At 30.8% G+C, this 144,179-nt stretch overlaps 9 protein-coding genes and 1 long non-coding RNA gene across 12 annotated transcripts; 6 read left to right on the top strand and 4 right to left on the bottom strand.

Annotated features, from left to right (window-relative positions):
* The first annotated feature begins 1,044 nt into the window (after positions 1-1,044).
* Positions 1,045-2,686, top strand: LOC132756801 (complement C1q tumor necrosis factor-related protein 2-like). The gene is made up of 3 exons (XM_060747939.1): positions 1,045-1,129; positions 1,840-1,926; positions 2,265-2,686. The coding sequence occupies exons 1-3, from the start codon at positions 1,045-1,047 to the stop codon at positions 2,684-2,686; spliced, it is 594 nt and encodes a 197-aa protein (XP_060603922.1).
* A 15,700-nt stretch (positions 2,687-18,386) lies between these two features.
* Positions 18,387-22,282, top strand: LOC132756797 (uncharacterized). Its single transcript, XM_060747934.1, has 3 exons — positions 18,387-18,736; positions 20,059-20,145; positions 20,576-22,282. The coding sequence occupies exons 1-3, from the start codon at positions 18,430-18,432 to the stop codon at positions 20,980-20,982; spliced, it is 801 nt and encodes a 266-aa protein (XP_060603917.1). The 5' UTR covers positions 18,387-18,429; the 3' UTR covers positions 20,983-22,282.
* An 11,215-nt stretch (positions 22,283-33,497) lies between these two features.
* Positions 33,498-35,475, top strand: LOC132756796 (complement C1q and tumor necrosis factor-related protein 9B-like). Its single transcript, XM_060747933.1, has 3 exons — positions 33,498-33,813; positions 34,209-34,286; positions 34,711-35,475. The coding sequence occupies exons 1-3, from the start codon at positions 33,516-33,518 to the stop codon at positions 35,124-35,126; spliced, it is 792 nt and encodes a 263-aa protein (XP_060603916.1). The 5' UTR covers positions 33,498-33,515; the 3' UTR covers positions 35,127-35,475.
* A 2,908-nt stretch (positions 35,476-38,383) lies between these two features.
* Positions 38,384-40,195, top strand: LOC132756798 (collagen alpha-2(VIII) chain-like). Its single transcript, XM_060747936.1, has 3 exons — positions 38,384-38,486; positions 39,356-39,442; positions 39,780-40,195. The coding sequence occupies exons 1-3, from the start codon at positions 38,384-38,386 to the stop codon at positions 40,193-40,195; spliced, it is 606 nt and encodes a 201-aa protein (XP_060603919.1).
* A 24,022-nt stretch (positions 40,196-64,217) lies between these two features.
* Positions 64,218-67,081, top strand: LOC132756795 (complement C1q tumor necrosis factor-related protein 5-like). The gene is made up of 3 exons (XM_060747932.1): positions 64,218-64,280; positions 65,333-65,419; positions 65,918-67,081. Exons 1-3 carry the CDS (start codon positions 64,244-64,246, stop codon positions 66,331-66,333), a joined length of 540 nt encoding a protein of 179 aa, XP_060603915.1. The 5' UTR covers positions 64,218-64,243; the 3' UTR covers positions 66,334-67,081.
* Positions 67,082-75,187: 8,106 nt separating this feature from the next.
* LOC132756792 (uncharacterized) lies at positions 75,188-98,974 on the top strand. 3 transcript variants are annotated; one of them, XM_060747930.1, is made up of 3 exons: positions 75,188-75,518; positions 87,866-87,952; positions 97,468-98,974. In XM_060747930.1, exons 1-3 carry the CDS (start codon positions 75,212-75,214, stop codon positions 97,881-97,883), a joined length of 810 nt encoding a protein of 269 aa, XP_060603913.1. In that variant the 5' UTR covers positions 75,188-75,211; the 3' UTR covers positions 97,884-98,974. The 3 variants fall into 3 exon arrangements, with proteins under 3 accessions (XP_060603913.1, XP_060603912.1, XP_060603914.1); XM_060747929.1 differs by lacking the exon at positions 97,468-98,974 and adding an exon at positions 88,298-88,716; XM_060747931.1 differs by lacking the exons at positions 87,866-87,952; positions 97,468-98,974 and adding exons at positions 76,410-76,496; positions 76,843-77,633.
* On the bottom strand, positions 77,745-80,221 carry LOC132756800 (complement C1q tumor necrosis factor-related protein 3-like). Its single transcript, XM_060747938.1, has 2 exons — positions 80,039-80,221; positions 77,745-79,532 (listed from the first exon to the last, which is right to left on the bottom strand). The coding sequence occupies exons 1-2, from the start codon at positions 80,219-80,221 to the stop codon at positions 79,275-79,277; spliced, it is 441 nt and encodes a 146-aa protein (XP_060603921.1). The 3' UTR covers positions 77,745-79,274.
* LOC132756794 (uncharacterized) lies at positions 90,942-92,235 on the bottom strand. Its single transcript, XR_009629376.1, has 3 exons — positions 91,873-92,235; positions 91,611-91,685; positions 90,942-91,218 (listed from the first exon to the last, which is right to left on the bottom strand). It is a non-coding gene; the product is annotated as an uncharacterized LOC132756794 (long non-coding RNA).
* A 1,871-nt stretch (positions 98,975-100,845) lies between the features above and the next one.
* On the bottom strand, positions 100,846-112,449 carry LOC132756799 (complement C1q-like protein 4). Its single transcript, XM_060747937.1, has 4 exons — positions 112,298-112,449; positions 111,570-111,931; positions 103,546-103,754; positions 100,846-102,102 (listed from the first exon to the last, which is right to left on the bottom strand). Exons 2-4 carry the CDS (start codon positions 111,868-111,870, stop codon positions 101,845-101,847), a joined length of 768 nt encoding a protein of 255 aa, XP_060603920.1. The 5' UTR covers positions 111,871-111,931; positions 112,298-112,449; the 3' UTR covers positions 100,846-101,844.
* A 15,995-nt stretch (positions 112,450-128,444) lies between these two features.
* Positions 128,445-134,653, bottom strand: LOC132756791 (uncharacterized). Its single transcript, XM_060747928.1, has 2 exons — positions 134,416-134,653; positions 128,445-130,789 (listed from the first exon to the last, which is right to left on the bottom strand). The coding sequence occupies exon 2, from the start codon at positions 130,481-130,483 to the stop codon at positions 128,477-128,479; it is 2,007 nt and encodes a 668-aa protein (XP_060603911.1). The 5' UTR covers positions 130,484-130,789; positions 134,416-134,653; the 3' UTR covers positions 128,445-128,476.
* Positions 134,654-144,179: the final 9,526 nt, after the last annotated feature.

Here is a 144,179-nt window from a genome sequence, read left to right as displayed (position 1 = left end):
TAAGGCCCGGACTAAGTAATTTTCAATAATACAAAGACTTTTCAAAAAGGTATTTAATTTCTATATGGCTACAAAACCTTTAAGAATCTAGCAATATTAATTGTTCAAAATTGTAAAGTACCGATAGGTTCAAATAAATCAAACGTGAAAGGCTTGAAAATAAAATTGTTTTATCAAAAATATAATTGACGCTTGATGTTTGGTAAAATAAACAGGGCTGGAGCAATAATAATTGATTGACCAAACTGGTTGGATAAACATTATATGAACAAGCCAAGTATTTTTTTAATGTCATAAATGCGCTGCTAAGGTCATGTCTGGCAGGGTTGCTAAACAGCTGAAAAAGATCGTTTAATTTTAGCTATATACTTTGTCAAGAAATTTATACGAACAACAACGGGAACAAATCAGATACTTCAGCAAATGGGCGTAAAGACTCAACCACAAGTTTCCAGTAGCTACTAATGTGTAACAATGGTCGCATGTATCATGTACAATAAATGAAATAAGAGAAATGGTCTTTTATAGTCAAAGCATGAACGGTTGTAATATAATACAATAAAAAGATCGCAATATCAACTCAGTATTGTTTTAAACAAATTACGCCTACTCAATAAAGATATATAACTATGCCTGTTTTTTCTTTTAATGCATAAAAGTCCGTGTACTGTATGACTCGAGTAGTGAAATTCTGTTCCTCTTCAGAATGCCTTTTGATATATGGGCCTCATTTTCAAACTGACATATTTTCTTTGAATAAAATACAGCAGTTTCTGTCACATGGTTCAATCCTGAAAGCTTCTCAGAGTGTGTTGCAATTGTTCTCATCAAAATGAGGTTCTCATTATTATTTGTGTTTGTTATTGTCGTTGGAATATATAGTTATAATTTTTCTGAGGCTAGAGAGCCTATATGTTCGAAATTTGCATATGAAGAACAGCTGTTAGAAAAAATGATAAGGACTGAAATTAAGGTAGAAACAATGGTGAATGAAATTAAGATACATTAGGTGACATTAAACAAACAGTTTCAGATTTTACGGACATGCTTGCAGATATGAGAGGGAACATAACGGACGAGATGTTAAAGAGAGGTGACGAGATAACATGGAGAGAAGATATAAAAAACAGTTATTTCACATCAAATTCACATTTCTTACCGCATATTTATACTTGGAAACGCTAAGTTTATAGTACAATTGTTTTTTTTGTGTGTTGGCGTGAGTGACTGTTCCAAACGTGTGCTATATACAAAGAATTACAGCTTTTGTATACACAACCCCCTCTGGTACATATCTATATATCACGATTCAATAGGTGTTGTTAGCTTCTCGTTATGATGTACTTAAATCAATGTACTAAAGAACTAGCACCCTTACAGGAGGTGTCTTAAACATGTTAACCGAAACAGTTTTAATAAAATAAGAAATAAACTTTATACTTTGTGCATGTTTCTAATAACGTATAGTTTTCTAATTGTACGTTATATAGATGAAATATATCTTAAAAATATTTTTTATTGATTTGATAATTTGAATTGATAGACAGAAGTGTAAAACCATATATTTCTGCAATATATAACTATCTGTAAACTATATACAGTGTATAAAAATATCTATGTTGAAAAAAATCAGATTTCAGTTTCTAGAAAAATTTAACGTGAGCATGTAATCAATGACATTAAGAACACAAATGATAAATGCTTTACTTTTTTTATTCCCAAGGGAGACCGAAATAATAGCAACAATAGATATAGGATGCTTAGTAGTAAACTTGCGTACTGAATAACCTTGAACTTTGGTTAGATATTAGTTAATAGAATTTTTATATTTTATTACAGAATCGTTCAAAACATTATTCGAGGAAAAAAGAATAAACCTGACAAGTGACATCGAGGCTGAAAAAGAGAAACTTACTCAACTCCAAGGTATTGTTACATTTTGTATATCAACTGTGTTTGGTTTCTATTTATCTACAACGTATCATAGAAAAATAAATTTGTGCTTACTTGAATCATGTTTATCTTGATATATCACGTGGTGTATAATATATAACAAACAATATTGCTCCATATGTAAATTTCTAACTCTCATAAGACGTCCAGAGGATTTTGTTTCCATTCACACATGCTAGTTTTTAATTATTTGAATTATTAAAACTCTACAGATATTGGCCTGATATAAATATAAGGTTTTGTTGCTTGCATAAACCCCTTGAGTTAGATATTTTAGATATAAAATACGAAAATATTATTTCTATACTCAGGAAAACTCAAACAACCTCAGATCGCTTTTTATGCACATCACTTGAAAGACATACTTCTTGATACTAAGGATGAGATTCTCATATTCGAGAAGACATTCACTAACGAGGGAACAGGTTACAACACGTCCACAGGCCTGTTCATGGCACCTGTTGGAGGATTGTACCAGTTTGTTGTTCATACATGTACTGAAAATAATGAATATGTGTATCTTGGCCTGGTGATGGAAGGTAGCGTTATCGCAGCACATGCACAATATGGGGATAAGAATCATAGCTGTAATTCATTTGGAGCAATTATAAGAGTAAGATCAGGAGAAAAAGTTTGGGTCAAATCAACATCGTCAGCTAATCGCCGGCTTGCACACAACTCCTCATCTAGGATGAATACATTTAGTGGAGTACTTGTCAAATCTGATATATAAATCAATAAACATTGATGACAGTAAAATCTGATTGCCGTGCTATTCGCTTACATTAAACGTTAAACGTAAACGCCTTGATGTAAACTGTTTCAAACATAATATCAGCTTTAGTCGGCAATTGTCGATTATTCTACGATGTGTCTATATGTTGTAAAGAATATAATTCAACCATATTGTAAATAGTATTTTAAGTTAGTATCTTAATAGTGTTTAAATGCTGATAAAAATTGATTACAGCAAAAAAGCTAACCTTATGGTCATGTAGGTTATGTTTAAAAGTATCATTTAGCAGTTAAATTTTCTATGTTTATGAAAGTAGTTTATATACTCCAGTATATAGGTAAACACTGCTTGATTGTACAATTTATATGATTTCTGAAATAGAATTATTTTATTCAAAATGAGCATAGTATATCTTTGTAGTATTTTATAAACTATTCTGTTCTACTCTTTAAACGTAAAAAACTTAGACATCTTTTAAAGGATTACTAGGTATGTACATAAATATATATGTGCAAGATACAAAAACATTTGATTGAAGCAAATGAATACATCAACTACATTTTTAATATATTTGTATAAGCATATTGTCACGTTTATTCATATTATATAGTTTTCATAGATCACCAGCATTTATGTTCAATTTAAATATATAACTGTAAGAAATTTTACATTATTTTTTTTCCACTGCAGTTGAAATGTTGTTATACATAAACCCTTAAAAAGTGTTTTCTTCATATTAACATCAACCTCTCTCATATGTTTATAATGAATTTAATTTAGAAGATAAAGTCAATCATGAAATAAACTATTTAAACGTTAACCAGGCTATAATTTCTTACACACTGTTATCACAGTCATTTTGAAAATATGCTTCTTAATGTCTGATTTTTGTGCAGTTCGGTCTTACATTTTCATAATATTTTTGTCATATCAACATTCCTGCGTTACTAGATATTCATGATGCGAATGTCATTATTCAGTTTTTGCCTTTTGCTTATACTCGAGGTTTTTATGAATTTATTCTATGAATGTCCTTTGATATTGCTAATGTCGATATTTTTAAAAAAAAAATGAACAAAGCTTTATTTTACACCATATAAGAAAGGCCGTGTCGTTATGTAAAATTATATATCTTTTCCCGTTTAATGGTAATCTGTTTTCTTATATTTTCTTTCTTTATAAACGTTTGTCAAAAAATAAAATCTTATGATAACCTGAATCAAAAAAGGATTCAATGTTCTTGTTATTACTTACTAAAGACTTTGCATGAACATAATTTTTAGTCTTGTTGTGTTTCGTTTCATTTTCTGTGACAAATTATAAATACCCAGAAAAAGACGAATACATGTAACCATGGATATATGGCGCACGCTTTAGAAGCACGAACAAGACCTGGTCCCCGGATGTTAGATTCAATATGGACCGGTTCGACGACGTCGCCCAGAGTGGTATACTCTCTGTCCACATTGTCTCCATCATCGTTCCGTTGTTCATTAACATCGCATCAGCCTACAAATGAAATGATTTTATTGCAGAGGTTATTCGATAATTTTACTTATTTTGTTGTTAATTTTACTTACACGCAATTTGAAAAAATCAGATAATTTAATTAACAGATTATCAAATCTTTAGGCTTATAACTCAATTTTACAAGTCGTTTATGGGATTAAACTAAATATTAAAAGCAAATTAGTCCTTTATGATTGTATGGTTGCACCAATAATTTTGTAATGCTCAGATGTATTTTAAAGAAGTAGATAACCTTCTGATATGTTTTAGGTGTTAAACAACAAACTTCAAATGCTATAGTTTTGGGTGAGTAATGTAGATACCATCGCTCTGATATTATAAGTAGTAGTAGTTACTATAGGAGTATTTTCTACTTTTATATGAAAATAAAAACCACAAAAAACAGCATAAAACAGTATCATTGCTATTTAACAAAAGTAAAGTGGTCTATAATGAAAGTTTTATAAAATATGTAGATAAATTACAAAATGTTGAAAGCTTTTAAATTTTTTAGACAAACCAAAAAATCCCCAAAAAAAGCTTTAAATATAGGGAAAAGTTTTTTTTGGGAAAGGGGTGATAAGGGCCGGTATAATAAAGATGAAAAATATGTTTTATAACAAACTATTATTAATTATGATCTTTAACTTCATCGGCTTTAAATAAGAGTATCCACACCGTACAATCAAATGGGCAGACTACGGTGTCCTTATCGTGCCATTTAGAATGTCGTCCGTCGCGTCTAAGGGTAGACACACGACAATGCGAAGTGACATCGCGACAATGCGAAGCGACGCTCGACAACGCGAAGCGATATGCGACAATGCGAAGCGACGCTCGACAGTGTCAAACGATATGTCGCACTGTCGCCTAGAAATGTCGCGGTAAAAAAGGGCGACATTTAAGAAATGTCGCTTCGCGTTGTCGAGTTGTCGCTTCGCATTGTCGAGCGTCGCTTCGCGTTGTCGCGATGTCACTTCGCGTTGTCGCGATGTCACTTCGCGTTGTCGCATTGTCACTTCGCATTGTCGAGTGTCGAGGTTGGTAGAAGTGCATACCACGACACTCGACAATGCGAAACGACAACGCGACAATGCGATACGACGCTCGACAATGCGAAGTGACACTCGACATCGCGAAGCGACATTTTTAAAATGTCGAGTAAATGTCGCGTTATTTTTATGATTTTTACACCGCGACGCTCAACATTGCGAAGCGACACTCGACAATGCGAAGCGACACTCGACAACGCGAAGCGATACTCGACAACGCGAAGCGACACTCGACAATGCGAAGCGACATTTGGAATAATATCGTATCGCATTGTCGTGCGTCTACCGGTGCTTGGTCAGTATTTACTAACTCACCGACAAACGGTGCGATCATGGAAGGGGTCGCACTAAACTGCTGACGAATTAGCTGACGATATAGAATATATAGGAAACTGCTGACCAGTTAAACAAAGAAGGATTATCGAAAACTGCTGACCAGTTAGATAAAGAAGGGAAAACAATGAAGGTGTCAAATTGCCGTTGGTGATATTACAGGCGAGGTCGAGAAATACTTGATAAAATGTTTTTTTTCAAGATGTCAATATTACAAATGATACATATTAATTATAAAAAATTCAATTGATATATACTGTATATTTCTCAATTTATTTTGATATAATATTTTATTTAAGTACCTTAATGAATTTTCTTCTATGTGTTATATATTGGTTAAAATTTTAAAAATGTAGTCAAAATATGATGTACGAAAAATCATAATTTGTTTCAAGTATGTATAAACTATGCATCATAGGTTAAAATATATACATGTACATATACGTAATGTATATTTTAAACAAAATATAATTATTATGTCGTATTTAGTGCAAATATGAAATAAAGTGATTTCTGTTTCCTTATTTGTTGTTCGTATAATTGTATAAGTAATATTGAACAAAAATTAATAATGTGCTAATTGTTATAGTTAATAAGCTTTTATTACATTATAAACAACATGTTTCCACAGATATCCATTAAACTGATAATTTATCGAGATCGATATGCCCAAAGGTCATATTAAAAATCGATTTCACACGCGACGTGTCATTCTTGATTTATCTATGACAAAATACAATAAACAGTCAAAAATATGTTATCAAAATGCTGACCATATTGTAGAATCTGCTGAAAAGTTAGATATATAGAGAAAAATATATTTTAAATGCTACGAAATTGTTACTCATTATGCAAATTTAATATATTTTAATAAAATAATGTCGACATTTAATTAAGTAAAAACACTGCTGACCAATTTAATGTTAATTCAAATTGATTTAAGCCGTAAAACTCTCTTATTCTATATGGTCAGCAAATTTAACGCTCTTTACATTAAGGCGAGAAAATGCTGACCAGTTAAAACATATAGTAGAATCTGCTGACCAGTTAGATATATAGGGAAACTGCTGACCAGTTAGATATATAGAGAAAAATATATTTTGCCGTGAAATTGTAATTCATTTTATAATGTATGCAAATTCAATATATTTTATAAAATTATGTCGACATTTAATTAAGTAAAAACACTGCTGACCAATTTAATATTATTTCAAATTGATTTAAGCCGTAAAAAGTCTTCTTATTCTATATGGTCAGCAAATTTAACGCTCTTTACATTCAGGCGAGAAAATGCTGACCAGTTTAAACATATAGTAGAATCTGCTGACCAGTTAGATATATAGGGAAACTGCTGACCAGTTAGAAATATAGAAAAAAATATATATTTTGCCGTGAAATTGTTACTCATTTTATAATGTATGCAAATTTTATATATTATATAAAAATCATGTCGACATTTAATTAAGTAAAAACACTGCTGACCAATTTAATGTTAATTCAAATTGATTTAAGCCGTAAAAACTCTTCTTATTCTATATGGTCAGCAAATTTAACGCTCTTTCACATTCAGGCGAGAAAATGCTGACCAGTTAAACATATAGTAGAATCTGCTGACCAGTTAGATATATAGGGAAACTGCTGACCAGTTAGATATATATAGAAAAATATATATTGCCGTGAAATTGTTACTCATTTTATAATGTATGCAAATTCAATATACTTTATAAAAATTATGTCGACATTTAATTAAGTAAAAACACTGCTGACGCAATTTAATATTATTTCAAATTGATTTAAGCCGTAAAAGTCTTCTTATTCTATATGGTCAGCAAATTTAACGCTCTTTACATTCAGGCGAGAAAATGCTGACCAGTTTAAACATATAGTAGAATCTGCTGACCAGTTAGATATATAGGGAAACTGCTGACCAGTTTAGATATATAGAGAAAAATATATTTTGCCGTGAAATTGTAATTCATTTTTTATTATGTATGCAAATTCAATTTATTTTATAAAATTATGTCGACATTTAATTAAGTAAAAACACTGCTGACCAATTTAGTGTTATTTCAAATTGATTTAAGCCGTAAAACTCTTCTTATTCTATATGGTTAGCAAATTTAACGCTCTTTACATTCAGGCGAGAAAATGCTGACCAGTTAAACATATACACATGTAGTAGAATCTGCTGACCAGTTAGATATATAGGGAAACTGCTGACAGTTAGAAATATAGAAAAAAAATATATTTTGTCGTGAAATTTTAATTCATTTTATAATGTACGAAATTCAATATATTGTATAAAATTTTGTCGACATTTAATTAAGTTAAAAACACTGCTGACTTATTTAATATTAATTCAAATTGCAATCATTGCTTTTGAAAATACATTTTTTTTTTCCGTTACAAGATTTTTCTATTGAAATATCACTAACAAGAGATTTTGATAAAACTCATAACATCATAATTCTTTATAAAACATTAATTCAAATTTTTGCATATCTTTAGAGGTATAAAAAAGCTGTTTAATATATCCTTTTAAAATCACGGATTTATATTACATGTAGTAATGTAAATCCGTGTTAAAATGTATGATATTATGGTACTTTAAATGTATATATTAATTTAGTTTATAAACATAGTCATATAAATGCAAAAATTAAAAATATAATTAAAAGAATAAAAGTAATTTCCCATCTTTTTATTACCCCCTACGGCGTGTTTATATAACTTCACACCTTCAATGTTTCCCTTCTTTGTGTAACTGGTCAGCATTTTCCGATAATCCTTCTTTATTTAACTGGTCAGCAGTTTCCTATATATCTATATCGTCAGCTAATTCGTCAGCAGTTTTAGTGCGACCCCTTCCATGATCGCACCGTTTGTCGGTGAGTTAGTAAATTCTGACCAAGCACCGGTAGACGCACGACAATGCGATACGATATTATTCCAAATGTCGCTTCGCATTGTCGAGTGTCGCTTCGCGTTGTCGAGTATCGCTTCGCGTTGTCGAGTGTCGCTTCGCATTGTCGAGTGTCGCTTCGCAATGTTGAGCGTCGCGGTGTAAAAAATCATAAAAATAACGCGACATTTACTCGACATTTTAAAAATGTCGCTTCGCGATGTCGAGTGTCACTTTCGCATTGTCGAGCGTCGTATCGCATTGTCGCGTTGTCCGTTTCGCATTGTCGAGTGTCGTGGTATGCACTTCTACCAACCTCGACACTCGACAATGCGAAGTGACAATGCGACAACGCGAAGTGACATCGCGACAACGCGAAGTGACATCGCGACAACGCGAAGCGACGCTCGACAATGCGAAGCGACACTCGACAACGCGAAGCGACATTTCTTAAATGTCGCCCTTTTTTACCGCGACATTTCTAGGCGACAGTGCGACATATCGTTTGACACTGTCGAGCGTCGCTTCGCATTGTCGCATATCGCTTCGCGTTGTCGAGCGTCGCTTCGCATTGTCGCGATGTCACTTCGCATTGTCGTGTGTCTACCCTTAGACGCGACGGACGACATTCTAAATGGCACGATAAGGACACCGTAGCAGACAGCTGTTCCAGCGTCCACAGCTGTACCATTATATACATGTCGGCGCGGGGAATACAATTGACGTACGGTCAGTATTCATCTATTTTTAACAAATCCCAACTGTATTCGAGTAAATCAATGTTATGGATTCATAGTCAACATCCAAAGGAGCATGCTAACAAATTTTTGGCCCTGTGCAAGCTTTACTTCACATGAATTTTGACTGAAAATAACCACACTATCCGATGAGATGCGGTATTTTTTAGTTTGAAGTCACAAAAACTTATATTTTCTCACGATAATTAATCCTTTTTTCATACGATTCGTAAACGTCAACATTTCGTCATTAAACATTCCAAACCATACCTTCAAAAAAGCCTTTCTGTTAAAGTTATAAGGTATTTAAGTTTGAGTGTCATCAAAATTTTAGTAACGTTATCAGCTGTTCGCCTCTTTTTAATGATAACATCGACAGCAATTCATCGGCAAGAACGAATAACTGAAAGCTGTTCAAAGAAACAATTACATGTATTTACAACAGCGCTTTTGTCCTACAGTAACTAGGAAAGAGTAAAACTTTTTTGTTAATTTAGAATATTACTTTTTTCATGATACTTTCTAATTATATTATTTTTATAATTACTTTCTATTATTTGTTATATCTTAGGTTAGAGACCTTGATCTCCATTTACCGCACTGTATTTCAATATAAAAAGGTAGCAAAACCTATTAAAGGGACTCCACTAAGGTTTTTTGACATGACGGGACTGGAAATATTTTTTTGAAGATTATTACTCCATTTGATGTAGATCTATACTAATAACTTATATGCAAAATTTCCGATCATTAGCTTGCTCCGTTTTTCCAGAATATTATAATAGTGAAAAAATGACCCAAAATTGAAAAGAGTTCAAACGCTTTTCACTCAAATCGGACTGAGAATAGCACAAACATATGATTTTCAATGTATTTCTCCTATATTTCTTGGTTATATTTTATTAATATTTATGTTTTAGTGCTCATGTTTTTTTTTTATGTGAAAAAATAAAATTTCATGTTTTTAGGCTTATAAACCTCAGTGGAGTTCCTGTAATAGGTTTATGAAATGTTTAAGTCAAAAAGCAAAGGCAAATTTAACGCTTAATATGAATATTCAGTCTTGTAAATGAAGGAATCCATCAAATGTTATTATAAATAATTCATATAATGGACAAGTTCTATGCAGTGAATGGCTGTGTAACCCGAGATATGAAAGTGCATGGAAAAACATGTTGTTATTTATCCTTGAAATATGTATTTATTTACGGTGCATACACCGTGTCTTTCCATATATGGTAATTCCTCGTGTTTTTAATGGTTATAGTTTTGGCGGTAATTATGCACGATTTTACGTGTAAGTTGATAAAATATAGTCATTCGAGGCATTACGTTCACGCCGTCCATTTGTGAAATTTCTTTAAATATAATTTTCATATATTACGAAATATCATGAATAAATTTATGTATTTAACATTGCCTTAAACAGATTTTTGATACCTTGTTTTATCTATTTCAGATTCTCCGTCTTCGTTTTAACATGGATGTAAAAATAAAAAAAAAAAAATTTAAAAAAAATGAAGGAAAGGGATATCAATGTCATGTTTTGATTTAATCTGAAAGTAATGCATTTCATATAATTAATGGTTTTTTATTAGACTCAAAATTGGGGATATGTCAGATAGGCGATTGAAGCAGCCGCTGATCTAGAGCTTTGGAGCTTCCTACCTCCCCCTCCCAAGACGGAGTAGGGTTGGGTAGCCTGCTCGCAGCATTTCTGACTTTGGCTTTTTCCAATTATTTTATATTTGATTAATTCTACCTGCGATTGATTAAAAATAGTATTTCTTAGAAATCGAATTTCGTTAGGTTTGGTTGGTTGGATCGGAGAGCAGAGCACGAAAATTTTAGAAGTACACTTGCAGTTTTTCTTAAAGTATTGATCAATGGAGTTGTTTCTTTTGTTTCCTGTAAATCTTTTGTCAAATAAACGGGACGGCTTAACGGCATGCCCTCTAACCTTGTTTTATGTTATGTTTTTCTTTAAAGCTGCATGCTTGAATGTAGGTGTATGTTGGAGGATAATAAATAATTTATGCTCGTTTGAGATCATCGAGTAAGAGCATAACTGTTTTAATGTATAGTGCAATAGAAATAATAACCATTCTTAAAAAATATTCAAATTTTTATTTTTTAAATAAATCATTTTATATGGCAGACATCTCGGGTTACATATCCATTTACTGCATGGGACATGTCTACTATATGCCATTATTTATAATAACACTTGATGGATTTAGTTATAATACAGAGTATTCGTATTACAACTCGTATACTTTCTACAGACAATTTGTTTTAACATATACGTATATTGCATCATTCGTTCGTTTGTTCATTCGTTCGTTCATTTATTAATTAGTTAATTTATTCATTCATTCATTCACTCACTCATTCATTAATATGAACAATATCAATATTGAAATACAGTGCGGTAAATGGAGATATAGGCCTTTCAGCTCAGATACAACAAATAATAGAAAGTAATAATAAAAATAATATAATTAGAAAGTATCATGAATAAAGTAATATTTTAAATGAACAAAAAAGTTTTACTTTTTCCTAGTTACTGTAGGACAAAAGCTCTGAAAATTGTTTCTTTGAACAGCTTTCAGCGTTATTCATCCTTGCCGATGAATTGCTGTCGATGTTATCATTAAAAAGAGGCGAACAGCTGATGACGTTACTAAAATTTTGATGAGACTCAAACTTAAATACCTTATAACTTTAACAGAAAAGCTTTTTTGAAGGTATGGTTTGGAATATTTAATGACGAAATGTTGACGTTTACGAATCGTATGAAAAAAGGATTAATTATCATGAGAAAATATAAGTTTTTGTGACTTCAAACTAAAAATACCGCATCTCATCGGATAGTGTGGTTATTTTCAGTCAAAATTCAAGTGAAGTAAAGCTTTCACAGGGCCAGAAATTTGTTAGCATGCTTCTTTGGATGTTGACTATGAATCCATAACATTGATTTACTCGAATACAGTTTGGATATCTTAAAAATAGATGAATACTTATCGTACGTCAATTGTATTCCCCGCGCCGACATGTATATACTGGTACAGCTGTGGACGCTGGAACAGCTGTCTTCCCATTTGATTGTACGGTGTGGTATCTAAATGATACATTTCTATAGTTGATATCAATATTTGAAAAAAAGAAAAATGTGCCCATACCTACCCACTTATGAAATTATCTTGATTCATTACTTCATCTTTTCAAAGTATTACCTTCCTGGCCTTATAAAGTACTGTAGGGGTCGTAACTTTTTACCCACTGGGGGATCGAAAAGTCATGGAAGCAGTGGTCTAAGGGACAAGTGGTCTAAAAGTAATCTTAATATCTTAAAGGGTCGAGAAGTCAAGAGTTCTAAGTATCTTACTTGCTGCGTGTTTCAGTTAGACAATTATTATTAAGTTTTCTTAGGATTAAATAGCGGGTTTTAATATTTGTATGTTAAATTTATAATATGCAGCCATGCCAATCAGCAATTTGATTTACAATTGAACATGAAATATGCTGTCATCCATATAATTGAAAAATGATAAATTCAGAATTTTCAGTAAAATTATGTTTCGGAGCATTTCTTTCATGGTGAAAATTATAAACAGCCGACCGATATCAATTAACTTATTTTAAACCTAACAGAAAATTTATACACGGAACCAATCAAAAAATGATAAAACTACAGTCTCACTTACATCCCGGCAGAGCCCCGGTAGACGTCCGGGGTGATCCGGGAACGACCGGGGTACGACCGGGAACAACCGGAGTACATCCGTAACTCTGCCGGCAACGTCCGGGATGATCCGGGAACATCCGGCATTAGATCCCGTATGGAATAAAATATTTAATATCACCGGGGTGGTCTGGGATGATCCGGGAAGGTATAGCTTTGCCGGTTTACCTTAGCTCTGCCGGGAACGACCGGGGTTATACCGGGGAAGCACCGTAGCTCTGCCGGCACAAACCGGGGTATGATATAGCCGGTAGAGCTACGGTAGAGCCCTGGTATGTGCCAGCAGAGCCCCGGTAACTACAGGCTGAGCCCTGGAGGATAAAGGTAAAGCTACGGTTGATCCCGGTAGAGCCCCGGCAAAGCCCGGATCATTTTAAAAGAATAACGACACCTTGCACTTGTTTGTATTAAAACCCTTCCCATTTCCCTTCTATCCAGTATGGCATAAGGATTTTTCAGAAAATCATCATGAATTACTATTTTGAAACAATAGATATTATATTAAATAAAAATTATGTATCAATGTTATCATTTTCGGGCGTTTTCAATCCGCCGGGGTTCTACCGGGGCTCTGCCTGGATCGTCCTGGGCTCTGCCGGGGCATTGCCTGGATCGACCGGGGCTCTGCCTGGGTCAACCGGGGCTCTTCTGGCGTAATCCGGGAACAACTGGGGAAGCACCGGCATGAACCGTAGCTTCACCTGGGCTCTGGCTGGATGATCCGGAGCGCATCCTGGGTGGTTAGTTGGGAACTACCGTAGTGCTGCCGGGGTAAGTGTGACCGCAACAATAATTTCACCCCGGATCGTCCCGGGTCATCCCGGTAACTTAGTAACTTAGCCGGGAGTAAGAGAGACCGCAACTTAAGTTTAATAACAGATGAGTATTGTTAAGATTAAAAAAAAGCCACATGAGACATTAAACGTCACCTCTGAAATAATCTTTTTTATTATGTGAATAAACACGTGTTGAATAATTAATTATGCATTGGTAAAATGAATATTGTATGTGAAGTTGACATTCGGGCATTAAACTACAAAAACATACATTAAAATATGCTAAAAAAATTGCAATATTGACATAATTTTCCGTTTTTCTTTTTTATCAAAATAAATTTAAATGTGTTTTGAGGTTTTTTTTCAGGTTAAGTATTGCAAACAGAAGATATAGACAGCAGACATTTGTCAAATATCTTACTACATGCTCACCAAGGTTTTTTTTTCATTGGATGATAGTATTGTTAAAAATTCAAGATAAACACAAATTAATTTGCATTTTGTGTATTTTGACGCGTTGTTTTGTGATAATAAAACGATAATTGTGCGCTTTCTATATTTGTCAATCTGGTTATGATTTAAATACTCTCATTTTCTAATGAAAAAATTCTATATATCATGACGTGCTCCTTAAATTTCATTCAAAGTTTTGAAAGAAAATGAAAAGGGAAAGATTAATTAAGAATATAATCGCCAGGTAGCTTACAAAGCACTTATTCAAGAAGAGTTGAAACTGGTGTTTTCTTGATTCATATAGTACATATATTCTGGTCAGGCTTTCAATATATGACACACTTGACAAATGCAATCGAAAAAATGTACTTATAATAAATATCACTGTATTATAGCATAAAAATTTAAAAAGAGAAAGAATAATTAACTATATAATCATATGGTGAATTACAAAGCACCTTTTCTTAAAGAGTTGAAACTTGCGTATTTTTTTCGGGAGCAGGATATATCAGAAACATCTTGGTGAAAAAAACAACACCTCTTGAATATTGTTAGTTGAATAAATGAATTTCATTGATGCTCTTATCATGTTGCCAACAGTAAGGAATGAACGAGGGTGTTGTAAAGACACGCCTTATTGTTTTATGTCCTCATCACGATTTTTATAAAATGCTAGCAAATATATCATCGTGTCCGATGTAAAGATTGTTATATAAAAATAGGCAAATCTCAAAATAAAACACTAAATAATAAGATAAGAACAACTATGTTATCCTTTCAATAATATTAATGTTTACGTTCTTTTTATAAAAATAGGTTCGGTTGGAGGGATTGTTATTATTTTACACTACATGGTTCATTTTACATGGAATGGCACTAACGTATCTCATTGGATATTAACCGCCGTAGGAACAATCTGTGGATGTTTCTAAATTCAAATTTCACCATTGCCATCTTTAAATGTTGAATTCTGCTTAAGCCTGTGCTAGGGGGTGTGGACAATAACTTGCAATTTCCCGTACCGTTCATGAACCGGCTCAATCAAACTGAGTCTGCAACAATTACATTTTTGTCGTTTATGGTGTTCTTTACGGATTCTGAATTTTTTCCATTATAAAGAGAACCATAAACAGTCTCTATTAAGGGCGTGATTATATCAACAGTTTGTGTTAAGCAAGTACCCGTTTTGAATGACCAATCTTCCGTTAACTTGATGATACAATTTATCTCAGTGCTATTTATTTTTGTCTGGGCCTTCAGAATGATAACACTTTATTGTATGGAATTAACAAATTTAGAAATTGATAATCTCCTGTATGTTTTTACATTTATGTATTTTAATAGTTTGAATATGTTAAATTTATATTGTTCCTTGTTGAGGGCCTCATGGAAGATTGATATGTTTTTGTTCAAATGAGTTCTCTCGTTAAATAAAGTCTTTATTATTATTATTATTATTATTATTATTATTATTATTATTATTATTATTATTATAAGTAAACTATACGGCGAAAAAGCTACTTAGTATTGAACTGTTTATAAATCATTGACATTTATATTCTTTCAGACTGCAATATAATTATTTGTTTATCATATTATTCCATATTTCCTGGTCATAATAAATGAAACCGATATAAAGCCTATGAAGATGTTTTTTCTAAAGCTTCTAAACATTCACAATACCAGAGTTACAAAGGAATAAAATGGACGAGATATACAGATACATTTAAAGGATATGTATTTTATAAGACGACTACATAAATGAATATCCCAAAATAATCGCGGAAAGGCTACCATTGAAAAATATCATTTCATTGTACTTGACGTATACTTTTCTTAGGATTAAATAGCAGCTTTTAATATTTTTATGTTAAATATAAGTACGCAGTCATGCTAATCAGCAAATTGATTTACAATTGAACATTTTTTATGCTGCCATTCATATGTATTGAAAAATGATATATATACGTTTCATAGTATTTCTTTCACGTTGAAAATTATTAACAACCACCCGATATCAATTAAATTGCTTCACACCCAACGGAAATTTTATACTAGGAACCATAAAAAATGACCAGTTTGTTAAAAGATGAGATTTTTTATGATTCTATGAAAGAGGCCACATGAGAAATTGAACGTATTCTATGAAATAATCTCTGGGTTTATAAGAGTATAAAGATATGTGTTGAATGATTTAGCAACGGGAAAACGAATAGTGTATGTGAAGGTGTCAGCCGCGCTGTTAGCTCGAAAATCGTACATTAAAATATGATAAATGTTTCAATATAGACGACATAATTTTCCGTTTTCCTTTCAAAATTAATTTTAATGTGTTTCGACTTTTTAGAAGTTGAGTATTGCTAACAGAAAATAGAGACAGGAGATATTTGTCATATATGGTACTACGTGCTAACCAAGGTTATTTTCATTTTTGTTTTGGATGAAAGTATTGTTTAGAATCCAAGAGTAACATAAATAAATTGTATTTTGTGTATTTTGCCGCGTTGTTTTGTTGGATAGTGTGTGATCATAAAAGATCATGGTGCTCTTACTATATTTGCCAATCTGGTTATGATTTAAACATGTTCATTTTAATGAAAAGTTCTATATATCATGACGTGCTTCTTAAATTTCATTCACCGTATTGCACTAAAATGTTCAAGGGAACCATTCATTAAGTATAGAATAACAAAGTAACTTACAAAGCACCTCTTCGTGAAGACTTGAAACTTGGGCATCTATTACTGGGAATATGCTATATGTTATTATAGAATATCAAATACATCCTGGTAATAATAACACTTCTTGGCTTTTTGTAAGTTAAAGTAATGAATTTCATTGATACTCTTATCATGTTGCCAACAGATTTTATCCGGGTGTTGCAAAGACACGCCTTGTTGTTTTATTTTTTCTTCACGAGATTCCCATAAAATGTGAACAAATTTATCGACTACTTGTCCGATGTTATGATAGTTTTACAGAATATACGCCCAAATTCTTAGAAAAACAACAAATAAATAACGATAAGAAGATACAATCATGATGTTATCCGCTAATTTATATTTTGTATATATTATTTTTATAAAAGCAGGTTCGGACTAGGGTTAGGAATTCATCGGGTAATTTACGTCTATTCTATAGTAAAAATCCTACTTTTTTATGTTGCTTCAAATGAAACATTTATGTAGCAAAATACGTCGAATTGATCATTTTACAATATAAAAGTCCATGTATCATCAATTCATTATCTTGAAAAAGATCAAAACAGTCATACATCAGAGACAACATTTTAAACCCCTTTCCTGTGAATCTTGCTGATCAACTGCTACGACTGGTTATAACATGTGTTAAGTCTTCGGAATTTATAAACTAAGATGATCAATTATATCAAAGTATTTTGAAAAAGCAACGTTAAAATGGTTTCTTCAAATGATTTTTAGGACTTTTTAACCATTGGTAGCATAGGTTGAAAAAGACTGTCTTTTTTAAAACGTTATCAACTTATCAACAGTGTGTGTAAAGTAAAGGTGAATTTTTATAACATATTTTTCAAATATCATTATAAACGAGTAATGCTTTGTATCTCTAGAAACGGATCGTCACTAATAAGCTAGTACCAGTTTAGAATGACCAATATTCTGTAAACTACATCAGTAACTTTCTAACATACATGTACAACAATTCAATACAGTATTACTGACTATAATACTCTGTTGCATCGAGATAATTAATCAAGAATCTCTCACGAACAGGCTAGATCAGAACAAGTCTGTATTTTTCATTTTGTTCTGAAAAGGAATCTCCCCTTTACAAGATATTATTGACAATTCCAAAAATAATAATTTTAATTGACGTATAATTACAGAATTGGTATTAAAGTCAACACATCACTTTTTTTAATACGATCTATTATTCCAATAGATCCTTGAATCAACTGTATGTTTCAATAGAAACATGTTAATTTGTTTGTAATTGTGCTGTCACTTATTTCTCAATTTAGAAGTGCTGTTTAAGTACAGAAAAATAAAACTGTTTCCCGCAAACTGTTTCTGAGGGATTTCCTTTGATACCGTAATTCAGTAGATTTATGCTAAACAACTATACTAAAAATCTTATTACGGGCCTCATACTCAAATTACAAAGCAGATTTCCTTGTATAAATACAATTGTTTCTCTCAGCGAGTATGATTCAGATACTTTCTTAAACTTTATTTTTCAACAGTCCTCATCAAAATGAGGTTCTCATTGTTTTTTTCATTTGTTATTGTCTTTGGAATATATAGTTATAATTTTTCTGAGGCTAGAGAGCCTGTATGTTCTAAATTTGCATATGAAGAACAGCTTTTAGAGAAAATGATAAGAACTGAAATTAAGGTAGAATCAATGGTGAATGAAGTTAAGAAAACTGAGGATAATGTCATCCGTACGTTAAGCGACATTAAACGAGCAGTGTCAGATTTTACTGACATGTTTGCAGACATGAAGGAGAACATAACCGACGAAATGTTAAAGAGAAGTGACGAGATAGAAAGGAGAGAAGGTAAAATATAAACATCAAATTTTTAGAAAATGATATTTGTATACTGATGCAATGCGAAAAATGACTTATATCTTTAGCTTGTAATTTACAACTGATTTGTTTAGTTCTGAATCAATATAACGTAATAGTTCGTATAGCTTCATTAAAACTGAAATGAGAAAATCTGTAATATGATAAATGCGTGGAACATTTAAAATTTAAAGAATCATAAGCTTTAAATAAGAAGATATTTTTTTATAAACCGGTTTCAATGATGACATATTTACCTAAATTTCTATGTTTAGATTGCATAATCTCTATTGATGCAAGCAATAAATAGATAAAGGGAAAAGTGAATATCATGTAACAAAATAAGGACAATAAAAATGGAAAATTTCATAAAGTTGATTGATAATTAACAACCTCGTGCTAAACAATGTGCTAGTACAAGCATGGACATGTATAAAATTCATAAAAATACATCAGTTAATTGTTACACTGCTACACTGTTACTATTCTGTCGTGTGTTTATTTTGTGCTCTTTCTAGTTGATGAGGGGCGTCCTTGGCCGAGTGGTTAAGGGCGTTGACTTCAAACCACTTGCCCCTCACCGCTGCCGGTTCGAATCCCGATAAGGATTTTTGGATTCTTTCATGTGAAGAAGCTATCCAGCTAGTTTACGGAACGTCGGAACGTGTTCTACTCAGGTGCCCGTTCGTGCCTGAAAAATGCACGGAAGGGCACCTGAAGTCTTCCTCCACCAGTAAAACTTGAACGTCGACAAATGACCTATACTGTGTCGGTGTGTCGTAAAACCCAATCAATCAAACAATTCTCGTTGATGCGTCAATGAATACTGCTAGATTTCTAGATTTGAGATATTTCTGCTTTTTGTATAATTCTAATCTATACAAAACAAGAATTGCAGAAAATATGTATGTTAAGATTACTATACCTAACAATCATGTTTCCATGAAGAACATAGCTAACTCGTCATTTTTGGGTTTTTCTTATTAGTGAAGATATTACCTGAGTTTTTATTGCATTAATCTTATATTGAATTACGTCAGGAAATTGCTAACTCTCCAGCCAATAGAAATTCGAAAAAATGAATTGAAATTTGATTATAGAAAATAAGAATATATATTAGAATGCAGGTTGTTTTGCTGCTTAAAAATTTATTTTAAGATGAACACTAGTGTCTATGTAAAACTATATTTCGAATCAAGTTTCGTATTATCAGCAACACTTTCTGCATACAGTTATGTACACATAATAACACATATAATACTTATAGAACTTTGATTACCGTTTGTAATTGTACTTTGATATTATTTTTACAGAATCCTTCAAGATATTATTTGAGGAAACAAGAACAAACCTCACGAGTGACATGAAAGCTAAAAGAGAAGAACTTACTCAACTTCAAGGTATTATTTTTTTCTGTACTTTAATACGTCAATATTCAGTTTGAAATATTAAGAATTTTACTAATGTTTTGCGTTAACTTTAAACTAGTATTGCCATCAACCTATTTAATTACATGTATATATACTAATTTTGAATACAATTCATCATCTTTATTTTGTAAACATGTTTCTATTTTAGCTTTAAAATATCATGTTTTACATATATGTAGATTTACATAAGATATTTCCCCCAACGCTTATATTATAAATCGAATGCAAAATTAAAATCAGGAAGTCTGGCTATTCTTTAAATTTAATCATCGGTTATTGATACGCATTAGAATTCTTATGTTTATATAAAATTTCGCAAAATAGAAACAAGAAACAAGAAATAAATCATAATGAAACAATTTTAAGAAACACGTACTTACTTGTCTTGTTTGTATATCAGGAAAACCTCCGATCGCTTTCCATGTGCATCACGTCGCAGATTTGGTTCTTGATAAAGCAGATGAGATTGTTATATTTACGAAAAGTTTGATTAACGAGGGAACAGGCTATGACACTTCTACTGGAATATTTACAGCACCCGTTGGAGGACTGTACCAGTTTTCTGTGCATTCATGTGTTCCTCAAAGAGGGCATGCTTTCATTGGCCTTGTTTTAGAAGGTAAAGTTATTGCAGCTGATGTGAACTATGATGATGTTTTCCACACATGTAGTGCTTTTGGAGCAATAGCGAGAGTAAAATCAGGAGAAAAAGTTTGGGTCAAATCAACATCGTCAAGTTCCAGCCGCCAGCTTTACCAAGACCAGTATAGGATGATCACTTTTAGTGGCATGCTTGTCAATAACTAAATAAATAAATTATTCAGCATTGATATCAGTAAAAACCATATTTATATATTTGTATCAGACGACACTCAAAAACATTTGTTTTTTGCAAATTGTTTCAATCACTTAAGACTTAATATCACAACAAATAGATAGCTTTTTTGTGATTTAAGAAGAGACCCTATGTTGTATCTATAATAGTTGTATTATATCTAAATGTTATGAAGAATATTAATCATGTTTGTTCACTGTGCTATTTCCTAAAAGCCAAAGTATCTAGCCTTAATATTAAACAATATTTCTTTCTTTTAGAAAATATGTTTATGTGAATCATTTAATACTGCTGTCATCAAATCTAAATTATTTTTTTATCAAATACGATATACAACAACGACGAGAGGATTTCAAAGAAATAATTTATCATGTACTTTCAATTTTTACTAGGCTTACTTTACATAATTGGCTTTATGTTTATGACTAAATATCGTCTGACGAATATTTTGATAACCAATCTAAGAAAAGATTAAGTATTTAGTCATGTTTATCAGTATACATATACAACTATAGTGTTGCGTTTTCAAATAAATATGGCATGTATACATTTGTTCTTTAATGTATGTTGTTATTTTCTTGGCACACAATATCATCATTTTGATGAATACTATGCGTTATTACATGATGGGTTGCCAAAAGAATCAATTTTATCAACTTAAATGCTTACTTTGAAACTCTGTGCACTATCTGATAATTAACTGCAAAATTTTGTTATGGTATATCTGAACTGTATATATTATATTCCATTTTGTTATGTACTTCGGGAGATAAAAAGGAGGCGTATGTGTGTCTGTTTAATGTTGCAATGAAAGATAAGTTTAAATAAAAACTCAAAGGTAATTAGCAAATTTTAAAGCGAAGAAAAAACTTATGCTACAAAATTATAATGAAGTTTATGTAATTATCTTTGAAATTATTGTTTAGCAATTCATACTCTTTTGTTTATATACAAAATTAATAATCAAAAACCAATGGCGCTTTTGCAACTCCTTGAGAATGGTTTTTCACGGTCCTTCATTAATTTTGAAGTGACGTCATTCATGTTATACAGACAAAGCTTAAAGCTGTGCTTAATGTTAGTTTTGTACCTTAAGATTATCAATGATTTGAATTTTCTTTTTTTCTGTTTGTAACAAAAAGAATATCATGATCATGTAGCTTTATTAGTTAATTTATTGAACTCATAAAATAATGATATTATCCTCGCCAGAGACTCACTTGAACTCGGTATTGAATATACACTCGTTCAATATCCTCTATATATCTCTGTAAGAAAACAACTGTAAATAAATAATTATCGTATTTACTACAAATTTGTATAATATTTAAATTTTGTTAATTAAGTAGGTATGTATTTTATTATCGTGACATCTATTACAATACACATCTACAAGAAAAATAACATAGCACCCTTCCACAAGGCCTATATGTCACCAGAAATCATGTAGGAACAATAATCAAAACTAGAACTATCGCTGAATGCGATTCATACCCCCACCAATGTCCTTGACAGAAGACCACTTGGAAAGGTGGTTAAGGGAATAACTTATGTGGCACAAATACATAAAAAGAAATTATCTCTTGGTGAAAAAAAAGACCAATTGTACAGGTAATAGTATAAATAATATATTATCAAATCATGTTCGAAACAGTACAAATAACCTTTCATTTTTCCCAATGTATTAAACATTTTATTTATAAGTCAAGTTTTTGACCTTCAAGTGTGGCCTTGACCTTAATCTGGCACAAGGGTAAGATGGGTTTTTGCACATCACCCAGTTTGGTTGAACATTTGAGTAAAGACAAAGTTTGAAGAAAATCCTTCCATTAGTATAGAATTTATAGAGTAGACACAATATATTGTCTAGTATTGGTTGTATGTAAATTTGAAGACTTAAAAAGGGGCATAACTTTGTCAAAATGCAATACAGAATAATGAAACTTGACCTGCATATCTTATTTGCCACACCTCATATATCTTTTTAATTTTCAAGCAAATGCCTGCGCTAGTTTCAGAATTATTCAAGTACATGCATTAAAATTTAAGAACATTTTCTAAGTCAATTTTTGACTTTCAAGTGTGACCTTGATATTTAGCCGGCACAAAGGTGACATGGATTCTGCACATAACCTTGTTTGAGGTGAAAATTTGAGGTAAAGTTTGAAGAAAATTCTTCCATTAGTATAGGATTATTAGAGCGGACACAACATATTGTCTAATATTTGATTGTATGTAAATTTGAAGACTTAAAAAGGGGCATAACTTTGGTAAAATGCAATACAGAGTTATGAAACTTGAACGAACAGCATATCGGAATTGTGACCCTTCAAAATATTTTTAAGTTTCAAGCAAATACCTTTTCTAGATTTAGAAATATTCAAATAAATGTTAAAATTTAAGAATATTTTTCTAAGTCAATTTTTAAACCTTAAAGCTGTGACCTTGACCTTAAGCAGCAAAAGGAGTGACATAAGTTCCTGCACATCCCTTTGGTTGAGATGAAATTTGAGCCAAGATTTGAAGAAAATCTTTCAATTAATGTAGGACTTTTTTGTAACAGAAAATACGGACATGACATACTGTGGTAATATTAGATTGTTTGATATTTTGACCTTCAATTGTGACCTTGACCATGAGCTGACACGGATGGGCAACATGGATTCTGGCACATCCCCTTGTTGAGGTGAATATTTTGAGCCAAAGTTTGGAAGAAAATCTTTTCAATTAGTGTAGTCTTACAGAGTGGACACAATATTACTGTGTAATATTTGATTGTTTGATATTTGACCTTCAATTGTGACCTTGACCTTGAGCTGGCACATAGGCAAACATGGGTTCTGCACATCCCCTTGTTGAGGTGAACATTTGAGCCAAGTTTTTGAAGAAAATCTTTCAAGAAGTGTAGGACTTACAGAGCGGACACGACATACTGTGTAATATTTAATTGTTTGATATTTGACCTTCAATTGTGACCTTGACCTTGAGCTGACACATGGCGACATGGGTTCTGCACATCCCTTGTTGAGGTGAACATTTTGAGCCAAGTTGAAGAAAAATCTTTCAAGTAGTGTAGGAACTTACAGAGCGGACACAACATACTGTGTAATATTTGATAGTGTTGATATTTGACCTTTGTGACCTTGACCTTGAGCTGGGCACATGGGCAAATGGGTTGTCTGCACATTCCCCTTGTTGAGGTAAACATTTGAGCCAAGTTGAAGAAATCTTTCAAGTAGTGTAGGACTTACAGAGCGGACACCACATACTGTGTAATATTTAATTGTTTTGATATATTTGACCTTTCAATTGTCGACCTTGACCTTTGAGGTGACACATGGGTGACATGGGTTCTGCACATCCCCTGGTTGAGGTGAACATTTAAGCCAAGTTTTGAAGAAAATCTTTCAAGTAGTGGTAGGACTTACAGAGCGGACATGACATACTGTGTATATTTGATAGTGTTTGATATTTGACCTTGCAATTGTGACCTTGACCGTGAACTGACACATGGGCAATATGGGTTCTGCACATCCCCTTGTTGAGGTGAACATTTGAGCCAAGTTTGAATGAAAAATCCTTCAATTGGTATAGGAGTTATAGAGCGGACACGAAAGTGGAGACGGACGGACGGACGGACCGACCGACGGACGGACCGACCGACCGACCGACGCGACAAAGCGAATCCATTATAGCCCCCCCCACATTTTGTGGTGGGGGTATAATTATGCATTTACACATAGAATACGAATTTGAGTCAATTTGTATATTTCTGAAAAACTTAAGAAGAGCGATTAGTAAATCATGAATCTTGATTATAGTTTAAGGAGTATGGTTCGCTTTCGTTTCTGAAGGTTATGTTATCGATGTCCCCGAATCTTTAATATCGTTATCTTTAAAAAGCAAAACACAAAAAAGAAAGAAACAAATGAAAGGTCAACATGGTTATTTCATTTTAAAGATTTTAGTTGTCCATGTAAAATAATGCCGCTTATTCTAACATACCTTTTATTTGTAATATTAAACTTTGGTAAATACGAAATTTGAAATACTAACACGTATTAAATGAAATGAATTGTATGAAGGAGTGTTTTGTATTACAAATAAATACACGTTGTTGATATTCCTGATGAATACATATAATAACGCTATCATGAAAGTAAATAAAACTCTCTAGTGCTTACAACAAATCTAGTACATTTTCTAGGAAATTTAAATATTAAATGTTTAAATTTGTACTATGTTCCTAAAATATTTGTTCTTCATCGCACACTGTAAGAGGATATGTTTGAGTAGCAAAGTCATAGCCTGTGTTTAACCATTTATCCTATATAACGACCAGTTTCTATTCTAAGTGGCAATATCCCGCTTCTAAACTGGCAAAATAATGGACGTTCATATTTCGCAAGATACTTGACTATTTCTCTGAGTAGTAGCGAGTAATTGGATCACGTGTCGTCGAAAGCGTAATCATTGATCTAGAATTAAAAAAACACTCTTAATTAAAGATTATCGGGGACTTTTTTAACGTCTCAGGACCAATTGTTACGGCATATCCCATAATCATGATGTTTTTTTTCAACCTGTTGTCGCCCTTTAATTGTAGCCTATTCCAGAAGCGTAAAATACATATCCAGCGTCTATACAGACTAGGCAGTCAACCTGCATCACCGTTTAATGTGATTGTGTACACACAATAAGTATCGTTATAAAGATATTGACCGGATATATATAAAATGAAAAACGACGTTATAAACGTGCATTACATTAAATAGCTGAAAACATTTCTAGATTGCATTGTGTTCTTATATGATACACTTGTTGCTCAAAATACCAATATTATAAATTATAGAAAGCATGTCTTAAAAAAGGTATTGTCGTATGTAACGGTTTTTAATAATAAAGAGAGATAATCGGTTATAGGTTTTTAATGATAGATACTTTGCCTGACCGGCAATCAAATCAAGTATGTTTTATTTTAAAAGCAAAATTATATTCATTGAAAAAACTGTCATATAATTTTAACAGTTGTGTATCTTCGTAAATATACAAGAATATTGTTTTGCAAGGAACCCGTACACAAACATCTATTTGTATCATGCAACATACAGAAACTTTGATTAGATAATTACTTGTAACATCATTGTAAAACTACCTACGTGTGGTATGAATGTGTATGATGTATTTGTCAGGTTTTCTTTTAAGGTTAAAGCTTTAAGTTGACTAAAATATAGCTTGTATAATGGTTACATCCTTTAAATATAAATAATCACTTAATCAGAACACATATTTTACGTATGTACTATTTTCATTGATATAATTCATGTTTTTGTTTTCGCTTATGTTTCTACAAAGGGAAGAAAAACAGTTTGCAAACATTGTTTGATAATAGTACTTGGTATTTCCCTTGCATTGAAAAGCTATATTGTACATATTTTTGCTTAAAAGTTTGGATGTTTCTCTTAAAACAGTCACTGCCAATATTTTTCCATCAAATTTACGATTTAAGATCGTAACAATCTATGCCTTGAATCAACTAAACCTTACACATTCATTTGTTTTGTTTTACGTAAATAAACGATTTTTATTGTTGCATGAACATGATAATCTGTTAGGTTTAGAAAGGGAAGTAACACCTTTAGAGTAGTTGTTATTGCCCTTGCATTGAAAAATATATTACTTAAAATTTCGGACAGTTACACAAATCTTAAACTAGTCACTGATATATTAATTTACAATTTTAAATCGTAATACTCTACCTTGAATCAGCTAAACCTTACACATTAGTTTTCATTTTTTTTTGATTTCGTAATTGAACAACTCCATGTTACATTGTTTTCAATTATCATTTGATGAAACCGGTATAAAAAAATCTCAAGTAGTCGGAGGCCAATAAAGATATACATCAATACTAGAAAGAATAAACAGGTCAGTTATCAGTAGAGAGGAAGTGCATGTTGGTGACATGAATATATGTTTATTTTTTTATTAGGGATAATTGTAATAAGGTATTTTCTTACTTTGATGTAGAGGAGCGTCGAGTGTGTTAGTCATAGCACTTCAACTTTTTTTTTTTTTTCACTAAGGTAACAACACTTATGTCATATTTAAAAAGTGGGGCCTAAAAAAATAATAAAAAATAAAAGGCAGTCTGACCGGGACGTGAACAAGATACCATCGAAATACCGTACCGCGGTCTACCGACTGAGCTAACCGACCACTTACACACTATCTCCCCTACTTAGTGAATAGTTCTGAACTTCGAAAATAGAAATTACCTTCAGAAATAAAGTGGTCAGATAAATGTCCTATTAATTTTCTTATATGAGAAATGGTTCTTTAAGGCCCATTATACACCAGAAATATTTTTATTTCCTTAATTGTCTGTGTCCTGTTATAATTTCAGTTACACATTTCCCAATTATCTCAGCAATATTTTGCTTCTGTTGCTGTTTGGCAATAAGTACAGATATTATGATTTAGTATGGAAGTCAAATACTACTTTCTTGTCATATTTTTCTACTTTCATAACAAAAAGTTCACATTCAGCTCTAATTCCTTTTTGATTAGAAGCATTTGGCATACTCTAAAGTCAAATATTTGAACGCCATAAAACTCATGTATGCCGTTAGCAAGTATTCTTTCAATGGCAAAGTGTGTTATTAATCAATAAGCCAATATATGCAAAAGAAAGAAAACATGCATTTCAAAAAAATAGAAAAAACGCGTAAATTACCGATATTCTAATGCAAATAATTCCGCTGTGCTCTAACATTTGATAGTTCTTTTATGTACAGATCTTTAGAATAAAATAACCGGTTAGAGAAATGATTACGCAGTTTCCCAGATACGTACCGATTAAAGTTTGATATTAAGATGCAAAATTGATACACGTATACTTCTGTGAATTGATTAAATTATCACAGTTCCTAGATAATTTTAACGGTTGATATCTTTAAAATCTTTAAGAAATTGAACCTTTTATAAACTTGAGATCTGTTCGTCTAGCCATCAAATTCGTGAACACAACTTCCCATGAATCCATCTCAATTCATTATCATCACGTTTAAGATGCAGATATAACTTGAAAATCTAAGCCTCATTATCATCCCGAACATTCAAATACTGATAATTTGGGTAAAGCACATTTATCTTTACAGACAAATGTTTCTTATAAAAAAGGTCCGAGTGAAAAATTGCAATAAAGCTGAATTCATTCAATTATGTTTTTAAATGTTATCTGTCTGTGCTTATCATTTTGATAATAGGGATATGTTGCAGGGTTAAATATTTCATTAATTAATCCAAGTAACAATAGTCTAAAAAGATGATAAACGTATTATAACATCTTACAAATTCAATACATATAAAAACAAAATGCAATGAAAAAATAATATGTACACAATCGACGTGAAATAAGAAAAACAAAAAAGACGTAAATAAGATATACAATCAATGTCTTAATTTTAATGATATTATTTCTTACCACAGCGTCTATATGTCTATATGAAGATATATACTTATGAAATTATTTCAATACAGATTGAAATAAAGAAATGGTAAATCTAGTTTTAATTATTAAAAATAAACTAAACGTCTGACTGTAAAGAGAGAGCGGTACAGAAGAAGCAAAGTGCGCAGAAGTTAAGAATATTTATAAGAGTCATGTCTTGATGCACGTTTCATGTTATGGCTACGATAATTAATTGTTTTTAAAGGATAATTAAAAATTGATGATTAAGATACAATTGTTCGATGTGTCTACTTTACAAGAAAATACTTTCTATACTTAAGAATATATTTTAAGTGTAAAATGTTACCTCTATATATTTAAAATATACAACTTGTATGTAAGCTATCAACGATTTAGTTTGTATTATGTTTTGTATGCTTAAGTATGCTTCAGTAAGACAATTATTATTTTATGTAGATACAGATGTATAGGAAATCAAGTTAAAATAAGCGCATATTCACCACGGTAATATGTGCTGTTGTGTTATCCGTCAAAAAGAGAAGAAAACTATATAACTATACAACTTTACTAACTTAGCATTAATGATACATTTAAAAAGTGTAGATATAGTACAAGACAAAGTTGACATTTCAATCATTCCAGCAGGACCTAGATATACAATATAACAGTGTATTGCAAGTTTATATATATCGTCACCTTAGTTTATTATTATAATAATAATAATTTATTTGTAATTATTTATAATATTATAATATCAACTATTGTAAGTTTATATCACTATAAGAATACTTGAAGAATTTATACAAGTGTTTTTAAGTAGTGAACCTAGCTCCTTGTGCCTTTACAGCTAATGCTCACAAACATCCTTCCAGTAATAAATGCTACATGTGAATAGCAACTTTTACTAATAAAGTCAATGGGTTCATTATTATTATAAAATATCCTGTTATGTTTTATATGAGCACTATTTCTAAATTGAAGAAACGTTTGTATCTACTCTTTTTCTTTCTTTCCGTTTTATGAATGTTTGAATCAGCAAGCTGGAACCTATTATGACAGTGTATAATCAATTTTGAAATGAAACAGAAAGGTGAGGGAAAAATCGAATGTGATGGCAAATGAAATATTTTATAAACTTGCTAGCCTTTCTTGATTGCATAAAGAGAATTAAAATAAATCGGGCTTTGGTTAAGTAAGTAAAAGATATACTGATTACTTTTGATTTATGCGAAAAGGTTCTAAGTAGGTAACAATACACACATAGGAAATTAATCAGACAAGAGTAGCATATAAATGAACTACTTATTCATTTTTTTAAAAGATAAGTTGCACATACGAATATAGTGTACATATAAACATGATAAACTATAGAATTTTATTACATGCTTTTCGGTGGTTTATAGAAAGTGATATAAAACTGGTAATTTCACTGTTTGAAACAGTGAAATTACCACTTTGATAATTTCACTGTTTTGAATTTAAGCCCCTTACGTTGTTTCAGTGAAATACCAGCGTGCACAGTACTGGGTACCAACCTAATGACGTGACGTCGTAAATGACGTCACGTTGAATTATTATTTGGCGCGTTTTTCATTCAGTATTAGGTTTAATGTCTTTTTAAAACGTTTCTTTGCATGTAATAAAAAGAAAATTTGTTTAGTTTAGTGTAAGATCGAAATATATTTCACCTTGTGAACACCAAAAGTTCATATTTCTTATACCTTTTGGTGCTCACTCGATGAAATATATTCCGATCTTACACTGAAATAAACAAATATCCTCTATATATCTATCATATCGATTCTTATCAAATAACATATGACACAATTTAAAAAGAGATAACTGAACGCCAAAATGAGGGTATACCATTTATCATGTTTCAGTCCAGTAAATAATGTTATACATCTACAATGTATACTCATAACAAACTTAATTAATTTCTGCAAAACTGAATCATTTTCAATACTGGCGAAAAAATTTTGTTGATACGTAACAAATGAGGACATAACTGAGAAGACAACATCAGAAAGGAAAAAATAAAACAATATAGACCAATCTACTTACGCCTAAGAGGACATCGCTGTAATGATTGACAGACTTTCAATATTTTTATTGGTTCACTTTTGCAATGATTTTTATTATTTTATAAAATTTTATTTATTGTGTGTGTTTTATTTACAACTTGTTAACAATAAAATAAAACATAAAAACTGTTCACTGCATTTCACTTTTTTATGTTAAACATACATATGCAGCCATGCCAATCAGCAAATTGATTTATAATTGAACATGATTTATGCTGCCATGTATATGTATTGAAAAATGACAAAGTCAGAAATTTCAGTAAAATCATGTTTCATAGCATTTCTTTCACGGTTGATAAACAGCAGCCCGATGTCAATTTACTTGTTTCAAACCCAACGGAACAGTTATACTAGGAACCAATGAAAAATGATAAGCTTAATAAAAGATGAAAAAACGCCACATGAGAAATTAAACGTAAACTCAGAAATAATATTTGCATAAAAAAGTGTTGAATAATTAATTATGCAACTGAATGTCAAGTTGACAGCTTACACTTAAATATGCTAAAAAATTCTATATTGACGACATAATTTATCGTTTATATCAAATTTAATTCCTAAACGTTTGAGATGTGTTTTTATCCAAGTTGTATATATTGCAAACAGAAAATATAGACATTAGATATTTGTCATATATGTTACTATATGCTAACCAAGTATTTTCATTTTTGCTTTGGATCATACATGTTTAGAATTGAAGTGTAACACAAATTAATTGTATGTTGTGTATTTTGACGCGTTGTTTTGTTGGGTAGTTTGTGATCATAAAAGATCATTGTGTGCTTATTATATTTGCCAATATGGTTATTATTTAAATACTGATATTTTTTAATGAAAAAATCTATATATCATGACGTCCTACTTAAATTTCATTCAAAGTATTGCAAAAAATTAAAAGGGAAAGATTAATTAAGTATAAAATCGCTAGGTAACTTAAAAGCACCTTTTCAAGAAGAATTGAAACTGGTGTATAACTAGAACTTTTCTTGGTTCATATAGTACATATATTCCGGTAAGGCTTTCAATATGATAAACTTGATAAATACAAACGAAAAAATCTACTTATATATCATGTTATTTTAGCATTGAATTTTAAAAAGAGAAAGAATAATTAAGTATATAATCACATGTTGAATTACAAAGTACCTTTTCGTGAAGGGTTGAAACTTGTGTATTTATTTTCGGGAATAGGATATGTTCGTATAGATTATCAAATATAAAACATACAAAAATAACATCTCTTGAATAATGTAAGTTAAATAAATGAATCAAATTGAAGCACTTATCATGTTGCCAACAGTTAAAAATTTTCAGGGTGTTGTAAAGACCCGCCTTGTTGTTTTATTTTTCCATCACGATTTTCATGAAATGCGAGCAAATATATCACCTACGTGTCCGATGTAAAGAAAGTTTTATTAAATATACGCCCAAATTCTTAAAATAAAACAATAAATAATACGATATTATTATAATGTTATCCTTTCAATAATACAAAGACATTTATGTTTGCTTTCTCGTTATAAAAGTAGGTTCAGTAAGAGGGATTGCTTTTATATTCAAATTAAAACTTAGTAACTTATGATTTCAATAATGCACATGATATTCTTATTCGCTACTTTATTTATGATTATCTTAAAGCACTGGAAATCAAACAAATCAGTCAGCCTTTAATGTAGAGTCACTTTATGTAGGACTATTTAAAAGTTTAAAATTTTTACGCACGATTAACAGCTTCAAGAAGTTTTAAACAAAAGTTTAAAATCTCCAGAATATCATAAAAATGGGCGAAAGCAATAAATATGGATATAGCAATATTGAAATGGTAACAAAACGTAAAGTTATGAACACATCTGCGGATGTTTCGAAATTCAAAATTGTACCAGTTCATGTCATAGAATTCTGCTTAAGTCGGTGTTAGGGGGCGTGGACGGTAGTTTGCACTTGACAGTACCGTCCATGAACAGGCTCAATCAAACCGAGCCTGCAACATATTCAATTTTACCGTGCTGTGCTTTCTTTAGGGATTATTATTTTCTCTATTTTATTATTAATTGTTTTTTTTAAGTTGTATCTATCTTTCTGTCTCCTTCTATATTATTAGGTATTTCTATTTAGTTTTTTTCTATCTATTGATAGCAACGACTTTAATCGAAGTTTAATGAGAACAATTAATCGTTTCTAATAAGGACGTTATTGTATCAACAGTTTGTGTTAAGTAAAAGTGTTTAAATATAACGGATGTTTCATATATCTTTGCTTAGTAGCTTTTGGCAAGCCAGAAATTATGACATACTAGAATGACCAGTATTCCTTTAACTTGATGAGTAACTAACTGTCTTAAATAAAACCAGTCATCTCAGTGTAATTATTGTTTTTCTGGTCCTTCAGGATAATTGATTACTAGTATATCCCTTAATTGTATGGACAAATGAATACGGCTTCTGCAGGTGCTAGCTGGTGTAGTAAGTGCTTGCACATATCAGTGTCTCTTATGAACAGTCTCAATCAAAGCGAGTCTATTATTTTTCATCTTTTTTTCTAGAGTTATATCACCTTTACATGACTTATGTGACAATACAAAGGACTAATTATTTCAAATTCACGTATGATGAAACAATCGCTATTAAAGGTCAACACATCAGTTTCTTTATTACTCTTCTAAAAGATCTTGGAATCAACTGTGTGTATTTAATAGAAACATGCTGATTTGTTAATAATAGTGCTGTCACATAAATTTCAGTTGGCAAGTAAGTCTATGTAAAGAAAAATCAGAATGTTTCCCGAGGGATATCCTTCGATACCTTATTTCAATGCATTTATACTAAAAATATATTACGGGCCTCATACTTAAATAACAACGCAGATTTCCTTGTATAAATACAATTGTTCTAAGCGAGTAAGATTCAGAGACTTTTTTCAACTTAATTTTTCAACTGTCATCATCAAAATGGGTTTTTCCTTGTTATTTTCATTTGTTATTGCCGCTGGAATATATAGTTATAATTTTTCTGAGGCTAGAGAGCCTATATGTTCTAAATTTGCATATGAAGAACAGCTTTTAGAGAAAATGATTAGGACTGAAATTAAGGTAGAAACAATGGTGAATGAAATTAAGAAAACTGAGGATAATGTCATCAGTACATTAGGCGACATTAAACAAACATTTACTGACATGTTTGTAGATATGAGAGGGAACATAACGGATGAAATGTTAAAGAGAGGGGATGAGATAAAAAGGAGGGAAGGTAAAATATAAACGTTGTTTTATTTCAAATCTTCATTCTTTTAATATAAAACATTTATATCAAAAAGCATAAAGATAAAATACGACAAATCTTTTAGATCTTTTGCATATTTTGTCTCTTATAATTGTGTTGTAACATAGTTCTGGATAAATATAATTCGTATTGATTTGTTATTTTGAAGTGAGAGAAAAAAATATAATTTTTGAAAACTTATACAATTATTTTTTTTTGATTAACCTGAGCATGGTATAAATGTCACTAAAATAATAAAAGACACATTTCTTACATTTTTATTTCAAACTATACATTATTATATAGTTTCTTAAGAGATAGGATGCTTAAAAGAACATTTTCCTACTGAATAATATTGAACTTTAGTTAGATTATTATTACAGAATCGTTCAAGAAATTATTTGACGTAACAAGTAAAAACATCACTAGTGACATTGAGGCTCAACTTATTCAACTGAAAGGTATTATTATCTACTATATTTTAACGTAATGACTAGTGTTTTAACATGTGTTAGATAAAAGTGTGTTTGATTTAGATTTATCTATAACGGATCATTGATCATTAAAATTGTAACTCCCATTAACCTTTAAATGATTTCATTTGACTTTACATATTCTATTTTAAATTAATTTCATCATTTAACCTTTATAGATATCGATCAATATAATAATAGGACTAGTCTTTTGTCATTTACAAAGGTCCCGTGATTTAGATATCTTATATATATGTTTCACAGATTAAATGTATAAATACCTTAATTCAGAGAAGCACTTAAACATGAAATCTAATTTTCCGTGTGCATCATGAATTGACGGTAATTAACCTGTTTAACAAATGAAAATATGTTTTACAATATGAACTAAACATATTATTTCTATGTCAAGAAAAACTTGAACAACCCCCAGTCGCTTTCTACGCACATCATGTGAAAGATCTGGCACTTGATTCTACAGATGAGATTATCATATTCGAGAAGACATTCACTAACGAGGGAACAGGTTACGACACGTCCACAGGAATCTTCACGGCACCTGTCGGAGGACTGTACCAGTTTGATGTCCATTCATGTCCTGATAAAGGAAAACATACTTATCTTGGATTGGTGTTGGAAGGTAACGTTATTGCAGCACATGCTTACGATGCTGATAATACCTGTGGCTGTAATACGTTTGGAACAGTAATAATAGTAAAATCTGGAGAAAAAGTTTGGGTCAAATCAACATGGTCATCTTCTAATTGCAAGCTATTTCAACACGCACTGAGGATGAACACATTCAGTGGAGTTCTTGTCAATAACTGAATGATACATAAACCACTAAACATTTCAGCTTTGATACGTAATGATAAGCGGTTAAACGTGAACATTTTAATACAAATTATTTTAATTAATTGTTGTGACTCATTATAACGTCAAACAAAAAACATTGTTGATTATCATCGATTGATCGATGATGAGTCGATATGTTGTAAAATATAAATCTTGCAATTACGTTTTTATTGCATATTGTTGATATTACAGGAGATTTGTATGATAAATTAGAGTAGAGTAGAGTAGAACACAATGTAAGGAAAGTTAATGCAAAATATATTAGAGGTTTATTTCGTGTAAATGTATCATTAAGCAGTTAAATATTTTTAAATCATGTAAACATCTCGAGCATATTTTGGCTTTTTATATTTTGTACACTTGAGACATATGACACACTATCAGTGTCATATGATAATAAAAATCAGATTAAATGGAAACAACAACAACAACACTTTTATGAGATTGTGCCAGTTTTGTGAATGCTGCACCTAAAACATATTGCCTAATAATACATGTATTTAACTATATAACGTTAGTACTTCTGTAAATATCTGTGGTATACCATAAATCAAAGAAATGTTGTCGTATGCGATAACTGATTTCTTTCAGTTGTATTTACTATCAATCATTTTAATTTCTCTGGTGCTCAATTCGTTAATTAATTTAAACATATTCGACATTACTTTTGTACTATCCCTGTATCACATTATTTCGTTACGGAAAATACTCGATGTATATATCGTTATTCTGTTTTTGTTTACGAAATAGATATCATGAACTTATTTAAACTAAATTCGATTCGCTTCGATTTAATACTTTGTTGTTATTTAATTGACGTCTTTATTAATGTCATTTAGTAATTTCTATACATTATATCACGTATGAGCGTCATTTTTGACATTAAAATGGTACTGTAAAAAGGGGTAAGGGTGACTCAAGTTTGTTGGAACTTTTGTGAAGACCGAATCGAAAACAAGATCTATTTTTCTATCCGGCCCTTGTTTTTGGTTTTACCATGAAAAATGTCATTTCTCTCACGGACGTACAATAGATAAATGAAGATACTGTAAAATGAATAAATGAAAATATCATGAAATAGATTAACCGAAAAAAACAACATGAAATAAGTAAATGCACACATCCTGAAATAGAAAAATAATAGGCAATTAGTTTTAAAGATAAAAACACCATGAAATAGAAAAAAGCACCATAAAATAGACAATCTCAAACGCCATAATGTAAATAAATGCAAACAATGTGAAAAAGATAAATTCTTACACCTTGAATGCATACATCATGAAGTAGAAATGAAAAAGATAATCGAAGGTACCATGTATTTTAATTGTACAGTAAGATAGGTAGACAGACGTTTCACTATTGGGACGGTTCACACCAAGACGGTAAATATACATTTAAAAGGTCCGAAGTTCAAGGTTTAGTAAATATACATTTATGGCCCATTATACCCAAGACATATTTCTATTTCCTTACAGCTTTAAGCTTGTGTTGTCTGGTTATAATAACAAAAAGTCACACATTACGTAACATCTCAGCAATCTGTTGCCTCAGTTGCATTTTGACAGTTAGTAAATTTGGTAATTTGTATTGAAGTCAAATACTACTTTTTTTACATTTTTTCTTTCTTAAATGAAAAAAGTTCTCGTTCAGCCTTAATTCTGTCTAGATTAAAGTAAACTCTAAAAGCCAGTCTGAGAACGCCATGGAACCCATGTGTGCTGTTTCTAAAGGTGGTAAGAATATTGTTTTTCATTTCTGATGCATTATATGCCTTTATGTTATAACTAAATATATGCAAAAGAAACAAAAACATGCATGTGTTGCAAAAATATAAAACATTGTAAATGACTGTTATTTTGATACAAGTTATTCAATCATTAGACTTTTCTTTTTATTTACACATTATACACAGCTTTAAAGAAAAAATAAAAGGGTCAAGAAATAATTACGTACTTGCCCTCTATGTATTAAAGTTTGCATATCTTGATGTGAAATTAATGCACAAACGTTTGCGACTGGCTAAATTTCCACAGCTATTTTTAATCTTCCTAGATACAATTAAATCTTTAATTCAGAAAATATTAATTGAATAGTCGATTAACATGAAAATCTAAGCCATATTATCTTACCGAACTAACAACATACTAATAACAAGTAAAGATCCCCTTTTTAAAAAAGACGGGTTTGAATAAACTTTTTTCTAAAACATTTGGGTCCAATGGATTTTTGAAAATAAAGCTAAGTTGATTGAAAAATTTTTGTAAAGGGTTATATCTTTTTGGTTTCCCCCTACTTACAAATTTTAAGAATCTACCCAAATTTGGTAATTCTAAATAAATAAAGAAAAGGTACCGAAAATTTTTCAATTCAAATAAATTAAAACTTGCAAGAATGTTTCGAAAAATTTTTTTTTGGTAATTGATAAAACGAAAAAATTTTAAAAACCAAAATTTAAATTTGGGTTTGTTTGATACAAACTCACGGGAAATTTAACAACAGTTTATTTAATCAATTGAATCTTTAAGACTCAAAAATTTAATTTTCCAAGTTTTTTAAACAAATTTTTGTAAAAATTTAGGCGCATATAAAAGTAATGTATAAACACGTACAATAAATAAAATAGGAGAAATGATCTATTATATCAAAGCATCAATGATTATCATATTAAAGAAAAGAGATCGCAGTATCAATTCAGGAGTAATTATGTTTAAAACGAATGACCCCTTTTTAATCAAAAATTTTTTAAATTATGCCTTTTTTTTGGGTATTTTTTGTTAAGGGAAAAAAAGTCCTTTGTACTAAAAAATTTCGATTTTGTAAAGATTTTTTTTTCTCTTAAAAAATGGTTTTGGGGAATTAAAAATGACAATATTAAATCCTTAATAGTGCCTTGCAATTGTGCTAAAACATAATGATAATAGCGGGCCTCATTTCCAAACACACAGATTTTCCTTGTATAAATACAACAGTTTCTCGAACAGGGTTCAATCCAGAAAGCTTCTCAATTTTAGGGAAAACAATTTATTTAAATGAAAATTTGGGGTTTTCCCACGGGGTTTTTTTCCATTTTTTATTGTCTAGGAATATTATGTTTAAAATTTGTCGACTAGAGGGGCCCTGTAATGTTCAAAAAATTTGAAAAATAAAAAGCTTTTAAAAAAATGAAAGGGGGACTAAAAATTAAGGAAAGAAAAAATTTGGGTAAAAAAAAATTTTAAAAAAACTAAAGGATGATGTCAGACACTAAACTAGCAGTTTCAAATTTTGCGGACATGTTTGTAGACATGAGGGAAAAAATAACGGACGAGAAGTTAAAGAGAGGTGATGAGGAAGGTATAATAGTTAAACAGTTATTTTACATCAAATTCACATTTCTCACAGCATACACTTTTAAATGCTAAGTTTAAAATACAATTTATTTTTGTGTTGTCACATTCAAAGGAGTTAAATTATGAATTTAAAATCTATAATGTTAATTGAGTTACTCCCCTTGGCGTGAGTGACTGTTCATATACAATGAATTACAGCTTTTGTATACACTACCACCTCCTTTACAAATTGCATTTAAGGTTTAAAAAGTGGGTTGAGCTTACTTTATTACATAATTTAATGATTGTGTAAATTAGATGTTATGTTTCTGTTCTACCCAGCCAATAATATAGCAGAATTCAATATGTGTTGTTAGCTTCTCGTAATGACGTACTAAAATCAATGTACTAAAGAACTAGTTTCGAAATGGCATCTTTTCAGGAGGTGTGTAAAATATGTTAACCGAAACAGTTTAAATAAAATAAGAAATAAACTTTATACGTTGTGCATATTTCCAATAATGTATTGTTTAATTTGTAATTGTTGGATTTATAGATCAATATATCTTAATCATTTTAATTGATTTGGTAAATTAAAGTGATAAAAAGAAGTTCAAAACATAATATATTTGCAATATTCAACTATCTGTAAGCTATATACAATGTATACAACTATTTATGTTCCAAAAATCAGATTAAATATATCAGTTGCTACGTACGCCTAAAAATTCCATTAATTGTTTTGAGCATGAATTACATTTAGATTATCACAACGCTACATGTTTTACAGGGGAACATTATTATAGCAGCTATAGAGAAAGGATGCTGTGCGTACAGAATACCCCTTAACTTTGGTTAGATATTAGTTAATAGAATGTTCATACTTTATTACAGAAACGTTCAAAACATCATTTGAGGAAACAAGAAAAAACCTGACAAGTGACATCGAGGCTGAAAAAGAGAAACTTTTTCAACTCCAAGGTATTGCTACCTGTTTTACATCAATTGTGTTTGATTTCTATTTATCTACAACTAATCATAGCAAAATTAAATTGTTGCTAACCTGACTCATGTTTTATATTGGTATATCCCGTGGTCAATAATATATTACAAACAATGTTGCTCCATATGTACTTTTCTAACTCTCGTAAGACGTCCAGATGATTTTGTTTACATTCACACATTCTAGTTTTTAATTATTTGAATTATTTAAACTACATATATAAGCCTGATATTAATATAAGGTTTTGTTACATGCATATGCCCCTTGGTTTAAATATCTTAGATGTAAAATACAAAGTATTATTTCCATAACCAGGAAAACTCGAACAACCTCCGATCGCTTTCTACGCACATCTCTTAAAAGGCATGCTTCTTGATACATCGAATGAGGTACTCAAATTCGAGAAGACATTCACAAACGAGGGTTCAGGCTACGACACGTCCACGGGCTTGTTCACGGCACCTGTTGGAGGACTGTACCAGTTTTCTGTTCATACATGTGCTCGTCAAGATAATTTTGCATATCTTGGCCTGGTGTTGGAAGATAACGTTATTGCATCAGATTCTAACTATGGTGATAAGTCTCATGGCTGCAATACATTTGGAGCAATAATAAGAGTTAGATCAGGAGAAAAAGTTTGGGTCAAATCCACATCGTCAGCTTCTAACCGCCAGCTATATCACGACTTTTATAGGATGAACACATTTAGTGGAGTTCTTGTCAGTTACTGAATTATAAAAAAAATCATTAAATATTGATGGCAGTAAAATCTGATTTCAGTGTTATAAGCTGACGTAAAACGTAAACGTTTTGATGAAAACTGCTCCAATACATTTCTTGAGACTCTTAATAACAGTAGTGTTTTGTGAAATAAGTCGAAAATTGTTAATTTATCTATGATGTGTCTATATATGTTGTGACGAATATTATTCATACCATGTTTTATTTTGCATATTTCCATTATTAGTTTATGTTAGAATCTTATAGCAGAAAAAGACTGAATTTATAACAGCAAAGAAAGGGAATCTTATGTTTATGTATGTTTTGTTGGAATGTAATTTAAAGCAATTGAAGTTTCTATGTTTATTAAAACAAATAATATACACAAGTGAAATTAAATCTATGACAAACATTAATGTAAAGTGTTATTATAAAAAACTGACATTCTTAACAAAAGGACCACTAAAGGGAATGCACTTTACCATGTTAAGTTAGTGCATTCATTTCAGATCAATAAGAATAATCTTGATTTATATTTCTGTAATAGAATTATTTTACTCAACATGAACATTGTATATCTTATAGTCTAAGATAAACTTCTATTCTGTTCTACTCCTTAAAAGTAACAAATTACTTAAACATCTTTCAAAGGATTTGAAAGTATGTTCACAAAAATGCATTGCATGTGCAAGATTGTAAATATTTGATTGAAGCTAATAGATTAGAAACAACACATAATTGTTACCATGATGTGTATCACCTGGCAACCTTAATACGTCTCCGGAGTTAGAGAATTACCATATCAGTTAATAAGATGGTTTATCGTCTTGATTTGTTATAAATCAGAACTTCAAACCTTGACCTATCGGACTGTTAGTCATGCATATATGCATACGCTTAAAACGAAGATCTCAAAGATTTTGCGAATTTCAATTGTCAATTTTTCTTTGAATATGTCATTATTTCTGTATGAGTATGAACATGTATAAAATTTATAAAAAAATAATTGTAATTCTTCTGCCCTATTGTGTCGTGTGTTCAGCTTTTCCTATTTGGTGCATCAAAGAACACTGCTGTGTTATTAAATTAGATTTGCGATATTTAAGCTTTTTTATATACTCTTAATCTATACAAAACATGAATAACAGTGAACATTTATGTTAAGATGAATATACCAAAACAATCATGTTTCCATGAAGGAAAACGCAAACTCATCATCATTTGTTTTCTTATAAGGGAACATATTCCCTGATTTTTTTTTTATATTTAATTACGTTATAAAATGGCTATAAATGGTTATAAAACACGTCAGCCAATAGAAATTCAAAAACTTTCAAATGAAATTTGATTATAGAAGTTGAGCGAGGAAAATCAAAATATTTTATTAGAATGCAAGTTGTGTTTCTTCCCTATTTCAGAAGTAACACTACTGGCTATGTAAAACTAAATATCCTAACTATCCTTAATATTTAACAAGATTTCTTTCTTCTGAAAAAATGTTTGTGAGAATCATTTAATACTGCTGTCATCAAATCTAAACTTCTTTTTAGTGAATACCATGTATAACAACGTCGTCAGGATTTTATATATATATATATATATATATATATATATATATATATATATATATATATATATATATATATATATATATATATATATATATATATATATATATATATATATATATATATATATATATATATATATATATATATATATATATATATATATATATATATATATATATATATATATTCAGTTTTTACTAGGCTTGCATGATATACTTGGCTTTTGTTAATGACATTATATATATATAAATTCGTGTATATGTACATACAATGATTGTCGTCTGACGAATATTATGATTACATAATTATGAGAAAAAAAGTACTTTGCTATGTTTATCAGTATACATATACAACTACATTGTCGCGTTTTCAAATAAATATGGCATGAATACTTTTGTTCTTTTATTTTTGTTGTTCTTTTTTTCTTGGCGCACAATAATTATCATCTTTCTGATGAATATTATGCGTTATTAAATGATAAATACTAAGAAACCTCAATATTCTAAACATAATCCTTACTTTGCAACACTGTGCAGCAGCTGATAATTTACTGCAAAAGTTTGTTATGGTAAATCTGAACTGTATAATGTATAAAGTATATTCCATGTTGTTATGTTCTTTGGGAGATAAAAAAGAGGCGTATGTGTTTCTGTTTTTTGTTGCAATGACAGATAAGCAGGTGCTAGGGTGCGTTAGGGAAGCTGCACTTTACATTATCCCTCGTGAAAAGAGTTAACAAACCGAGTCTGCAATTTTCTTGTTATTTTGTTGTGATTAATGCTTCCGAGGGATCACTTTGTCTCCAGATTTTAATACTTCACAACAGCAGGTGTCAAGTGAGCGTGGCAGCTGTAAAGAGTTCCCCATACTTCACTTCAGTGTTGTTATATTTTTCTGGTCCTTCGGGATCATTGATGCCAGCACTATTGAGTGTTGAAAATTGAGTACCGCTAAAGCCGGTGCAAGGGGCGTATGGGATGTTGCACTTTACATTATCCCTCATGTACAGACTAAATCAAACCAAGTCTGCAATTCTCTTGTAATTTTGTTGTGATTAATGCTTCCAAGGGATTATTTTGTTTCCAGATTTTAAATAAAAACTTAAAGGCAATCAGAAAATTTTAAAGCAAAGAAAAAATATTATGCTACAAAATTATAATGAAGTGTATGTATTATTATCTTTGAAAGTATTGTTTGGCAATTCATATTCTTTTGTTCATGTACAAAATTATTAATCAGATACCAATAGCACTTTTGCAACTCCTTGAGCATGGTTTTTCACGGCCGTTTATGTATTTTGACGTGACGTAATTTGCGTTATACAGACAAAGCGTAAATTTGTGCTGAATGTTAGTTTTGTACTTATCAATGAAATGAATATACTTTTTTCTGTGTGTAACAAAAAGAATATCATGATCGTGTATTGCTACCTGCTTTATATCAATTGTGTTTGATTTCTATTTATCTACCATTAATCATACCCGCAAATTATTAAATTGCTGTTTACGTTGTCATATGTTTATCTTGGATATCATTACGTGATCAAAATATTTATAATCAAACAATGGTAGAATAAAAATATGTTGGCTTTATATGTAAATTTCATAAGATGTCCAGATGATTTGTTTGACAATTCACAACATTCTAGTTGTAATTAGTCTAAACTCTACACGATTATTGGTAACGATATAAATATAAGGTTTTTTTTTTACTGTCGGCTCCCCCCCCTCCGCATAGGCCCCTTGATTTAAATATCTTAGATATAAAATACAAAGTAATTATTTCTATACCTCAGGAAAAACTTGAACAACCTGCTATCGCTTTCTATGCACATCACTTGAAAAGACCCTGCTTCTTGATACTACAGATGAGATTCTCATATTTTGAAAAGACATTCACTAACGAGGGAACAGGTTACGACAACGTCCAGCCGGGATTGTTCAACGGGCAAGCCTGTTGCGAGGAACTGTATCAGTTTGACTGTTCATAGTATGTACTTCATATAAGAAAATAATGCATATGCTTGGCCTGGTGTTTGGAAGGTAGTGTTATGCACACGCACATGGCACACTTTGGTGATGAAAAATAGCAAGCTGTACATATTTTGGAGCAATAATAAGAGTTAGATCAGGAGGACAAGTTTGGGTCAAATCAACATCGTCAGCTTCTAACCGCCAGCTATATCAAGACTCATATAGGATGAACACATTTAGTGGAGTACTTGTCAGTTACTGAATTTTAAAAATGTCAATGAAGTTCAATATTGATGGAAGTAAAATCTGATTTCAGTGTTAACAGGAAACGTTTAACGTAAACGTTTTGATGAAAACTGCTTCAATTAATTTTGAGAATTTTTATAACAATAATGTTCTATGAAATAAGTCGAAAATTGGTCAAATTTATATATGATGTGTCTTTATATGCTGTGACGAATATTATTCATACAATTTTTTTTGCATATTGTTAATATTAGTTTATGTTTGTATCTTATTAGTGAATAAAAGCTGAATAAAAGCTGATTACCGCAAAGAAAGCAAACCTTATGTTCATGTAGGTTTTGTTTGTATCTATTTAGCAACTGACGTTTCTATGTTTATGAAACAATTAATAAACACCAGTGAAAATAAATCTATGGAAAAAAATGACCATAATCGGTATAAGTTTGAATATTATCGTATTAACATTTTGACAAATCAAAAAATTTAAAGAAATATTATGCTCAAATTTAAAATTTCAAAATATTGATAATTGCTACATGGGCTCTATGTAATTGTTAAAACATGCTTTATGTAAATACAGAGTAGATATGTCACATTTAAAACGCAAAATAATAATAATGATAATAATAATAATTCATGTACCAGCATTATTTATAACATAAATTTATGTTTCTACATGTTACCATATTTTTGCCACTAAACGCCATAACGTTTTTCGTGCGTTTTACGCGTGTTCCGTTTTGACGTCGCTTCCGGTAATTTTATTATGTTTTGCATTGATGAAGGCATATAGCCGAAACGTTTGCAATAAACGATTACTGAATGTTCGTGTTTGTGTGGCTTGTCTGTTTACATTTAAAACGCTTCATATTATATTTATAAGCTCTATGAATGCAAAGTGTAAAACTGACATTTTATTTTACGAAAGGGCCACCAAAGAAAATGCAGCTTCCTATATTTAGTTAGTGTATTCACTTATTAAAATTATTCAATAAGAATGATCTAGATTTAAATGATTTCTGCAATAAAATCTATTTAATCAAAAGTTGGCAGTATGTTTTGATGTGTACGATAAACTTCTATTCTGTTCTGCTTTTTAAAAGTAAAATCATTACTTAGACATATGTTAAAGGATTACAAGATATTTTCACGAACATGCATTTGTATATACATTCATGTGCAAGATAATAAACATTTGATTGAAACTAATGAATTAATGATCTACTACAATTTTGCATAGATTTGTATAAACAAATTGTAACGTGTATTCATGTTATACAGTTTTCATCAATCACCAGCATTTACGTTCAGTTAAATATATACCTTGAAGACATGTTACATATATGCCTTTTTTCACTGAGGTTGAAATGTTAATCTACAAAAATTACTTTTTACCCCTAAAAAAAGGAATCGTTTTTTTTCTTGTTCTGTCAATTAAATGAACATCATTCTCTCTGAAATATTCAAAATGAATCATATTTATTAGATAAAGTCAATCATAAGCAACATAAACGTGATGTCCAGACTGTTTCGTACACACCTTTTTTTAAAACTACAAACTCAGCATGTGTTTATAACATGGTCTGATGCCTTTACATACAACACATATAAATGTTGTCATGATGTGTATCGCCTGACAACCTTCACAAGTCTTGCTCTATAAAGCGATATTTTTGAATGCCACTGCACATTTATAGTTCACTTTTGAAAGAATTACCAGATCGGTACATTTCATTGAGTTACGTCCCTTTTTCTGTAGATGACAAAGAAGTTCATGATTTGTTTAATTAGCCTACGATCTATACTCTTCCATCTAAACTATTGCGCATATTTCAAATTAAATATATTTACCATAAGCTATAGAATCAAATATGATAAACAAGATCAACAAGGAAAGGCGGCGTTCAAGCCTTAATTTAACATGCTATTCTCTTATTGTGCCCCACTATAATTGGTGGCATTTAGAATTACCCAATTCAGTCCGCCTGTGCGTCCGTTCTCATTTTGTGCCGCATGGAGCTCTAAAATCGCTTGTGCTAGAGAACAAAAAATTACAGAAATTTTGTAATTATGCACCTATGGTTTCGCTTGTAGATTGATTATGTTTTGTCAGAGTTTATGCCCTTGACTCAGTAAAAATTTGCAATTTTCAATTTGTGTCGTGTTTACCTCAAAATGTATTTGACCTAGTGTCATGAAAGTTTACAGGAATGTTGATCGGCATGTGAAGTTGTTAACCTTGGGTTTCACTTGCGGATATATTCTATCTTGTCAGAGTTATTACCTTTGACTTAGTAAAAATTTCCAATTTTCATTTTGTGTCATACGTAGCTAAATACGTATTTGACATAGAGTCATGAAACTTTATAGCAATATTGATCAGCATGTGTAGTTGTGCTCCTAGGCTTTCGCTTGTGGATTTATTGTAGAGTGATTGCCCTTGAGTAATAAGTTAAATGTTGCAATTTTCAAGATGTATCGCGTGTAGCTCAAAAAGTATTTTATCTTGAGTCATGAATTATTACAGAAATTTAGGTCAACATGTGCTGTTGTGCACCTGGGTGTTTACTTGTAGATTTATTTAGTATTTGCAGTTGTATCACCTTGACTTAGTACAAATGTGCAATTTTCAACTTGTCTCGCACGTAGCCAAATACGTTTTTGACCTAGAGCCATGAAACATTACAGAAAAGTTGGTCAGATGTGTAGCTGTGCACCTGGGTGTTTGCGTGTGGATACATTCAGTATTTATCACCCTTGACTAAGTAAAAATTTGCAATTTTCAACTTGGGTCTCGCGTGGCTCAAAATGTATTTGGCCTAGAGTCATAACAATTTACAGACATGTTGGTCAGAAGGTTTTGTTTTTCATCAAGGGATTTTTATTTTCCTTGACTCAGTAAAAATTACATTTGCCCTCTAGTCCCAAAAATACAAGAATGTTGGTCAGCATGTGTTGTTATGCATCTGAGGGTTTGCTTGTGTATTTATTCAGTATTTGTAGATTTTGCCTTTGATTTAGTTAAAGATTTGCAACTTGTGTCACGTGTAGCCAAAAAGAAATGACCTAGAGTCACTAGATTAACAAAACATTAGGGTGTGGGGGCACCCAAGTTCTATGGACTCATTTCTTGATTATCTCCTCAATCACTTTTTGTTTGCAACATTTTGCTTGGTAATAAGTTCAATTTTAATACACACCATAATTTATTAATTAATTTTTATTGCATCATATATATTTACAAACAATAACACATAAACAATAAAGTATAATATATACATAACATTTATCAAAACAAAAGTAAATTTCAATGAAAACCTAAAAATTCGCTAGTCTGACCCCCCCCCCGCAAAAAAAATAAATAAAAAATAAATAAATAAAATAAATAAAAAAATAAATAAATTATCAAAAAAAATAAAAATTAACAATAAAATATCATAGACTGACTATAGAAACTGACAGTTTTTAAATTGATCAGAAACAATGTATATGCTGATACACGTTATTATACATTATTTCTGAAACTTAACCTTCCTAAGATCTTGTTTCCAGAAAACAATATTTTGTAACATAATATTTGCCTGTGATAAACAAAATTCAAGAAGTACGTAACAGAAGTAATTGATACAAAAAGCTCAAGTCAAAAACATTTCAAACAAAACATAATTAATAGATATTACAAATACCTCATCTACAGTTTATAAACATATTGATTCTTGTATTTATTCATACAGTTATCACAATCATTTGGAAAATATGGTCCATAATGTCCAATTTTTGTGCAGTTCGGTCTTACTTTTTCACAATTCCTTTGTTATATTCACATACCTTCGAAACTGGATATGCATGGTGTGAATGCGTTATTATGTTCCTGCCTTTTGCTAATGTTCGATGTTTCAATGATTTTTATTCTATAAATGTCCTTTGATACTGCTTATGTCGATATTTATAGAAAAATGAACAAAGCCTTATTTTATATACATTTTTAGAACGGTCGTGTCGTTATCTACAATTAGATAACCTGAACCAAATCGTTTCTTGCATATGTTAATAAAATCAATGTTTTTATTTGCATATCGCACTTTACTTATTTAAAGAAAACTTTTTACAATTTTTACTAACTTAAGACTTTGCATTAATTTTATTATCGTCTTTATTATCGTGAGGGGTGTTGCATGTATTCATTATCCCTCATGTACAGACTCAATCAAACCGATTCTGCAATTCTCTTGTAATTTTGTTGTGATTAATGCTTCCGAGGGATCACTTTGTTTCCAGATTTTTATACTTCACAACAGCAGGTGTCAAGCTGTAAAAAGTTGCCCCGTACTTCACTTCAGTGTTGTTATATTTTTCTGGTCCTTCGGGATCATTGATGCCAGCACTATTGAGTGTTGATAATTGAGTACCGCTCAAGCCGGTGCTAGGGGGCGTGAGGAATGTTGCACGTATTCATTATCCCTCATGTACAGACTCAATCAAACCGAGTCTGCAATTCTCTTGTAATTTTGTTGTGATTAATGCTTCCGAGGGATCACTTTGTTTCCAGATTTTTGTGATGCTTCGTTTTCTTCATTTTCTGTGTCAAATAATGAATACCCAGAAAAAAGACGAATACATGTTACCATGGATATATGGCACACGCTTAAGAAGCACGAGCCAGACCTGGTCCCCGAATGTAAGATTCAATATGGTGTTGTTCGACGACGTCGCCCAGAACGGTATACTCTCTGTCCATATTGTCCCCACCATCGTTGTCTTATCAACATCGCAGTACCCTACAAATGAAATGTTTATAGTGCAGAAGTTATTGAAATTTTTACTTATTTTTGTGATAATTCTACTTTTACACGCAATTTGATAAAATCGGTTAAAATATCATCAGTTTATCAAATCTAGAGGCTTATAACTCAATTTAACATGTCGTTTACGAGTAAACCTAAATATTAAAACTTTAAAAAAAGGGCCCTTTTTTTGTTTGTAGGGTTGTACAAAAATTTTCCCGTTTTGCTAGATGTTTTCCCTAAAGAAGTAGATAAACTTCTGACAAATTTTTTTTAACAATGTTTGGGTTTTAAAAACAAAAAACTTCAAATAAAAACTTTTTAGGGCGAGAAAGGTAGATACCAAAAGTTTCTGTTATTTTTAAAACCAAAAAGGGTAGTATTTTTATTTATAGGAGTATTTCCCTTTATTTTTTATAAAAATCCCCACAAAAAGAAAAATCACAGCAAATGTAAAAAAAGAAAAAACAAATTAAAACCCAAATAGGTCTTAAATAAAAGTTTAAAAAAATTACATGTATAAATAATACAAAATGTTAAAACGATTTGGGTGTAAGCCCAATACGAACAAACCCCCAAGAAAATTATATAAACAAGTTTTTTTGAAAGGGGTGATAATCCGGTATAATAAAGAACATAATATGTTTGTTAACAAAATATTATGATTTATCATCTTTAACTTTAGCTGTTTTTTATAAGAATATCTAAATGACACATTTCTATTGTTAATATCAATATTTGAAAAAAAGTAAATGAAAAATGTGCCAATACCTATCCACTTAAGAAATAATGTTAATTCATAACTTCTTTTTTTCAAAGTATTACCTTCCTGGCCTTATAAAGTACTGTAGGGGTCGTAACTTTTTACCCACTGGGGGATCGAAAGTCATAAAAGCAGTGGTCTAAGGGACAAGTGGTCTAAAAGTAATCCTAATGTCTTAAAGGGTCGAGAAGTCAAGAGGTCTAAGTATCTTACTTGCTGTGTGTTTCAGTAAAACAATTATTATGTATGTAACTACAGATATGTGACAATCATGTTGAAATAGGGGAGGTAAATATCCAGCCCATAATCACCACAGTTATATTTGTTGTTGTGTTATCCCTCTTATTTACAGTCATTGATAATTTTTTTAAAAACGACCGGATTACGGCAATGTGTAAGTCTTGCATTTAAGTTTTGTATGTGTTGATCATTAAGAGAAAATTTTTTTTATCACCAACATTTTGAAAGATCTACGCATAAAAAATCCAACAGAAAATGTTTAATTGTTTAATTGCAACATCAATGGATTCGTGTTATTGTGCACTCTATTTCGCCCGTTTTTTAATTAATAATAAACAATATAAAGATTATATTTTGTTTTCATCGCAAAATTCATTGCCGCTATTTGGATCGAACTTACGCGCCATATATGCAATTTTTCTGTCTATTTTTCACACCAAGTGTTTCTTTACATGTAAAAGCATTGCATACAGTATGTATAATAATAATTTTAATAAAAAACATAATTAAGAAGACAACGTCAAAATGTAAACATGAAGACAATATAGAGTAATGTCCTTACACACACGAGGACATAGCTGTAATGATGGACAGATTTCGATAGATTCACAACTGCAATGCTTTTGATGCTTTTATAAAATTAAATTTAATTTGTGACTGTGTTTTTTAACCAATGGTTAACAATAAAATAAAATATTAAAACTATTCACTGCATTTCACTCACATTTATTATTATAAACAGTCTTAACTAGCAGACTATGGTGATGGTTAAGTTAAGTTTTTTCTTTTGCTTGTTTTTTTCAAAATCAAATTCCAGCAGTTAATACTTTGAAGCAGCATTTAGGTAAACTATACGGCGAAAAGGCTACTAATGATTGAACTGTTTATAAATAATTTACATTTATGTTCTTTCAGACTGTAGTGTAATTATTTGTATATCATATTTCGTGAATGTTTCCTCGTCATGATAAAATGATATCGATATAAATTCGACAAAGATTGTTTTTACCTAAAACAAATCAGCTTCTAAATATACAAAATACAAGAGTTAGAAAATTATAAAAGTATAACAAGAGTAACATAAATTAATTGTATTTTGTGTATTTTGACGCGTTGTTTTGTTGGATATTTTTGTGATCATAAAAAGAACATTGTGCGCTTACTATATTTGCTAATCTGTTTATGATTTTAAATACTCCTATTTTAATGAAAATTTCTATATATCACGCGTGCTTCTTAAATTTCATTCAAAGTATTGCACTAAAATTTTAAAGGGAACCATTAATTAAGTATAAAATCACAAAAGTAACTTACAAAGCACTTTTTGAAGAGTTGAAACTTGCGCATCTATTACTGGGAATATGCTATATGTTCTTATAGAATATCAAAAACATCCTGGTAAAAAAAACAACACTTCTTGGAATTTTGGTAAGCTTATTAAATAAATTTCATTGCTGCTCTTACTATGTTGCCAACAGATGTTATCAATTGTGTTGTAAAAGACACGCCTTGTTGTTTTATTTTTTCTTCACGAGATTCACATGAAATGCGTCTACAAGTCCGATGTAAAGATAGTTTTTCAGAATATACGCCTAAATTCTTCTTCTTCTTCCATAAAAAAATAAAAAAATAAATAAATAAATAAATAACGATAAGAAGATGTTTATCCTTTAATTCATACTTTGTATACATTATATTTATACAAGCAGGTTCGGGCTGGGGTTTAGGAAAACTTATCATTTCATTTACGTCCATAAGCAATTATATCAAAGTATTCTGAATAAAGCAATGTTAAAATGGTTTCTTCAATCATTAGCATAGATTAAAAGAGACTATTTATACCAACATTGAGTGTAAAGTAAAAGTGTTTTACATAACATATAAGGTATATCTAAATGTCGAAAAATGATTAGATCAATGTCCTAATAAGAAAAACTGGTGTTCGTTGGTAAAGAGATTTTTTTAATGTAAACTTGGATGGTTTTATCAAAAATGTCGGAAGCGCAAAATGTATTTCTTAGTTTTAAGTTAAACAAAGAATTAAAGATCAATTTATTCAAAATTAGACTTTAGACTAAATGATTCATCTAGAGCTTTATTTTACAGATGTATTGCCAAATTTCAACTACAGCAATATTTAAAATGTAAAGGTGTAAGAAAATTCTGTACTAGTATGACAAAACTGCGATGCTCCTCGCATAGATTATGTATTGAAACAGGCAGATGGACAAAGACCTGCCAGTGTACCTATAAATGAACGCAATTGCAAACGCAAATGCACATTCTGCAATGTGTTAGAAGATGAAATTCCATTTTCTATTACAATGTAGAATGTACTCTCAATAAAGAACACAATATATTCCAATTTGTTACTGGAGATCTCCAAATATATTTAAATTTATAGAATTAATGAATACTGAAAATCAATTGTTAATAAGAAATCTAAGTATATATATATTTGAAAAGCATTCATGATGGCAAAATCCGGTCAGAATTTTTATATGGAGGCTTTTTTTAGTATGTTATTGATTGTCATATCTTGTCTATACATTTATTTAAGCTTGACTTATAGTTCTACAGCGTGGTCAATATATGTTATTCATATGAATATGTGATATTTCTCATATTTCAGTCATGTAAATGTGTGATACATCCTAAATAATATATTTTTTACAGCCCAAATATATGTATATCTATTTTTTTTTTTATTTTACAAGCGAAACTGTTGTTATTTAATTGTTCCTCCCCATATTTTGTCATTGATGGCAAAATCTGGGAAAGAGGAAATACATAAGTAAACATACATCTTTAGATTTACCCCGGGTGGCTAATCTTGTTATAATGTATATCGCTTTGAAAAGATTTTGCCCCTTAAGTTTTCAAATCTATTCTTCATATAAAGTAGTTCAGTAACGCCATATACATTTGTTTGGACCAATGCACATAAATATAGCAGTTTAATCCATTCATTAGGATATCACTGTTAATCTAGTTTAAGGAAATATATTATAAACCATCATATTGGGTATAGCGGTGTCCTATTTCTATACTTTAATACACTTGATACTATATATAGTAACAAAATTGCCTATGTTTTCAACTGATTATGAGTGTCACGTAAACCGTGACGCCTATTATGAGTTTGCGGCCGGGCTGAGAACTAGTTATCAGCCCGCTGAACATGTGAAACGTGCACAAAACTTAAACCAATGACGTCCAATATATTACGTTATTAAACAGTTAACTGTTAAAAGTGAAAGTAGGTTTTTTAGCAACGAATCGCTTGATTTTATTACGATTGCTGAAGCGTATTTCGTACAAACACAGATTTTTAACTATTGAAATCTAAAGAAATAATACGACAAAATTCATTCCAAAAAAAAGATGAAAATAAAACTTGCTTCTATATTGTACAGTTACAGTAATGTACTTTGAACACACAATGACTTTAAGTTAACAACCAAAATGAATAATTATTCATTTTGCGGGCCGATTATCATCTTCCGGCCCAACTTTGCCGTGTATTAATCTCTTAGTAACATGAAATGTTCCACAACTCGATATTAAATAGGAACATCGAATAATATTTGATTATCTCCCCAGTAAAATCGCACAATATGTTAGTGTTCGCTATTCAGTTAAAAAAAAACAAATTTGTTTTTTTGGGAATAACACACCATTTATATACAAATTTGTTCCATTTAATTAAAGATAAACTGCAGTTTTATAATGTTAAGAATTATATTGTAAACTATGTTCAAAAATTGTTTAAGGTATAGTGCGGCGGAGTTAAAAACCTCGATATACAGGTCGAACCGAAAAGACCATAAGCAATTATCTTCCTCCCGTGTAAATCAAATAATGTTTAAGTAAAATGCCTTTAAATATTACTCTTGTCAAAATGGTGAGTTATGCAGTAAAAACATGTATAATTGTAAAGTTCAACACTTTCGGGTTATCCAACATGAACTTTAACTCAAATTCAAATTGCAGAAAAGGTATTAATCTGTCAAAATTATTCTACAGCAATTTAGGTAAAATCTAATCTAATAAGTAAAGTCCAGTACAAATTGGAAATTTTGCGCACACTTTATTATTCTTTTAAATCTTATGTTGCATATAAATTCTATGAAAAATATGAACCATTAAAACCATGTAACATCATGTTATAGGTGAATATATATGTTTTCATTTCCTAAGTAAAATGTGCTACTGTAATGCATGTATGAGATCATGTCAACTTTAGTAAATTGAATGCAACGTTATTGCCATATTCATATATTTTTGCAAAAAATTGTACCCCACATAAGGTCTAAGACCTTCTGGGAAAAGATAAAATAAAATTTGTAAAAAAACTTTCCAAAATATAAATTTCGAATAAGCAACCGTTAAAAATGGTTTCCCAACAAAATGAAATTATTACCCTATTTTTCTTGCAATAGTTTAGGAAAATTAAAACCATTGATAGCAATAGGTTGAAAGAGACAGTTTTAATTATCTGTCTATTTTTTAAAAAAGCGTTATTAATATCAAAACAGTGTGTGTAAAGTAAAAATGTCTATAATAAACAATTTTTCAAATATCATTTTTATTCACAGCAGGTTGAAAACAATTTGCAGCCTTGACCGGGACTCGAAACCCCGGACCATCGGGTATATGGTACCGCGCTCTACCGACTGACGCTATTTCCGGGCCCCGCTTACAAACATTCTTCTCCGTAAATAAGTGAACAAGTTTTCTGAACCGTGAACATACTCCCTGCTTATTGAAATTCGTCCTCGAATTTCAAAGAGTTAACAGAGCAATGTAATTATACTCCTGAGCTATATTCAGTCACGGTCCCCCGTTGAGCGCAAAAAAATGTCACCAGGGTGAAGAAAAATGTGCAGGGCCTGACCGGGAACGCGAAAAACCCGGGACCATCAGTAATATGGTACCGGCGGCTCTACCGACTGAGCTATCCGGCCCCGCTTACACATCTTCTCCCCGTAAATAGTGAACAGTTTTGAAACCGTGACATTGCTCCCTGCTATATTGAAATTCGTCTTCGAATTTCAAAGAGTTACAGAGCAATGTGAATTATACTCTGAGCTATATTGAGTCACGGTCCCCCGTTGGGCGCCAAATGTCACAGGGTGAGAAAAATGTGCAGCCTGACCCGGACTCGAACAAGGGACCATCGGAATACCGTACCGTGGCTCTAGACCGACTGAAGCTAATCCGGCCCGCTTACACATCTTCACACCCTAAATAATGGGACAGTTCTGATACGTGACAGTTATAAACGAGTAATGCATAGTAACTCTAGAAACGGATCGTCCACTTATAAGCTAGTACCCAAGTTTAGTAATGACCAATATTCTGTAAACTAACATCAGTAACTTCTCACATAAAACAATTCATTTCAGTATTACTTAATACTCTGGTGCATCGAGATAAATTAATCGAGAATTCTCACGAAGCAATCTCGATCAGAACAAGTCCTGCATTTTTTCATTTTTTTCTGAAAAGGAATCTTCCTTTTACAAGAGTTTTTGTGATAATTGCAAAAAAAATAATAAATTGAATTGAACGTTTATTTAAAGAATTGGTATTAAATCAAACATTAACTTTCTTTATTCTAAAGATTATTTTAAAAGATCCTGAGATCAACTGTTAATGTTTTATTAGAACCATGCTAAATTTATTTGTTGTAATGCTGACACTTAAATCTCAGTTGCACTGTAAATGTAAATGTTCAAGACTAGAAAACACATTTTAAAGCTGCACGCCTCCAGATGAACAAAAATATTTCGATAAAGTCAAACCTGGGAAAATTGTACTAACATTTTATAAAAAGTGTGGTAAAGATTCAAAAATTCTAGTAATAAATTTACATGTTATGTGCGGATTAAAGATGACCGGGTTTTTTCAGTATTTTTAACTAAACATTTCTTAACTGCGTTACAAACCGCATTAAGGGGCTAAAATTTGCACATTTTGACCTTTTTAAGGTAATTTACCGCGGATTGTAACAGAAGTTCGATTTGAATAAATGTTGAAAAACTTGCATTCTTTGGGGTAACTTAACCCAATATTATAATGTTTTAAATTACATATTTCAAAATTTTTCAGGAAAAATTAGCATGAATCTGGAGGGTGCTCTTTAACCGCTTATTTGCCAACAGATACTCTTCCAAACACTTCCAAATGAACACATTCGAAAAACTTATTGATAATAAACTGTACATTTTTTTATTGATTATATAGGAAAAAACCTTCAACCTGCTAATTATAATACATTCTAAACATCAAAACCAAAGGGCTATGTAAACTTCCTTACCCCAAAGTCGGTTTGAAAAAACCGTAGCTAAGACCCTTGTTCTAACACAACATTTGTGTTTTTGAACAAAGTGTCAGGCCATCATTGGTGTATAACAAAAATACAATTATAGAATAATTTGATTAACAGTTACAAACCGCATTTGAATAGTTGGAATTTAAAATAAATTAATCCGCCTATTAGTATCGTTAAAGGAAACAAACCTTCAAAACGATCTTGTTATGGAAGTCCTGAAACAAGATCCCCGACTGTAAAGTGGCGTACCTACAGATCGCCAATACGCACGGGCTTATAAAAGGAAAAAGTTTCGAAAAAAAAAATAAACGAAAATCAAACCATAAATTTGGGCGAAAGATCGATCAACATATTCGTAGCTGCTTATTGGGTTCTACAAGGTATGCTTTAGGATGTTACCCTTAAATTCGAATATGCGTTACCTTTTTATGCACCCAATGCAAAAACTTCTATAATGAATTATGAAGAAAAGGGAGTAAAAATAGATACAAAACAAATTTCCTTTGGAATTTCCCTTTTTTCAAAGCTTTGAGTTAAGCGTTATATTGCTAATAATATCGCGTCAAAATTCAATCCAAACAAGGTAAGAATTGTCCCAATATATTACAATTGAATTTGTTTTTTTAGTGAAAAGTAAACATTTATTTAATTTTTTATACATCTAGAATTCTATATGCAAAAATAAAGATCTTGCAGCACAATGGAAAAGGGAGTGAGTAAGCTGTATTGAATGTCTTTTTTTATATATTAAACCTTGTAACACAAAATCAGTATATTAATTTTAAGTTTCAGTAATTTCATTCAAACTTATATTCTTTCAAATTATGTAAAATAGTTTTGACACTGTGAATCAGATTTTTGCAGTGAACTATTGCCAACATCCATCGTCACAAACCAAATTCAACTTTTGTTTATTTGACCGTAAAATAGAATACATAGAGGATATTTGTTTTGTTCAGTGTAAGATCGGAATTTATAACATGACCCACGGTGCAGGAGTGTTGTAAACCCATTCATTATTTTACGTATTAAATGGGTCAGTAATACACTAGTGTAATAAATATGCTAATGAGCCGAATCACTATCACTACGCGCTGTCAAAAAAACATAAACAAATATGGCGTCGAATGTCATTTCTGTCAACGATCAGGTTCGAATCGACGGTCACGGCCTTGGAATTGTCACTGAAGATAGTTTTACCGCGGGGTTCACCACGAGCTACATGGTCAGGCTAGTTGACAGTAACTTTGAAGTTGAAACTCGAAAGGGAGAGATTTGACGATTGGTGCCTACCGACGAGATGAACGCTATGTCCGAACAGACTCCACGGCCAAGGTCCAGATTTAATATTGTCTCTGACTCTGGATGTTGACGCCTTTAACCACGAGCAAAGTAATAAAAACACTCTCATAAAAACTGTTAATGATTTGAAAATTCTGAAATCTTTCTTGAAGAAACCTGAGATAAACAAGAAAATCGTGAAATTGAGAAATTCCAGAAAAATGAAATTGTCCTCATTACTTTGCCGGTTTTTAGTCAGTGTCAGAAAGCAAAATGGACACGAGTATGAGCCTTCAGTCCTGCGTGGAATGATATCTAGTTTTGATCGGCAGTTACGTCGAAAAGGTTATGAACAAACCATTGCTTTGGGCCCTGGATTTGCTAAAGTTCGAGAGACACTGTCTATGAAACAACGACAGCTTAAAAAAGAGTGGGAGGGGTAACTTGCCAAAAAAAAAGTGAACCGCTGTCTAACAAAGATATAGACCATTTATGGAACTTGACCAACTTTTCGGCAAAAGAACACCGGACACTATACTTCAAACACTTTGGCTGTCAATACCATACATTTTGGACTTAGAAGTTGTCAAGAACACCGTGATATGTGCTGGGGAGATATTTCATTAATGGCCGATGATAACGGACATGAATAAACTTGCAATTTTCGGAGAGACAAAACCAAAACACGGTCCGGTGAAAATCCGAGAGATGTGAGGGTAATAAAACCTAAGATGTGGGCAAATTTTGTAAATCATGATCGATGCCCGATTGCCGTTTACAAATTGTACGCTGAAAAACGTCAATGAATTATTCTGAATTTGACCATCCATTTTATATTGCAACTACAACTATCCACTTACCTTCACCCGTGACACCTGGTTTAAACGAAATCCAGTAGGAATCAACAAACTAGGATCAATGATGAAGAGAATGGTCCAGCATTCTGGTTTAAATTCAAGTAAACGCCTTACTAATCACAGTGCACGAAAATACCTTGTTCAAAAATTGAACGACAGTAACATTCCTCCTAACCAAATTATGCAAATATCCGGTCATAAGAATATAGCATCCATCAACAATTATAGTCACATAAATCAGAATCAGCACAGACAAATATCCGACATCCTTCATTCCAATGTAAAAGAAAACAATCCAGCGAATCCCATTCCATAGCCGTGTTCAAATTCTGCACAATAAACCATAACACAGCACATGTCAACACCGATTCAAGGTCCAATCTTCATGTATCCGGTGGGTTTCAGAGTATTTTCAGCGCTCCCATACATGGTGGAACATTTCATGTGCATGTTCATCAAAATGACTCCAAATTAAATCAAAATTCAGGCCACAAACGTGCACTATACATAGACAGCGATAGTGATTAATTTCGAGTTCATATGCAAGATGCCGGTTATCAAACTTTACACACATGAACAGTGACGTCATGAGTAAGATGGTGACAATGTGATATTTTTAAAAATGAATGATATTAAGTCTTGTTATTGCTATAAAAACATGTTATGAATTTGACGAAATAAATGTGATATTATATGTCAGTAAGCAAACTAGTTTTTCCTTAAAAAACTGTTTTAACTAGTACTACTTTTTTTAGCGCATGAGGGTCAGAAACCGTATAACAACTTCGACCCATTTCTCCTTATATAGAAAAAAGGCACAGCAATTTATTTTCTTCGTTTATCAGGGCGCTTTTTCTGGTCATGTCATAAATAGAATCTTAATTTCGTGTTTATGTTGTATTAAATTTATTAAACTCGTCATCTGAAAACGATAAAAACTCGGCAGAGCCTCGTTTTTATCGTTTTCAGATGACTCGTTTAATAAATTCAATACAACATAAACACTCATTCAAGATCCTCTATATATTTCACCGAGTGAGCACCAAAAGGTGTATTTCACGAGTGGCGCAGTCGCGAGTGAAATATGAACCTTTGGTGTTCACAAAGTGAAATATATTTCGATCTTACACTAAACTAAACAAATTTTCTTTTTATTATATGCAAAGAAACGTTTTTAAAAGACATTTAACCTAATACTGAATGAAAAGCGCGCCAAATAATAATACAACGTGACGTCATTTACGACGTCACGTCATTAAAATGGTACCCAGTTCTGTGCACGCTGGTATTTCACTGAAACAACGTAAGGGGCTTAAATTCAAAACAGTGAAATTATCAAAGTGGTAATTTCACTGTTTCAAGCAGTGAAATTACCAGTTTTTATATCACTGATATATTTCTATAAACCATCGAAAAGCATGTAATAAAAGTATTTACAAAAAATATCACTACAGAAAATTGTTTCTACTGTATATATATATTCTTTATATAAAAAATTATAATGTTTAAGAAATAACAAACTCTATATGTAAAATTGGTAGCGCTTTCAATGCTTTCTTCGCATATCTTCAGCCGAAACTTTAATAAACATATAAACAAATGACGTAACGTCATGAAAAAAAGCGGGAACGTTAAATAATAACGTATTTCCCGGCAAACACAATACTGAAAAATAGAGAATACGGACATTGAGCATAATCCGTACAATCTGGCAGTGAATTAATGACATTTATCACACACCCGTGCCGATTTTGCGACTCCGTAAATATGGTATTGCACGGCCGTGCATATATTTTGACGTGACGTCATTAGCGTTATACAAACATAGTGTAAAGACGCGCTAAATGTTAGCGTTAAACTATAGACGCGTCAATGAAAAATGAATCTTATTTCACTTTAAACGGTCTTTATTTTGGGTATGTGCTAATAGAATATTAAATTCGTGTAAGTTCATTATTGAATTTATTGCACTCGTTGAATAAAATAATATTATGCTCGCCAGAGGCTCGCATAATATAATTTTATTCAACTCGTGCAATAAATTCAGTATTGAACTTACACTCATTCAATATCCTCTATTTATTAAAGGGAGGTAATAAAATTCACAAGTTAATGATTTTATGGCCACAAATTGTATGGTAATTAACAATTTTTACTCAATAAATAAAATTAAATAAGTAAATTTAGCATTTTCCCTCTATATATAGAGGATATTTGTTTGTTTCAGTGTAAGATCGAAAAATATTTCACCGAGTGAACACCAGATGCAATATTTTCCACGAGTGGCGTAGCCACGAGTGAAAATATAATAGCTGGGGTTCACGAGTGAAATATTATTTGATCTTACATGTAAAACAAACAAATTTTCTGTTTATTTCATGATTTTTAACGATTTTTACACCATTTTACTGATTTTTGCCGCGTAACGTCATGCTCTTATCTTCATGACGTCATCAAATAATGACGTCACAATGTTGAAGCAAAATATAATTCCATGATTATTTTTAGATTTTAGATGTTTTTCAGCACAACGTTCGTAAATATGTACGAACTACAGTTATCACGTACATTTGTTATTATGATTGACTACATTTCCGCTGAAAAAAAACATTCATTAATGATAAATATTTTATTTTTACGCCAAATATAGTTCGGCTACTGTGAAATTATATTTGGTAATAATTACTGTGAAATTATCAGAATATAATTAACCGTTATAATTCAGTAATCTACTGCAAAACATGTAATAAAAGATATTAATCGAAAGTGATAATTTTAGAGAAGAAAAAGAAAAACTTTTAATCAAGTTATTAAAACCACAGCTAAATGCTCATTGTTAATAATCATTTAACAAGGTATATATATACAAGTACTTCATATTTATTACAATCTCTTCATTTTTAATTATGAAAGAAACGATTGTGATTTTATTCAGTCCAATTGTTCGTTTATTTACCAATATTTATTGAGTAAAAATTGTTAATTACCATACAATTTGTGGCCATAAAATCATTAACTTGTGAATTTTATTACCTCCCTTTAATAAATGTCATTAATTCACTGCCAGATTGAACGGATTATGCTCAATGTCCGTATTCTCTATTTTTCAGTATTGTGTTTGCCGGGAAATACGTTATTATTTAACGTTCCCGCTTTTTTTCATGACGTTACGTCATTTGTTTATATGTTTATTAAAGTTTCGGCTGAAGATATGCGAAGAAAGCATTGAAAGCGCTACCGATTTTACATATAGAGTTTGTTATTTCTTAAACAGTATAATTTTTTATATATTTCAACACTGCACAAGGAACATTCATCACGTTTTAATATATTCTTTATTATACGTAGTCTCATCTATACATATTTAAACATAGACAAATATACAACGAGAACAATGTATAACCATATAAGACACATCATGTCTAAATTCATTTATTTTCGCCGACTTAAGATAACAAATTGGCGAGTCTGTTGATACCAACATGCTTTATGTGCGTGAGGCATTTAACTTCGTAATGAAATAACTTAAATATTTCGAATGGAAATTAAAAGACTAGAGTTGAGAACAAAAATGTTAAAGACAATATTTATTGTCCACAACATTGACATAATACGCATTAAAAATATTTTAAGGAAGCTAAATGATCGTGCGATACTACATTTTAGCTGTGAATACGATAACCTTTTCGTTACACTAAACATTTAAGCTGTTGTGTTTGTATTAAAGTCATACAGATCATTTTAAAGCATATTTTCCTTGATTATATCTCACGTTAAGTTATGGTGAAACAAAAGAAAAATAACAAAGAAAAAACTAAACTTGTTACAAAAGGAAATTAAACCCATCTTTTTACAAAAGAGACGCCTGGCTATGTTTCGTTTTTTCTAAAAGCAAATAACTTTTGAACTATTTAAAACAGTGTACACGTTAGACTTCGTGCTATTTCTCACATTCAATATATGTACTTGATGTTATTTTCATAACTATAGATAAAGACAATAGTAGAGTACAATTAGATTAAATATCCCCTAAATCCTTAGTTATAGCACATAGCTATCTTTGATCTCTGGCGATCCTTCGGTCAAAAACCGGCACTCGGCGTACACTCATAATAAGCCGAGGTACGCCCCTGGGCTTCTTAAATTATTTCTGTAAATATTTTGCTCCAGTTTCTGTAGATCTATACAGCAGTTCAAAGCGTTCAGCACTGCTTGAAACAACAGTATACATGTACAGTACTTAGATGTACTCGCTATCCTATTAAAATATAAAAAAATATATCATATAAAGAACTACACACAAAAAATTTAAAAGTCATTTATCTTAGCATCTAAATAACCCCGACTGCTCAGAAAAATCTACAATCTCACATATCTACTCCTTGTAAAAATAATAGAGACACGTTATGCCATTGTGAACTACAACAACATGTCTACTTAGTTCTATACTGTACATAAACCCATTTAATAAAAATTAAATTTATGGATACTAATAAAGTATATGTTAGATCGACTTGATTAAAGTTTAGACCGTATTTTTCTTCAGCTTCAATCGCAACTACTCGGCACTTTCCGTCAGTATTCGGATAAAGACCTCTAACACAATAGTATGAATACACAGAACGGATGTGGTCTTTCGGTCTAACCTACGCTAAGAAACTAAATATGTAAACAAATATTAATTAAATACTGGGAGTTGTTGACAAGTTTATTTCCAATATATGTAGTAAAAGTCCACCTAAAATAAGTGAATTCATAGGTATAAAATCAAACAATACATTATTTTTTTTATATTTATTACTATGGTTGCAGAAACAGAAAGTACAAAAAAAACAACCTGTTGACATTTAGTCAGATGTGTTTAAAATCGAACATCAGTGGGCATATTTAAATTACAAATTGTTGTCAGACATATTCAAGCATAAGAGAACCGGAACAGACATTAGATGTCAAATATATACATTCGTTTTACTGTTTACATCTAAAACCACGTGGTAGAACTACTTTCAATCCGTATTGTTCCCGAGGTTATTATAGATAATAGCCGTGGCAGTTCCGAATGCTTCAGCTTGCGTTTCGCCGACGCTTACTTGTTGTTGTTGTACTTGAATTGGTGCACTCGTGCGAATGCTCATTATGACGTCACAAATTGTCAAAATTCTATTTTTAGACACGTTCTGAATGAACGCAACTGTTCATATTATGTTCAACATTATTAAAGCACCATCACGTATTGAATTGCGTAAATCTAACATCAATTACAATACATTGACCAAAAAACATACCCAAGTACTAAAAATCTCAAATACTTTCATGTTGTTTAGTCAGAAGGACTGCCATTGAACACGGTCGTTCAAGTTATAAGTGTTCAACTCGTACATAGAACACCTTCGCTGAACACAGGTATTCAAAATATAACGCAAAATGTTCCAAAATTGAACAAGTGTGAACGCGATCGGTGTTCTCCTTATTTGCAGTGTGGGAAGGGCGGTCTATGTAAAGTAAAATCAAAGTGTATTCCTCAAACTGTATCTAAGGGATTTCCTTCGATACCGTATTTCAGTGCATTTATGCTAAACAACTATACTAACAATCTCATAACGGGCCTCATACTCAAATAACAACGCATATTTCCTTGTATAAATACAATTGTTTCTCTCAGCGAGTCATATTCAGATACATTTTCTGATTTTATTTTTCAACTTTCCTCATCAAAATGGGTTTCTCATTGTTATTGTCATTTGCTATTGTCGTTGGAATATATAGTAATAATTTTTCTGAGGCTAGAGAGCCTGTTTGTTCTAAATTTGCATATGAAGAACAGCTTTTAGAGAAAATGATAAGAACTGAAATTAAGGTAGAAACAATGGTGAATGAAGTTAAGAAAACTGAGGATAATGTCATCCGTACATTAGGTGACATTAAACGAGCAATTTCAGATTTTACAGACATGTTTGCAGATATGAAGGAGAACATAACCGATTTTAGAGGAAACATAACGGACGAAATGTTAAAGAGAAGTGACGAGATAGAAAGGAGAGAAGGTAAAATATAAACCTCAGATCTACATTGTTATAAAATGATATTTGTATACTAATGCAATGCAAAAAATGACTTATATCTTTAGTATGTAATTTACAACTGATTGTTGTTAAGGGCTGAATCAATATAAAGTAACAATTCGTATTGCTTCATTAAAACTGAAATGAGAAAATCTGTAATATGATAAATGCGTGGAACATTTAAAATTTAAAGAATCATAAACTTTAAAAAAGAAGACGTTTCATACACCAGTTACAATGCTGACATATTTACCTAAATGTCAGTGTTAATATTGCATAACTTTTATTGATGCAAGCAATAAATAGAAAAAGGGAAAGGTGAAAATCATGTAAAAAAAAACAACAACTAAAAACAATAACAATAAGAATGGTAAATTTTCATAAAATTGATTGGTAATTAACAACCTCGTGCTTAACAATGTGCTAGTACAAGCATGAACATGTATAAAATTCCTCAAATACATCAGTTAATTGTTACTCTTCTGTCCCATTCTGTCGTGTGTTTATCTCGTGCTCTATCTAGTTGGTGCGTCCAAGAACACTGCTAAATTTCTAGATTTGAGATATTTCGCTCTTTTGTATACTTCTGATCTATAGAAAACAAGAATCGCAGTGAATATTTATGTTAAGATTACTATACCTAACAATCATGTTTCCATGAAGACAACCGCTAACTCAACACATTGGTGTTTCTTATTAGTTAACATATTCCCTGACTTTTTGTTACATTAATCTTATATTGAATTACGTCAGGAAATGGCCAACACTCCAGCTAATAGAAATTCTAAAAAATCAATTGAAATTTGATTATAGAAAATTAGAATATATATTAGAATGCAGGTTGTTTTGATTTAAGTTTTATTTCAAGAGTAACACTAGAACACTAGTGTCTATGTAAAACTATATTTCGAATCAAGTTTCGTATTATCAGCAACACTTTCTGCATACAGTTCATATGTACACATGATAACACATATAATACTTATTGAACTTTGATTACCGTTAGTAAGTGTACTTTGATATTATTTTTACAGGATCCTTCAAGAAATTATTTGAGCAGACAAGAACAAACCTCACGAGTGACATGGAAGCTAAAAGAGAAGAACTTACTCAACTTCAAGGTATTTTTTCTCATTCTACATCCACGGAATTATAATTTTCTAAACTGTGTTTCATAAAATCTTATTTAATTATATGATATTCAATTGATTGTTTTAAAGTGTATTCAAGTTCTATAATACGTCAGTTTGAAATATTAAGAATTTAACTAACCTTTTGCGTTAACTATAAACTAGTACTGCCATAATCTTTAAACTTATTTAATTACATGTATATATACTAATTTTGAATACAATTCATCATCTTTATTTTGTAAACATGTTTCCATTAAAGCTTTAAAATATCATGTTTTTCATATATGAATATATCCATAAATTATTTCCTAACGCTTATATTACAAATGAAATGCCAAATTAAATTCAACCATACTCTTTGAATTTAACCATCGGTTATTTAATACGCATTATAATTCTTATGTTTATATAAATGTACCCTATATACAAACAAAAATTAAATCATAAAGAAACACATACTTACTTTACTATTTTTCCTATTCTCAGGAAAACTTGAACGACCTTCGATCGCTTTCCATGCACATCACGTGGCAGATTTGGTTCTTGATACTACAGATGAGATTATTATATTTTCGAAAAGTCTGATAAACGAGGGAACAGGCTACGACACTTCTACTGGACTTTTCACAGCACCAGTTGGAGGACTGTACCAGTTTTCTGTGCATACATGTGTTTATATAGGAGAGTATGCTTTTATTGGTCTAGTGTTAGAAGGTAAAGTTATTGCAGCTGATATGAACTATGGAAATGCTCAATACCCATGTAGTGCGTTTGCAGCAATAGCGAGGGTTAAATCAGGAGAAAAAGTTTGGGTCAAATCAACATCGTCAGGTTCCAACCGCCAGCTTTTCCAAAACTCAGAAAGGATGATCACTTTTAGTGGCATGCTTGTCAATAACTGAATAAATAACAATGAACATTGATATCAGTAAAAACCATATTTATATATTTGTACAAACATATTTTCGTGTAAATTGTTTCAATCTATTAAGACTAAATATAACAAAAAAGTTTTTTTTTGTGAAATAAGTAGAAACCCTCTGTTGTATCTATAATATATCTAGATGTTATGAAGACTATTAATCATGTTGTGTTCACTGTGTTTGTTCTTGAAAGCCGAAGTGTCTAGCCTTAATATTTAACAAGATTTCCTTCTTCTGAAAAATGTTTAGGTGAATCAATTAATACTGCTGTCATCAAATCTAAAATTATTTTTATTAAATACGATATACAACAACGACGTCAGGATTTCAAGGAAATAATTTATGATGTACTTTCAGTTTTAACTAGGCTTACTTTACATATTTGGCTTTTTGATTATGACTAAATATATCAAAATTTGTATATATTTACATACAATGATTATCGTATGACGATATTTTTATTACAAATCTTAGAAAAGATATTGTATTTTGCCATGTTTATCAGAATACACATATAACAATACACATAGTAAGTAAGTAATTTATTTATTATAGTGACATGTGTAAACATATTTTACAAATTCAAATAATACAACATATTAAATACACCCGGCCCAATAGGCCTATAAGACACCTTCAATAAACATGAAATATTTACATAAAGTCATAAATAAATATATTAACAAATTCATTTGTAAAAAATCGTAGCTATAACTATAAATTTATCTGTAAATGCTTTCACGTCTGTAAAAGTATGATTTTACAATGTATTTAGCTAGATTTGTTATTTATCAAATAAACTAATTTTTCTGAATCAGTCTTTGAGTTAAAATCGTTTGTATTAAATAGTTCACCAAAGTATTCAGAACGTATATGTCTATAAAATGAGCACTTTACTACGAAATGTTCTTCGTTTTCAATACACCGATCAGTACAAAATCTACAGAGTCTATCTTCAACACGTTCCCCAATGTAACGTCCTGTCTCAACGCGTAATTGCAAAATGCCACATTTTAACTGGGCAAGAAGTGATCGTTCGTTTCTTTTCATACTCAAAGAGACATATTTTTCTGTTTTGAATGAAGTATAAGTCCTTAGCTTAGATACGTTTTCTATCCCGATTTTCCATATGCGACTATAGTATTCAAAGATCTTAGAGCGGGCAAAGGTCAATATTTATAACCATTTTGTTGTTGTAGTACTCTGTTAGACCGATTAAGGATAACATTTCTTCAGATCACTACACCAATAATTTGAACATAAACTATAATCCATTTCAAATATTTTCCTTGTTAGACGATTTTCATTGAATGAAAGAAGTCTATTCCAGTAACGGATAATATTAATCCACCGTCTATAATTTCCCGGCAGCCACGCGACGTCTCCCGTTATGGCAAGTACAGGTGCAAGACGGTGAACACCCAGATAATACCTGATTGATCGGTGCTGCACATTTTCTAAACTCTGGAATTTCCGGTTTCCCCAAACGCCAGAGCACTAATCTAATATTGGTACTAAACACAAATTATACAGTTTTTCAAAGGTTTTAATACCAATAGATTTTAATGAATGAATTTTTGATATTATCTTTCCGAGTGCTCTTCCTGCGCCTTTTCCGAGAGTTTCTGCTTTACACGAGAAATTTCTATTACTGCTGAATACAAATCCAAGATACTTGTAAATCTAAACATTTTCAAGCACGTTATTTCATATTCTAAAGTCCTGTGTCGTTTGCTTCGCTCTCTCTTCCCGGAAGTGAACGCATTTAGATTTTTCACTGTTTATCAGGACGCGCAAACTCTTACATCATTCATGAAGTGCATCTAATAGTATTTGAAGGTTGTTTTCTGTTTCTGCTAGTAAGACAATGTCGTCTGCGTACAGTAATGATGGGATCTTTCTTCCTCCTATTTCGAAACCAATATTAAGATCCTCAATTTCATTCACGAAATCATTTTTGAAAACGGAGAAGATTGTCGGTGACAGATTGTCTCCTTGCTTTGCTCCGGAGTTACAGTCAAACCACTCAGTAAGCTTGTTATTTATCCTAACACAAGAACTAGAATGTTGATCGATTTAAATACAGCTTCCCGTCAATACCGTTAAGAAGTAATTTATACGGCATCATTTCAGATTGATGAAATCAAAACATTTTTGAAGGTCTATAAAGACGGTAAAAACAGCCGAATTATTCCGAATGATGATGTTCAGTGCAAACACGTGATCCTCACATGAGCGGTTTCTTCGGAAGCCATTCTGTTCGTCTACTTGTGTGTTCGAGGTCTCTAAATAATTTGTTATTCTTTTGTTCATAAATGCACTAAATAATTTGCTTGTACACGAGAGCAGACTAACACCTCTGTAGTTCATTGGAACGCGGGGATCTGAGGCTGGGTCTTTATAATAGGACAGATAATAGCTTTTCTCCAAGTTGAAAGTATCAAACTGGTGAAAAAGCTCGTGAAGTACAGTTAAAACCGGTGGGGATTTCAGTGCACCATAGGGAATATTGTCAATACAAACAGCTGACATAGATATAAGTAGATAAAATAAAAGGAAAACAAGGTATTCCATTTTAAAGATACTAGTTGTTCATGTTAAATAAGCCGCTTATTCTAATTAACCTTTCATTTGTAATATTAAACTTTGGTAAATGCCGAAATTTAAAATATATACACGTTTTAAATGGAATGAGTTGTATGAAATGATGATAATTATTTCTGTATTGTATAATAAGTACTTTGATATGTGATAGACAGGAAGGTGACCTGAATATATGTTGTTTTTTTATTAGCGATAATTGAAATAAGGTATTTTGTTACTTTGATGTAGAGGAGCGTCGAGGTGTGTAAGTCATATCACTTCAACTTATTTTTTTTTTTTTGCACTAAGGTAAAATCACTTTATTTTTCTCTACACTTAAAAGAAGGGCTCAAAAATAGAATAAAAATAAAAGGCAGCCTGACCGGGACTTGAACAAGATACTATCGAAATACCGTACCTCGACTCTATCGATTGAGCTAACCGGCCGCTTACACACTATTTCCCCTACTTAGTGAATAGTTCTGAACTTCGAAAATAGAACATATCTTCAAAAATAAAATGGTCAGGTAAATGTCCTATTTATTTACTTGTATGAGAAATGGTTTGTAAAGGCCAGAAATATTTCTATTTCATTAACTTTCTGTGTTCTGTTATAACTTACATAAAATGTTACACATTGCCAATTATCTGAGCAATCTTTTACTTCTGTTGCTTTTTGGCAATAAGTACAGATACAATGATTTTGTATGGAAGTCAAATACTACTTTTTTGTCATATTTTCCTACTTTCATGACAAAAATTCTTCATTCAGCTCTAAAACATGATAAAAAAAAGATCAAAAAGGAAAAGGGGAAGAAGAAAATTAAGATGAAAAAAAAAGAGAAAGAATGGGGGAAGAGCTTTATTATTTGAACGCCATGAAACTCGTGTTTACCGTTAGCATGTATTCGTTTCAATGGCAAAATATGCTATTAAGTAATAAGCCAATATATGTAAAAGACAGAAAACATGCATGTATTTCAAAAATGATAAAACGCGTAAATTACCGATATTTTAATGCAAATAATTCCGATGTGTTCTAACATTTGACTATTCTTTCATGTACAGAATATACAAAACTTAAAAATAAAACAAGCGGTTAAAGAAATAATTATGCAGTTACCAAGTAACGTACCGATTGAAGTTTGATATTAAGATGCGAAATTGATACACGTATACTTCGGTGAATTGACTAAATTATCACAGTTCCTAGATAAAATTAACGGTTGATATCTTTAAACTTGAGATATGTTCTATGCCTTGATTTATCTAGCCATAAAATTCGTGACCACAATTTCCAATGAATCCATCACAAATTATTATCATCACGTTTAAGATGCAGATATGAAAATCGAAGCATAATTATCTTCCCGAACATTCAAGTACTGATAATTTAGGTTAGGTCACATTTATCTTTACAAACAAATGTTTCTTTAAAAAAACGTCCGAGCAAAAAAAGTTTTCAATAAAGCTAAATTCATTACACATAAGTTTTTAAATGCTATCTGTCAGTGCTCATCATTTCTGCAATAGGGATATATCTAGATTATAAATCAAGCAGATCAGTGAGCAACTTATCAAATAAATCTAGCTTTTATTGAAAATGAATAAGTTTATTGCTGACAGTGAAAGCACTCAGCGTGCTAAAAACCAGCAAAAAAAACAACATTCTTGAGTGTGTTGATACGCCAATACGTAACTTAAAGCTGTAAATTTAATAAAAATTCGACTGCAGTATCATGCACATGTATAATGTGTCTTTATACCAGGCAAGCCGAAAAAGTTCTTATAAACTGATAAAATTAATTAAGATGTTGCTGTAAATTGGTATCTTGAACCATTTTTAACAATTTGATAATTATTCAAATATTATCATGCTTTTGTCACAATTACAAGGCTTTAGCAGTCACAGTCGTATGCTGTATCAATAACTAAACTGTTAAAAGATCGCAATATCACCTCAAAAGAATTGGTTTGAAATTCAATCACGGCTATTTCATAAAATCAATTGAATCCTGTATTTCTAACTGTTATTATTGCATTTTTGTTTTCAGAATAGTTATTGTGATATAATTGCATTGTGACACCTATTGAATATTTCTTCAGTTTTGATCTCATTGCATTTGTGCTAAGATATACGGGTCTCATATTCAAACACACAGATTGTCATTGAATAAATATAACAGTTTCTCTAACAGAATCAAACTACAAGTCCCTCCGATATTTTACAGCTGTCCTTATCAAATGAGGTTCTCATTGCTAAAAGGTTAAAGATGATATTTATCAAAAGGATAGAAGGTACACATTATAAAGATAAAACATTAATATGATGAAATACGAAATAAACTTGATATTGTTTTATAACTTTTTGCTTTTTAATTATCTTAGGACAAATAGGTCTAGATCAATATATATTAAACATTGTTTTGATTTGTTAATTTAAAATGAGAGAAAAAATAAGAACACACTAAAAGATTCATCTGTAAAATATGAAAGGCATATTATTGCAAATAAATTCAAATTTAGTACATCAGTTTATACAAACAGTATCATATTGGCCGACAATTTTCACTTACTGTTTTAAAGTGGTAGAATATGTACTAACTATCTGTTGTCGAAAGCTTACAAACAATATTGTTCTGTTAATCTGATTACGTTATGAATGACATTTAGATAATAAACATTTTGTATATTTTGATGAATCAAAGTGCAATAGTAACGCACAATTATGCAAAACAAGAACAACAGTGAGTAAATATGTGTCACAGTAATTACATAAGAGATTAATTTGTGGCTGCAAAAACATTATATTCTAAACCTCATTATAAGATGTTTATACGATCAGTTTTCGTGTTTAAATCTAAAGTTTTAAAGTGTATATAAGTATATTGTTTTTGATAAACCTGAGACACATGTCACACTATCAGTGTCAAATATAAGATTGCGCCAGTTTCGTGAATTATGCACCGAAAGCTTGTTGGCTAATAAAAAGGTATTTGTCTCATTATAGCACTATATAACGCTAGAACTTCTATGAATATCTGTGGTATTCCACAAATGGAAATTAAAGTCATGTCTTTCTTAATTCTAAATGCCAAGTAATCAGCTGATATCATTTACATACAACATAGTATTCCTAACTTTACTAAAGACTCATAGCTTTATATCCACGATTGCCATAATCAAAAAGTTTACTTATACCTTGACGTTGATGGATTTTCGTCTTTGTTGTAAACAAGAAAATATGTCATTAAAAGTTGGTCATTGTTTCAATTTTAAACATGCTTTAAGAGATAACGTGTAATATATTGTCCGACTACTTCCGTTAAGAAACAATTCAAATACTCGAACATATTGTCTTAAAATCATACGTGATTCATTATCCGGTTATGTCAAACCTTTATATCAAACCTTAAACAAGGAGTTTCTCCAAATATCAAGTTAATTGCTAACAAATGTTCAATTTCAAATATTTTCCTATTGTATTGCGGATAATGCGAATTCTTTTAATTTAATATTTTTTTAAATAAAGATATGACGAGATAAACGATGAGAAAATATTTCTTTTTAGAGTTCATTAATGGGGCTTTATATAATCTTTTGCTGTTAAATATGCGGGAATAAACGCTGCTGATTATTGGTTCATGGGCATTAATTTCCAGTTGTTTAATACTTCTTTTAAGAATATGTTAATAAAGTATTACTTTCCCATAAAATATCAGTTGATTGGTATACTTTATTCATATTACAATTAAATATTTTATGATAATTTATTCTTATATGCAATTACGTCAACAGTATATAAATTGCTCTTTGCTCTGAAGCGCTTGTTTTTTTAAGATAAAGGTGCAAACATAGATAATGATATTACATTAAGATAGTCGGTAAAATATTTTTACAATAAATTAATAATATGCATCTTATAATTGGACTGAATAGATAATCCTACGTTATGTAACTTCTTGATCTGTTAGAAGTGTAATATCATTACAAGGCGTTTGCACTATATTTACCGAAGATACTGTAAAACATCCGTATCAAGTTTTTTTTTCTACCAATTAGTTCTATGTTTACATATTTTGTTCTCTGCGCCAGCTCAGCTGTTTTCACTATTTGTGTCATTTTAACAATTTTCTAATTCTTAAGCTTTTATCTTAAAACTTGCTGCTTCAACATTATTCAAGTGAAGAGGCAATATAATAACAGCAATATAGGATGAAATCAGTTTAATATATAATATTCTTAATCAAAGCAAGTGTTTACAGTGTTTACCTTTCCATAGAGATAACAATTAATTGACCATAAACCTGATGGTTTATAATAGTTGTTCATATATTTTTCTGGTAACACCGCCTGGGTTATGTAAATTGATTAGATAAAATTAATTGAAGCCAGATCAAAATTCCATCTGTTTAGAATGTTCTTTTTTAACAGGATGCTGTAAAGATACACTTTGACTTTTTGATTTCCTACATCACGATTTTTAAAGTTTCTAACTATGTGATATAAGCCAGATATATTTATAAACAATTGATGCATGGATGATAAAGATATAGATAAATGTTATCTTTTAATTCATTTTCTTACTTCGTAGGTCCGGAAGGAGGGCATCTTCAAACTGGTTAAATATGACTTAAACAACCTTTATATTTAACGGTTTAAGCTATAGTCTTTCCCTCTATCGAGTGACAGCACCACAACCACCATCACAGGCAGCGACCTAGAGGTAGAACACTAATTTCAGAAGTTAAAGGTCCGAAGTTCAGATTTAGTAAATGTTCTTTTTATTAACGTATATTAAATGGTTCTTTAAGGCCCATTATACGCAAGACATATTTTTATTTCTTAACAGCTTTAAGGTTTGGTAAGTCACACATTACTTATTTTTCCGCAATCTGTTGCCTCTGTTGCTTTTTGGCAGTTAGGACATTTATAGTGATTTAGGAGTTTGTATGGAAGTCAAATACTACTTTCTTTACATATTTCCTTCTTTAATGACAAAAGGTTCTCGTTCAACCTAAATTCCGTCTATATTAAAGTCCTTAAATATACTCTAAAACCAGTCTGAGAACGTCATGAAGCCCATGGGTGCTGTTTCAAAAGGTGGTAAGAATTTTGTTCATTTCTAAGGCATTATATGCCTTTAAGTTATAAGTAAATATATGCAAAAGAAAAATACATGCACTTGTTGCAAAAATAGAAAACATCTAAATGACTGTAATCATTAGACTTTTCTATTTCTGTACACGTTATACACAGCTTTAAAGAGAAAATAAAACGTTCAAGAAATAATTACGTACTTGCCTACTATGTAATAAAGTTTGCATATCAGGATGGATATTAACGCACTAACGCTTGTGACTGGCCAAATTTTCACAGCTGTTCTGAATTTTCCTAGATATATTCAGAAAATATTAATTGAATACTCGTACTACTTGAAAATCTAAGCCTTATTATCTTATTGAAATAACAACATACGGATAATTAGTGAAGATCACATTTAAATAGACAAATGCTCACTGTTTTTTTAACAGAAGGTCCGGACGGTCTGTTTGCAATAAAGCTAAGTTTATTGCAAAAAATGTGAGTAAATGTTATATCTGTGCTTCGCTAGTAACAAGGCTTTTTTACGAATCCAGCAACGGTAATTCTTCAAAAGTGTATTGTATAGTACCGATAGGTTCAATAAAATCAAACTTGAAATAATGATAGAAATATTTCTTTGTAATCGACATATACAGATATAAACATAATTTATGTTTGATACAACTCACAGGAAAAAAACAGATTCTTAAGCAATTGAGTCGTTAAGACTCAACAATAAGTTCCAAGTTTTTATACTAATGTGTAACAATAGGCGCATATCAAAGTAATCGTATAAACACGTACAATAAATAAAATAGGAGAAATGTTATCATTAGTTATGATATTAAACAAAAGAGATCGGATTATCAACTCAGAAGTAATTGATTTTAAACGAATTACGCCTTTAAGATGAAAACAAATATTTCATTTTGTATGTTGCCCTTGAAACTGCGCTCACTGTATGAGTACTATATGACTCAAGTTGTGAAAGTTTGTTCCTCTTCAGAATGGCTTTTTGATATAATAAAATGCATCATGCGGTTTCCTTGCAATTGTGCTTAAACACAATTATCATAACAAACATGTACGGGCCTCATTTTCAAACACACACGTTTTATTTGAATAAATACAACAGTTTCTCTAACATTATTCAATTCAGATTTTATGTTACATCTGTCCAAATGAAAAAATGAGGTTCTCACTATTATTTTCGTTTGTAATTGTAGTTGGATTATGCAGTTATAAGTTTTCTGAGGCTAGAGAGCCAGTATGTTCTAAATTTGCATATGAAGAACAACTTTTAGAGAAAATGATAAGAACTGAAATTAAGGTTGAAACAATGGTAAATGAATTTAAGAAAACTGAGGATAATGTCATCAGTACATTAGGCGACATTAAACAAACAGTTGCTGACTTTACGGACATGTTTGCAGATATGAGAGGAAACATAACGGATGAGATGTTAAAGAGAGGTGATGAGATAAAAAGGAGAGAAGGTAAAATTAAACAGTTATTTCACAGCAAATTCACATTTCTTACAGCATATTGAACTTTTAAATCCTAAGTTAAAATACTTTATATACAAACTATTGTATTTTTTGTGGTGTCTCAGTCAAGGGAGCTAAATGATGAATTCAAAATCTATAATGTTAATTGAGTTACTCCCCTTGGCGTGAGAGTTCCAAACTTGTGCTATATACACTGAATTCCAGCTTTTGTATAGGACCACTTCCTCTTGTACGTATTGTATATAAGGTATATTGGCTGGGTTGAGCTTAATTCATTACATTGTTTTATGATTGTGTAAATAATATGTTATTTTACTGATCTATGCAGTCAATTATATAGCACAATTCAATTGGTGTTGTTGCTTCTCGTAATGATGTACTTGAATTAATGCTTCGTAATGGCACCCTTTCAAGAGGTGTATAAAACATGTTAACCGAAACAATTTTAATAAAATAAGAAATAAACTTTATAACTGGTGCATATTTCCAATAATGTATAGTTTAATTTGTAATTGTTGGTAATATATAGATCAATATATCTTAAACATTTTTATTGATTTGTTAATTTAAAGTGATAAAAAAGAAGTTCAAAACATAATATATTTGCAATATTCAACTATCTGTAAACTATATACAATGTATAAAACTTTTTTTGTTCCAAAAATCAGATTAAATGTATCAGTTTCTTTAAAAAAATGACACATACGCCTAAAAATTCCATTAATTGTTTTGAGCATGAATTACATTTAGATTATCAACGCTACATGCTTTACAGGGGAACATAATTATAGCAGCTATAGAGAAAGGATGCTGTGCGTACAGAATACCCTTTAACTTTGGTTAGATATTAGTTAATAGAATGTTCATACTTTATTACAGAATCGTTCAAAACATCAATTGAGGAAACAAGAAAAAACCTGACAAGTGACATCGAGGCTGAAAAAGAAAAACTTTTTCAACTCCAAGGTATTGTACCTGCTTTACATCAATTGTGTTTGATTTCTATTTATCTACAACTAATCATAGCAAATTATTAAATTGTTGTTTACTTGACATGTTTTATCTTGGTATATCACGTGGTCAATAATATATGACAAATTATGTTGATATAAAAATATATTGCTCTATATGTAAATTTCTAACTCTCATAAGACGTCCAGATGATTTTGTTTACATTCACACATTCTAGTTTGTAATTATCTAAACTCTACAGATATTGGTACGATATAAATATAAGGTTTTTTTACTGGCATAGGCCCCTTGATTTAAATATCTTATATATAAAATACAAAAGTATTATTTATATACTCAGGAAAACTCGAACAACCTCCGATCGCTTTCTATGCACATCACTTGAAAGACCTGCTTCTTGATACTACAGATGAGATTCTCATATTTGAGAAGACATTCACTAACGAGGGAACAGGTTATGACACATCAAAGGGATTGTTCACGGCACCTGTTGGAGGACTGTACCAGTTTGATGTTCATACATGTGCTTATAATGGAAAACATTCTTATCTTGGCTTAGTGATGGAAGGTAACGTTATTGCAGCAGATGCTAACTTTGGTGATGCATCTTATGGCTGTAATAACTTTGGTGCAATAGTGAGATTAAAATCAGGATCAAAAGTTTGGGTTAAATCAACATCGTCAGGTTCTGTCCACCAGCTATATCAAAACTCTCATAGGATGAACTCGTTCAGTGGAGTACTTGTCAATTACTGAATTATAAATAAATCAATAAACATTGATGGGAGTAAAAAATCAAATTGTTAAACGTAAATGTTTTGATGTCAACTGCTTCAATACATTTCTTCAGACTCTTAATAACAGTAGTATTTTGCGAAATAAGTCGAAAACTGGCGATTTATCTATGATGTGTCTATATGTTGTGATGAATATTTTTCATACAATGTTTTAGTTTGCATATTGTTGATATTAGTTAATGTTAGTATCATATTAGCAAATAAAATAGAGAAAATAAGAATCCCTAAAGAAATCCCAACACGGCTTATTGAAAATGTTGCAGGCTCGGTTTGATTGAGTCTGTTCATGGACGGTACTGTCAAATGCAAACTACAGTCCACACCCCCTAGCACCGTATTAAGCAGAATTCCAAATTTAACATGAACTTGTAAAATTTTGAATTTTGAAATATCCGCAGATTTGTTCATACCACAGTAGTGTCATTCCATGAAAAGCGGCGTATAGTCCCCAAGTAAAAGAACGATTTTGCCCTAAACGACAAACAATGTGCGTAACAAAATAAAATGGAACTTTGAAAGAGAATCTGAGGTTATGAAGCCTGCACATTACAGATAAACCATTCAAAAATGCTATGCTATGTGTACCTTGTGTGCTTGAGCTATAATCAACCAACTTGACAGGAATGTTTTTCAACATGTAAAGCTATGAACCTTGTGTTTTGCGTGTCAATTTTTTCCATTTTTGTTAGAGTTACTGTCCTTGGCTTCGTATAAATTTGCAATTTAGTAAACTTGCAAATGCATAGCTCAAATAATATTTGCACTGTAGTCCTAAACAAATACAAGAATGTTGGTCAGCATGTGTTGTTATACACTTGGGGGTTTGTTTTATGTACTCATTCAGTATTTGTAGAGGTTTTGCCCTTGACTTAGTAAAGGATTTGAATCTTGTGTCCCGCATAGCCAAAATAAATTCATATAGAGTCAGTAGATTGATAGAACAGTGGAGTACGGACAAAATTCTTGTTTATTTACTCAATCGCTTTTTGTTTGCAACCTTTTGCGTGATAATAAGTAAGATTTAATACACACAAGAATTTCTTAATTAATAATATTTATTGCATCATCTACATATATAATTAAAAATCAATAAAAAATAAACAATAAAATCTTTAATACATACATAACATTTATTGAAACAAAAGAAAATATAAATGAAAACCTGAAAACCCCAAAAAACCAATTTACAATAATATATCATAGACTGACTATAGAAACTAATAGTTGTTAAACTGGCCAGAAACAATATATATGCTGATACACGTCGTCAATTATTTCTGACACTCAACCTTCCTAAGATCTTATTTTCTTGTGAAAATTCCAGAAAACAATATATTTTAACATAATATTTTCCTGTGATAGACACTATTCAAGAGGTACGTAACAGATGTTAATAGATACAAACTGTTGAAGTTAAAGTAATTTCAAGGAAAACATAATTAATATATAGATAATACAAACACCATATCTGTAGTTTATAAATATATTGTTCCTTGTATTTATTCATACAGTTATCATAATCATTTTGAAAATATGCTTCTTAATGTCTGATTTTTGTGCAGTTCGGTCTTACTGTTTCACAATTCCTTTTCAAATCCCTTCGTTACTGGATGTACATGACGTGAATTGCGTTGTTCTGTTTTTGCATGTTGCCGTTTGACGTTTTAATGATGTTTATTCCATTAATGTCCTTTGATATTGCTAATGTCGATATTTATACAAAAATAAACAAAGCCTAATTTGTATATATTATAATAAAAGCGGTGACGTTTTCTACAATTAAAAATATATTTTTCCGTTCAATGGTAATTTTTTTTCTTATATTTTCTTTCTTCAAAAACGTGTTTCAAAAAATAAAAGCTTATGATAACCTGAATAAATCTTCTTTTTGTTTTGCATAATAAAAAAAGATCAATGTTCTTTTTGTATATCGTACTTTACTTTTAAAAGCAAACTTTTTACACTTTTTACTAACTTAAGACTTTCCATTAATTTTATCATCGTCTTGTGGTGCTTCGTTTTCTTCATTTTCTGTGTCAAATAATGAATACCCAGAAAAAGACGAATACATGTAACCATGGATATATGGCGCACGCTTTAGAAGTACGAGCCAGACCTGGTCCCCGGATGTTAGATTCAATATGGCGGTGTTTGACGACGTCGCCCACAACGGTATACTCTCTGCCCATATTGTCTCCACCATCGTTCCGTTGTTCATCAACATCACAGCAGCCTGCAAATGAAAACGATAGTAACAAATCAACATTTTTAGATATTTACCTTCTTCGTATAATTGTAATCAATGTTTTAAAGGCAGAATCTTTGGTAGGACTGACACAATGTAATTGTATACTTAACATGCATTAAAAGGACAATTAAATTTCGTAATGAATGAAAAATATACACTTAAGTTAGATTCTTAAACTGGATATAAATTTCTGTGTTTGAATCTACATTTGCATTACTTTGGTAATTATGTTATCATATACATGTACACATTCATATTTTGACCACCTAGATCTATATTGTATAGAATTTTCAATGTAACATGTCTGCTTTGTGTAGAGTCAAACATGTTTATTCATACATGTATTAAAAAAGAGACCGTGTTGCAATTATCAATATTTTTCAATATCAAATTTGAGCACAGTATATCTTTTAAAATTCGATTCGTTTGTATTTGGACTTTGATCTTATTAAACTGACGTCATTAATGACGTCATCAAGGAAATTCTATACCTTTTGTCCCCCCTGGGCAGCAATCACGACAGTAAAATGATACAATCCAGAGAAAGGAATAGTGACTCTTCCAGTTTGTTTATCATAGGCATCTCCAACATTTGTGTGGACCTTATCGAAAACAAGATCAATGTTTTCTTCTATCTGACCCTTGTTTTCGCCCAGGCCAGCAAAGAATGCCATACGATAGGTTTTTTTAACAGACTTACCTGAAATATATAAATACATTCACCATGTATAGTTCGTTTAATTCACAACTGTACATTAAGATATTTCTGGATAAAATGGTCCTATGTCAACTTAAATGTAAACTATCAGAGCAATATTGAAAACAAGGGAATGCTTGACAGGTAGGTACATATGTTGTATCAAAGGTTTGTGCACGCCCGTTCACAGATTCTTATTTTATTTGTAAAAAAGAGCGATTTGGGACCGAAAACTGCTAGGAAACCAGTTTAACATCGCACAAAAAATAACAGTGCGGTGATTCTTATAAGCTTTGTAATGACACCTTATATATAGAACAATGTAATATGTCAGCTCTTAAATCAATGGCCATTATAACAATAAAGGAATAAGAAAGCAGAACGATTAATCTTGTTTTCATAAAGTATAAATGTGATGTTAAGGTTTTGTCTTTTACGTCTTACATCCTCCAGAGCTTGTAATAGGATCAATTTGTATAACAGGATGATGTTTGTTTGATTAAACCATTGATAAATATCTTATATTGACTGAAGTAGACATTCCGATATCCGACCTACAATTGCGATATCAGCACATTGTTCAAACGTATGAAATGACATGTTAAGCTAGTATTAACGCTACAATAATATCATCGTCGCCAAAAAAATAAGTTTTTTCACTGACCGTTCTTTCTAATTTTAATTTTGTTTTGTTGTTAACTGCCACAATTGCATTCAATCGCAGGCTAATTATCAGTTATAAAACACATTCATGCATGACTTTACCGATTGCTGTTCACCAGTTATTTTTTTTATTTCTTTTTAGTGTTAAGAATGTTACCTTGGTGAAAAATGGGAAAACATGCAATGATCGTTATTTCAATTCCAAAACTTGGGTTACATGATTTTTAGACGACTATTGTTTACTATTTTGGTTTATGGTCTTAAAATTATATTTGATTATGTACTTCCTTATACATGTGTACCTTTGCATCTTATTGCTAAAATTTTCTTAAATTTAAACTGAGTAAAACTCCGTTAGGGAAATTTTTATTGCTAAAAAAAATTTTGGGGGTTCCGGGGACTAAAAAAAAAGGGTTAACAAAAACCCAAACCCATTTTTTTTTACATTTTAAAAACGTCCCAAGGAAATTAAATTTTCCCGATAAAAACTTTTATTTTTTAAATCTTTATTTTTTAAGGATATTTTTTCTTTTTTTGGGTTAATTTAAATTTTTTTAAGAAGCGGGGATTAGCACTAATTTACACACAAAAATTTTACTTTGCAAATATATCATGGGTTTTAAAAAACCCTTTGTTTAAAGAAAAAACCAAAATTAAAAAAATTTCACAGAAATTCGGGGGAAAGGGAAAGTTCTTTGAAAAAAAAACTATAATTTTAAAAAAGGTTTTTCTTTGGGAAAATTATTTAAAAATGAAACCCAAATTCCACGTATTTGTTCAAAACGGGGGGGGGCCCTCTCAAAAAAAGAAAAAAGGGGCTTTTTTCCCAAATAAAATTTCCTTTCAATTTTTATTTTTAATTTTTTTAGGGTTTTTTTCCCAAATTAAAATTTTTGGATTTTTCCAAATTTTAAGTTTTAAAATGATTTGGGAAAAAATAAAAAATTTTTTTAAATATTTCTTTTTTTTTTAACGTGTGAATCTATTAAAAAATTTAAACTAGGGGGTTTCCTTTAATGCGAAAAAAAAGGGTTTATTTTTTCCCCCCGTTTTTTCATAAAAATGGCACGGAAGTTTTTCAGTTTTAAAAGGGGTTCCCATGAAAAAAACCGGGCAAAACCCCATTTTCTGTTTAATTTTTTTAAAATTTTAAAAAGGGAATTTTTCCCCATTTATTTTTTTAAATTGGAAAAAAAATTGGGTTTTAAAAGGTTGTTTGGGGGGCTTGGGCCTTGGGTTTACATTTAAACCCAACCAAACGGGGCTTTTTTCCAAAACAAAACCCTCGGCCTTTTCCCCGGGGTTTTTGGGGACTTTTTGGGACTTTTTTTAAGGGGATTTTCTTTTTCCCTTTTATTTTACCCTTTTTTAAATTAAAAAATTTAAAAAGAAGGGGGGTAAAAAAAAAACACTATAGAAAAATACATTCATTTTGTTTCGAAAAAAAGGAAAAGGGGATATTTTTTGGGCCCCACAGGTAAGGGGCCCTTTTTCAAAAACATTTTTAAAACAGAAAAAACCATTTTCTTCAGCTTTATAATTTTTTGGGTTTTAAAGCTTGGCCCAAAAATTTTAATTTTCCCTGATCAAGTAAAAAGGGAAAGAATAAAAAACAATTGGAAAAATAAAAAAAATTTTTTAAAAAAAGTAAAAACCCTTTCGAAAAAATGACTCATTAAAAATTTAAAAAAAAATTTAAATCAATGGGGAATATTAAAGGTTTGAAGCGAAAAATTTTCCCCCCATTTTTTAAAACAAAGGGAAAAAAAAAAACCTGGGGAGGAAAAAGCCCCGGGGGAAAAAAGGGAAAAAAATTTGGAGGGGGTTCATAAAAATTTAAGCTTTTGGTTAAACCCCCAATAAAAATTTCAAAAAAACAGTTTTTTTTCAATATTATTTTTATACTTTAAAACCCAAAATTGGGGAAAATTTTTTGAGAAAAAAAAATTGGGGTTATTTTCTTTGGCCCGTTTTTTTTCACATTTTAAAAAAATTTTTTTTTCGCTGAAAGGGGAAAACCATTTTTTATTTTGTTTTTTCCCACGGGGAAATCTTGTGGGAATTTCCATTCTTAAAAAATTTCCCCCCCTTTTACCCCAAATTTTTTAAAAAGGAAAAATTTTTTTAAATTTTTTCAGGTTTTAAAAAAAAAAAAAATTTTGGGCATAAAAAAAACCAAGGAAAATTTTTTTTCAATCCTTTCTATAAAAAAAACCAGGATTTTTTTTTCATTTTTGGGTGGTAGGGAATTTTTTTAAATTTTTTTCCATCCCGCTCAAAAAAAAATTTAACCCTGTATTTAAAAGGAAAAACCCTAAAATATCCTCTTGTTTTTTCCGATTAAAAGAAAATTTTTAAAATTTATTTTAAATTTGGGGAAATTTAAAATTTAATTTTTTAAAAAAATTTTGGGGGAAAAATTAAAAAAAATTTTTCTTTGGGACCGAATGTTTTTATTATGTCAAAACCCAAAGCGTTATAATTTCCATTTGAACGGGTTAAAAATTTTCAAAAAAACCCAGGGAAAATTTTGGGGAAAAATTGTTTTTTAAATTTTATATTGCCTTTTTTAAAATAATAAAATCCTTTTTTCCCAAATGAAAAAACCCAAAGGGAAAAAAGGGTCTAAAACCCATCTTTTAAAAATTTAAATCGATAGGGTTTTCAATTTTTAAAAAAAGTTTTTTGGGTAGTTTTAAATTTGGTTTTAAATCCCATCAAAAAAACTTTTTTTTCCCCCTTTTAAAATAAATTGGGTTTTCGGGTCACCTTTTTTGAAAGCCCAATTTTTTTATTTACTTTATTAAAAAAACCCAAAAAAGGGGCAAAATAAAAGCAAAAAGGTTATTTTGGAAATTAAAAAAAGGTTTTTCCCAACCCGGGGAAAAGGGCTCGGGGATTTTTGGCCCAATGGGGGGAAATTCTTTTTTTTTCATTTTCCCCTTTAGTCTTAAAAAAATTCTTTTGGGGGTTTTTTTGCTTTACGGGGAAAGTAAAAATAAAAAAAAAAAAGTGGGGGAAAGAAAAAAGGGTGTTATTGGGGAACTTAAAAAGATTTTTTTGGGACACTTGATTTTTTTAAAAAAGCTTTCATTTTAAATTTGAAAAAAAAGGGTTTTTTAATATAATAAAATTTTAATTTCCCTTTTTTTCCCAAAAAATTTTTAAAAAAGGAATTTGAAGGGGGTTCAACTTTTGCACTCATTGGGTTTCCTTAGTTTTGGGTTCATTTTTTTCCACTTTTTGAATAGCCTTTCCCTTGATTTGAGAAAAAAATTTTTTCCCCTTTTAAATTTTAAAAATTTTAAAAGTTTTTCCATTTTTTGGTAAAACCAGTTTCTTTAAAATTAAAATTACAAAAAAATAGGGGGAAATTTCCCAAAAAAATTAAAACATAAAAAGGGACATCCTTTTTCCAAATTTTTAAAAAAATCTGTTTTTAATTTTCAAAAGGTTTCTATCGTTTTAAAGGGTTAAAAAACATAAAAAAAAAGTTTGTTTTAAAAATTAAATGTTATTATAAAATTTTGGGGGGGAGATTTGTTTTTTAGGGGAAAATTATTTTAAAAAAAAATGATTAGGGGCTGTTTTTAAGGGAAAAGGGCCCCAATGACAAGGGAAAAAAAAAAATTTTTTAATTGGGGTCTTTGGGTCTTTGGGTTTAAAAAAACTTTTAAAAGAAGCGTTTTAATTTTATTACGGAAACCCAAAAAAACGGGAAAAATTTTTTTAAAATAGGGTTTAATTTTTATTTGGGTTTTTGTTCCCCAGGGAAAAAAAGGGGGAAAATTAAAGGGGGCCCCATTACCCCCCGGGAAATATTTTTTATTTTCAAAAAAGTTTTTTTTTTTTTGGGTTTTCCTTTTTAAAATTTTAAAAAACATATTTTAACGTTCCCAAATTTTCATCTAAACAATATTTTGCTTTTTTATTTTGCTTTTTGGAAAGGGAGAAACAATAAAAAGTATTTATATTTTTAAAAGGGTAAAAATTACATTTCTTTACTTTAATTTTCCCCTACTTTTAGGGGAAAAAAAAATTTCTCATTCCCCTTAAAAATTTTCCTTCTTGTTAAAAAAAACTTTTTAACTTTTACTCAAAACCCCGGGTATTTAAACCCCCCCAAATTAAAAATTTACCTTAAAAAACCCCGTTTTTTTAAAAGAGAAAAAAATTTTTTTTTTCTTTTTAAAATTTGGGCTTTATTTCCCTTTTTAGTAATTAGATTTATATGAAAAAAGAAAAAAAAAACCCGCCCCCCGTGTTCCCAAAAAAAAAAAGGGAAAAGGGGAACTCTTTTTTTGATGAAAAAAATTTTTCCCCCCTTTTTCAAACATAAAACTTTTTTTTTTAAATATACTTTAAATAAAAAAAACCTTTTAAATAGAAAAAAAAAGGGTTTTTAAATTTTAAAAAAAAAAACTTTTCTTTACCCGGGGACTTCGTTTTTAAATTTTGCAAAAACCCAGGGGGAAATTGGGGACCGTTTAAAAGGGGCTATAAAACTGGCAAAATTTTTAAAAGGCTTTTTCTTAATTTTTCCGGGAAAAAAAAAATTAAACCCTGGGAATTAAAAAATTGGAAAAAAAATCCCCTTGCCATTGTTTTTGCATAGTTTTTAGGGTCTAAAAATTTTTAAAAAAAATTTAAAACCCAAAAAAAATTCTTTTTCCGGAAAATTATTATTATCGCTTTTAAAGGGGTTTTGAAAGGATTTTAAATTTGGAAAATTAACCCTTATTATCTTATTAAAACTGAAAAATTTACTGATTTTTTTAGCGTGGGTTTAAACCTTTTTTTCCAAAACCTATTTTTTCACTGTTTTTTTTTAAACTTTAAGGGGGGGGATTTAAAGAAATTTTTTTAAAAATTAATTTGCAAAGTTTTTTAAAAAAAGGTTTTTTAAATTTTTCAAATATGGCTAAAAAAACCCTTTAAAAAGGAACCCGGGGGCAATATAAAAGTTTTAAAAATTTTAAAAGAAACCGATATTTTTAAAAATTAAATAAAACGTAAAAAAGGTTTTTAAAAAAAAATTTTTTCTTAAAAAATTTTAAATTGTTTGCTTGTTTGGTTTGGTAAAAAAAAAAAGGGGCTGGAGCAAAAATTTAATTTGGGATTGCCCAAAAATTTGGTTTGGGGAATTAAAAACTTTAATTTTGAAAAAAAAACCCGGGGAGTTTTTTTTATTTTTCATGTCTAAATGCGGGGGGCAAAGGGGGTCTTTTTTCCGGGCCCCGATTTTTGGCAAAAAACAGTTTTGAAAAAAACCCTTTTTAAAATATGGGCAATTATTTTGTAAAGGGAAAATTTATCCCGAAAAACCCCCGGGAAAAAAAAATTTTCGAAAACTTCATTTAAATGGGGTTTAAAGACTAAACCCCCCCAAGTTTTTAGGGGGTTTTACGGGTTTGTTTTAAACAATGGTCCCCCATTTTCATATTTTTTGTTTTCATGTCAATAAAGGGAATTTAAGGGAAAAAAATTGTCTTTTTTTATAGTAAAAAAGGCGGGAAGGGTTTTGAAATTTATAGCCCAAAAAAAAAAGGAACCCCGGCAAAAATCAACTCAGAAAATTTTTTTAAAAAAGAAAATTTTCCCCCCCACTAAATAAAAAATTTTTAAAAATTTAGGGCCGGGTTTTTTTTCTTTAATGCTTTAAACGGGTCCTTTTGGTACTGTATGAACTCGAGTAGGGGAAATTCTTTTTCCTCTTCAAAAATCCCTTTTTTGATTAGGGGGGCCTTTTTCGGGTTTTAAAAAACTGCCCCTTTATTTTTTTTTAAAAAAAAATTGGCGGCGGGTTTCCTTCCTCACTTTTGGTTAAAATCCTAAAAGGGGCTTTTTCGGGGGTTTTTTTGGGGCAATTTTTTTTCATTTTTAAAAATGGGGGTTTTTCTCTTTAAAATTTATTTTGTTTGGGTTTTTTGGCTTTTGGAAAAATTTTTAAAAGTTAAAAATTTTTTCTGGGGGGCTTTTTTGAAAAAAATGAAAAAAGGACTAAAATTTTAAGGAAAAAACCAATGGAACATTAAAAAAAACCAGTGAGGAAAAAGGTTTAAAAAAAAAAAAATTTTAAAAATTTAAAATTTTAACCAATAAGTTTAAAATATTTTTTATATTTTTTATACAAACTATTGAATTTTTGTGGTGTCTCAGTCAAGGGAGCTTAATGATGAATTTAAAATCAATTGTTAATTGAGCTACTCCCCCAGCGTAACAGTTCCAAACTTGTGAAATTTATGTCTTGGAAATTTCTCGTAAAATATACACTGAATTACAGCTTTTGTATACACACCACTCTTGCGCATATTGTATTTCAGGCACTTTGGTTGTGTTGAACTTAATTCATTACATTTTTTATAATTGTGTAAATAAAACGTTATTTTACCTAGCCAATTGTACAGCACAAAACAATTGATGTTGTTGTTTCTCATAATGATGTACTTAAATAAATGTACTAAAGCACTGGCTTCGAAATGGAACCCTTTCATGAGGTGTATAAATCATATTAACCGAAACATTTTGAATAAAATAAGAAAATAAACTTTATACTTTGTGCATGTTTCTAATAATATATAGTTTTGTAATTGTTGGTTATATAGATGAAAATATATCATAAAAATAGGTTTTATTGATTTGTTAATTTGTAGTGAGAGACAAAAGTATACAACAATATATTTCTGCAATATATCTCTAAACTTTATTAATTGAATGTATAAAACTAATTATGGTGCAAAAATCAGTTAATGTACCATTTTCTACAAAAATTAAACGAGAGCATGTAATGAATAACATTAAGATAATAAACGATACATGCAATACTTTTTTTTATTCCCAAGGGAGCCCTAAATTATAGCAACTATAGATATAGAATGCTTAGTAGTAAACTTGCGTACTGAATAACCTTGAACTTTGGTTAGATATTAGTTAATAGAATTTTAATTCTTTATTACAGAATCGTTCAAAACATCATTTGAGGAAACAAGAAAAAACCTGACAAGTGACATCGAGGCTGAAAAAGAGAAACTTTTTCAACTCCAAGGTATGGTTACCTGTTGTACATCAATTGTGTTTGATTTCTATTTATCTACAACTATTCACAGCAAATTAAATTGTTGTTTACTTTACATGTTTTATCTTGGTATATCACGTGGCCAATGATATTTATAACAAACAATGTTGATATAAAAATATGTTGCTCCATATGTAAATTTCTAACTCTCATAAGACGTCCAGATGATTTTGTTGACATTCACACATTCTAGTTTGTAATTATTTAAACTCTACCAATATTGGCCTGATACAAATATAAGCTTTTTTACTAAAATTGGCCCCTTGATTTAGATATCTTAGATATAAAATACAATAGTATTATTTCTATCCTCAGGAAAACTCGAACAACCTCCAATCGCATTCTATGCACATCACTTGAAAGACATGCTTCTTGATACTACGAATGAGGTTCTCATATTCGAGAAGACATTCACTAACGAGGGAACAGGTTACGACACGTCTACGGGATTGTTCACAGCACCTGTTGGAGGACTGTACCAGTTTGATGTTCATACATGCGCTAGGTATAGTAAATATGCACATCTTGGCCTGGTGATGGAAGGTAGTGTTATTGCAGCAGATGCTAACTATGGTGATGACTCTTCTGGCTGCAATAATTTTGGTGCTATAGTGAGAGTAAAATTAGGAGAAAAAGTTTGGGTCAAATCAACATCGTCAGGTTCTACCCGGGAGCTTATCCAAAATACATATAGGATGAACACATTCAGTGGAATGCTTGTCAATAACTGAATTATAAAATAAACCAATTAACATAGATTTGAGTAAACATCTGATTTCAGTCTGAATACTTGATGTTTAACTTGAACATTTTAATATAAATTGTTTTAATTCATTTTTAGACTAATTATCAGATCAAATAGAAAGTTTTTTTGAAATTGTTGTAAATCATCGATTCATCTATGATAAGTCGATATATTGTAAAGACAATCAATCATGCAATGAAGTTGTTTGCATATAATTAATATGACCAACTTTTTTTATTGGAATATAAAAAAATAAGAATTGAAAGTTGGTCGATTTTTTTTACAAAAGTGTACAGAAAGCATATGCAAAATATTCTGGTGTAGTTTTTGCTTCAAAGTATCAATAAGCAGTTAGATTTCTTTAAATAATATACAATTAATACATTTCAGTAACATTAAATATATTTCAAAGTATTATAGATTACCGGTACTAATCTGTAATTTGTAATATATTTTGATGAATCAAAATGCAATGGTAACGCATAATTATGCACAAATATGTCAAAATGGTGAGAACAGTTCACTGAGTAAATAATTTGATATATTTTTAAGCAAATCGAATAAAAGATAAATTGATATACTAGTATATGGCTGCATAATTATGTTGTTTATAATATTTGGCATACTTGAGACATATGTCATACTATATGTGATAATGTAAAAGAAAATAAGATTGTTAAAAACAGGAACACTTTTTATGAGAATTTAATTTCGTGAATGGTGCACCGAAAACTTGTTGCCTAATAAAAAGTATCTAAATATAAGATTATTTAGATAACATTTAGGAAAATAACACTGTTCTGATATCAATTAGTTTGACAATTCAAATTATCAGACTAATTAACTGATATATATCGGAGAAATGAAATTCTTATTTCATAATTCAGATATATAATAACCAATTTACTTTTAAGTAATTATTTGATTAATCTTATATCAAATAACTCACAATTAAAATTCGGATTCAGTACAACATTTATACCATGTTATAAAGTTTGAAAACCTGGACAAATAAATTTAATAATATGTATATATGAACAAACACAATATAGTCTTTTTATTTCAATACAGCTGTTCTGCAACTTTTATTTTCTGTTCCCTGAAAATGAATATCAATATACAAGTGTCGGGTAGCTGAAATAAAAAAATTAGGTCACATCTGTCCAACTATTTTTGGAAAGGACAATATTTGAATTACCCGATATAAAGGGGTCAGATTAATCCAATCAAAATTGTAGTACAAACAAGGTTTACAACCTTAAGGTTCGATCAAACAATGAACAACCAGCCAGAGTAATGACTTATGAATGAAAGGTCACAAAGGTCAACCAGTGAAAATACACATGTAAACAAACCCAAAATTCACTGAAAACAACTTTAAATTCAACAGTCAAAGGATCTGGAATTAAATCGGATTTCAATCAACCAGCACGGAACGATGAAATGATGAATTTATAATAATTCTAAGCAGTAATTGCCGTCTATATCAAACTGCCAAGTATTAATTAAAGATGGATTAAAGGAAGTATATAGATATTAATATAAGAGGAAATTTATGTAATCATGCAAGGAGATCTTCCACCATGTGTAGTGAACCACTCGTTTTCTTTACAATAAACACACTTGAACAAAAAATTATACTGGGTCACAACTTAAAAATATTACTATTAATAGCGAAATTCTTGGTTCGAAATGATAAGCTATTAATTATCTATAAAATTCTTGGTTCGAACTTTTACATATCAAGTTACATATATATAAAATATTTTTCCAAAAATTTAGATCCACACAGGTTTTAAAGGTAGAACTAATAGGTAGAACTAATAGTAGTATTATTTATTCTAACTATAACCAGAAAGATTTATGTATATGATTGAAATATTACTTAAATTAAAATTATTTATATAAAATATCAGATATATTTATTTAATATTACTTGAAAATTAAAGAAAGCAATTTACTTAATTCTTAGAAATGCTTTAAATAACGTCAATTATCAAAATGTGTAAAAATAAAAATAATGTGACCCAGAAAAAATGTAGTTTACTATTCTAAACTCACCAACTGTTGACACAGGATTTATACAATGACACCACTACCCACAGACTGTCCAATATATACACAAACACAGTTCCTCTTGAAAAGTCACACACTTGAGAAGTCACACCACGAGATCCACTTCCAATGCTGTTGTTGATGATGATCTAGCTCTATCTTGAAGAAATATCAATAAATTGAATAATAACACGTCTATACAAATGAATTCACCAGCTATTCAACTGTCGACTTTAAAATATCTGTAACTTACAAGTCTCTGATCACGTTGGGCGCCATTCTAGCAGATTGGGGTTTTACATAAAACCAAGTCTTGGATTGGTTCACATATATTCTGCTTTATTTACCAGTGGGTCCACTCAAAGACATATACAAATATTTATAGACAAGTCTGTATACCACTGTACAATACCATATAATACTGTACTGTCTGGATCTGAAACAATAGTTAAACAAAAAGTGTTAACCATTTGATATCAATGATATCAAATGTACAAGATATCAAAGAGATATCATAGTCAAATATCATACAAAATACAATATTAAGTTATTCAATATGCAAATAGCATTATACATTACTTAATTAACTGTAAGTTAATAACTGTATCCTTATCCTATGAATCCAGAACAATACAAACATTATAACCATAAACTTTATAATACATTACATCAAAATAATAAGATTAAAGATTAAAATATCAAATAGTGATGATGTCTTGTGGTGTAGTGGTCTGTACCTTTAAATACATGTTAATTAACAAGTCCAGAATAGGCTTAAATAATATTTTACAATATCATGTTTACAACAACAATACAAAAGTTACATACCTTGTTTGTAAAACAAGTACATTGACAAAACACTCCACTCCACTGTCAACTGTCACACTGTGAATAACTACTGTGCTGTAATGTTAAATTGGTCATATTCATGCAAGATGTTAATAAGAAGTAAAATGGCAGTTGTAGACCAGCAATTACAATGCTTTTTCGCGAGTGTCAAAACCGACAATTGAAACGCGAAGAAATACCAAAATACAACATCAACAACCGAACAATCCACAATGTCATACAACCAGTACAAAGTACAAACCTTATACCAACCTCAATCCTATATCCAACCTATTAAATCTATATCAAATCCTTACAAACTTAAATTAATCAACATCAACCTTTTACAACGACTTAACTGAAGTTAAACATGGCGGCTTCTCCCGCAATGCTATACCATGTGACCACAAGCCATTGAAACGCAAGTTCCGATTGGACGAGACAAAACGAAAGAGCCAATCAACAATAAGGAAAGTCCGTGGGAAATATTGATGACAGTTCACCTTTACGAACTTTAAAGACCCACCACGTTGGATTCAATAAATGATTTAAAGACCCATCATGTTTAAAAAATGATAAATAATGAAAAGTTAAGAATTTAATAACTTGTTAAAATTCACATCTGCTACACAAGGATCCTTAATATTATATTGAACTTAATGATAACATAAAACTGTATTCTTTTATTTCATGTTATCTCTCTATTGTTTATTACGGTTTATCTATATCGGAAAGACATCAAATTATGTTGATAATATCATAATAATCTTTATTGAAGTGTTATTCATACATAACAAGATATAAAATACTTCAACTGCATAATGTTATAAGATAAAATTTGTTTGTGTTACAATTCTGAATTTACAAGAGACTGTTAAAGCAACAAAATGGAAGTGAGGCAACTCCCAAAGTTCATACTGCAAGTATTTACAACATACTTCGCAGAGTCACATCCCTTCCCATTCCATTTTCATACAAAAAATACGGATAAAGTGAGATCCGTCTGAAGAATAAAATCACAACAAAATATCATGAAAGTTGCCGATTCCGTTTGATTGCGTCTGTACATGCATGATTATGAAAAAAGTGAAACATTCCTCACGCCCCTAGCATCGACTTAAAACAATTGATAATCTTGTTTTGAAGGAACTTCTGATAATATTGCTTTGTAATGAACACCCAATCAATGTTTTTCTAATTTTAAACATTTATCGTAAACAATTTTTGAACTTATAAGAAACAGATTCTTTATTTGTAAAACCATTTACTAAATAAAATTATTTTACACCTCTGAACAGATAGAACATTAAATAAATAAATGTACATATACACTAAAAGACTTTTCTAACGTATATTGCATTTGCTTAAAACCTGAGTAGCAGTTACTAATCATAAAACCTTGAGTTTCATACGATGATAATATAGTACAAATATTCTACATTTAATGGTAATATTATATTCTCATGGTTATTAATCATTATGAATACACTGTTATATATGGTATCTCTTTTGGTCTTGTCAGACATACTCGGTTACATGAAAAGATTGACGTGTGTACATGCAGGAAAAGAAAATAAAAAACGTAATAATAATAATAAAAATGAAAACAAAGAATTATGAAAGATTTCTTACAGTATTTCTGTCACAAAAAAACAGAAGACAAATTCTAAAAGGGATAATAGTGTTAAAAGACTGCACTTAGCAATGACTCCAACATCCCTATATTAAAACTTACCATAAAAATAATGGTAAGCCTATTTAGTTAAGACATGTTAGATTTATTTGATTGGCTTATCAAATTCAAAGAAATAATCTTAGAAGCGGTTGTTTCGGTTTTTAATAAGTTCACAATATGACACAATTTTATGCTCGTTTTGTGTGTTGTTCCACAAGTTAAATGACATAATACATAATACGAGGTTAAACGTTGAAGAAAATTTCCAAATGTAAAAATTGTAATTTAATTTCATATCAAACAAATACAAGAAGAATATGTCCTGGACAAAGTTTGATTTTTGTGATTTAAATGACGTCCATTTATTTAGTCCATATACCGTCATTTGAAACATGACACAATTCAGCAAAGACATCTGGAAATCTCTAGAAGAATTTCCACTCGAAGTCGCTTAATGTCTCTCTTAGTTAGGCCTTTTTCTAAACACAAATTAAATACAACCAACAACATGCCAAACAGTGAAAATACTACTGAATCTCCTCGAAAAACTCCAAAGCTCTTGAATGCAACATGAGAATTTAAAAGTAGTTTCATATTGATATTTCAACACGTGTCTATAGTAACAGTATAAAGCAAGTACTTGATATAGACAAATTGCGCAATAAGCATTTTTTATCATCGCTTTTACATAGGAAATCAGAGCTCTTTTATTGGGAATGTATTTACGTGTTAGTTGGATATCGGCTTCGTTCATTGATATTTATGTTAAGGAAAGTCCTTGTTACAAATTTAGTGAAATTTATGGCCAGGTTTTACATCAACCGGACGGCCTTGTACTTGTTGATATCCTATACATACAATAGGTATTCCTAACTTTCCTGGGGTATCATGGATTGATGCCTATGGTTGTTTACCTTTACGTTGAGATTTACAACTTTGTTGTGATCAGGACAATATGTCATTACTGGTCGTTCTTTAATTGTAATTACGCTTTTAGAAATCACGGGTGGCATAATTTCGTTTAGAAGACAATGCAAATATTTGATAGTGTTTTCTAAAAATCATGATTAGTTTCCTGCGTATATAACTGTGCTTTTTTCTATACCTTTTAACTAGAAAATTCTTCAAATGTCGAGTTAATTTCAAATATTTTTCTTTGCATTGCAGATTTTTCAAATTGTTTTAAATATAAAAAAACGGAATAAACTATGAGTAAATAAAAAAGTTCAAAAAAGAGTCCATAAGTTGCTCTTTATAAAATATTTCACGTGTTCACGTACGGAATTCAAACTATTAATGAATAGTGTTTGGTACGGGGATTTATTTTCAGTAAAATTGAATTCTTACGTTAAGCATTTACTTAAGTATTACCTTCCCATAATAAATCAGTATACATGTACTGTTAAACTATTTATATTAAATTTATTTTGCTTTTGTATCCTTACACGCGATTACGTCAATAGTTTACATCGTTGCTTATTTTTTGGAAACTCTGTTTTGTTTTCTAAAGAAAAAAAAAACTGTTGTCAGAGATGGCTTTATTATATCTAAATAGTTTGAAAAAAGAAATTATGAACTACACTTTAATGACTACTTTAATCGTTTTTGACAATTTGATTTCATTTTTAATCTTTAGGCTTGCTGCTTAAACATCATTCCAGTATGCAATACACTATTTTTATAATATAAACAGCCATAAAATGTATAATCACATGCTATCTTAATTAAAAGCAAGTTTTACAGTTTTTACCTTTTCATAGAGATGACAAGTGACGTTAAACCTGATGAGTTCAAATAGTGTTTTATATATTTTTCGAAAGACTGCCTGGGTTATGTAAATTGATTTTATAAAAAAATTTTAAGCCAGAAAAAAAATTCCCATCTTTTTGGTTTCCCTCTTTATTTTTTTACATTTCAAAATCACGAGTTTAAATTTTCTGCGTTTTTACTAGGAATACGCCGAAAATACATAAAAAAAAAAGAACCCAGAAAAAACAAAGAAAAAACCCTTTTTTTTTTCCAAAAATTTTTTTTTTAACCCTTATTTTTTCCATTTTTTAAAATTTTCCATATAATTTTCCCTAGGATAATTGTGTAAATATTTCTGGTAGTTTTGTGTCACTGATCATTAAGGCTCCCACGTTTACAATTTTTGTAAACGTTTACACGACTGCTAAGAACCGAAACGATACCGTTTAAACGGTGATACCTCTATGTACTATACACACCATGTATTTGAGTCGCCAAATGATGTCTTTCTTTCTATTTTTAATACATGTAAAAATAAAGAATGTGCAAGGCTCATCACGATTGAGTCAGCACACATTTTTTGCAATTTAACCCCATTTTTTACCAAAAGTGTATTATGTCACGAGCAATTTTGCACGGTAATGCTGTGTGGAGGGTTGTAAACACCCATTTTCCGTTTGTTTACTTTGGAATAAACCACTAGAATTGATAAAATCCATGATTACAGGCAATGATTAAGAAATTTTGTAAGACAATATAGTCATTTCGATTAAACGGTAAACAATATCGTAAACGTTTATGAATGAAAATCGAAACGAATCCGTTTAAACGTGTAATCGTGGGGGCCTTACTGATCATATTGAACGGCGTTCTTCCTTGTTGATCTTTGTATATATTACATTGAAAATGGGTAATCATAAAAAAATCAGGCATTCCTTAGAAGATTAGGGATTTGAATTTCCAGTATGGAATCTATTTAATTCCCTGGTATTTTAGTGGCACCATACAATTCATGTGTAGAAATCAAGCAAATCAGTTAGATGATTATGAAACCTACTGTCATTTAGAAATTAATCGTTTGTTAACCTGTAAGCGTTATCATTCAAGATTTATGCCACAGGATGACAAAATGTGCAGTCTACCTTGATTCAAACTGAAAACCTCGGAATACTTCTCTAATTTGTCAACAATAAGTAAACTGTACAGTCTTCAACGCTAACGTGACTGAAGGATCGAAACTGTAACAACACGGATGTGAAATACGGAGCAATATTGTACATCTGCAACAAGACACTTGAAAAAGCTAGCATTATAAATATAAGCTGTCAAAAGTCAGTTTTAAAAAGGCAGGCAAAAATATCCAAGGGATTTTTAAAAAGGTATTCGGGAGAAATTCGGGATTGCCTAACTAGGCAAATAAAGTAACATACAAAGCACAAAAATTTTTGCGTCTAAACGGCCCCAAAAAATTCAATAAACCATCTAAATTTTAAAAACGGGGGGACTTTTAAAAGGCCCGATGGGGAAAAAACCTACACTTTGTCTTTGATTAGTCCTTTTTTATAACCCCTATAGAGACTTTTTTTAAATATTAATAAAATAAAAGGCAAAAAAATGAATGCTAAGGAAAACAAAAAAGGTTTTTAGAATAATCTATTTAAAAAGTTTATACAAAAATATTTTGAAAAAAGGTAAATTTTTTTTTACTAAAAACTCTTTTTTTTACCTAAATATTTAACCGGAAAGTACTGATAAAATATGCAATTAATGTTAATATATTTTTGCATTTTCTTTATCGTTTATTGTTGTTCAATCGTTGGTCATATAGGTCTTCATTAATGTATTTTAATAATGGGTATTGATTTATTGAATGCAGTAAAAACAATATAGATATAACAAGTTAAAAATATTTATAAAGTTAAATCATTATTTTTGCAAATTAATTGATAATTTATACACAATGGTTTACAAACAATGACATTTTCGCCTAAAATGTCTATAAACTGTTTTCAAATGTTAGAATATGACATTACTTTGTTGTCGAACTTGATAAACATTGTTTTCAATTCCATTCTAAGCACGTATTGAATGACATTAAAATGATATACGATACATCTCCAAGAAAAATCGACTGTTTATAAAGCTATAATAGAGAAATGAATCTTTAAAGAAAAGTGTTTACTGAATAACCTTGGATTTTGGTAACGATAAGTTAGTAGAACTTTAATCCTTTATTACAGAATCGTTCAAGAAACTTTTTGAAGAAACAAGAAACAACCTCAGTATTGGCATTGACTCCCAAAAAAAGGAACTTATTCAACTTCAAGGTATCATGTCTTACTTTGTTTCAACGTCACCTGTGTAAGATTGTATTTCATTTATTATCAATTTGTATTACAATTTAAAATGCAAAACTATTATTTCTATACTCAGGAAAACTTGAACAACCTCCGATCGCTTTTTATGCACATCACTTGAAAGACCTGGTTCTTGATTCTACAAATGAGATTCTTATATTCGAGAAGACATTCACTAATGAGGGAACAGGTTACGACACGTCAACGGGATTGTTCACGGCACCTGTTAGAGGACTGTACCAGTTTGATGTTCATACATGTACTTTAAATGATAAATATGCAAATCCTGGCCTGGTGTTGGAAGGTAACATTATCGCAGCACATGCACACTACGGTGATGCAATTCATAGCTGTGGTTCATTTGGAGCAATAATAAGAGTTAGATCAGGAGAAAAGGTTTGGGTCAAATCAACATCATCAGGTTCTAACCGCCAGCTATATCAAGGCTATCATTGGATGAACACATTCAGTGGAGTACTTGTCAGTTACTGAATTATAAATTAATCAATAAACATTGATGGCAGTAAAATCTGGTTTCAGTGTTTAACGTAAACGTTTTGATTTAAACTGCTTTAATTAATTTTGAGACTCTTTATAACAGTAGTGTTTTGTAAAATAAGTCGAAAATTGTCGATTTATCTATGCTGTGTCTATATATGCTGTGACGAAAATTATTAATGCAATGTTTTAGTTTGCATAATGTTAATATTAGTTTTTATTACCCTTCCAGATTTTTTCCGCCTTTTTGATTGGATATTGATCACCCGAAAGAAATTGATAATTACCAAACCAGACGGGTAATATACACACTAACTTTTCCCGTTGGGTACCCCGCGTTGGAAATAAGATGGGCTGTGGCGATGCGCGTACGGTTTGGTTTTATGTGATGTAAATTCCGATTTACAAGCACTTTTTAACTGTCAAATGATAAATATTTACCAAAATAGAGTAATGATACGTATTCTCATTAGAATTGAAAACAAATATGACCTTGTGAAAGCTTGATATTTGTTCCAAAAAAGTGCGTTCAACAGACGGTTTACATTCCTTAGGTTTGAAAGAAAATACGTCATGTATTTATGTGACGTCATATTGTGGTGAAGGGGTACCCCAAAGGGAATCTTATTTCGACGTTTCATTTGAAGTAGCAATGATTTATTTTAAAATCGTCTTAACTCGGCAGAGGAAGGGTAATAAAATTATTATTTTGGTTTTGGAGTGATATATGTGGATATATTACCTGCCAAGGATATAAAATCCTGACAGGTAATATATCCACATATAGCACTCCAAAACCAAAATAACATATAATGTTAGTATCTTATTATGTTCATATAGGTTTTGTTTGTATCTATTTAGCAATTGACGTTTCTATGTTTATGAAACAATAAATTTACACCAGTATGTCACATTTGAAACGCTTTACATTATAGTTATAACCGCTATGAATGCAAAGTGTAATTAAGAAAACCTACATTTTATTTTACGAAAGGACCACCCAAGGAAATGCAGTTTCCTATATTTAGTTAGTGTAATCACTTATTAAAATTATTCAATAAAAATGATCTAGATTTAAATGATTTCTACAACACATGTAATTGTTGTCATGATGTGTATCACCTGACAACCTTAACACATCTCGTTCTATAAAACAATATTTTTGAATGTCACTGCACATAACATTGAGTTATGTCCCCTTTTCAGTGGATTACAAAGAAATTCATGATTTGTTTAAATTAGCCTACGATCTATACTCTACCATCTAACTATTGCGCATATTTCAAAATTAAGATATCTTTACCATAAGCTATAAAATCAATGTTATTCACTTTTTGTGCCCAACTATAGTGGGTTGCATTTAGATTTACCCATGCCAGTCCGTTCGTGCGTCCGTTCTTATTTTGTGTCGGATGAAGCTCTAAAAATGCTTGTGCTAGAGTAAAAAAAATTACAGAAATGTTGATCAGCATGTGAAATAATGCACCTAGGGTTTCGCTTGTAGATTAATTATGTTTTGTCAGAGTTATTGCCCTTGACTTAGTAAAATTTCGTGCGTAGCTAAAGACATATTTGACTTACAGTCCTGAAACTTTATAGGAATGTTGATCAGCATGTGTAGTTGTCCTCCTGGGCTTTCGCTTGTGGATTTATTCAGTATATGTAGAGTGATTGCACTTGAGTAATGAGTTAAATGTTGCAATTTCAACATTTGTCGGTGTAGCTCAAAAAGTATTTTATCTTGAGTCATGAAACATTACAGAAATGTTGGTCAGCATGAAAAGTTGTGCAGTTGATGTTTGCGTGTCGATTTATTCAGTACATGTATTTATCACCCATTGTTTAGTAAAAATTTGCAATTTTCAACTTGTGTCTCGCGTATCCCAAAATATATTTTGCCTAGAATCATTAAACTTTATGGACATGTTGATCAGAAGGTTTTGTTGTGCACCTGGGGATCTTTATTGTCCTTAACTCAGTAAAAATAAATTTGCAGTTTTCATCCAATGTCGCGGGTAGCTCAAAAAGTATTTGCCCTTGAGTCATGAAACACTATAAGATTGTTGATCAGCATGTGAAGTTGTGCACTTGGTGTTTCGCTTGTGGATTTATTCTGTTATCTTTTTAAGTAAGTGCCTTTATTTTCAAATTTTGTGTGTGTAGCTCAAAAAATATTTGACCTAGTATCCAGGAAGTTTTCAGGAATGTTGATCAACATGTGATGTTGCGCACCTGGGATTTCGCTTGTGGATTTTTTTCAGTATATGTAGAGCTATTGCTCTTAATTTGGTAAATATTTGCAATTTTTAACTTGTGTTCCTCGTAGCTCAAAAGTGTTTGATACAGAGTCATGAAACTTTGCAGGAATGATGATCAGCATGTAAAGTTGTGCACCTGGGTGTTTCTTTGTTGATTTGTTAAAAGTATGTAGATTAAATGCCCTTGATTTAGTATAAACCATTCCAAAATGCTTTGTCATGTGTACCTTGTGTCCTTGAGCTAGAATCAACCAACTTTACAGGAATGTTAATCAACATGTAAAGGTACGCCCCTAAGATTTAGCGTAACGATTTTTTTCCAGTTTTGTTAGAGTTATTGCCCTTTGCTTAGCATAAATTTGCAACTTTCAACTTGCTTATGTATAGCTCAAATAATTTGCCCTCTATTCCTGAAAATATAAGAATGTTGGTCAGCATATGTTGTTATGCACCTGGGAGTTTTGCTTGTGTTTTTGTTCAGTATTTGTAGAGTTTTGCCATTGATTAAGTAAAAGATTTGAAACCTGTGTCACGTGTAGCGAAAAATTTTGACCTAGAGGCTGCAAACTGATAAAACAGTGGAGTGTTGGGGCACCCAAGTTCTATGGACACATGTCTTGTTTATCTACTCAATCACTGTTTGTTTGCAACCTTTTGCTTGATAATAAGTTAGATTTAATACACACAAGAGTTTCTTAATTAATAATATTTATTGCACCATCTACATATATAATTAAAAACAATATCAAATAAACAATAAAATCTTTAATATATACATAACATTTATTGAAACAAAAGAAAATATAAATGAAAACCTGAAAACCCCAAAAACCAATTCACAATAATATATCTTAGACTGATTATAGAAATAAATAGTTGTTAAACTGGCCAGAAACAATATATATGCTGATATAGACTGACTATAGAAACTAATAGTTGTTAAACTGGCCAGAAACAATATATATGCTGATACAAGTCGTCAATTATTTCTGACACTCAACCTTCCTAAGATCTTATTTTCTTGTGAAAATTCAAGAAAACAATTTTTTTAACATAATATTTTCCTGTGATAGACAATATTCAAGAGGTACGTAACAGATGTTAATTGATACAAACTGTTGAAGTTAAAGTAATTTCAAGGAAAACATAATTAATATATAGATAATACAAGCACCATATCTGTAGTTTATAAATATGTTGTGCCTTGTATTTATTCATACAGTTATCACAATCATTTTGAAAATATGCTTCTTAATGTCTGATTTTTGTGCAGTTCGGTCTTACTGTTTCACAATTCCTTTTCAACATTCAAATCCCTTCGTTACTGGATGTACATGATGTGAATTGCGTTGTTCTGTTTTTGCATGTTGCCTTTTGCCGTTTGACGTTTTAATGAATGTTTATTCCATTAATGTCCTTTGATATTGCTAATGTCGATATTTATACAAAAAATAAACAAAGCCTTATTTGTATATATTTTAATAAAAGCGGTGACGTTTTCTACAATTGAAAATATATTTTTCCGTTTAATGGTATTTTTTTTCTTATATTTTCTTTCTTCAGAAACGTTTTTCAAAAAATAAAAGCTTATGATAACATGAATACATCTTCTTTTTTGCATAATAAAAAAAGATCAATGTTCTTTTTGTTTATCGTACTTTACTTTTAAAAGCAAACTTTTTACAATTTTTACTAACTTAAGACTTTCCATTAATTTTATCATCGTCTTGTGGTGCTTCGTTTTCTTCATTTTCTGTGTCAAATAATGAATACCCAGAAAAAGACGAATACATGTAACCATGGATATATGGCGCACGCTTTAGAAGTACGAGCCAGACCTGGTCCCCGGATGTTAGATTCAATATGGCGGTGTTTGACGACGTCGCCCACAACGGTATACTCTCTGCCCATATTGTCTCCACCATCGTTCCGTTGTTCATCAACATCGCAGCAGCCTAGAAATGAAAACATTAGTAACAAATCAACATTTTTAGATATTTACCTTCTTCGTATATACTATATATGGTAATCAATGTTTTAAAGGCAGTATCTTTTTGTAAGACTGACACAATGTAATTGTATACTTAACATGCATTAAAGGGACAATTAAATTCGTAATGAATGAAATATATATAGAGAATAATAGGTTGGTGCCGTGGATGGCGAAAGTTTATCTGGCGAGGCGGAGGAATTTATTGGGTGAGCCGAAGGCGAACCCAATAAATTCCTGAGCAGAGCCAGATAAACTTTCTCCATCCACGGCACCAATCTATTATTCTATTTATCCTGTCACCGTTTTTTTTAAAGAATTTTATTAAGCAAACTACCTTTAATCACACTATCGGAAATGTTTCTATATAAACAAAGAAGGCCCGAAGCGTGCATTATTCTACAACAATGCACTCACCGTTCTTATTATCTCCTTGTGCATTTTCACATTGAGGGCGCCATTTTGTTTGAAAAATGTGATAAATATTTCATTTATTTCACTTGAAAAATTATAGAGTGAAATAAAATAAACAAACAAAGTTTTATCAACGTTTCCAAAATTCGTTATTCTACACACAGAAGATTTAACGACAGTTTTTATATTTTTTCTTGAAAAATAGTCGAGCAAATATGCATACCACGTGATCAATTAGTGCCGCAGATCAGTAAAAATATACGGCACCTTGTTATCGGGCCGATATTGATACATGTGACAGGATAAACACTTATCACACACCCGTGCCGATTTTGCAACTCCGTAAAAATGGTATTGCACGGCCGTGCATATATATTGACGTGACGTCATTAGCGTTATATAAACATAGTGTAAAGACGCGCTAAATGTTAGCGTTATACTTTAGGCGCGTCAATGAAAAATGACTCTTATTTCACATTTAACGGTCTTTTTTGGGGTATGTGATAAAAAGAATATTAGATTCGTGTAAGTTCATTACTGACTTTATTGCACTCGTTGAATAAAATAATATTATGCTCACCAGAGGCTCGCATAATATAATTTTATTTAACTCGTGCAATAAATTCAGTATAGAACTTACACTCATTCAATATCCTCTATTTAAGTTACATTCTTAAACTGGATATAAATTTCTGTGTTTGAATCTACATTTTGCATTACTTTGGTAATTATGTTATCATATACATGTACACATTCATATTGTGACCACCTAGATCTATATTGTGTAGAATTTTCAATGTAACATGTCTGCTTTGTGTGAAGTCAAACATGTTTATTTATACATGTATTTACAAAGAGACCGTGTTGCATGATCAATATTTTTCAATATCAAATTTGAGCACAGTATATCTTTTAAAATTCGATTCGTTTCGTATTTGCACTTTGATGTTATTAAACTGACGTCATTAATGACGTCATCAAGGAAATTCTATACCTTTTGTCCCCCCTGGGCAGCAATCACGACAGTAAAATGATACAATCCAGAGAAAGGAATAGTGACTCTTCCAGTTTGTTTATCATAGGCATCTCCAACATTTGTGTGAACCTTATCGAAAACAAGATCAATGTTTTCTTCTATCTGACCCTTGTTTTCGCCCAGGCCAGCAAAGAATGCCATACGATAGGTTTTATTAACAGACTTACCTGAAATATATAAATGCATTCACCGTGTATAGTTCGTTCAATTCACAAATGTACATTAAGATATATTTTAACACTCTTTACTGGTTTACTAGTAGTTTCCGGACCCTAGCAGTTGTCCGGTCGTTTATCATATCTGCCAAGGTCTATATTTACCGGAAGAGCACCTGTTTTATTTCATCAAATCAGAGAGATGTTTGTTTTCTATTCAACGCAGCAAATACAATAGTACAGCGGTTTATATATTTGGAAGATTTGCCTGTCGTTTAAAGTTACCTTAAAACACTTCCTACATATAAAAATAAGCAACATCTGGGGAATTCAAATTTGAATACGCGTGCCGAATTCCAAATATATCAGTATTTTTGAATAATAAATACACTTGTAGGCGATGCGGAAAAAGTTGGAGCAATTTACTTTCTGGATAAAATGGCCCTATTTCAACTAAAAAGTAAACTATAAGAGCAACTTAGAAAACAAGGGAATGCTTGACAGGTACTTATGTTTTATCAAAGGTTTTTACACGCCCGTTGACAGATTCTTATTTTATTTGTAAAAAAAGACCGATTTGGGAAACTGCTAGGAAACCAGTATAACATCGCACAAAAGTAACAGTGCGGTGATTCTTATTAGCTTTGTAATGATACTTTATATAGAACAAAGAAATATGTCAGCTCTTAAAACAGTGACCATTATAACAATAAAGGAATAGGAAAGCAGAACGATTAATCTTGTTTTCATAAAGTATAAATGTGATGTTAAGGTTTTGTCTGTTACGTCTTACACTCTCCAGAGCTTGTAATAGGATCAATTTGTATAGAATGATGATGTTTGTTTGATTAATCTATTGATAAAAATCTTATATTGACTGAAGTAGACATTCCGATATCCGACCTACAATTGCGATATCAGCACATTGTAAAAACGTATGAAATGACATGTTAAACACTACAATAATATCATCGTCTCCATAAGAAATAAGTGTTTTTCTCGGCCTTTCTTTCTAATTTTAATTTTGTTTTGTTGTTAACTGCCACAATTGCATTCAATCGCAGGCTAATTACCAGTTATAAAACAGACCAATGTCTAACTTTACTGATTGCTTTTCACCAGTACAATTTTTACTATTTTTAGTGTTAAGAATGTTATCTTGGTGAAAAAAGGGAAAACTTGTCATGGCCGTTATTTCAATTCCCAAGCTTGGGTTACATGATTTTTGGACGACTAAAGAAAATTCGAATATTTTGATATATGGTCTTACATGAAAAGGCTCAATTAAACCTAGCCTGCAACATTTTCAATTTTGCCGTGTTTGGCTTTCTTTAGGGATTCTGTTTTTGTCTATTTCAAATTTATATTTGATTCTGTATCTCTTTATACATGTGTGCCATTTGCATGTTATTGGTAAAAATATCTTCAATAACTGAGTTTTGTATATCAATTTCAAATATCGCATATTGTATTGCGTCAGGGTAATTTTGATCGTGGCTTATATTAACTATTTATAGGTAGCGACACGGCTTATATAGATCTTAGTTTCCCGTATACTCCGTTAGGAACTTATATGATAAATTTATGATATAGCTAGAATATAAAATATTTTTCAGATTACTAAAAGGTCAACACAACAAAAACCTTTTTTTACATGTTAACGTACAGAAATTCAATTTATCGATATACGTTATTCTTATCATTTATTGTACATATTATCTTATTTTGTTAATTTCATTTTTGAAAGAAGCTGATTAGCACTAACTACCCACAAAACTACACACAAAATAATATACATAAAAATATATCATAGGTTGTAACCTTGCTTTGACAACAAATTAAAAATCACAGAAATTCAGAAAGGAAAGTTCTTTGAAGTACTATAACATTAAGTATTGTGCATTGTAAATACTTGAAATGCAACAAATCACACGTATATTGTTCAAAACATTGGACTGCCCAGAAAGCCAAAGGCTTATTTCAAATTAGATCAATCAATTATACCTACTTAATTACACATGTCAATACACCTTAAAAATCTTGATAAAAACAGTAAATATCAAATGATCTTAAGATATGAAAGTTATTATATTTATATTTCTATAATGTATGAATGTGATGTATAGGTAACTAGAGGTCCTATTGTCAATAGATAGTAATTGATGAACATATTAATAGATAGTGTAAACAAATCTTTCCATGGAAAATATATTACTTTTAAGCTTTATTTATGACCTTTGACGTCCATTTTGAATGTATTTTTGTTTTTGAATCTTAGCAGGTTATGCCTGCATGCCAATTCCCTATTACAAAGTAGTAACATTGTGACATTTTCCCTAATAAAGCATTCGGCCTCTCAAGTACTGTATGTAATAGTCCCTGTTGATTATGAAGAATATCTTTAGCGTACACCATTTTCCTTTCTTTTATGATGGACATTTATGTTTACAAATGTACAGACATGGTCCAATACAAGTTGCTATTTTCTATAGTCAACATTTAATAGATACATCCCACAGGTTGTATGTCTAATGTTGTTTTTTTTTTTTTTTTTTTTGGAACAAGATAATGAATACAATTTCATATTCTTTAACACATCTGGTTGGACTTGAGTTCTAAGAAGATCAGATATTATCTATATGACACTGAACCAAAACAGAACACAAATATTGTCTGTATCTTCTGTCTTATGATTAAGCAATATTCCTACTTGAATACTTGAATAATGTTGAATCACCCTTAAGATATGTTGCCTGCTTTTTACCTTTGTCTTTTGACATCTTATCTGTAAAATTCCATTTTGTTTCGTTCCGCCCATTGTTTTCTCGCACAGGGCACACGCTTTCTATAACTTTGGGACCATACGCCGTTTTTCATGGAATGGCACGGAAGTGTCACATTGAAGGTTCCATGATAACCGCCATATGAACATATCTTTGGATGTTTCAAAATTAAAAAAATTGCACTTTCATATTTTAATGTTAAATTCGGCTTAAACCGGTGCTTAGGGGGCGTGGACGGTAGTTTGCACTTAATAGAACCGTCCATGAACAGGCTCTTTCAAACCGAGCCTGCAACATTTTCAATTTTTGCCGTTTTAGACTTTCTTTAGGAATTCTTATTTTCTCTATTTCAGCATTTTTTATACAAAAATTTAAGACGTGGGTTACGAAACATTTACAGTATAATGCATTCAATATTTTATTCTGTAAAGAACATTACTAGCCAATGACATTTTCTAATATGTGTAAACAGAATAACTCTTTCTTCAGCATATACGTAATCTTAGTTTTCAGTCGTGTCCAATAATTTCAATAACAGTACTTGATATAGTGTAAAGAAAGAAATGAACACAATTGTTATAATAATTCCTTAAAATGTAAATACAGATATCGCAAAATGAGTTATCTATTGAAAGGATTAAACAATTTAAATGCTTAATCAATAAAATATTGAAGCTGAAGCGACAAATGACCACCATGTTTTAACTAAGAAAACAAAACCTAGGGAGGTAAGCACCAGGGGCTTAAGGTAATAATTCGGCGGTGGTCCATACAAGAATGCTATAAAACAGTGTGCCAACCAATGAAAATTCGAAACAGTGATGCAAATATTATTATGTGTCCGATTGAACTATTATTATGCAAATCTTTAAATTTACAATCTACAATAAGTTTTGTTTATGAAAAGAAAAAGTAATTTTCAAATGGGGAAATACATAAGATACGTTCGTTCAGTTGACCCGATGTAATACTATGATCAGTGAACTGGTAAAAATCAAAATAACTTGACATTTTGTCCTAATTGTGTTCAATTTTATATTTTCATATGAATAAGAAATCAATATTCATGTGACCAATGGAAATTTCTATAAGCATTGTTTAAAATATATCGATAACGTTCAGTGCTTTAAAAGAGTTTTTATGATTTACGTCGTTTTTATAATGTATCATAAACATTTTTCATTATCAATTATTAGTCAATCTCCTTGAAATAGTTAATTTTTGAAATATATTACTAATTTCACTTAACAGAGCAAAAAAAAATCACAAAGTTACTTTGAATATTATATGTTCACCCTGTAACGCTCAAATCTTGACGAATTTGCATCATTCTTTCTTCACTCACCCAGTCTTAAAGTAATACATAGAGGATATTTGTTTGTTTGTGTGTAAGATGAAATTTTATTTCATCGAGTGGGCTTTAAAAACAGTATTCTCACGAGTGGCGTAGCCACGAGTGAGAATACTGTTTTTAAAGTTCACTCGATGAAATAAAATTACATCTTACACAACAAACAGACAAATTTTCTTTTTATTTTATGCTTAAAAACAAGTTAAGACGAAATTTCCATAATTTTAACGTTAATATTAAAATTTGTTTCCCCCATTGAGAGCCCCATTTAGACGGAATTTCACATTAAAAACAAGAAGACTTGAGCTGAAAAATAAGTCCGCCAATCAAGGTTAAATGACAGTGATATTTATTCATTTTATTAAAAAAATATGAATGATCGCTTGTTTTAATAATAAAAACAAGCAATTCTTGTAGGAGAAAAAGTCTAACCATCCATCCTTATTTCTGTTACTTACTGCGAATTTATATTAGACCTGGCTTTGTAAAATGTAAGCGGCAGCCATTTTTTAAAGTTGTGTATTTCATGGGATGAAAATAATTGTGTAAGATTCAGAGGGATATAATTTGGATTTGTTAGTCATACACCTTTTTAAAAGAAAGAAAACTTATTTGAGGATTGTAACAGACAAAAAATAAGAGTTGACAGAAGTGAAAACATTCAGGAAAGGAGCTAGGAAAATGGAAAACTTGGAAGCTTAGCGGAACGCTGGGTTGTTTTACTTATTTTACGAGTGATGGCTGTCAATGCTTTTCAATTTTTCATAAAGCATACGGCAGTTATTGCTCGTAGGATACTTTAATATGCCCAAATGTCATCAAGAGCAGTTTTGCATGGGGAAGGAATGTATTTTTCAGACTGTAAAAACGAAACAAAAAAATTAGAGACGAAATTTGGTGATTGGAATTTGAATGAATAGAAGTAAGTTTTCTTTCTTTATTACTTTTGACATTTAAGTTATTTATCTATTTCAGCTTTGCAATTTCTTTTAACAGCCTGACATTGTCAGAATTGTCAGTAAAAATAAAATTGAGGTACCACATGGGGAAAATCTTAAAAAAGTAGTTTCGTCATTGAAAAAAGTGAAATTATATTTTGATAATTTTCACTGTGAAATTATCAAATATAATTTTCACGGATAAATCAGTAATCCACTGAAAAGCATAAAATAAATAGAGTATTGTTCTTATTAAAAAAGTGAAAATAAACGTACAATTTGAAGAGTGTTCTGTATTATAGGACTTTATCAATCGCATCGATTGTACAAAGGTTAATGCACAACCACTCTACTTGCTTTCAGAAATACAAATGATCCGTGTCACGGTATTGTCGTGACACGGCTCAAATTTTGACAATATACTCGGGGTATTACAACTCATTAGAATAGCCAACTCGTGGAATTTTCCAGATGAACCATGCATATAATAGTTATTCCGAATTGAGTCTAGTATCTCATAGATCTATTACCGGTTACCGGTACAACTTATTGCATCGTTTGACGTGTTCACCAGGTTTATCTTGGATGTTTTGGACATAGACTTTGACATTTTATATGTGTCAAATTAAGCATAGTTTTGCCCCCATCTATAGAATTTTTCTATTCTTATTTATTGTTCATATGTTTATCTACTCGTTTCTTATTGTTAATATTACATTCATTCACATCACTGATGAGACAGAAGATCTTTTGTCTCGTTATTACTTTAAAAAAATTCTTAGACATTGTATTGTTAGAAAGCTTTCATATGGAATCCTTACCGCCAAATATATCAAAAAACTTGAAGTGGTCACAAGCACGTCATTGGGTCTTAGATTTGTTTATCTTTCACATTAAATAGCGTACTGAAGTCTGGGAGTGAGTACAATGTTTGTATCGATACTTTTTTTTTAAAAATATGATAATTTACTTTTATAGTTCAATGTTTGTGATAAAGCAAATTCAGGAAAGAAAGTAAGCATTTACATGCATGTATAGTACCATTACCAATACACTTTTAAGACAATAAAACACAAAATATTCCTTTTAAATGGCATGTAATTCTGAAATATAACTTCCATATAGGAATACTTTGGCGATTCAAACGAACAAATTATACAATAATCATTATCATTTATTTATTTATTTATTTGTTTATCTATCTATTTATTTTATTTATTTATTTATTTATTTATCATCATTATCAATAACCGTTAATTAATTGTCAGAAAAGTCAAATATTTCCTTGAAAGTGTAAAACATTTTTAGGATCTGGTACACAAAAGTAATTAAGAGTCGAACTGGGAAAGATTTGTCGGGAGACGTTTTTGTCTGATGTATAATTATGCTTAATGTATATCGTTATAGATGATACATATATCTGTGTGTAAGATATAATGCTGTCATGTACATATATAAATCATCGGCAATGATAGGCTGGTAAATATATCGATATTTCCATCATTATCACAGTGTCCCAATTACCACATGACATTAACGTTAACCCTTAATTAACACACATTTCTGAATATGTCATGAAGAAAATGAAGCAATGTTTTCTTGACTAATATCTAAGGTTTTCGCTATTACATTTTCTTAGAAAATTAGATTTTTAGATAATCTTACAATAAATGGCAAAATTATGAAAAATGAATTTTGTAATTGAACCTTTACATTTTTATAATGTATTTGATAATCTGAAAAAAATGTTACTTTCTTTTATTCATTTTTATGTGTTCTTATCTTTACATCAAGACAAACGTATATTTATTTCAAACATAGGTTAATAATAATCGTGTATGTGTGGCTTGTCTGTCTACTTCAAACATAGGTTAAGACAGATTTAACATAACTCTTTTACAACGTTAATCTATATAGAAAACACCACTTGATGTTAACAATGTTCTCTTACTAACATCTCAGTCTTAAAGGGACTCCACTGAATTGTTATGACGTAACAAGACTAGAATTTATTTTTTCGAAATTAATGTTCTATTTGATGAAGGTTTAGACCAATAACTTGTGTGAAAATGTTTAGATCATTCGCTCACTCCGTTTTATCTTAATAATTATTCTAATTGTGAAAGAAATGACCCAAAATTGAAAAGCGTTTCAACGCTTTTCACTTAAATAGGGCTAAGAATAGCACAAAAATATGATTTCAAATCGATTTCTGGGTATGTTTGTTACTTGTTTTTGTATATTTTTTGTTTTAAGTGCCCCAGTTTATCTATGTAAGAAATTCAAATTTTAGATGTTTTTTTAAGCTTTTGGATATCAGCGGAGTTTCTTTAAGGGAAGATTTTTCACTTATGTCTTTCAATTCCTAAAAATGTTGGCAAAAGGAGAAGTAAGTTAGTATTATTATTTTAATAGGCGTAATCATTTTATCAGTTTTCTTTAACAAGCTATAAAGTTTCTTATTATCATTCTTTTTTACAGTTTTAGAAATGTTTCATATTTCTACGACCTCACTGTCATTTGCAAAAAAAAAATAACTTATGCAGATCGAATCTGTTAAGTTTGAATAGCCTGTGCAACAATATTCTTATGATTTTCCTTTGTTTAGTTTAGCCATAACAAAAACTCCCCTACTTGAATGAGATCAAAGAAGTGGAATATATATTTACTTTGTAATATTATGACATAAAATAAAATAGAAAGAGTCGTATTAAATGATAAATCACTTCAGATGAATAAGGTGACTATAATTTACCTGGTTCCCCTGGTGTTCCTGGAGTTCCTGGTTTACCGGCTTCTCCTTGCTCACCCTTCGGTCCTTGTCGCCCGGGTGGCCCTTTAGGTCCCTTAATTGGCAGTTTAACGGGGGTAGTTTGTGTAGTATCACCTTTACATGATATAGACAGCTCGCACTGACCACCAGCTGAATTAATTCTCTCGTCTTGTATAGCACGACGTCCAGAGTGACGATTGCGGTCACGTCGTGGTGACTCCTTCTTGCATGTTATAGAGGCAAATAAAACAAAAGGCACGAACAACACTAGAACAGGCTTCATCACTATATTTATCCTTGAAACAACTAATACTCTTGTATATGTTTATTATCCATTAACGAATCTGGAAGTAAAAATCTAACGATTTTATGAAGACAAAAACAACAACAAAAAAGAAACATTTCGTGAATATTCATCATTACAAAGATCAAATACTAGGTATGAGGATATTGTGAGAATATCACATTAAACATTATTATAGTAAATCCTTAATAATAACAACAACTACAATATTTTGCTCTCTTCTTTATCAAAACAAAATCCATTTATTAAGTTTTCAAATAACGCTAATTAAAACAGATTTAATGAAAATAAATAGTGCTCAATTTGATAGTTAGAATAAATTCAATATCATTTACTTGCTGATAAGAAAAACAGACAAAACAAATATTCCAAATAAGAAAACATATATCAATCTAAGTCAACTCACATCTTTGATGGAAACAGATTAGCCCATGCGTATGGTAATCGCGCGTGATTGAGTCGACCTATTCTGGACCCTAAGAGCGCAATATTGGTATAGATTCTTGTCAATTTACAATAACGTCCGCGTTTCATCCAAAATCAATTCTGTAGACCCACGAGTGTGATTCTTTAATTGAAGACGTATAGAGGTAATATGTATATCGTTTTATTTCACGAACATTACGGCGATTGTAGATTGTCCTGGAATCACTAATTCGCAGTAAAACTGCCTCATAAATCACGCCTGTTATTTTTTTAAAGATCTTGTTGATTTCTAATTAATTTTGTCGAGGTTATAATATCATGAAGTGGTTTCTGAATGATTACATCCCTAACATTCTCTGACATTGGGCACTATTTTAACGCTCCTGTCGTTTTCTCAAGATCCAATAACTTAACGTTATTAAATTAATTGTTAACTCTATGATGATTTTAATTTAATTTTGTTTAAAATACGTACCAGATATTATCATAAATACATGGAGTGTGGACCCAATTCTTCTTCGCCTCTGAATATTAACAAATTGAAACAATACCTTTTTGCAAGCGCTAGTGATGCAAGCACAAGTGATAAATATATTATTATAAAAGTTTGATATGGTCTTAAATCTAACACATAATCAAGTTTGAATTTCATTACTTTTTGAAACAATAGTAATTTATTAATCACTCTTATGAAATGATGCTATTTTAGAGAGACTCATCAATGTTGACACATGTTTTATGTTCAACCCCATTTTATCATCTATACATGCATTACATTGAATCAAGATCATGCCGAATAAATCATAAAATTGATATGAATATACAATTTTAAAATCATTAACGTGACTGAGGTAATTGTTGACAAACAAATTAACACATAAAACAATCGGCAAATAAATATAGTGTATATAACTATAGTCATTTTGTCGCATATTTTCTCGAATTTTAAGAGTTAATGTCTAAACATCAACAAACGATCATTGTTCTATGATTCATAAATCTTAGTATTAACATATTCTGGCAAAGTGCTATATACCGTTTTCCAATTACTCTTCCCCGCACATGTAGGAATAAAATAATGCTCAGACGTTCTGATTTTTGTAACGAATAATCTCGTTCATATTCAAAATTCTCTTTAACACTGCACGTTTGTAACGTCGCTTTTCATTGGGCAATCGTGATATTTATATAGATTTATATGCACGACTGTTGACAATTTATGAAGAAATCACACCTTTTTTCCTCTAAGAAAAGGATGTTTGCTGTATAATATATATTCATATAAAGATCCATGACAAGTGACATGTTAGCAATATAACCCTCGCCTTGTGGTTATATTTACAAACAACTTTTTATATAGGGCCAAATAACCTGTCAAAATCTTTATAAGTAATAAAATACTAATAATACAGGTTCGCTATCCTTATCACGTATCCATTCCTGAAGGAAATGGTGAATAACTCTTTGTCTATAATATTTTCCTGTATTTTACCGTCTATAATATTGTCCTGTATTTGACCGTCGATGGTATTGTCCTGTATTTTACCATCTATAATATTGTCCTGTATTTTACCGTCTATAATATTGTCCTGTATTTTACCGTCTATAATACCGCCAATATATTGTCCTGTATTTTACCATCTATAATATTGTCCTGTATTTTACCGTCTATAATATTGTCCTGTATTTTACCGTCTATAATATTGTCCTGTATTTTACCGTTTATAATATTGTCCTGTATTTTACCGTCTATAATAGCGTCTATAATACTGTCCTGTATTTTACCGTCTATAATATTGTCTTGTATTTTACCGTCTATAATATTGTCCTGTATTTGACCGTTTATAATATTGTCCTGTATTTTACCGTCTATAATATTGTCCTGTATTTTAAGAACAGCATGGATCCTGATCTGAGTGCACGGATGCGCAGGCTGGTCTGGATCTATGCCAGTCGCAAACGCACTATGTTGGTTTTGTCGTGACGCGACTCTTTTAACTAATACGCCCAGATTTATGACCATGTATATCATCATTTAACAGCTCCTTGTATACTCTTGGAATGAAATGATCACTCTTGGAATGAAACGATCATTTGTATCTAAATTCTAAATCCAAAACTTTAATATCTTAACAAAATGGTTTAATATGTAAAGGGTATGGCGACATAGCGTTACATATACAGATATCAAGAAGGGGATCGACTCACAAACTCCAAGGTTTCTCGGGATATCAACAAACACACGGACAGCTCCTTTCGTTATGTAAAAGGCCCAAAAGTCAACAAAATGATATAAATTTTATTTCGTACAGTTATAGTGATTAAATATTTAGAATGGAAGACAAAACGTCATTTGTTTATATTTATTTGACATTCAACATGTGATAATCGTCAAATATACTCTAAATCTTATAATAAAAGACTATGATACAAATGTTTGCTTTTCTATGAAAAAGAGAACTGATATCTAGGAGTTTACGCTATATGCCTTTAAAATATAATTTGTAACACATGTGGCAGGGTCAATTTATAACGTTATACGTTTGTTAGATATTACAGTGCCACAAATAATCCCGTTAAATCAGCACATAGAAGTCCAAAAAGGCAAGGAGATTACTTTTACTGTCAGAAATAATCAGAAAATTATTTATTCTTAAATTAAACTGATAGTTAAGTTACCTCAGTACGAAAGTTTCAATGAGAATTAACGATAAGGAAGCAGATCTAAATATATCTTTTGATCAAGAAGAAAATAAATGACAGCGCACAACAAAAATAGATACGATTTTGCATGTAATTGACTCAATTTGTAACGTATTCTACATTTTTGTTACAATATGTATTTTTTATTGACATGTTATCAGCAATATGTAGATTTTCACATATATTTTTGATTATTTTTATATGAAAATAATTAAGCTATTACCGGCTATCGACAGAATATAACCTTTGTATGTATGCAAACGTTTGTATACATTTTAATCCTTCATTGCAAATAAAGTCCAGACGTGAAAAGTTTTTTTTCCTCAATTACATAAAACTTACATTACATACATCAGTGGAAAATTTATCAAGTAATCGCGTTTAGCAAAACATTTATGTGTAGTGTGTAATGTATAATTTCTTGTCAAAAAATGTTACATTGTACAGTCACCTTATCTATTTTAATGTACATGTATTTACGTAATTTTATAACTCTTATCTAAGTAGTATAACGTTCTGCATTGATGGATAATATATGAAAAAGAAGTAAAACGTTCTGCATTGATGGATAATATATGAAAAAGAAGTCTAACGTTCTGCATTGATGGGAAATTTATGAAAAAGAAGTATAACGTTCTGCATTAATGGATAATTTATGAAAAAGAAGTAAAACGTTCTGCATTGATGGATAATATAAAGAAGTAAAACATTCTGCATTGATAGATAATATATGAAAAGGAAGTAAAACTTTCTGCATTGATGGATAATTTATGAAAAAGAAGAAAAACGTTCTGCATTGATAGATAATATATGAAAAAGAAGTAAAACGTTCTGCATTGATGGATAATATATGAAAAAGAGATATAACGTTCTGCATTGATGGATAATTTATGAAAAAGAAGTAAAACGTTCTGCATTGATAGATAATATATGAAAAGGAAGTAAAACTTTCTGCATTGATGGATAATATATGAAAAAGAAGTAAAACGTTCTGCATTGATGGATAATATATGAAAAGGAAGTAAAACGTTCTGCATTGATGGATAATATATGAAAAAGAAGTAAAACGTTCTGCATTGATAGATAATATATGAAAAGGAAGTAAAACGTTCTGCATTGATGGATGATATATGAAAAGGAAGTAAAACGTTCTGCATTGATAGATAATATATGAAAAGGAAGTAAAACGTTCTGCATTGATAGATAATATATGAAAAAGAAGTAAAACGTTCTGCATTGATGGATAATTTATGAAAAAGAAGTAAAACGTTCTGCATTGATGGATAATATATGAAAAGGAAGTAAAACTTTCTGCATTGATGGATAATATATGAAAAGGAAGTAAAACGTTCTACATTGATAGATAATATATGAAAAAGAGGTAAAACGTTCTGCATTGATAGATAATATATGAAAAAGAAGTAAAACGTTCTACATTGATAGATAATATATGAAAAGAAGTAAAACGTTCTGCATTGATAGATAATATATGAAAAGGAAGTAAAAACGTTCTGCATTGATAGATAATATATGAAAAAGGAAGGAAAACGTTCTGCATTGATGGATAATTTATGAAAAAGAAGTAAAACGTTCTGCATTGATGGATAATATATGAAAAAGAAGTAAAACGTTCTGCATTGATGGATAATATTATGAAAAGGAAGTAAAACTTTCTGCATTGATAGATAATATATGAAAAAGAAGTAAAATGTTCTGCATTGATAGATAAAATATGAAAAGGAAGTAAAACGTTCTGCATTGATGGATAATATATGAAAAGAAGTAAAACGTTCTGCATTGATGGATAATATATGAAAAGGAAGTAAAACGTTCTGCATTTATAGATAATATATGAAAAGGAAGTAAAACGTTCTGCATTGATGGATAATTTATGAAAAAAAGTAAAACGTTCTGCATTGATGGATAATTTATGAAAAAGAAGTAAAACGTTCTGCATTGATAGATAATATATGAAAAGGAAGTAAAACTTTCTGCATTGATAGATAATATATGAAAAGGAAGTAAAACGTTCTGCATTGATAGATAATATATGAAAAGGAAGTAAAACTTTCTGCATTGATAGATAATATATGAAAAGGAAGTAAAACTTTCTGCATTGATGGATGATATATGAAAAAGAAGTATAACGTTCTGCATTGATAGATAATATATGAAAAAGAAGTAAAACGTTCTGTATTGATGGATAATATATGAAAAAGAAGTAAAAAGTTCTGCATTGATGGATAATATATGAAAAGGAAGTAAAACGTTCTGCATTGATAGATAATATATGAAAAAGAAGTAGAACGTTCTGCATTGACGGATAATTTATGAAAAAGAAGTTTAACGTTCTGCATTGATGGATAATATATGAAAAAGAAGTAAAACGTTCTACATTGATGGATAATATATGAAAAAGAAGTATAACGTTCTTCATTGATGGATAATATATGAAAAAAAAGTAAAACGTTCTACATTGATGGATAATTAATGAAAAAGAAGTATAACGTTCTGTATTGATGGATAATTTATGAAAAAGAAGTAAAACGTTCTGCATTGATGGGAAATTTATGAAAAAGAAGTATAACGTTCTGCATTGATGGATAATATATGAAAAAGAAGTAAAACGTTCTACATTGATGGATAATATATGAAAAAGAAGTATAACGTTCTACATTGATGGATAATATATGAAAAAGAAGTATAACGTTCTTCATTGATGGATAATATATGAAAAAAAGTAAAACGTTCTACATTGATGGATAATTTATGAAAAAGAAGTATAACGTTCTGTATTGATGGATAATTTATGAAAAAGAAGTAAAACGTTCTGCATTGATGGGAAATTTATGAAAAAGAAGTATAACGTTCTGTATTGATGGATAATATATGAAAAAGAAGTAAAACGCTCTACATTGATGGATAATATATGAAAAAGAAGTATGATGTTTTGCATTGATGGATAATTTATGAAAAAGAAGTGAAACGTTCTGAATTGATGGATAATTTATGAAAAAGAAGTATAACGTTCTGCATTGATAGATAATATATGAAAAAGAAGTATAACGTTCTGCATTGAAAGATAATATATGAAAAAGAAGTATAACATTCTGCATTGATGGATAATACACGAAAAAGAAGTATAACGTTCTGTATTGATGGATAATATATGAAAAAGGAGTATAACGTTCTGCATTGATGGATAATTTATGAAAAAGAAGTAAAACGTTCTGCATTGATGGATAATTTATGAAAAAGAAGAAAGACGTTCTGCATTGATGGATAATATATGAAAAAGAAGTATAACGTTCTGCCTTGATGGATAATATATGAAAAAGAAGTATAACGTTTGCATTGATGGATAATTTATGAAAAAGAAGTATAACGTTCTACATTGATGGATAATTTATGAAAAAGAAGTAAAACGTTCTGCATTGATGGATAATTTATGAAAAGGAAGTTAAAACGTTCTGCATTGATGGGAAATTTATGAAAAGGAAGTATAACGTTCTGCATTGATGGATAATATATGAAAAAGAAGTACAACGTTCTGCATTGATGGGAAATTTATGAAAAAGAAGTAAAACGTTCTGCATTGATGGATAATTTATGAAAAAGAAGTAAAACGTTCTGCATTGATAGATTATATATGAAAAAGAAGTACAACGTTCTGCATTGATGGGAAATTTATGAAAAAGAAGTATAACGTTCTGCATTGATGGATAATTTATGAAAAAGAAGTAAAACGTTCTGCATTGATAGATAATATATGAAAAAGAAGTAAAACGTTCTGCATTGATGGATGATGTATGAAAAAGAAGTATAACGTTCTGCATTGATGGATAATATATGAAAAAGAAGTATAACGTTCTGCATTGATGGATAATATATGAAAAAGAAGTATAACGTTCTGCATTGATGGATAATATATGAAAAAGAAGTAAAACGTTCTGCATTGATGGATAATATATGAAAAAGAAGTAAAACGTTCTGCATTGATGGATAATTTATGAAAAAGAAGTATAACGTTCTGCATTGATGGATAATTTATGAAAAAGAAGTAAAACGTTCTGCATTGATGGATAATTTATGAAAAAGAAGTAAAACGTTCTGCATTGATGGATAATTTATGAAAAAGAAGTAAAACGTTCTGTATTGATGGATAATATATGAAAAAGAAGTGAAACGCTCTGCATTGATGGATAATTTATGAAAAAGAAGTATAACGTTCTGCATTGATGGATAATTTATGAAAAAGAAGTAAAACGTTCTGCATTGATGGATAATTTATGTAATAAAATGATAATGTTATGCTGTAAATGTTTTCAATGTTTTTATGATATTCCTTGATCTTAAGATAGTGTTTTTTCTTTTAAATACAAAGAAAAACACGCACATTTATGATCATGGTCCTATATTTTACTTATTCTTTTTATGCTAATTTACATAATGCAATTCCTCCACGACGTAGACAGACAATTCTGATACTAAGTTACTTTGTTAATGCATTTTACTATAAATAAATGTCGCTATGGTCTAATGTGTACTCTGATTTATGCTGATATGACGTTACGAAGATATTTAGAAATTTCTGTTAAGGAGGTCCCGTAATAAAAGTGTAATATCTTAGCACCTTAAAACTTAACTTCAATGATCAAATAACCTCTAAACATCTGATGACTTGGACGTGATAGCTCTCCATTCATCTCTCTCAAAACAAGAAACAAAATTGTGTAACTATTTAACAAATTAATTTCTTTTGGTACTAAATATTATAAATAGCATTTATTCGTTTTGTTAAAGCATTTTTGATAACATTGCTAAATGGGCCAAACAGCAGAAAACCGACTCCGTGTGTAATTCACCAATATGCTATTTTTTCATTTAACTCCGTACGTAACAAAATCAGCATATATCTAAATTTGAAGATAATGTTTTTCATTATATACAGTTGCACATACTATGTTAATTAAAATGTTAATTATACACAGTCAAGGTAAGTTGCTTATACTGAAACATAGTGTCATTGTTATCTCGACAATCTACATGAAATAGTGTCATCAAAGTATAGATGTGATCAGTCAACTCTATTTGTATAAAGGCTGTATATAAAGTCTGATTGACACGTCCATCGATCTTTGATGATATAGAAACAAGTCATCTCATTATATTAAAGAAACAACAACATTATTTGACGTTTAAGATGAGATTTATAAGAATGTAATGTTTCTTATGTGTTGTTATATAAGCTGCTTTAATAATGTTATCCTCCACATTGTCTTGTCATACATATATAAGCCGCATTGATAGTGGTACCTTTCACTTTATGTTGCTTGTATCATCGTTTAATTTGTGTTGTTATATAAGCCGCATGGTTGTTAGATCATTCACGTTATGTTGTTATATAAACCGCATGGTTGTTAGATCATTCACGTTATGTTGTTATATAAACCGCATGGTTGTCAGATCATTGACATTATGTTGTTATATAAACCGCATGGTTGTCAGATCATTGACATTATGTTGTTATATAAACCGCATGGTTGTCAGATCATTCACGTTATGTTGTTATATAAACCGCATGGTTGTCAGATCATTCACGTTATGTTGTTATATAAACCGCATGGTTGTCAGATCATTCACGTTATGTTGTTATATAAAGTGCATGGTTGTCAGATCATTGACATTGTATTTATATAGACCGCATTGATTATAGTAGTGTTTTCATTTTGTTGTTATATTAACCGCATTAATAGTGGTATCATTTACTTTTGTTGTTATATGAGCCACGTCGTTAACTTTTTGTAGTTATTTAAACCGCATTTATAGTTGTATCGTTCATATTGTGTTGTTATATAGGCCGCATTGATAGTGGTGGCGTTCACTTTTTGTTGTTATATAAACTACATTGATAGTGGTGGCGTTCACTTTTTGTTGTTATATAACCTACATTGATAGTGGTGGCGTTCACTTTTTGTTGTTATATAAACTACATTGATAGTGGTGGCGTTCACTTTTTGTTGTTATATAAACTACATTGATAATGGTGGCGTTCACTTTTTGTTGTTATATAACCTACATTGATAGTGGTGGCGAAGCACGATGTTTGTATGAAAATATATTTATGCACTTTCTATAATATCAGTATTTAAGCGTTAATGTAGAAACTTATCATCTTTATCTATAGCTAACTGATATTGAATTGCAATGAACAAGTTCAGAACAGTGTATATAGTGTTTGATCCCGTCCCGGAAATAAAATCTGGTGCACGCCGGCTTGATCAAACAATTTGTGTCTTGTTCACATGCCTGACTTCATATTAAGTGAATGTCATTTTCTAATTTAACGTTTATTGATGATTAATCACTTAATGGAATAAGATTGCTACATACTGGTTGAAGGTAATATCTAATTAAGAATCCAATAAGTCTTTATAAAACATATTATGTTTACTAAACTAACCATTTAGGGTTAGTGGAAATCTTAAGTAAATAGAAGATGATATAAGTTTACATTATTTCCGGGTATCAGAAGCTTAGTTTTAGAAGTATATAAGAGGGTTATTGTACTTTTAATACCTATCCGACAGGTTTAAAATGTTAAAAATAACTATGATAATTGTGAATACAATGAACAAATGCATAATTATAATTTTGCATTTCGTAATGATTTGTGCATCATGAAACGTAACACATCAAGAAAAATAATAAATATCATTTGACGTGTTAATGTAAATGCAGGTATACACATCAAGCACAGGAAAGTGTTAAGAAAAGTCTCTGAAATGATTTGGTTATGTTTTGATGCAAATTTCACCCTCCCTCTGATTTTTTTCAACAACAAATATATTTAATATGTACTGGACACTTGTTTTTTTGACATGCTATAAGTGGAAAAGTTTTCTTTATTGCCCGGATATCTATTCAATGTTATATGATTGGCACACATGAGAAGACTGACCGGGTCTAAAACCCGAACGCTCGGGATACTGTACTGAAGCTGTACTGACTGAGGTACTAGGCTGCATACACATTCTTCTCTATCAGTGGCTAGTTCTATACCGTAACGTCAACATATACAGTACATAAAAAAAGAAAAAAAAACAACAAAAAAAACTTTAAAACGAAAGGAACTAATTAGTTGGTGTTACGCTCTTCTTGTCCCCGACCCTACCCCCATCAGCAAACGACATTTGAGCCGCGTCATGACAAAACCAGCATAATGGGTTTGCGACAAGCATGGATCCGGACCAGCCTGCGCATCCGCGCAGTCTGATCAGGATCCATGATGTTCGCTTACAAACCCTAATACAAGTAGAGAAACTGATAGCGAACAGCATGGATCCTGATCAGACCTCGCGGATGCGCAGGCTGGTCTGGATCCATGCTGGTCGCAAACCCATTATGTTGGTTTTGTCATGACACGGTTCATTTATTTATTTTTTTAACTAGACCAATTTGTTCTATTTCAAACAAACTTATTTATACAAACTTTGTACAAGAAACCCCTTAGTTAATAGTATTAGATGCATGTATGCAGCAATTATTTCAGAAAGTTTTTGTTTATCATATACTAGTACTAAATGAAATGTTCTCGAAGACAATAATAGTTTGTTACCATTTATAATTGTCCTATGAGAAACTCTTGCTGTATTGTAGCCTATATATTGAAAATGTCATAGATTGGAATCATGTTGAGTTACATACAAAATCACTTAACTCAGTGTCATACATCAGTGAATTACTGATTAAAATGTGTTCGATCTAAGATCGACCTGCTCTAGCTATAAGTATTTAACTACAACATTAACAGTCCTTGTTGAAATTTTTTTTGTCTAAGCACTTGATGCGAGGGTCATTCAATAAGTTCTTTTCCTGGGTTCAACACAGCAACATTTTTACACAAATCTTTTATGTTTCAAACCTTCAAAGAATTCCCCTCTTTTCTACCGAAATGCACTGGTGGAGGATAAAACTACGGAAACCTATTAGTGACTTAAAATGATTAAAATGACCCAGGTATGTTTTGTTTCGGTATCTTTAGTAAATACATTTAGATGCTTTTAAAAATAAACATCAATATATATATATATCAGAAAGATGGATATTAGCAAACGGAGTCTCTAATCCATACATTGCCATGGTACCATTGTCTTTGTGTCTTAAATTTGACATCAAATTATGTAAATCCATTACATCACATTTATTATATTGTACATGTATTTCACGTTTTCTGAAAGAAAACTTGTGCTATTCTAAAATATAGTATGTACGAATGAGAGAAACATTTGATATAAAACGCTTTTATTGTCACTGTTTCGACATAACGACACTATTTTATGTCTTCTGTAAGAGGGTTTCTGTTAATAAATCATTTTAATGTTTCTCGGATCAATATTTTTACGTGTTCCTTTTAAATGTTGTTTTACCGAGATTTATACAAACCTGTCTTGAGACAATTATTGCTTTTATGGTAACAAGTTACATTTTTGATGCACATTTGTTAAGAAGGAAAATGTGTACTGTTCACAATAGTTTGTTTAGACATGAAATATATTTTAATGTCGTTTTATTTTGCAATTAGATAAATAAAACGGATTACTCAAAATGAAGTTTATAAGTTTCTTAAACATTCTAGTTACTTATGAAAAAATTAGAAAAGGTAGGGAGACAAACCAATTAATTGTCAACGGCAGAAACGTTTATACCGTATATCAACTGAAATTAAAATCAATCATCGATATTTTCATTGAAATTCTTATGCATTATTAACAAAGAAAATATGTGTACATTTTGCCGGATAACAAATGCCTGTACTATTTGTTGAAATCTGAATGCGTATTGTATGAGTAAACATACTTTCGTAAAATGGCCATTCGACATAAGGTACTCATTCGCCTGAACAGGGATTAATTATAAACAAGAGGGCCATGATGGCCCTAGATCGCTCACCTGAATTATCAAACTCATCCAAACAATTACCTAGACAAGCATTCTGACCAAGTCTCATGACAGGTGAGTCAAAAATGTGACCACTACAGTGTTAACAAGGATTATCCATATTTGAGCAGTGCGACCTAGTTTTTTACCCAGGTGACACATATTCAAACTTGACCTAGAAATCATCAAAACAAACTTTCAGACCAATTTCCAGGGTACTTGGATCAAAACAGTAGCAACTAGAGTGTTAACAAGATTTTTCTATTTTTAGCTCCGGTGACCTAGTTTCACATGCGATTTCGAACTCATCCAAGCAATTACCTAGACAAGCATCCTGACCAAGTTTGATGATAATTGAGTCGAAAATGTTTTTCCATATTTGGGCGGTGTGACCTAGTTTTTCATCCAAGATGACCCATGTTCGATCTTGACTTAGAAATCATCAAAACAAACTTTCAGACCAATCAACAGAATATTTGGATCACAACAGTAGCCACTAGAGTGTTAACAAGATTTTTCTATTTTTAGCTCCTGTGACCTAGTTTTTCATCCGAGATGTCCCATGTTCGATTTATTCCCAGCAATGACCTAGACAAGTTTCCTGACCAAGTTTGATGACAATTGAGTCAAAATTGTGACCACTAGAGTGTTAACAAGGTTTTTCTATTTTTAGCTCCTGTGACCTAGTTTTTCATCCGAGATGACCCATGTTCGAACTCATCCGAGTTATTACCTAGACAAGCATCTTGATCAAGTTTGATGATGATTGATGCAAAACTGTGACCGCTAAAGTGTTAACAAGGTTTTTCTATTTTTAGCTCCGGTGACCTACTTTTTCATCCGAGATGACCCATGTTCGAACTCATCCAAGCTATCAACTAGATAAGCATCCTGACCAAGTTTGATGATGATTGATGCAAAAATGTGACCGCTAGAGTGTTAACAAGGTTTTTCTATTTATAGCTCCGGTGACCTAGTTTTTCATCCGAGATGACCCATATTCGAACTCATCCGAGCTATTATCTAAACAAGCATCCTGACAAAGTTTGATGATGATTGGGTCAAAAATGTGACTACTAGAGTGGTCACAAGGTTTTTCTATTTTTAGCTCCTGTGACCTAGTTTTTCATCAGAGATGACCCATGTTCGAACTCATCCAAGCAATTGACTAGACAAGCATTCTGACCAAGTTTGATGATGATTGGTTCAAAAATGTGACCACTAGAGTGTTCACAAGGTTTTTCTATTTATAGCTCCTGTGACCTACTTTTTCATCCGAGATGACCCATGTTCGAACTCATCCGAGCTATCACCTAGACAAACATCCTGACCAAGTTTGATGAAGATTGGGTCAAAAATGTGACCTCTAGAGTGTTCACAAGGTTTTTCTATTTTTAGCTCTTGTGACCTAGTTTTTCATCTGAGATGACCCATGTTCGAACTCATCCGAGCTTTCAACTAGATAAGCATCCTGACCAAGTTTGATGATGATTGAGGCAAAAATGTGACCGCTAGAGTGTTCACAAGCAATTGTGGACGGCCGGACGGACGACGGACGACGGACGACGGACATTCATCGATCCTAAAAGCTCACCCTGAGCAAGCTCAGGTGAGCTAAAAAAGCGTACATTTGATTTTTTGGCGTTTATTTGGCGTGACTATCAGTTCCATATAGTGAAATTTCTACATTTCTGATTATTGCATATTGTTCAACATGTTTGCATACGAACAAGCTAGAATATAAAGTTTTGCAGTTTCTCTTTTAATTTTTACTTTTGTTTTGACATTGTAATTACTTCATAAAATCGTAGTCTTAAACTTATGTAGTCTTAGTATATGTCTATGTATAATTATATGTTTAACACACATTGTTCGTGTGTCTGGTAATTAATCTCTCTATAATAAGTCAAGAAACTGTAACAAGACGAGGAAGATTTCAGTTATAACTCGACTTTATCACGGGAACAAAACAATCAATTCTTTATTCAACTTAAATAGCTGTTTTAACAAGAAGTTGTGCTGTTCTGATTTGCATCAGCAGAACAATATTTACTTATCACGTGTTTCTCCTTTTTTGTTTTAATTTGTATAGTATTGAGCTATTTTAAAATTTCTATATGATTTGATGAAGTAATATGATTGTTAATTTAGAAGTTTTGTCAAGTGACAGCATAAATATTTGATATCATTTTTATAACTGATAGTGCCCAGTCAGCAATTTTCTGCAATGTGGATAAAAACTTTTTTTATCCGTTGCTTTTTTTTTTCTTTCAATAAATTGATGAAATGCATTAATTGAATACAAGAATAGAGAGATTAACTCATTGATTATCATCGTGTTTGTCTGCTGCCTTTTGAATTTGTTTTTAAGCTTATTGTTACATCTCTAGTTACGCTTGATAGACTTTCATCTCATTTTACCGACTTTGAGACAACTAAAAGAGATTTTATAGAATGAGATTTTTTTTCTTCTCTTTATTAGCGAAAGTAATGTTAGTGCTTTTGTATGTTTATACTTAATCAATGATTATATTGATAGTTTAAATTGAGGATACATGAACGTGAACTTCCGGTCTGATACATTAATGTTACGTTTTTATTACTATTTCCTATATCAGCAAAACGGGGTTTAGTTATTTACCTGAATGATTTTAAGACTTGGGATACAAATACAAGAGTGTCTTTTATTATGTTATTTATAGCATGTTCTGAACTAAAGTAACATTTTTTTTATTATTTCTAATTACAATCAGTTACTTATTAAACAACACTTTTGATGCCTTTAACTCATATAGTATAATGATATTGACGAGTACAAAGTTTTACACTTGTATTCGAGTTCAACAGAATAAGTAATACTAGTATTAATCTTATTTAGTCTCGGTAAAAATATATGCGAATTTTCGCTGATTCAGATGTGGACTAAAGTATTCAAGTTTCATGAAATTCAAAGCGTTTTTGAAAAAAAAACATTGAGATTTATTTTTAACATCCTGACTTTCCTTTATATATTTTTTTATCGGATTTTCATGTAAAATTTGTGTAGAAATCTTTCCGTCGTGATATCTGGTGTGTCCAAAACATGCAATACGTATGGAGATAAATGTTACAAAACGAACTCAAATTACAGCGTTCTCTCGAAATCTGAATGCAAACTACTCTATATATTCAACAATATTATTCATAAGATGAATTATCATTAGCATGTACAACACGTGAGAGATGAAAAAATGAACATCTTCGACACTTTACCATGTTCATATGAGAATAAACAATGAGCATAGAAGTCAAGAAACAGACAAACAAGCAGTGAGCATGACTTCAGCAACAGATGTCCATTTAGACACCTGAGGGAAACAAATCATACATAAATCATATTGAGTTAACATTAGTATAAGAGAAGCTGCTTACATTTTTATATGTAGAATCACCGAAATCAGTTACATTGGTCTTCAAAATGAAAGTATTTATCTTTAAAAAGGCTAAATGAAAAAAAAATCAACATTAAACAGTCGACATTCGATTTATCAATGCCGAGTTAGTATAACATTCATCACAAATTAAGCTCGACATTCGGGTTTTTCTTGGTCTCTTTTTGAATGTCGAGCTGGTATGTGAAGCTGGCTAGACATTCTGCACAAGATTCGGCTCGACATAGGTATTTTTTGTCTATTTTGTCCTCGTGGGATGTAAACTGACAAGACATTGAGCACAATTTTCAGCTCGACTTTTGTTCTTTTTTGTATTTAATGTCGAACTGTTATTTTCTTTCTTATTTGTGTCTCTTTTATGTTGAACTAGGCTTTGAAGCTGAAAACAAACCATAAAAAACAACAACTACAAACAAACGAATGTCGTGCTGAATGTCGTGTTGATTGACTAGCCAGCTTCACATCCCAACTCGATATACAATCGAAGACTTTTCCTCTATATCAGAATCTCGAGGGCACCCAAACCTCGATTAAATATAGGTTAAATAAGATTAAAAGGCAAACACATTTTGTAAATTATCATTTTTATTGCTTTAATGTCAAGTCATGATTGGCAGGAAGAAACAAATGGGTGAGGTAATAAGACCATACGTGTACAAACATACCTATTCACCGTTTATATAATTGTTTTGCTTGGAATCAAAGTTTCAAATTCACTTTAACATCTCGTGAAGGAGGTTCAACTACACATAATTATACATCTTAAAACTAGGTAGAAAATTATTCACAAAAATCGTTTTGTAATTAACAAATTTAAAGGCCCATTTAACTTCATTTACTATATTTTTAGCCGTATCAAAACCAACCACTGTCTTTAATGTAAGGAAAATCTATAGCTGTTACATGTATCATTGTATAGAATTCTTTCTACTATTCATTTATAATTATATAAGCAGAATTTACAACACAATTCAGAATGATCATTGTTTTTGACGATGGGTGTCTCTTCCTATTAATTCGCTGAAATTTTTCGTTGTATCTCAATGCATTATGATTATAGCACTTTAAACACATACTTTAATGACTTAATTATCCAATATATCGATATCTTTACACAGACAATACTGTCTCAAAACTGTATCAGCTAAACAATGTGACTGGTTCCCATATCTATTGACCCTAACTGGTTCCCCTATCACGGTCATTTTATTGTCAACGCCGTCGGCGGAATGCTTCTCATAATCTATCATGACTTCAATAAGACCTTTACTAGGATTTGTGTACAACATAAGAACATATCGCCCGCTATAATCAGTTTCTGTGTAACCTTTCAACCGTTTAAAGAAGCCTGGTTCCCTTTCTATATGATCTTTGTCAATATCACCTTCGGTTGTATACATGACCTTGGCGTCTGTTATGTTAAGCAGTGTTAATTCTCGACAAATATCTTGGTGATCATGTAACATTATGTTTAAATGTTGAACAGCAAACTGTGCTAACTTGATAGTTAACGGATTAGAAAGACTGACCGCAGTAGAATCATAGCATGTACAAAACTGAGGAGGTACGCCAGCATCTTTGCATGTACGACCTTTTGGAATTTTAGAAAATAAACTTCGACTTGTTCGTGATCTGTAAACAGCTTCCGAATTCTTTTCAGAGAATCTACCATATATTGTATCTACGACAGTTTGGTGTATGTCAAAAGCAGAAATAAGTTTGTCCGTGTTATATTGTAAGTTTTTCTGTAGCCATGGATATTTTAGCTTTAATACTTCAGGAATATACACCGTAAGAAATGGCATGTTGTTTTCTATTCTGCCAATGTATGTTGCACTAGCTCCACCTAACCTAAACCCATGGTCACTTCCTACGATTAGAATTGACCTTTCAAGATGACCATTTGATTTCATCCACTGTAAAAACTCGTATAAAGGTTGGTCGGCACGGCCTAAGGAAATAAAATCTTCATGACCTATTTGATTGTTCCATAAAAACGAAAATTTTAATCTTTTTGTATATTTAGTAACAAATCTTTTAAGAAAGTCAATTTGTAGCAAATAATGGTCTTTATTTCCGTAACACCACCAGGTTGAATTTCCAAGAGGTTCCATTACCACCGGGTTGACTGCATTCATTGCCAAAGCATACGGCCTGTAATAATAATCTGTAGGTGACTTCTTGAAGCCCGGATGCATGAAATTCATTAAAGATATGTCAGGTCGATCTTCCGAATATAAAGTCACGTATTTTTCTATCGGTTTTTCGTTCCAGATGAATGGCCAGTTGTCCAAGAAAGTATTCAGAAATATTTCCATACGGTATTTATAATCTTCCTTACCAGTTAATAAAGGTATCATGTTTGGAAATGAATTTAGTCCAACTTTCATATAACCACGGAAATCAAAAGCACCTAACGTTTCGGTTAGATATTTATACGATTTTGGCAGTTTTCTCAATGCATGTGATCTTGAGGCGGAGTCTAATCCGAAGAACAGAACACTAAATTTATCATCCGACTCATAGCCGATTTTCTGCTGCCTGGTTTTGGAGTCGTTAGTCATTACATTAAAATGAACAAAATCGTACACTGTTTCATTCGGTGTATTTCGGCATAAAACACGGAATACTGGGTTGTTGATAAAAATTGGAGGCTCAAAAGGTATCTCGTCCTCCAGTTGAATATCATGATCGCCATCAACACGATGAATAAGCATGTACACACATTTCAATGACGTCAGCGAATATTGCAAAATGGCGGATTTATTATATTTTAAAATACCATTTTCGTCGACGTAAAGTAATGAAAATTTCGTTGGTGCACATTCAATAGGTGGAGAGGTTTGAAGATATTGGCTAAGTGATTTATCCCATGGGTTTAATTCATGAAGCTTACATGGCTGTCCACGGGTGATCAATGGTATTTGAAAACTTGAGTTATATAAGAACATTACTGATGGTAAAAATAACAGTGGCAGTGCTAACAAAATGTATTTCCGTTGCGTATTCTTTATGGCAAGACACGTTTTAATGTATGATACACATTTTCTTTTTGTCATTTTAACAGTTTGAAGCAATACTTTTTTCAACATGTAAACGTTGTGCTGGTGCAGTTATGTACCCTTGTTCTATTTTATACACACTTAAATAAACATTGTATTATACAGTATACATTGTATTTCAGGTTGAAATGCCCTATCTTATAGGCGAAGAATTCACATTTTACACTCCTGGTTATTGTATTTGCAGACAGGCTTCCTAGTAGTTTATTTTATGCTCATACAACACATTATATGTGCGCAATCCTATCTGGTTTTATATTGCTTGATCTAGTTACTTGGTGATCTTCGACGCTGCATGTGCATTACTTTACTAACATCCCGTATTTACAGTACATCCTGAAACAAACAAGAAAAGAAGTTAGAATAAAACTATCAAAGATTAACAGAAAAAAATATGCGACATCTATAAATCTTATCCTTAACATAATCTCTGCAAGTTATTATTTTAGAATCATTTACTATAGGTCAGTACAAAAGCAGAATCTAATTCAAATATAACAAGAGGGCCATGATGGACCTAGATCGCTCACTAGACCCATCGAACGCATCCGAACAATTACCTACACAAGCATTCTGACCAAGTTTCGTGACAGGTGAGTCAAAAATGTGACCGCTAGAGTGTTAACAAGATTTTCCATATTTGAGCAGTGTGACCTAGTTCTTTACCCAGGTGACCCATATTCGAACTTGACCTAGAAATCATCAAAACAAAGTTTCAGACCAATTTCCAGGATACTTGGATCAAAACAGTAGCCACTAGAGTGTTAACAAGATTTAACTATTTTTAGCTCCGGTGACCTAGTTTTTCATGCGAGATAACCCATGTTCGAACTAATCCGAGCAATTACCTAGACAAGCATCCTGACCAAGTTTGATGATAATTGAGTCAACAATGTGACCACTAGAATGTTAACAGGGTTTTTCTATATTTGGGCAGTGTGACCTAGTTTTTGATTCCAGGTAACCTATATTCGAACTTGACCTAGAAATCATCAAAACAAACTTTCAGACAAATTTATAGGATATTTGGATCAAAACAGTAACCACGAGAGTGTTAACAAGATTTTTCTACTTTTAGCTCCTGTGACCTAGTATTTCATTCGAGAATACTCATGTTCGAACTTATCCGAGGAATTACCTAGAAAAGCATCTTGACCAAGTTTAATGACAATTTAGTCAAAAATGTGACCACTAGAGTGTTAACAAGATTTTTCTATTTTTGCCACTGTGACCTAGTTTTTCATCAGAGATGACCCATGTTCGAACTCATCTGTGTAATTACCTATACAAGCATCCTGACCAAGTTTGATGACACTTGAGTCAAAAATGTGACCGCTAGAGTGTTAACAAGGTTTTTCTATTTCTAGCTCCTGTGACCTAGTTTTTCAATCGAGATAACCCATGTTCGAACTTATTCGAGCAATTAACTTGACAAGCATCCTGACCAAGTTTGATGACAATCGAGTCAAAAATGTGACCACTAGAGTGTTAACAGGATTTTTCTAGTTTTAGCTCCTGTGACATTGTTTTTCATCAGAGATGACCCATGTTAGAACTCATCGAAGTTTCAACCTAGACAAGCATCCTGACAAAGTTTGATGATGATTGAGGCAAAAATGTAACCGCTAAAGTGTTAACAAGGTTTTTTCGATTTTTAGCTCCTGTGACCTAGTTTTTTTATCCGAGATGACCCATGTTCGAACTCATCGGAGCTTTATCACCTAGACAAGCATCCTGACCAAGTTTGATGATGATTCAGGCAAAAATGTGACCACTAGAGTGTTAACAAGGTTTTTCTATTATTAGCTCCTGTGACCTTATTTTTCATCCGAGATGACCCATGTTGGAATTCATGCAAGCTATCACCTAGACAAGCATCCTAACCAAGTTTGATTATGATTGAGGCAAAATTTGACCGCTAGAGTGTTAACGAACAAGTGTTGACGGACGACAAACGACGGACGACGGACATTCAACGATCCTAAAAGCTCACCCTGAGCAAGCTCAGGTGAGCTCAAAAAAATAAATATATTAGCTTTGATATATAACATAGAAGCATCTGACCCGTCAAAGGAATTGCAATGCAAATATGCGTGGGTTTCAATGAACAATCTACCTCTAATAATCTTTAGTGAGAATACTAACTAAACCCTAGTATCCCGCCATGATAATCCATTTTTTTATTTAGAAAATGAAGGACTCTTGTGGCTGTCACATTTAAGGGAGATAATTAAATAGACTCTATTAGTCTGCATTACATGCCCCTGTTACTACGTCATTAATAATTGTAGCTCTAATATACTTGCTTGATAATCCGGCACAATTAACTGAACTTTAATATCCTGTTGTGATATTACATTTAGAGAAAATGGAAATAATTATAACAACTCTCCTTGATAATCCATTCACATAAATTAGGGATATAACAGTTAGCCTAATAACCGTGTTAAACGTTTAAACGACCGTTCTATTAAAATCCTTAGATTTTTTACATTAACTTTGTTTCTTTATGACAAAATATGAAATTTTGTTCTTATTTTGTTGTACTCAAAGTAATACATATCCGATATTTACAGTACATGTAGTAAATATTTTCCGTCGGAAAAATACATTGTTGAGTAAAACTAAAATACAAACGAATCGTCTTATCTTGTTATAAAATACCAACTTGAAGGTAATATTTAAAATCAATTTAAAACTTTTTCGCCTCTTTGTCAAAAACTAATCTCGGTTATCGGTTATTGAATTTTCTAACCGATTTTTCAGCTAAAAACTAACCGTATCGTTTAAACGGATAAACGTGACACCCGCAATTATTGAAAATCACTATTTTAAAAGAAATACAAACATTAACAAGATTATCTTTGCATTATTTTACTATCAGAATATAGAAAAGGTTAGGAAACAACAAAACTATGGCAACATAACATGTTTGTTTGTTTTATTTTACGCCTTTTTCCAACAGTATGGCGGGTAGTTTCCTAACCATCGTTCGTGGAGAGTTACACCATTACTAGACAACCTTCCTCCGCGCTAAACTACCAAAGCATCTCCCGGGGATCGAACCCACGCCAGAGAGGTAACTGGATTAGAAGTCATCGACTCTAACCCCTCGACCAACATGTTAAAGTGATAGAGTAGAAGTATTCAGAACGATCAATTCTATCGTTAACCTGAAAAATTCCCGTGGCACTGACCTGGATTTGAACCCCAGATAATCACGTCACTTCTTCAATACTATATACAGATACACAAGTAGGTGAGATTGCTACCAAATGATTGAGTTACAAGTATTGTACTAGTCACAAAGTGAAAATCTCCTTTCTTATTTGAAGTGAAAGTATATGGAAACTTGAGTTAATTAAAATCGTACATATGTGAGCGTTCGTGTGTGCGTGTGTCCGTGCGTGCGTGTGTGTGTTCTAATTTGATTATTTGCGTGTTCTGTACGAAGATTTCAGCACAGTTTTGGTCATTTATCGGCGGTCTGTCTACATAACCGGCCTTCCTGCATGGATAATATACCAGAAATTACCGAACGTTAGACTAAATGTCCGTGATCATTTGTCTAGAAATTGTCGGTGAAATGCTACACATTTAGTTTATGTTTTGTGAATTGTTTTATTTGTTAATAATTTGGCAATAATTAAATTTTGATTTGATTTTGATTTGCTTTGTACCCCTACAATAAATGACGCTCTCCTTCATAAAAAGATAAAAATGAGAAACAAAATATAAATTATAGAGAAAATAAAGCATCGTAGACTAAATGATCAGTGATGATGACCACGGATAAAGTAATATAAGTTGTATTTAAATCGGTAAGATAACATTTGCTATATTACAAGTACCTGTATCTAAATATTTATCAGCAGAAGATTATAGTTTTTCATTATTTAAGTTATATCTAACAGTTTAACAGCCTGTAGATTAAAATTTGTATGAAAAAAAAATCAACTTACAGTTTTGATATTTTTACAGCCAATTACACGTCCAGCAACAATTAAATATTCATTTGTGGCAAACTAGCATACAAAATTGCATACCGAATAAATAAATAGTCATATAAAGTCATGTATATTTTCCACACTGACTTTTTATCACACACATGTGGTTAGATTAGGTTGTACACAACACGAGATTTTACCTGTTTCACATTGTATTGTTATACAAACAATAATCTAAATACATATTTAAGACGTTAAAACCCGGGCCAAACCGATTACTTCAAGCATTATAACTAATGCTTTAATGATATCTAAAGACGTTTGACCAGCGGGTATGTACATGTCATGCTTTATGATTTTAAAATATAAATATCCTATTACTTTACACGGAACGTCGGTGGTTCTACTCATGTACCCGTTCGTTCCTGAAATAATGCACGGAAAGGCACCCGAGGTCTTCCTCCACCAGTGAAGCTGGAACGACGCTATAATGGCCTTTACTGTGTCGGTGTGGCGTAAAACCCAAACAAACAAACACACACTTTTCAAAAAAATGACATGCATAATTATAAATATTAATAATATAGTAATTAATAATTTAGTAAAATAATAATAATAATTTAATAAAATAATAATAATAAAATAAATGATGATGATAATAATAATAATAATGATAAAAAATAATGATAATAATAATAATAGATCTAATAATAATAATAATAATAATAATAATAATAATAAATAATAATAATAATAATAATAAATAATTTTATAATAATAATAATATAATAATAATAATAATAATAATAAATAATAATAATATAACAAAAACAACAACAAACAACATTAATAATTGCGGGACTCCACTGAAGTTTTTGAATGTTGGGACTGGAAATATTTTTTGAGATTATTACTCTATTTGATGTTGCTCTATACTAATAATTTATGTGTAAAATTTCAGATCATTAACTCGCTCCGTTTTTTTCCATAATAATTATTATTAATAGTGAAAATGACGCAAAATTGAAAAGTGTTTAAACGCCTTTCACTCGAATCGGACAGAGAATAGCGCAAACATATGATTTTCAATGGATTTCCTGTATATTTCTTAGTTATATTTTATTTATATTTCTGTTTTAAGTACTCATGTTGATCTATGCGAAAAAAATTAAAATTTTATGTTTTAGGCTTATTAAATTCAGTCGAGTTCCTTTAATGTTATGCTTATAATAATAATAATAATAAACCCTACAGACTTTTCCCACTATTCATGTATTATCTTTGCATTCTGCATCACTAGATATAAACATGATGCACACGTTCTCCCGAGTATATAGTTAAACATGTATCTTGATTATTTGCAACTGCTGTGCGTTTTTATAAATAAGTCATACTTGTAAGGTCTTTCAAAATATTCATCATGGAGCTCTGTAACACCGCCCCTTTGGGGTCAGAGCACCCTAAAGCCTGTTCTGTCAATCACATCTTCTCGGTATTTTCAGTCAAACTTTGGATAAGATCCTCCAACATAAAAGTAAGAACCCATGAGCGGATACGGTATTTCGGTATAACCTACGCTAAGATATAAGATTGATAATGATTATCAGACATTTGTTTAATCATAATTTCAGCGAAATAGACCCAATTTTTTTTTTTTTTTTTTTCAATTTTATTTACAATAACACTCAGTTTGTATAATGTACAAAAACATGAGGCAAATCAAATATGTAAACATATAAAAGAAATAGGTTCACTATGAAAAAATAGGTAATAACATAGAGGACAACAATATAAGATTTATGTTTGTAAGCTATATAATCCTATTTTAAAAAATATAGTTTTTTAGTTTGCGTTTATTTTAACAAAATAATAATAAATAAAAGTAATAAATAGAAGTTTTAGTACGTTCGATCGAAAAGAAAAAAAAGTAGTCTAATTGCATAAACCGTGGGAATATGCACTTCAATAAACTTTTCAAAGGGGCATTTGATTGGACAGATGGCCTATCCTAAAAAAAGATTCACGTGGTTAGGGGAATTTCGTTTCGGTTTTCTCTCTGATTGGTTTATTTTTAAATCACCGCCCCAATATAAACATGATTTTTTCGTACTGATTGACACATCGTGTTTATTTCCCAGGTGTGAATAAATAAAAAAATTTTTGAAGAACAAAAGAATAAATAAAAGATACGTGACGTTTAAGTGACATTTAATTTTTTGAATGGAATATTCAATTTAAAATGTTTGTAATTTTCAAGAAGATATTCCCAAACTTGTTTATTTGTAATGTTATTTTGTGCGTTGTTTTTCATTCGAATAAAAGTGGAATTTTCGTTAATTGGAGAGGGGATGTCTAGGCTGGACCTTACTTTGTGAGTAGATTTTTTTTTCATATTCCCTGCGTCATTTTAGGGTTAGCCAAAGTTCTTGGGAATATAACATATGCATGTATTTTTAAACGAAGAAGTTAAGTTATTACATGAGATACCGACTCATTTCATCGATCAATTATTCAATGTTATTGACAGTGTTTTAGTTATAGAATAGTATATATTGCTTACAAACATAAATAATCATACAATATAACAAATAGTGAACTATTGAAGTTGTTTTATTCGTGCATATTACTGACATAGCAATTGTTTGTTTGACAGTTACTCTTAAAGAGAGTAAAAAGCGAAAGCCTTTAAGAGTGCTTACTTATATAATTTTGTAAGGTATTAAACATACAGTAATATAATATCTTAAAAAACGTGTCCACGTAGCTCTGTTTGCGAAACGAAAAAAAAAAAAAAATAAAAATAAGAGCTACATGGAAGACTTTTAATATATTATGCATGATTGATTTTTAATTACATTGTATAGACATATGGTCAAATCTCGATTTTATGATATTTTTTTTTTTTTTTATTTCATTTCTTAAGCTGATGTTATAATATACATGTATTTATTTCGTCATCATCACTAGGGGAAACAACTTCAGAGTTTTGAAAATTATCATATGAATATGCACAGTTATCTTTAGCAATGACTAGGTATTTATATATACTCTCAGTATCATGATTGGGATAAACATGGGGTCTTAAAGAGTCAAAGAAAAAATACTACAAAGAAAATAATATACAGACAGACGTTGTAACAGACAACCCTATGTACATACAAACAAATTTGCCATGATTTATTACACAAAGTATTATAAGACTAATGCCTGCATATTTGAGCCACCTACTATACAAATCTATTTCAAAACCCTTTTATAAAGAAACAAGTAAAAAAAACAAATCAAATCAATATTACAAATAAACACATTATAATAAACAAATTAACAATCAATACAAACAAATATAGTCAAATGGGCTCACATACACAAACACACCCACACACTCACACTAACACATGCAAAATCAGATGAGGTATTACACAACATTACTTAAGTTATTCAATAAGTAAACATGGCCATATGACCTTTTGGTTTGTTGACAGTTACTAGAATAATAAGATGCTATTGGGGAATTTGAACAGACTATTATTATAAAGCAAGTTAGATAATATATATATTCAAAAATAATGAGATTAATCCAAAAATTTATATGAATAAATAATATCAGACATTAACAAATCTTTGTAAAATATTTTCAATATCAATGCATGTAACAATTGGAATAATAATGCAGATATGTTTTTCTCCCTTTTTCCTATTTCCAGTTAGCAATAAAATTCCAAAAAAGTTTTCAACAATAAACAATGAAACATACCATGTACATAGAACAACAGAGCATATAACAATAGTATTCTCCTTGCAAATAAACTACAAATAATTCATTATAGAGAATTTAGATTTTTAAAATAACTAAATTCGGAATTTGATATTTGTTTTTAACATTAAAAGAATTGAAAATTGAAAATTAAGTCTTGAAATTGTCTGTTGTAATATATTTGATAAAGATAACCAACTATTTTCTATTCCCTAAATTGAGTTATTCTTAATAGCATTGTTAACTTTTTCAATAAAACTTACAAAGTTTGATAAAGTTCATTTTTATTTTCACTATTAAAAAGCTCATAAAATTTTACTGTGTTGGATTTTTATAAAATATGACTTGATGAATTTTTTCTTTGTTCAGAAAAGGGCCTTACATTTAAGAACATAGTGGTATTCGTCACCAATATCATTGTCATTGCACAAAAATTTACATTTCCTGTCATTTAAAGGAACACCACTCCACCTTCCTGTTTCAATAGGTAGTCTATGATTCCTTGTTCTAAAAGATGTTAATATTTTACAAAAATAATTTTGGTATAAGTTGAAAATATTTATTAATTTCGAAATTCTTTTCATAAGTTTATAATTGATACTGCCTGTAGACCTTGACACATTATCATTCCATGTTTGTATGTACTGGTCATGTTATTCTTTGTTTAAATGCTAATGGAAACCATTTTCTATTTATGTCAGATTGATTTTCCCAAAATATTTCCCAAATCCATGTTTAAAAATTTAAGACTTTTTGTATGATCAAGCCATTTTGAATTTAAAGTCCCCTTGATTCTGCATACCATTGATTATGAGATATAAATTATTTGACCAATTTATTGCTAGTTGGGTCAGTAACTTTACTCCCAGAAAGAGATAATTCTTGTATCAATATCTGTTTGTATCGGTTTAATTCCTAATTCGCCATAAAATCATATGAGATGGGGTAGATTTTTTTAAGATTGAGAATAAGTTTCATAAATTTAAGTTGTGTTCTTTCAAATTATTTCATTGTTTCCAAAACCCCAAACCTCCACAGCCATAAAGTAGTATTGGTTTAATAGTTTTATTAAATATATCTATCTGTAAATCAAATGACAAGTTTAGAGCTCTTATTTTTCTTAAGAGAGAAAACATTGCTTTATTAGCTTGTTCTACTACATGCTTTTTGGCTTTAATGTAACTTTTTGTTCTTGATAGATAGACACCTAAATATTTATATTGATCAGTGGTTTCAAGATTTGCTTCTTTGAATTTAAACTTGTTTTGATAAATGTTACTCCTTGATCCAAATACAACTACCTTTGTTTTACTGGTGTTTACTGTTTAATTTCCATTTATCACAATATTGTTCAAAAAGATTTTAGTGAGTTTTGTAGGTCATCACTACTTTCACTTAGTAATATGGTATCATCTGCATATAATATTATAAAAAGTTTAAAAAAAACATTCCAATTTCATTGGTTCTGACAGTGCAAGTTACGCCATTTACATTTCCGAAGCTTAAATAGTTTTCCAAATCATTCAAGTATATTGAAAATAAAAGAGGAGATAAGTTTTCGCCTTGCCTAACACCTGTCATACATGGAAAGAAGTTTGATAAACCTTCATTTGTCTTAATTCTTGATTTTATATTGTTATACATATTTTTTATAAGAGATTGAAACATTTTCCATTAATATTATATTTAAGCAGTTTTGTCCACAGGACCCTCTCTCCATACAGTATCAAATGCCTGTTTAAAGTCTATAAAAACACAAAAAAGTTTTTTTTTTTACTTGCACTAAGTATATCTATCAGGCATTGTAAAACAAAAACAAGTTGTCAATGGTTGAATGATTTTTTCTGAAACCTGCTTGACAATTATTGATAAGATCTGCTTCTTCAGCAAATGTATTAAGTCTAGTATTAATGATTGCTGTAAAACAGCTTGCCAAAAAACTAAGGAGAGTTATTGGACGGTAGTTCTCTGGGAATGGATACTTCCTTTATTTTTGTAAATAGGGACTATTTCACCCTTCATCCAGTTGGTTGGTATTATTTCCATGATTTAATATAAGATTGAACAGTTCAATATAAATTGGAAGCATAGTATCTACAGAATTTTAATATGTTCATATAGGATGTTGTCAGTACCCGAACTTTTTATTATTTTTAAGTGTTTTAATTGTTTTAACTATTTCCTCTTCTGTGATAGGCTTATTTAATATCATTGTTTATTTCCCCTATCCTATCTTCTAAAATGTATAATTGGGATTTATATTGTCATCTTGGGTATCATTTTCATCTAAATTGTTATTGGTCGTTATTCTTGTCAGAGTTAATTTCTTTAAAAAAGTCATACAGGTCTTCAAGTTTTGCTTGTTGATTTTCTTTTTTAATCACCTATGCTATTTATTATTTTCCAATAGTCTCTAGTATTGGTACTTTTTTAAGTTTCTTAATCTTTCTATTTTTTGATATTCAAAAGTTTTATAACTTGAATTAATTTTACTTTTATATTGCTTACTGATTACTTTTAATATATTTTTTATTTTCCTCTGATTTATTTTTGTTATACATTTTCCTAGCATTATGATATTGGTTTCTTAGAATTTTACAGTCTCCTCTAAACCATGATTGAAATTCTTTTTTTGTGTTTTATTTTAGTTTCACCATTATTTGGTCTACTTATTTTGTTTTTTGTTGAATGTTTTCTGACTGGCATCCATGAAAATATTTCCAGTTTCATTAACAACATGATCAATTTGTTCTTGTGAAATTACTGTTTGTTCTTTTAGTTTATTTCATTTCAGCTAATACACATTTACCCTATCTTTATCGATATTTGTTGCATATTCATCTTTGTTATGTCTATTGTCCCATAGCCTTTTTGTGTTTTTATTGGTGTTTGCATTTCTTTCATCAGTATTTTGTCTTTTTGTTTGTATATTAATATTTATTGAGATTGGTTTATGAACATCAGATATTAATTGTGAAAATCTTCAATGAAAAAGTTTTCAATTATTTCAAACATTCCTATTGAGCAGATAAAGTAATCAATTGTACTTTTTCCTTTACATGTTGTTTTGGTATTTATCCGATCAGACCCTATTCTACCATTTAGGATTAGTAAGTTATTACTTGAGCAAAAATCTATCAGCATATTGCCATATTCATTTTACTGTTTTATCTAATGTTTTTCTTTGGAGAGGAATTTTCATTATTATTTAATATATTTACTATGTCTCTACTTTCACTTATACATTCGTCATTACCAAGTAAGTTAAAGATAAATTCATCACATTCAACAATATCCGATTTGGACCCTGTACGAGAATTGAAGTCTCCAAAAAGCAGTATTTGTTCTTTGTCAAATTTGTTTATTTCAAGTTGCAGTTCTAAATAGGGGTCTGGGTTGGCATATTTTTGTTCTTATTGGGGGTATATATACAATTCCACATACAATGTGTTTTTCACTATTTACATCTTTGAGATCAAGTTTAAACCAGAGTACAAGTTTGCTGTCACTTTTAAGAATTTTAAAAGAATTAACAATTTCTTTTTTTACTAAAACACATATTCCCCCTGATCTGTGTTTGGAATATTCTTTTCTATTATGCATAAAAAATTTCAAAACCTTCAACAACAATAGTATCAAAATCGTCTAGTTTGCTTTCCTGAACACCTATGATATCATAGTTATTAATAAATTCTAAAAATTCAGGACATTTCAAACGAGATTTAGTCCACATACATTTATAGAACATATTTTAATATTCTGCTTTATGTTTTGTTGTCCTCTTCGTCTTGTTAGAAATCACCATTTTCATAAGAACTTTCAAAAACAGTCAGTGGTGTTTCGTGATTACTTTGAGGTTGGTGTGTCTCATTTGCTTGTTCTTGATCAATGTTTATGTATTGTATTTCTTCATTATTGGCTGTTTCACTAGAGTTAATGCCAGGCGAATGTTCTCTATGTTTCTTTGTACCCATGCTCATTTCAATTGGTGATCTTGCTGGTCTTTTTTCCAGTGTATGTACTTTGCCTGTCCTCATCATCTATATGTGATAGTACTTGGAACCTATTTGGTGTTTGAATGTCTGTGGCCTGCACTCTATAATTTTGCTCATATGACCGCTTCGGATTTGATTTATATTTGGTATTGGTGTAGGTTGTTTTCTGTGCATAATTTTCATGTTTTGATGTATATGTTTTATGCTCATGTCGTCTAGGTTCATGACTGTGAATGTCAAATATACATTATCAAAGATAACATTCTCTGTTTTTGTTTGCATCTAAATCCACGTGGAAGAACTTCTTTCAATCCGTACATTATTGATAATAGACGGGATGTTCCGGTTGCCTGTTATGTATTTTGGTACCACGGTGATAAGTTATTTTTTCTTTATGAGTAATGATGGATTTCTCCATTTAAAAAAAAGTAGTTTTAGTCTATAATCATTTCCTGAGTAATTTGGGATTCGAACATGCCACAACTTGAGGGCTCCCCAAGAGTTTTTCAACATCCTTTTTGCCCCATCTTACTACTATGTTTACATTTTAGCCCTAATTGTTCTTGACTTTGGTTCATTAAACAAATTCCCAGTGGAAAATTTTTGAAATTTGTCACCTGTCATCGTGGAAGGTGCGTACAGAAAGAATCAAAAGATAGAACATGTCATTTCCCGTAAATCTAGGATAAAGTTGTACGAATTCAAGAAATAAGAAATACAGTACTTTCGATTTATCTTCGGCTTAATTTTCACCATCGTACCTCCATGTTTTCGTTGTTTCGTGTTATGTCTGTCGCCATACAACCATCACCTAGCGGCACGGGTCAAATAAGTACATGCTAATATCCATATATATTATATATACATATTTGTAACTAATTTATACAATGTACTGACTGTCATATCTCTGATTGGCTGTCGATAAATATCTAAATGTAATGGGTGTTGTATAAAGTAAACAAAGGTGTCCATCGATAAATAATATTTCATCACCTTAAATTAGAGAAATGCAGTTCATTCAATAACAGTTTTTTGTGAAATAAAATACTATAAGGATCTTACACCTAGCTCGACGGTTACTGTTTACTGCGGTAACGAGACTCTGTCCGAGTTTCCGCTAAACAGGTACCCAATAGCCAGATATTCGTGTCTGTGACGATTCTTTTTCTTGCATATTACAAATTAATGATATTTCGAAATGATATTACGGAAATATATTTTATCTAGCATTTTTTCTTATCTCATGGTGCGGCGATTTTTCTTTTATGTTCCCCGCCTGTTACACGCTCGCAACAGATGTCAATAAAAGGATAAATTTGATGTCCTTAGTGCAGAAAGAAAGCTTATTTTCATTTATTTTGGTACCAAATTATACCGCTTCGTGCGAATTACTATCGCTGAATGTGCAATTTTCACACAATTCAAACAATGTTCTCAAAAACCTCAAAACTTAGTATAATGCACTTAGTATTTTCATTTGAAGAAAATTACCACGCATATGATACACTAGGTTTTGTTTTGATTTAAGAAACATTTGTCACCTTAATTTAATATAATAAGGAACTTACCGGAGCTCAGCAGTCGCCATTTTCTAGTGGGTATTACTATACATAGTCACGTGATTATTCCCCCCCTGTGAAATCTTTAAAAAAAATCTTGTAATTCGGTGCTATGAGCCACTGCCTCTATAAACCCTTTCAGGCTCTATGACCTGTCAAAATGTTCAGGGTTAGAAAAGTCTTTACATTTCACATATGTATATAAACATGCTTTTCTTAATCGACACGACAAGATTTTTTAAATGCCGCGTAGATGAAGAACTACACATATATTGGGTTCTATTACTAGGAAGATCACTATCAGTAACACTTTAGCTCTTTGAAATTATTTTAAAATGTCTACAACAACATATATATTAGTTTGTAACGTATGTTATGTAAAATGATTAATTGAAAAATGTAAAATGAATGTATTATGTAAAAAGGAAAAGTAAATAAAACGTGGTTCCAAAAAAAAACAAAAAAAAAACC

Source organism: Ruditapes philippinarum, unplaced genomic scaffold, assembly GCF_026571515.1.
Source record: "Ruditapes philippinarum isolate M1 unplaced genomic scaffold, ASM2657151v2 ctg5610_1_1_1_1, whole genome shotgun sequence".
In the NCBI taxonomy this organism is placed as follows: domain Eukaryota; kingdom Metazoa; phylum Mollusca; class Bivalvia; order Venerida; family Veneridae; genus Ruditapes; species Ruditapes philippinarum.
The sequence above is the reverse complement of the archived record's forward strand: the minus strand, read 5'-3'. Positions and strand labels throughout refer to the sequence as shown.

Bases quoted from the DNA above. Each gene is read 5' to 3' on its own strand.
- LOC132756799 (XM_060747937.1), bottom strand. From the start codon at position 111,870: ATGAAGCCTGTTCTAGTGTTGTTCGTGCCTTTTGTTTTATTTGCCTCT. The intron at 103,755-111,569 runs GTAAATTATAGT...TATATATTTCAG, and splicing joins AGGAACACCAGGGGAACCAG to GTAAGTCTGTTAATAAAACC. The intron at 102,103-103,545 runs GTATAGAATTTC...TTTCATTTCTAG, and splicing joins CTGCCCAGGGGGGACAAAAG to GCTGCTGCGATGTTGATGAA.
- LOC132756795 (XM_060747932.1), top strand. From the start codon at position 64,244: ATGTTAAAGAGAAGTGACGAGATAGAAAGGAGAGAAG. The intron at 64,281-65,332 runs GTAAAATATAAA...TTATTTTTACAG, and splicing joins CGAGATAGAAAGGAGAGAAG to GATCCTTCAAGAAATTATTT. The intron at 65,420-65,917 runs GTATTTTTTCTC...TCCTATTCTCAG, and splicing joins AGAACTTACTCAACTTCAAG to GAAAACTTGAACGACCTTCG.
- LOC132756798 (XM_060747936.1), top strand. From the start codon at position 38,384: ATGATGTCAGACACTAAACTAGCAGTTTCAAATTTTGCGGACATGTTT. The intron at 38,487-39,355 runs GTATAATAGTTA...ACTTTATTACAG, and splicing joins AAAGAGAGGTGATGAGGAAG to AAACGTTCAAAACATCATTT. The intron at 39,443-39,779 runs GTATTGCTACCT...TTCCATAACCAG, and splicing joins GAAACTTTTTCAACTCCAAG to GAAAACTCGAACAACCTCCG.
- LOC132756801 (XM_060747939.1), top strand. From the start codon at position 1,045: ATGCTTGCAGATATGAGAGGGAACATAACGGACGAGATGTTAAAGAGA. The intron at 1,130-1,839 runs GTTATTTCACAT...ATTTTATTACAG, and splicing joins GAGAGAAGATATAAAAAACA to AATCGTTCAAAACATTATTC. The intron at 1,927-2,264 runs GTATTGTTACAT...TTCTATACTCAG, and splicing joins GAAACTTACTCAACTCCAAG to GAAAACTCAAACAACCTCAG.
- LOC132756800 (XM_060747938.1), bottom strand. From the start codon at position 80,221: ATGGCATTCTTTGCTGGCCTGGGCGAAAACAAGGGTCAGATAGAAGAA. The intron at 79,533-80,038 runs GTATAGAATTTC...TTTCATTTGCAG, and splicing joins CTGCCCAGGGGGGACAAAAG to GCTGCTGTGATGTTGATGAA.
- LOC132756797 (XM_060747934.1), top strand. From the start codon at position 18,430: ATGAGGTTCTCATTGTTTTTTTCATTTGTTATTGTCTTTGGAATATAT. The intron at 18,737-20,058 runs GTAAAATATAAA...TTATTTTTACAG, and splicing joins CGAGATAGAAAGGAGAGAAG to AATCCTTCAAGATATTATTT. The intron at 20,146-20,575 runs GTATTATTTTTT...TTTGTATATCAG, and splicing joins AGAACTTACTCAACTTCAAG to GAAAACCTCCGATCGCTTTC.
- LOC132756791 (XM_060747928.1), bottom strand. From the start codon at position 130,483: ATGTTGAAAAAAGTATTGCTTCAAACTGTTAAAATGACAAAAAGAAAA.
- LOC132756792 (XM_060747930.1), top strand. From the start codon at position 75,212: ATGAGGTTCTCACTATTATTTTCGTTTGTAATTGTAGTTGGATTATGC. The intron at 75,519-87,865 runs GTAAAATTAAAC...TCTTTATTACAG, and splicing joins TGAGATAAAAAGGAGAGAAG to AATCGTTCAAAACATCATTT. The intron at 87,953-97,467 runs GTATGGTTACCT...TTCTATACTCAG, and splicing joins GAAACTTTTTCAACTCCAAG to GAAAACTTGAACAACCTCCG.
- LOC132756796 (XM_060747933.1), top strand. From the start codon at position 33,516: ATGGGTTTTTCCTTGTTATTTTCATTTGTTATTGCCGCTGGAATATAT. The intron at 33,814-34,208 runs GTAAAATATAAA...TTATTATTACAG, and splicing joins TGAGATAAAAAGGAGGGAAG to AATCGTTCAAGAAATTATTT. The intron at 34,287-34,710 runs GTATTATTATCT...TTCTATGTCAAG, and splicing joins TCAACTTATTCAACTGAAAG to AAAAACTTGAACAACCCCCA.